The sequence below is a fragment of the Rhinichthys klamathensis genome, unplaced genomic scaffold (genome assembly GCF_029890125.1).
Source record: "Rhinichthys klamathensis goyatoka isolate OS25496 unplaced genomic scaffold, OSU_Roscu_1.1 h1tg000011l_1, whole genome shotgun sequence".
Lineage (NCBI taxonomy): Eukaryota > Metazoa > Chordata > Actinopteri > Cypriniformes > Leuciscidae > Rhinichthys > Rhinichthys klamathensis.
In genome coordinates this window covers 8,860,844-9,005,022 of record NW_026606564.1, presented here as the reverse complement: position 1 = coordinate 9,005,022, position 144,179 = coordinate 8,860,844, and the positions used below count along the sequence as shown (strand labels likewise).

The following is a 144,179-nucleotide window of genomic DNA, read 5'->3' as shown; positions in this document are numbered from 1 at the left end:
ATTCCATTGCATGCGTTTTACAAACAACCCTAAATAGCCGACTTCCTGTTGGGCTGGGGTAAAAAGTAAGAGCATGAAGTATATATGAACCGATGAGATCTATATGTGTACCGAGTTTCATATTCTTACATGCAAGCGTGTTTGATTTATGGACCAAGTTTTCGGACCCCGTTCCAGGGGGCGCTGTCGAGCCCCCCTGCCACGCCCGGGTACCATCTTCAGCCCGGCCCTGATGGCCACGGGTTCTGACCCGTGTGCAAAGTTTCAAGAGTTTTCGTGCACGTTAAGAGCCCCAAAAGTGCCCGAATAGTCGTAAGAAAAATAAAAGAGAAAAAAAAAAAAATTAGTTACCTAAAGGCACCGGGGTGGCGGTGCCGCCGGCTTGGGCCCTTCATCGCTGCTCGCAGCTATATTTATATATATATATATATATATATATATATATATATATATATATATATATAAAGCCGGTGGCACCGCCACCCTGGTGCCTTAAGGGTTATTGTGCACGACGTGCCAAAAAATGTAACCCTGCTTTGACTGTCGAAAAGAAGTGTGCTGTAGAGCTTGCATTGGTGTGGGCTCTGCAAAAGTGCGCATCGAGGGCACATATCAATCACAAAGTATGCGTGAGCAACCTTCTGAAAGGTCAGGTCTACATCCAGGTCTACATCTGCCGTGTGTTTACATTATAGTAGTGAAGTTTGAAGCAAATCAGGTAAAAATAAGAGGGTGATTTCAAATCATTTTGAAAGTGACACACTTCCTGCTGCCAGTTGGTGGCGCTATAACCGGGGTTGCGGTGCCACCAGCTTGGGCCCGTAATCGCTGCTTGTAGCTATATATATATATATACACACACACACATATTCATTTACATTCATTCATTTAGCTGACGCTTTTATCCAAAGCGACTTACAATTGCCATATATGTCAGAGGTCGCACACCTCTGGATCAACTAGGGGTTAAGTGTCTTGCTCAGGGACACATTGGTGTCTCACAGTGGATTCGAACCCGGGTCTCTCACACCAAAGGCATGTGTTTTATCCACTGCGCCATTACCACCATGTGTGTATATTTATATAAAGATACAGAGAATATTACTTGCTTTACCTGATTAGAATGCTACATTGAAAAACAATAATTTAAATTAAATCTCACCCAAAAGATAAATCCCCCTGCCACCTCCCCACACAGGATTGTCCTCAAACAGAGCTCTAATCTGTTTATTTTTAAGTTACACATTCTACTTACACATTCTACATTGATTAAAAAAGAAACATCAAAAGTGTTTTTAGTCAGAGTATTATTTCATACAGAAAAAAAAAATTTGTAATTCAGATGAGAATGAGGTTAGTGTTTTAAAATTTTAAGGAAAACAAATATATTGAAATATAGCACATGAATTTTAAATTCATTCAGCTTCAATTACCAAAACAATCTTACTTTTATTTAAAGCAAACTATACATTTAAAAGATGGGGGTTATATGCATATTTTGTCATTTAAAAAAAAATACAAAAATTGTTATGCGAAAAGACAAGGACTTAGAGATTTCTTTATCCTTTAATGCAGGAAAAATCATACAGCCAGCCACACACACACATAAACACAGACACCAACCCTCTCTCCCTCCCCTCCCCTCTGCTCCCCTCCCCACACAGACACACGCACACACACACAGAGAGAATGGCAGGGGGCACAAGAAATCCATTCAAACTACAATATCTGACTTTCTGTTGCTCAGAGCTAATGACTTTAAATTAGAAAATTGATCGGCTTTATGAGAGCAATATCCGTGGCAAGTTTTGTAACTGTAGGTAAAACGAGCAAAGTTATAACACACTTTATGTGTCCTTTTTTAGTCATAAAATTCATTTCCTCGCCACGGCCAAACCGTTCGAGATATCAAAAATCCGTCTGGAATTTAGCATCCTCAATGTCTTGACTTCATGCTGACCGAGTTTGGTTGGAATCCGATCAATTCCCAAGGAGAATTAAATCGAATTTCAGGGGTATGCTTTTCCAAACAAACCATAATAGCCGGCTTCCTGTTGGACTGTCGTAAAACTTAGAGCACGAAAGTTGTTCAACCCAATGAGATCTATAAGTGTAACGAGTTTCATATTATTACATGCAAGTGTGTTTGACTTATGGAAAAGTGTTCGAATCCCAGTCCAGGGGGCGCTGTCGAGCCGCCCTGCCACGCCCGGGTACCAGCTTCAACCCGGCCCTGATGGCCGCGGGTTCTGACCCGTGTGCAAAGTTTCAAGAGTTTTAGAGGATGTTAAGGGCCCCAAAAGCCCCCGAAACCTTGAACAACAATAATTAAAAGCATTCTCACTCAAACAGACACATCCCCCTCCCCCACAGACACAGAGGTACGCAGAGAGAGGGAGAGAGTGACAGAGATTACTCCGAAACATCCACATTCAAACCAAAATATCTGACTTTCTTTTGTTCGGAGCCAAAATCTGTAAATTAGAAAGTTGTCCGGCTTGATCTGAACAATATTCCTACCGAGTTTTATGATTGCAGGTAAAACTATTAAACTAACCCTCTCACTTTTGTCAAAAGGTGGCGCTACTGAGCCCCTGCACCACGTCCGTTCCTGAAACTTTGCACATGTCTACTGGCTAATAAATGTGACATGTCTGTCGAGTTTCATGCAATTTCAAGCATGCTAAGAGTCTCAAAAGCATCCTAAAAGAATTTTAAAGTATGATGCGTTGCCACGGCAACAGTATCAAAGATATCAATAATCCTTTCACAGGTCTACATCTGCCGTGTGTTTACATTATACACATAAAGTTTGAAGCAAATCGGGTAAAAATAAGAGGGTGATTTCAAAGGATTTTGAAAGTGACACACTTCCTGCTGCCAGTTGGTGGCGCTATAACTTTGACTCACAATAGTCACATCCATGTGATCGGCCTCTTACAACGAACACACTGCTGAAGTTTCATCAAGATCAGTTAATGTATAAAAAAGTTATAACACACTTCCTGTTTCACGTTTCTCGCCATAATTTCGTTTCCTCGCCACGGCCAAACCGTTCGAGATATCAAAAATCCCCTCGCAATTTTTCATCCTCAATGTCTTGACTTCATGCTGACCGAGTTTCGTGGCATTTCTTTGAATTCTCTAGGAGAAGTACTTTAAATTCCATTGCATGCGTTTTACAAACAACCCTAAATAGCCGACTTCCTGTTGGGCTGGGGTAAAAAGTAAGAGCATGAAGTATATATGAACCGATGAGATCTATATGTGTACCGAGTTTCATATTCTTACATACAAGCGTGTTTGATTTATGGACCAAGTTTTCGGACCCCGTTCCAGGGGGCGCTGTCGAGCCCCCCTGCCACGCCCAGGTACCAGCTTCACCCCGACCCTGATGGCCGCGGGTTCTGACCCGCGTGCAAAGTTTCAAGAGTTTTCGTGCACGTTAAGAGCCCCAAAAGTGCCCGAATAGTCGTAAGAAAAATAAAAGAGGAGAAAAAAAAAAATAATCCTAAGGAAAAATATAGCTGCGAGCAGCGATTACGGGCCCAAGCCGGTGCCACCGCAACCCCGGTGCCTTTAGTTACCTAAAGGCACCGGGGTGGCGGTGCCGCCTGCTTTGGCCCTTCATCGCTGCTCGCAGCTATATTTATATATATATATATATATATATATATATATATATATATATAAAAAGCCGGTGGCACCGCCACCCTGGTGCCTTTAGGGTTATTGTGCACAACGTGACACAAAATATCAAAATATCTGCTCGCTATCTGCCGAACGGCTTTGGTAGTTCCGCTTCAGCACTGATGATGTTGTAGAAATAGTGCGCTCTGGTTGGTCTGGATTATTCGGGATTTTTTATTTTATACAGAAATAAGTTATTTATAATTCAGATGAGAATAAAGTTAGTGTTGATTAAAATGAAGGAAAACAAATAGGCTATATTAATCTGAAATATAGCACATTCATTTTAAATTTATTTAGGTTAAATTACCAAGCATACAATCTTAATTTAATTTAAAGCAAACAATACATTTAAAATATATGGGTTGTATGCACATTTTGTAATAAAAAAAGATATATATCCAAAAAGACAAGGCCTTAAAGGGTTAAACTCTTGTCACTGTAACAGACACAATCTCTCTCTCTCTCTCTCACACACACACACACACACACACACACACACACACACACGTCAAGTCACTTACATTTTAGATGCAATATTGAATAAGCAGAAAAATCGGATTTTCTGCTCTGAAAATATAAATAAGCATAAAAATTTAATAAGCACTTTGAATATTCTAAACAGAATAAGCACTAGTCGCTAATGAATAAGTACTAGTAGCATGAAAATAGAGACTAGTAGGTTAAAATGATTAAATGTTAAAACGGCTTGCCATATTGGCTCAGAGAGAGAGAGAGAGAGAGAGAAAATGACCTTTTAGATACTAGTACCTATTAATAGATACTAGTATTTATTCAATAAATACTAGTACTAAGTCATTAGATACTAGTACCTATTAAATAGATACCAGTACTTATTCATTAGCTACTAATACGTATTCAAAAGAATATCTAAAGAATAAGCACTAGTATCTAAAGAATAGGCACTAGTGTTAGGTAATGTTAGGTTGACTATTTTATCATTATATATTATTAAGGCTATAATGAACAGGCTGCGATGTCAAGATTGCAATGATGCAATATGTGTGTGTGTGTGTGTGTGTGTGTGTGTGTGTGTGTGTGTGTGTGTGTGTGTGTGTGTGTGTGAGATTGAACATTGTTACACATAAAAGCATACTCTGTCATTTTGTTCATAGAGGACATCATTCAAACTGCAAATTGTTTACTTATATGTGTGTACAGTCGCAATAAAACACAACAAAGTGCTTTTGTCAAACTGTAACTCCTGTCAAACTGTAACCTACAACTGTCACCCAACTAAAATCACACGCACACACTGTCTAAAAGCAAAACATATTTATCCAACCTCATTTAAAAACAGTCTGTGGGAGCCATCTTTTGGACATTCACCATATCGCATTGATTTTCATTTATTGTCTTCGGAGCCCTAATCTGTTTATTTTTCAATTACACATTCTACATTGATTAAGAAATAAAGTTCAAATGTGTTTTTATTTTATACAGGAATAAATTATTTATAATTCAGATGAACATACAATCTTAATTTAATTTAAAGCAAACAATACATTTAAAATATATGGGTTGTATGCATATTTTGGAATTTAAAAAAAATATATATATCCAAAAAGACAAGGCCTTAAACTTGAACAAGGGTTAAACTCTTGTCGCTGTAAGAGACACAAATGATTCAGCATTTTGAACGAATCGATTTACTCAAAGAGTCAATGACCAATCCATAAACATCCACTGTCTCATTCATGCAAGCCTATGTAAACAAAAAAAACACAGCCACTGTCCAAAGTGGCAATTATATGATAACGGACACAGCAATGCATCATGTTAAGGTCATCATGTTTGTAGCATGATCCAGGGGATTAAAACGTACAAAATATATTTCAGGCCTAGTGGAGTTGGTAACTAATAATAGTAGATGTGTAAAGTTGCATAAAATGGAAATACTCACTAATGCAAGAAAAAACTACCTCAAAAAACTGTTATCTGTGTTGTTGTTCAGTCACTCCAGTTGGAATTTTCACCCCAAAATGGCGGCCGCGCTACCGAAGCGGTTAGCTGTTACCAAAAAAGCATCAAAGTTTCGCCTCTTGTTCTTCTATACTCTTTGGTGACACTAAAAAGTATGTGGCTGCACTGGCATTCATAACGGTGCGCGTCCGACAAGCGAGCAAAACAGAGCGAACTTTTTTTCATTTCTACTTCCATAGAAATTCATTCGAGCGCACTGCGAGCGCCACCACTATAAATATCCGTGCGGACGTCCTTACTTTACTTTCACTTTTAACTTAGCGATTTAAAAGCCCCCCGGCGGTGTTACTCGTCAAATAACCGGTGAGAAAATGTTCTCGGAGTCACATAGGCTACCTTATATATTTAAATACAATAGGCCTACCTGATTTTGAACACAAGAGGGCAGTATAGCCCTATGTATTACTTGATATATTTATTTTTTGACTGAATAGTGAATCCTGGCTGTTTTTAAACTTTTACATTATTCTTAAATTGAAAACAAGAATAAAATGGGTTTAGTTCTGTTATTTCTATAATTGTATCTAGAAATAAATGGTGTATAATTAAATTTTTAAAAGATATGAGGCTTTTAGTGTTTATTTTTTTGACATGATTTTAATCCCTCGCCATAGCAAAACAATTTGAGATATTCAATAGATATTCACAATTATGCTTCTTTAATGTATTTTCATCATGTTAAAAAAGTTTGGTGGGAATAAAATAAACCACTTAAGAGGAGTGGGTAAAAATGTAGAGGCTGGTTTTGCAAAACATTCACATTCAGACCAAAATCCCACTTCCTTTTGGGCTGGCTTAAAGTTGTTTGGCCCGATGAGATCTATATACCGAGTTTCATAATATTACATGCAAGTGTGTTTGATTTATGGACCAAATTTTCAGACCAAGTTTATGGACCAAGTTAATTTAATTAATAAACTAATTATATAAAACTATTTTCAATGCACTACAATTAATTTGGTTATATGCCTTTACTTATTAATAAAACCTATTTAAAAAATACAAGGCGTAAGCCATTTATTTTCCTTTTTAATGCAGGCTAAACCACACAGCAGTGAAATGGTTAATCTAGCCCCCCTCCCCCTCCCCCTCCCCACACTCACAGACACACACACAGAGACGTAGGCTCAGAGAGAGACACATAAAATGACAATTTTCAAACCAAAATATCTAACTTCCTGTTGGTCGTAGCTAATTACGGTAAATTAGAAAGTTGTCCGGCTCGAAGAGTACAATATACATATCGAGTTTTGTTACTGTAGATAAAACTAACCCCCCCACTTTTGTCAAAAGCATTTAGAAAGTGACACACTTCCTGCTGCCAGTTGGTGGCGCTATAACTTTGACTCACAATAGTTACATCCATCTGATTGGCCTCTTACCACGAACACACTGCTGAAGTTTCATTAAGATCAGTTAATGTATGCAGAAGTTATAACACTTCGTGTTTCTCTTTTCTCGCCATAAATTCGTTTCCTCGCCACGGCCAAACCGTTCGAGATATCAAAAATCCGTCCGCAATTTAGCATCTTCAATGTGTTGACCTCAAGCTGACCGAGTTAGGCGGTAAACGGATGCAATCTCTAGGAGAAGTACTTCAAATTCCTGAGCAAAGGTTCTCCAAACAACCCATAATAGCCGACTTCCTGTTGGGCTGGCGTAAAACTTGACCGAGGGTAGGTTGTTCGGCCCGATGAGATCTGTATGTGTATTGAGTTTCAGATTAATTCATGCAAGCGTGTTTGATCTATGGACCAAGTTTTGGGGACCCCGTTCAAGGGGGCGCTGTTGAGCCCCCTTGCCACGCCCGGATACCAGCTTCAGCCCGGGCCTGATGGCTGTGGGCGCTGACCTGTGTGCAAAGTTTCAAGAGTTTTCAAGCACGTTAAGGGCCCCAAAAGCCCCTGAAACCTTGAACACCATTAAAATAATAGTCAAATTCCCCAACCCCCCCCACACACAGAGACAGAGGGAGAAAATTCTCCTGAAAATCATATTCAAACCAAAATATCTGACTTTGTGTTGTTCGGAGCTAATGACTGTCAATTAGAAAGTTGTCCGGCTCGAGGAGACGAATATCCATACCGATTTTTGTTACTGTAGGTAAAACTAATACCCCATTTTTGACTAAAGGTGGCGCTACTGAGCCCCTCACCACGCCCGTTTCTGAAACTTTGCACGTGTCTACTAGCTAATAAATGAGATGTGTCTGTCGAGTTTCATGCAATTTCAAGCATGCTAAGAGTCTCAAAAGCATCAAAAAAGAATATTAAAGTTTGATGCGTTGCCATGGCAACATTATCTTAGATATTAAACAATCCTTTCACAGGTCTACATCTGCCGTGTTTTTACATTATACAGATGAAGTTTGAAGCAAATCGGGTAAAAATAAGAGGGTGATTTCAAAGCATTTTGAAAGTGACACACTTCCTGCTGCCAGTTGGTGGCGCTATAACTTTGACTCACAATAGTCACATCCATGTGATCGGCCTCTTACAACGAACACACTGCTGAAGTTTCATCGAGATCAGTTAATGTATGCAGAAGTTATAACACACTTCCTGTTTCTTGTTTCTCGCCATAAATTCGTTTCCTCGCCACGGCCAAAGCGTTCGAGATATCAAAAATGCCCTGGCAATTTTTCATCCTCAGTGTCTTGACTTCATGCTGACCGAGTTTCGTGCCGTGTGTTTGAATTCTCTAGGAGGAGTATTTCGAATTCCTGAGCATGGGTTTTCCAAACAACCCTAAATAGCCGACATCCTGTCGGGCTGGGGTAAAAAATCAGAGCATGAAGTATATATGAACCGATGAGATCTATAAGTGTACCGAGTTTCATATTATTCCATGCAAGCGTGTTTGATTTATGGACCAAGTTTTCGGACCGCGTTCCAGGGGGCGCTGTCGAGCCCCCCTGCCACGCCTGGGTACCAGCTTCAGCCCGGCCCTGATGGCCGCGGGTTCTGACCCGTGTGCAAAGTTTCAAGAGTTTTTGAGCACGTTAAGGGCCCCAAAAGTGCCCAAAAGGTAGTAAAATAATAATAATAAATATAGCTGCGAGCAGCGATTACGGGCCCAAGCCGGTGGCACCGCAACCCCGGTGCCTTTAGTTACTTGGTCCGGGCATATATATATAAAGCCGGTGGCACCGCCACCCTGGTGCCTTTAGGGTTATTGTGCACGACGTGACACAAAATATCTGCTTGCTATCTGCCGAACGGCTCTGGTAGTTTCGCTTCAGCACTGATGATGTTGTAGAAATAGTGCGCTCTGGTTGGTCTGGATTATTCGGGATTTTTTATTTTATACAGAAATAAATTCTTTATAATTCAGATGAGAATAAAGTTAGTGTTGATTAAAATGAAGGAAAACAAATATATTGATCTGAAATATAGCACATTAATTTAAAATTTATTTAGGTTCAATTACCAAACATACAATCTTAATTTAATTTAAAGCAAACAATACATTTAAAATATATGGGTTGTATGCACATTTTTTTAATAAAAAAAATATATATCCAAAAAGACAAGGCCTTAAAGGGTTAAACTCTTGTCACTGTAACAGACACATCTCTCTCTCTCTCACACACACACACACACACACGTCAAGTCACTTACATTTTTAGATGCAATATTGAATAAGCAGAAAAATCGGATTTTCTGCTCTGAAAATATAAATAAGCAAAAAAATTGAATAAGCACTTTGAATATTCTAAACAGAATAAGCACTAGTCGCTAATGAATAAGTACTAGTACTTAATGGAATAGATACTAGTATCTAAAAAATAAGTACTAGTAGCATGAAAATAGAGACTAGTTGGTTAAAATGATTAAATGTTAAAACGGCTTGCCATATTGGCTCAGAGAGAAAGAGAAAATGACCTTTTAGATACTATTACCTATTAATAGATACTAGTATTTATTCAATAAATACTAGTACTAAGTCATTAGATACTAGTACCTATTAAATAGATACCAGTACTTATTCATTAGCTACTAATACGTATTCAAAAGAATATCTAAAGAATAAGCACTAGCATCTAAAGAATAGGCACTAGTACTAAAGAATAAGCACTAGTCGCTAATGAATAAGTACCAGTACTTAATGGAATAGATACTAGTATCTAAAAATAAGTACTAGTAGCATGAAAATAGAGACTAGTAGGTTAAAATGATTAAATGTTAAAGCGGCTTGCCATATTGGCTCAGAGAGAGAAAATGACCCTATTCAAACCACAATATCTGTCTTTCTGAGGGTCGGAGCTAATTACTTTAAATTAGAAAGTTGTTTGGCTTGAGGAGAAGAATATACACGCTGAGTTTTGTAACTGTAGATAAAACTAACCCCCCCACTTTTGTCAAAAGCATTTAGAAAGTGACACACTTCCTGCTGCCAGTTGGTGGCGCTATAACTTTGACTCACAATAGTCACATCCATGTGATCGGCCTCTTACAACGAACATACTGTTGAAGTTTCATCAAGATCAGTTAATGTATGCAGAAGTTATAACACACTTCCTGTTTCCATTATTCGCCATAAATTTGTTTCCTCGCCACGGCCAAACCGTTCGAGATATGAAAAATCCCCTGGCAATTTTTCATCCTCAATGTCTTGACATCATGCTGACCGAGTTTCCTTGCGATTGGTTGAATTCTCTAGGAGGAGTATATCGAATTCCAGGGGCATACGCTTCCAAACAAACCATAATAGCCGACTTCCTGTTGGGCTGGGGTAAAAAGTAAAAGTACAAAGGATATATGAACCGATGAGATCTATATGTGTACCGAGTTTCATATTATTACATGGAAGCGTGTTTGATTTATGGACCAAGTTTTCGGACCCCGTTCCAGGGGGCGCTGTCGAGCCCCCCTGCCACGCCCGGGTACCAGCTTCAGCCCGGCCCTGATGGCCGCGGGTTCTGACCAGTGTGCAAAGTTTCAAGAGTTTTCGTGCACGTTAAGAGCCCCAAAAGTGCCCGAATAGTCGATAAAATAATAATAATAATAATAAATATAGCTGCGAGCAGCGATTGCGGGCCCAAGCCGGTGGCACCGCAACCCCGGTGCCTTTAGTTACCTAAAGGCACCGGGGTGGCGGTGCCGCCGGCTTTGGCCCTTCATCGCTGCTCGCAGCTATATTTATATATATATATATATATATATAAAAGAAGCCGGCGGCACCGCCACCCCGGTGCCTTTAGGGTTATTGTGCACGTCGTGCATAAACGTAACCCCGCTTTGACTGTCGAAAAGAAGTGTGCTGTAGAACTTGCATCAGTGTGGGCTCTGCAAAAGTGCGCATCGAGGGCACATATCAACCACAATGTATGCATGAGCAACCTTCTGAAACCTAAAATGAAAAATGAAACGCCCTACAGACGGTCTCATGGATTTAACGGACACATGAAATAAGCACACAAGAATGAAAATCTGCCGAACGGCTCTGGTAGTTCTGCTTCAGCACTGATGATGTTGTAGGAAAAGTGACCTCTAGTTGGTCTGGATTATTCAGGATTTTTTATTTTATAGAGAAATAAATTATTTATAATTCAGATGAGAATAAAGTTAGTGTTGATTAAAATGAAGGAAAACATTGATTGTATTGATCTCAAATATAGCACGTTAATTTTAAATTCATTTAGGTTCAATTACCAAACATACAATCTTAATTTAATTTAAAGCAAACCATACACTTAAAAGATATGGGTTATATGAATATTTTGGAGAGAAAAAAAAAAGATATATATATATATATATATATATACACACAGACACAGACAGACACACACACACAGTTTAAAAGCAAAAGATCTCTCTCTCTATCTCTCACCCTCTCTCTCCTGCGCGCACACACACACACTCCAGCATTGCAATCTTGACATCGCAGCCTGTTCATTATGCTGCGTTCACACCAAACGTGAATAGAGCGAAATTTATCGCTATTTAGACTGAATAGATGATGAAGGAATATTTTGTGTAAAAGCGCCTATTTAAGCCAATCTGTCATTATACTCTTTTGTTGAAGTGTTTTCCATGAAGAATAATAGGCTATTGAACTCACAATTCAAGCAATCGGCCCCAGAAAAGACGCTATTTTTGAAATGAAACTAACGGCTGCACGGGCATTCATAACACACACCGTTCGATCGCGCCCGCGCACCCCTCCCTCTCTCTCTCTCGTGCGCGCACACACACACACACACACACACAATTCAGCGCAGCATTGCAATCTTGACATCGCAGCCTCTTCATTATGCTGCGTTCACACCAAACGCGAATAGAATCATTATACTCTTTTGATGAAGTGTTTTCCATGAAGACTAATAGGCTATTGAACTCACAATTCAAGCAATCAGCCCCAGAGGCGCCAAAGGCGCTAATTTTGAAATGAAACTAACGGCTGCACGGGCATTCATAGTGGTGCGCGTCCACGGCGATGAGCGAGCAGAAGAGCGAACGTTTTTTAGTTCATTCCTACTTCCATAGGAATTCCCTCGAGCGCTCTGCAAGCGCCACCATTATCAATGTCCATGTGGACGTCCGTATTTAAAAGCTCTCGGTCCTCAGTCACATACCAAATATGTATATAATTTTGGACACAAGAGGGCAGTATGGCCCTATGTATGAGTTGGTGTTTAAACTAAACTATCACTCGAAGAGTGATATATATATACATATATATATATATGTGTGTGTATATTTATATAAAGATACAGAGAATATTACTTGCTTTACCTGATTAGAATGCTACCTTGAAAAACAATAATTTAAATTAAATCTCACCCAAAAGAGAAATCCCCCTGCCACCTCCCCACACAGGATTGTCCTCAAACAGAGCACTAATCTGTTTATTTTTAAAGGGGTCATATAATGCCATTTTTGTACAAGCTAATATGATTCTTTAGGGTCTAAATTAAAAGTTTGTAATATACTTTAATTAAAAATTAAATATTGTAAGAAAACACTTATTTTACCTGTAGGGGTGTAACGGTACACAAAAATCACGGTTCGGTACGTACCTCGGTTTTAAAGTCACGGTTCGGTACGTTTTCGATACAGCAAAAAGTAAGAAATGCCAGAGAAATTTCCTATTTGTTAAAAGAAAAAATATTTTTTAAATAAGTGTGAGTTTTCCTACATCTTGAAACTTTCAGGTTTATAAATGGGTGTCATCTTTGAAGGATGAACAAATAATGTTTTGGTAATCACATTAAAAATAACATTTAAATATATGAAGAGTTCAGATGCAAAAGCCATTTGAAATTTTCTCCTAGAATTATCATTTTTATCAAGCTTGTATATTTAAGTTCAGTAATTTCACTTAAATGGCAATGAAGATTACCTATTAATTGTCATTTGAGTGAAATTACTGAACTTAAATATACAAGCTTCATAAAAATGATAATTCTAGAAGAAAATTTCAAATGGCTTTTGCATCTGAACTCTTCATATATTTATTTATATAATATTTGAGTTTTGAAGTGCTGGAAAAAGATGTGTGAAGTACTTGAAAGCATTTCATTTCACTATTCCAGCCAAACTGGTTACATTTAGTGTTACTATATTAAATCCATGGTGAATGTTGCTGGTCTGTGGACGTAAAGTATTACTAGTTCATTCACGGCACACTATTTCTCCTGGTGTCCACGTCAGCGCTGTTTGATCTAATAGAGATCTACGGTTAATAACGGAGAAATGTGAATGCTTCTCACTAGATCTCGCAGCGATGTCATTACTTCAGTGGCGAATTCAAATGTTTTCTTCCCTGGATCTCTCAGCGCTGTGAGCTCCAGCATATCAACAATGACCGCGCCGGTCCACGCGGACTATGATTGACAGCTAGCTCACGAGCGAGGGCGGGTCTGTGTTGAAACGCGGCTGTCAATCAACAATCGTGGGAGGGGCGTGCGAGCTTGTGACGTCACAGGCTCGAACGACTTGATTTGAGGCAGGGGAAAACATATAAGGAGATTAAAACAAAACCACTGGATGGATTTTTATCATTATATGATGGCTGTGTACAGACACTGCCAACACACATTTGAGTACAATCAACTTGTAAAAGTGCATGTACCATTATATGACCCCTTTAAGATACACATTCTACATTGATTAAAAAATAAACATCAAATGTGTTTTTAGTCAGAGTATTATTTTATACAGAAAAAAAAATATGTGTAATTCAGATGAGAATGAGGTTAGTGTTTTAAAATTTTAAGGAAAACAAATATATTGAAATATAGCACATGAATTTTAAATTCATTCAGCTTCAATTACCAATACAATCTTACTTTTATTTAAAGCAAACTATACATTTAAAAGATGGGGGTTATATGCATATTTTGTCATTTAAAAAGAAATACAAAATTGTTATGCAAAAAGACAAGGACTTAGAGATTTCTTTATCCTTTAATGCAGGAAAAATCATACCAGCCACACACACACACATAAACACAGACACCAACCCTCCCTCCACTCCCCTCCCCTCCACTCCCCTCCCCTCCCCTTCCCTCCCCACACAGACACACACACACACACACACACAAACACACAGAGAATGGCAGGGGGACAATAAATCCATTCAAACTACAATATCTGACTTTCTGTTGCTCAGAGCTAATGACTTTAAATTAGAAAATTGATCGGCTTGATGAGAACAATATGCGTGGCAAGTTTTGTAACTGTAGGTAAAACGAGCTAAGTTATAACACACTTTATGTGTCCTTTTTTAGTCATAAAATTAATTTCCTCGCCACGACCAAACCGTTCGAGATATCAAAAATCCCTCCGGAATTTAGCATCCTCAATGTCTTGACTTCATGCTGACCGAGTTTGCTTGAAATCCGATCAATTCCCAAGGAGAATTAAATATAATTTCAGGGGTATGCGTTTCCAAACAAACCATGATAGCCGGCTTCCTGTTGGGATGTCGTAAAACTTAGAGCACGAAAGTTGTTCATCCCAATGAGATCTATAAGTGTACCGAGTTTCATATTATTACATGCAAGTGTCTTTGATTTATGGACAAGTGTTCGAATCCCAGTCCAGGGGGCGCTGTCGGTCCGCCCTGCCACGCCCGGGTACCAGCTTCAGTCCGGCCCTGATGGCCGCGGGTTCTGACCCGTGTGCAAAGTTTCAAGAGTTTTAGAGGATGTTAAGGGCCCCAAAAGCCCTCGAAACCTGTATCAACAATAATTAAAAGCATTGTCACTCAAACAGACACATCCCCCTCCCCCCACAGACACAGAGGTACGCAGAGAGAGGGAGAGAGGGACAGAGATTACTCCAAAGCATCCACATTCAAACCAAAATATCTGACTTCCTGTTGTTCGGAACCAAAATCTGTAAATTAGAAAGTTGTCCGGCTTGATCTGAACAATATGCCTACCGAGTTATAAGATTGCAGGTAAAACTATGAAACTAACCATCTCACTTTTGTCAAAAGGTGGCGCTACTGAGTCCCTGCACCACGCCCGTTTCTGAAACTTTGCACATGTCTACTGGCTAATAAATGTGACGTGTCTGTCGAGTTTCATGCAATTTCAAGCATGCTAAGAGTCTCAAAAGCATCAAAAAAGAATTTTAAAGTTTGATGTGTTGCCACGGCAACAGTATCAAAGATATCAAGAATCCATTCACAGGTCTACATCTGGCGTGTGTTTACATTATACAGATGAAGTTTGAAGCAAATTGGGTTAAAATAAGAGGGTGATTTCGAAGCATTTTGAAAGTGACACACTTCCTGCTGCCAGTTGGTGGCGCTATAACTTTGACTCACAATAGTCACATCCATGTGATCGCCCTCTTACAGCGAACACACTGCTGAAGTTTCATTAAGATCAGTTAATGTATGCAGAAGTTATAACACACTTCCTGTTTCACGTTTCTCGCCATAATTTCGTTTCCTCGCCACGGCCAAACCGTTCGAGATATCAAAAATCCCCTCGCAATTTTTCATCCTCAATGTCTTGACTTCATGCTGACCGAGTTTCGTGGCATTTCTTTGAATTCTCTAGGAGAAGTACTTTAAATTCCATTGCATGCGTTTTACAAACAACCCTAAATAGCCGACTTCCTGTTGGGCTGGTGTAAAAAGTAAGAGTATGAAGTATATATGAACTGATGAGATCTATATGTGTACAGAGTTTCATATTCTTACATGCAAGCGTGTTTGATTTTTGGACCAAGTTTTCGGACCCCGTTCCAGGGGGCGCTGTCGAGCCCCCCTGCCACGCCCGGGTACCATCTTCAGCCCAACCCTGATGGCCGCGGGTTCTGACCCGCGTGCAAAGTTTCAAGAGTTTTCGGGCACGTTAAGGGCCCCAAAAGTGCCCGAATAGTCGTAAGAAAAATAAAAGAGGAGAAAAAAAAAAAAAATCCTTAGGAAAACAATAGGGCCTTCGCCCTTTGGGCTTGGGCCCTAATAATAATAATAATAAATATAGCTGCGAGCAGCGATTGCGGGCCCAAGCCGGTGGCACCGCAACCCCGGTGCCTTTAGTTACCTAAAGGCACCGGGGTGGCGGTGCCGCCGGCTTTGGCCCTTCATCGCTGCTCGCAGCTATATTTATATATATATATATATATATATATATATATATATATATATATATAAAAGAAGCCGGCGGCACCGCCACCCCGGTGCCTTTAGGGTTATTGTGCACGTCGTGCATAAACGTAACCCCGCTTTGACTGTCGAAAAGAAGTGTGCTGTAGAACTTGCATCAGTGTGGGCTCTGCAAAAGTGCGCATCGAGGGCACATATCAACCACAATGTATGCATGAGCAACCTTCTGAAACCTAAAATGAAAAATGAAACGCCCTACAGACGGTCTCATGGATTTAACGGACACATGAAATAAGCACACAAGAATGAAAATCTGCCGAACGGCTCTGGTAGTTCTGCTTCAGCACTGATGATGTTGTAGGAAAAGTGCACTCTAGTTGGTCTGGATTATTCAGGATTTTTTATTTTATAGAAAAATAAATTATTTATAATTCAGATGAGAATAAAGTTAGTGTTGATTAAAATGAAGGAAAACATTGATTGTATTGATCTCAAATATAGCACGTTAATTTTAAATTCATTTAGGTTCAATTACCAAACATACAATCTTAATTTAATTTAAAGCAAACCATACACTTAAAAGATATGGGTTATATGAATATTTTGGAGAGAAAAAAAAAAGATATATATATATATATATATATATACACACAGACACAGACAGACACACACACACACAGTTTAAAAGCAAAAGATCTCTCTCTCTCTATCTCTCACCCTCTCTCTCCTGCGCGCACACACACACACTCCAGCATTGCAATCTTGACATCGCAGCCTGTTCATTATGCTGCGTTCACACCAAACGTGAATAGAGCGAAATTTATCGCTATTTAGACTGAATAGATGATGAAGGAATATTTTGTGTAAAAGCGCCTATTTAAGCCAATCTGTCATTATACTCTTTTGTTGAAGTGTTTTCCATGAAGAATAATAGGCTATTGAACTCACAATTCAAGCAATCGGCCCCAGAAAAGACGCTATTTTTGAAATGAAACTAACGGCTGCACGGGCATTCATAACACACACCGTTCGATCGCGCCCGCGCACCCCTCCCTCTCTCTCTCTCGTGCGCGCACACACACGCACACACACACAATTCAGCGCAGCATTGCAATCTTGACATCGCAGCCTCTTCATTATGCTGCGTTCACACCAAACGCGAATAGAATCATTATACTCTTTTGATGAAGTGTTTTCCATGAAGACTAATAGGCTATTGAACTCACAATTCAAGCAATCAGCCCCAGAGGCGCCAAAGGCGCTAATTTTGAAATGAAACTAACGGCTGCACGGGCATTCATAGTGGTGCGCGTCCACGGCGATGAGCGAGCAGAAGAGCGAACGTTTTTTAGTTCATTCCTACTTCCATAGGAATTCCCTCGAGCGCTCTGCAAGCGCCACCATTATCAATGTCCATGTTTGGACGTCCGTATTTAAAAGCTCTCGGTCCTCAGTCACATACCAAATATGTATATAATTTTGGACACAAGAGGGCAGTATGGCCCTATGTATGAGTTGGTGTTTAAACTAAACTATCACTCGAAGAGTGATATATATATACATATATATATATATATGTGTGTGTATATTTATATAAAGATACAGAGAATATTACTTGCTTTACCTGATTAGAATGCTACCTTGAAAAACAATAATTTAAATTAAATCTCACCCAAAAGAGAAATCCCCCTGCCACCTCCCCACACAGGATTGTCCTCAAACAGAGCACTAATCTGTTTATTTTTAAAGGGGTCATATAATGCCATTTTTGTACAAGCTAATATGATTCTTTAGGGTCTAAATTAAAAGTTTGTAATATACTTTAATTAAAAATTAAATATTGTAAGAAAACACTTATTTTACCTGTAGGGGTGTAACGGTACACAAAAATCACGGTTCGGTACGTACCTCGGTTTTAAAGTCACGGTTCGGTACGTTTTCGATACAGCAAAAAGTAAGAAATGCCAGAGAAATTTCCTATTTGTTAAAAGAAAAAATATTTTTTAAATAAGTGTGAGTTTTCCTACATCTTGAAACTTTCAGGTTTATAAATGGGTGTCATCTTTGAAGGATGAACAAATAATGTTTTGGTAATCACATTAAAAATAACATTTAAATATATGAAGAGTTCAGATGCAAAAGCCATTTGAAATTTTCTCCTAGAATTATCATTTTTATCAAGCTTGTATATTTAAGTTCAGTAATTTCACTTAAATGGCAATGAAGATTACCTATTAATTGTCATTTGAGTGAAATTACTGAACTTAAATATACAAGCTTCATAAAAATGATAATTCTAGAAGAAAATTTCAAATGGCTTTTGCATCTGAACTCTTCATATATTTATTTATATAATATTTGAGTTTTGAAGTGCTGGAAAAAGATGTGTGAAGTACTTGAAAGCATTTCATTTCACTATTCCAGCCAAACTGGTTACATTTAGTGTTACTATATTAAATCCATGGTGAATGTTGCTGGTCTGTGGACGTAAAGTATTACTAGTTCATTCACGGCACACTATTTCTCCTGGTGTCCACGTCAGCGCTGTTTGATCTAATAGAGATCTACGGTTAATAACGGAGAAATGTGAATGCTTCTCACTAGATCTCGCAGCGATGTCATTACTTCAGTGGCGAATTCAAATGTTTTCTTCCCTGGATCTCTCAGCGCTGTGAGCTCCAGCATATCAACAATGACCGCGCCGGTCCACGCGGACTATGATTGACAGCTAGCTCACGAGCGAGGGTGGGTCTGTGTTGAAACGCGGCTGTCAATCAACAATCGTGGGAGGGGCGTGCGAGCTTGTGACGTCACAGGCTCGAACGGCTTGATTTGAGGCAGGGGAAAACATATAAGGAGATTAAAACAAAACCACTGGATGGATTTTTATCATTATATGATGGCTGTGTACAGACACTGCCAACACACATTTGAGTACAATCAACTTGTAAAAGTGCATGTACCATTATATGACCCCTTTAAGATACACATTCTACATTGATTAAAAAATAAACATCAAATGTGTTTTTAGTCAGAGTATTATTTTATACAGAAAAAAAAATATGTGTAATTCAGATGAGAATGAGGTTAGTGTTTTAAAATTTTAAGGAAAACAAATATATTGAAATATAGCACATGAATTTTAAATTCATTCAGCTTCAATTACCAATACAATCTTACTTTTATTTAAAGCAAACTATACATTTAAAAGATGGGGGTTATATGCATATTTTGTCATTTAAAAAGAAATACAAAATTGTTATGCAAAAAGACAAGGACTTAGAGATTTCTTTATCCTTTAATGCAGGAAAAATCATACCAGCCACACACACACACATAAACACAGACACCAACCCTCCCTCCACTCCCCTCCCCTCCCCTTCCCTCCCCACACAGACACACACACACACACACACACACAAACACACAGAGAATGGCAGGGGGACAATAAATCCATTCAAACTACAATATCTGACTTTCTGTTGCTCAGAGCTAATGACTTTAAATTAGAAAATTGATCGGCTTGATGAGAACAATATGCGTGGCAAGTTTTGTAACTGTAGGTAAAACGAGCTAAGTTATAACACACTTTATGTGTCCTTTTTTAGTCATAAAATTAATTTCCTCGCCACGACCAAACCGTTCGAGATATCAAAAATCCCTCCGGAATTTAGCATCCTCAATGTCTTGACTTCATGCTGACCGAGTTTGCTTGAAATCCGATCAATTCCCAAGGAGAATTAAATATAATTTCAGGGGTATGCGTTTCCAAACAAACCATGATAGCCGGCTTCCTGTTGGGATGTCGTAAAACTTAGAGCACGAAAGTTGTTCATCCCAATGAGATCTATAAGTGTACCGAGTTTCATATTATTACATGCAAGTGTCTTTGATTTATGGACAAGTGTTCGAATCCCAGTCCAGGGGGCGCTGTCGGTCCGCCCTGCCACGCCCGGGTACCAGCTTCAGTCCGGCCCTGATGGCCGCGGGTTCTGACCCGTGTGCAAAGTTTCAAGAGTTTTAGAGGATGTTAAGGGCCCCAAAAGCCCTCGAAACCTGTATCAACAATAATTAAAAGCATTGTCACTCAAACAGACACATCCCCCTCCCCCCACAGACACAGAGGTACGCAGAGAGAGGGAGAGAGGGACAGAGATTACTCCAAAGCATCCACATTCAAACCAAAATATCTGACTTCCTGTTGTTCGGAACCAAAATCTGTAAATTAGAAAGTTGTCCGGCTTGATCTGAACAATATGCCTACCGAGTTATAAGATTGCAGGTAAAACTATGAAACTAACCATCTCACTTTTGTCAAAAGGTGGCGCTACTGAGTCCCTGCACCACGCCCGTTTCTGAAACTTTGCACATGTCTACTGGCTAATAAATGTGACGTGTCTGTCGAGTTTCATGCAATTTCAAGCATGCTAAGAGTCTCAAAAGCATCAAAAAAGAATTTTAAAGTTTGATGTGTTGCCACGGCAACAGTATCAAAGATATCAAGAATCCATTCACAGGTCTACATCTGGCGTGTGTTTACATTATACAGATGAAGTTTGAAGCAAATTGGGTTAAAATAAGAGGGTGATTTCGAAGCATTTTGAAAGTGACACACTTCCTGCTGCCAGTTGGTGGCGCTATAACTTTGACTCACAATAGTCACATCCATGTGATCGCCCTCTTACAGCGAACACACTGCTGAAGTTTCATTAAGATCAGTTAATGTATGCAGAAGTTATAACACACTTCCTGTTTCACGTTTCTCGCCATAATTTCGTTTCCTCGCCACGGCCAAACCGTTCGAGATATCAAAAATCCCCTCGCAATTTTTCATCCTCAATGTCTTGACTTCATGCTGACCGAGTTTCGTGGCATTTCTTTGAATTCTCTAGGAGAAGTACTTTAAATTCCATTGCATGCGTTTTACAAACAACCCTAAATAGCCGACTTCCTGTTGGGCTGGGGTAAAAAGTAAGAGTATGAAGTATATATGAACTGATGAGATCTATATGTGTACCGAGTTTCATATTCTTACATGCAAGCGTGTTTGATTTTTGGACCAAGTTTTCGGACCCCGTTCCAGGGGGCGCTGTCGAGCCCCCCTGCCACGCCCGGGTACCAGCTTCAGCCCGGCCCTGATGGCCGCGGGTTCTGACCCGCGTGCAAAGTTTCAAGAGTTTTCGGGCACGTTAAGGGCCCCAAAAGTGCCCGAATAGTCGTAAGAAAAATAAAAGAGGAGAAAAAAAAAAATAATCCTTAGGAAAACAATAGGGCCTTCGCCCTTTGGGCTTGGGCCCTAATAATCCTAAGGAAAACAATAGGGCCTTCGCCTTTTCAAGGCTTGGGCCCTAATAATAATCCTTAGGAAAACAATAGGGCCTTCGCCTTTTCAAGGCTTGGGCCCTAACAATAGGGCCTTCGCCTTTTCAAGGCTTGGGCCCTAATAATAAATAATCCTAAGGAAAACAATAGGGCCTTCGCCCTTTGGGCTTGGGCCCTAATAATCCTAAGGAAAACAATAGGGCCTTCGCCCTTTGGGCTTGGGCCCTAATTACACCAGAGGTTACGATGTCTGAGACTTCACGTGTGGAGGAGCAGGCTGAACTCAGAAGGTCCAAAAGGACGAGGAGGCTGCCCAGTTATCTGAAAGATTTTGCTTTGAGTAGTGGTGAGTTTCCCAGCCACAGGGCAAGAATGCGTCTTGTAACTCATTGTTGGAGGCGGTCTACCCGAAAAAACCCTAGCTTAGGCTGTGATAACGTTCTTAAAAAAAAAATATATATATATATACAGTATATATGTATATATATTGTAATGTTCATAGAACGTCATTATACTGCTGATCATATATCTGACTAATTTGTTGGGGGACTAGTGTTATCAGGAGGAAGGGGATGTAGTGAAGTATAAGGTTATTTGGGAGTGTGACCACTAGAGGGCATGCTTGTGCAACAGGTGGCTGAATCTCTCAGAGTTAGCAGTGTTCTGACATTAGACATTTTGCTCTGTCTTGTTTGGGTTTAGGAAATGGAATAAAATAAATTCCATTGCCCATCCTTTTCAGGATACCTGGAATCAGTGTTACAAGAACCCCAGGCACATCATTTTACCATTTTTGTAGCGTAAACACCATAAAACAGATAAGAGCTTTGGATCTTCTAATATTTCTCTATGGCGCTGAAACCTAAAGATGTCCGAGTTCCCCATGCAACTGATACTCAACTGCCATTGGCTCATCTGCGTTCGAGGGGAGGGGCTTACCGATAGGTCAATTAGTTGTACATGATAGTATGAAAGAAGCCAAGGCCTTTTCTTCAGCACTTGTCAAAATTCACCTCATTACTTCACACTGTTACTCTGCATTTGGGACAGATAGATTAACTCCTCCAGCTACATCCACACATTCAAGCAGCTAACAGGCCCCTTGCAGCACTTGACCATATAAAGCTCTCCCTCAAATTTGCAGTTCAACATGTTTGTTTTTTTTCAGTTCGTCAATGGAATCAACTGAAGGATTAGGTTCTGTCCTCTTTACTTCTGCAGAAGCAACAGACCTTTACAGGCAATAGCCGTCATTTCAACGCCTCGGTTAACTATAGACGCGATATAGTCTGGCTATGAGTAAACCACTTCTAGCCTAAAATAACCTTGAATTTGGTTACATGTCGTTCTTGCCAAAATAACTTGCGAGATGTATGATATTCCATCAAAGTCAACAGTGATTACAAGGTGTTTGGTTTAATTTCTTTGACATCTAGTATGCGTAGCCTGTGTGTATATTCTTGGGCTATGGTTAGACATCTATTACATTTGCACTGACAGCCCACATTCTGCCTTGTTTTAGCCTAGACGTCAGGGCTATGTTTGAATGGCTATAAGACGTCTTTTTAAAGCAAAATTGCTTGCTGGGTATTAGTATGGTGGTCCCCACTGTACTGGATTTAAACACTCATCTGCTCCAAATATCAGAGTCAAGTAGTCATTGCCGGCCATTAGCCACAGCCCTTCACCAATCACTTTTAAAGAGCTTCTCTGGGATCTTTGTGAGAACCAAAATGGTTGAGCAAAATGGGAAATAGGACCAGTTCAACCATAATGTCTATTTCTTGGCGACAATGCTTGACCCTCAGTTTGGCCTTAACTGGGTTGATCTAGATGTAATCAACAGCGAGAATCCAGTATCCTGGCAAGTGCCTACGACTTCTAGATCGATATCGAGCCCACAAGCAGCTGAGCCTCTCAGCTAAGGATGCATGCATTTAAGCTCAGACACACAAGTACTGGTGCCATTCAAGACACAGACACAAATACAGCACTTAAATTTTGGTCTACAAACAGGGAGAGATTCCCAGAGCTCCACTCTCTGCCAGTAAAAGTATTGTCTATACCAGCCTCCTCTGTGCAGGTAGAGATTGTCTTTAGCAGAGATGGCCTCATCATGAGACCACATTGTGCACACTTAACTCATAAAATGGTCACAGCGCTGCAATATGGCCCTGGTTTAGTGCTTGATTGTGTTCTACAGTACATTGCATTTTCAGTGTTACAAGATAAGAGCTGTGTTCAGAAATGAGTTTGTAGTCATTCATAGACAGATTAAGCAAAGTAATAAAGCATGAAGCTTGTTGTTTATGACTAGCTGGATATTTAACTCTCTCAGCCTATTATAAATGTGGGGGAGAGGCATCAAATAATTGAAATGTCGGCTTGAACTGGAGAACTCAATATAGTGTGATACAATAACAAAACTGGTAAATTTGTATTTTCATACACTTGTAATATAATAAAAGTCTATAATAATCTACTATATCTCTTCTTTTCTTAGGAAACTAGTTGAGGTTCTGTTGACATGAAATAAAAATATTAAACGGCAATGGCAAGATGTATTAGTGGTATTTTTTGTCAATTTTGTTTTATTGCCATTGCTTTAATGGGCTGAAAAGTTAAAATATGAATGGAAGATTAAAATTTACAATTGAAATTTCTTATCTTTTTTCAATTTAATGACTTTCTGGACTCAAAGTTTTTGAGACCTTCTCTAAAATGGTTGGTCTCCAGTCATGTAGACAGCGATATTAAGGGTTGTTAGTCAATATGAAAATCTAACAAAATCCCTGTCTGATGCCATCGCTTTCTGATCACTTCTTGCTAGGAGGCTAATTTTGTGTAAATGGAAAGACTCTTCACCTCCAACATACAGACACTGGATTAAAGATGTCATGAAAAGCTAGTTGGTGAACCACTGAACTCAAATGACAACCGAAGGATGATAAGATATGTATCTTATCCCAAATATCACAGTCACTTAAAATCCTGGGTATATCTGCCACCAAACTCACCATAGCAGAAACCCACATAAATTAATCAACACATCAACTACAAAGGCAGTCTTGGTTTGCAAAAGATCAAGCTTACAGAAACTTTTGGAAATTAAAAGTTTTTATTAAAGTGAATAAAAACATTCATAAACACAAGCCACTGAAGAAAGATAGACAAGGCAAACAAATCCAAAAGAGTGCTCTATCTTTGAGTGACACAGGCAAGATACAGATGACTGAATATGACAACACTAAATCGGATAGTAGGAAACCGCGAGCTTCCCGTTCAGTTTCAGGCTTGAGGTGAGGGCTCCATCTGGTGGTGTAAAGGGGAATTTAAAGGCACATTTATTAAATGGTTCCACTTTACAGTGTTGCTATAAACCAGTACAGGTTAATTAAATATAAAACGACAACATTTAATGCTTCCATCAAGGCAGGAATCAACAGTATTACAATAAAGTTAAAATGAAGATACCAATGTTAAAAAAAACCCCTGTTCATTTAAAGTAAAAGTGTGCTCATTGCATGCTCCCTTCTTTAGCTGGTAATTTATTTTATACATGGCTAGAAACACTAAAACTACATCTTAGTTGCTTGTTTATTAGTCCATTAAGTGACAAATATACATGGTTAATGTACCCTACTAGAGCACAAACTGACTAGCCTGGGAAAACCCAGACAACTTCCGGCAAATTTAGATTTGCTCTGAAAGTTAGTCTGGCAAAGAGCTCATTCAAGCCCATTTCCAATCCGTCGAAATCGCGGCACCAATCAGAAACGTTGGGGCGGGCTTTACACGATGACGACAGCGCTGGGATTTTGAAGCAGATTTTGTAGCCTACATTACAAAGATGGATGCCGCCGTCGAACATCACTCGTTTGAATCAGCTATCGCGTCTGTTTTAAGCGATTTGAACGTTTCCTTTTTGTTAAAAACCAGCAAAGAACAACAATCGGAGATGTTTCTCCGCCGCTCTGCATACGTCATCTCCTTCATCGCTCTGATTGGTTTTAGGTCTATCCGCGACGTCCGTTGGTGACGTCATTCTGGAAATGATTTGTCTATGACGCTTTGCCAGACCATAACTCAGTTACAACTGAGAATGGTCTGGTTTTAACCAGGCTACAAACTGACACATTTCAAGCATGATTGATTTTTGCAATAAAAACAAATGATACTTCAATCATTTACAGTACTGAAGAAGAGCTATAATTTACAAAATTACATTTGAAAGATTTATTAAAGATAAATAAACTGGGAAGAACTTAAAGACCGTTATGCATTAACTAACATTAACAATGAGCGAAACATTTGCTACAGTATTTATTTATCTTTGTTAACGTTATTCAATGAAAACTCAACTGTTCATGTCAGCTCAGGTCCATTAAATATCAACTAAATTTTGAATTTAATAATGTGTTAGAAAATGTTGAACTTGATAAATGCTTAAGTAGTATTTTTAACTTTTTTCTTTACATAATTCCATTGTTAGTTCATGTTAACTAACGTAGTAAACCAATGTTAAGTAATATAACCTTATTGTAAGGTTTTACCACACACTGATATCAGTATAGTTGATAAATGCTACCACGTGCAAATAATAGTAATCATTTTTTATATTTCTATACAACTTTAAGGAGAACTTGGCTCACTTTCTCAACTTTGGGCAAGCCTTTTTTAAATGTTTCCCTAGACTACCATATCGGCTGAAAGTCTTCCCACATGAAGGGCAGAGGTACGGCTTCTCTCCAGTGTGCACTCGCTCGTGCACTTTCAGGCCTGATGACTGAGTGAAACTCTTTTCACAGTGTGAACACTTGTAAGGTTTTTCTCCAGTATGGATTCGTTCATGCACTTTCAGTTCTGCAGCTCTAGCAAAGGTTTTCCCACAGTCCAAGCACACGTAGGGTTTCTCACCAATATGTGTTTTCTGATGGTCTTTAAAACCATGCAGCCACAAAAAACTCTTCCCACAAAAAGAACACACGTAACGTCTTTCATCTTCGTGAATCCTCATGTGTGTCTTTAAGTGAACGGCCAAAAAAAACTTCTTATCACAGCGCTCACAGTTAAATGGTCTTTCTCCAGTGTGAGACAGCAAGTGAGTTTTGAGATTGCAGGCCTCTGAAAATCTCCTGCCACACTCAGAGCACTGGTGTAATTTCTCTCCAGAATGAACCTTCATGTGAACCTTTAATGTGCTCTGTTGTGTGAAACTCTTCCCACACAACATGCATGCGAAAGGCCTTTCTCCCGTGTGAGTTTTCGCGTGTTCCCTAAGAACTTCTTTTTGTTTGTAACTCTTTCCGCACTGAGGGCAGGTGAAAGGCCTCTCTCTAGAGTGAATCCTTATGTGCCTCTTAAGCTCTCCTGAACTTGGGAAACTCTTTCGACATTGTCGGCAGGTAAAAGGCCTCTCGCCTGTGTGAATTCGTATGTGCCTCTTAAGTCCTCCTGAATTAGTGAAACTCTTGCTACACTGAGGGCATGTGAAAGGCCTCTCACCTGTGTGAATCCTAAAGTGATCCTTAAGGCTTCCTTTGCATGTGAAACTCTTCGCACACTGAGGGCAGGTGTACGGTCTCTCACCTGTGTGAATTACCATGTGAACCTCAAGGTGTCCTTTACGTGTGAAACTCTTTCCACACCGAGAGCAGGCGAAAGAGCTTTTAGCTTCAGTTCTTTTTTGTGAAACGTTCTTTTCAGTCTCTGAGCAACTTGAAGACTTGTCCCTCATTTTTAATTTATGAGGCTTCTTCTTCGCCCCATTCAGGTCTCGACTTTCATCTTTCACTTCCATTGGGTCTAAAATGAACATAGTGAACAAAAAAAAACTATTTAAGTACACCAAATATAACAAGACGGATAAAGAACTAAACAAAATAATCCCAAATAGATTGACATTTGATGCGTTCAGGGCTGTTAAAATGGACGTGTAAACGTTCGATTCAAGCGTGATAAGACAGAAGAGATCTCCTGTCCGTGTGACAAATGTGGCATTTATTATAATGGGTTTATGTGAAGATTGTTTTAAGTTCACAAAAATTAAAAGCCGTTATATTTTTTAAAGCTTAATAAATGTTAAAATGATACTGTCATGCTGAATGTCTAAAATTAAGGGAGGAAAAAATCTATTTCATAGAGACATCAGTTAGCAGTGTTGGTATCGGAGATACTGGCCTTCTTTCATAAAAAGATAAAATATTAAATGTGAAATTATTACAATATAAAAGTAGATTAAAAACTTTAATGTTAGGTGTGATTAATCACAATTAATTACAGAATAATTTGCGATTCACTTTTTATGGATTGACAGCTCTAATAAATACACATTTTTATGCCATTTAAGTTAGCCTCTCTGAGGCTTTGTTACTTTAATGTTAATAATTTTATTAATCAAGAATGATCACCAACCTCTTTGTTCCTCCGTATCTTCATCTTTCATTCTGCATGCTTCTGTCTCACTCATGTCTCCACTTTCCTCTTTAACAGCCTCCATCTTTACAGTATGTCAGGAAGAGCTGTCAAAACTCAAGACTTCGTCACGTTTACAATTATAATATCAACGGAAAGAAAATAAACAACGAAATATATCAATCTGTTCCACGTGAGGAGACATTTCACTGATAGAAAAATCAATGTAAGTTACGATATTTACAAGAACTCAACAAATAAAGCATTAACGTTACAATATTAAAATCGAGAATAAAATCTATTAGTAAATGAATTATCGAGAATAATAATGTATCTTGGATACTTTTGTAAAACATAAATCATTTAATGTAATTTTGTCCACCTTACATGCATATTCTTCCGCTTAAAAACACGAACCTCTTCTCGACCGATTTTCAGCAGAGCTGGCGCAGCCCTGATGACGTCACTGGCAAGCGACCGAGGTTCTTCTAAATACCTTTTAACGGCGGTTTGCAAACTAAAACAGTGCATTGCCGCCACCGTCTGTTAGCCAAGATTAGAAATAGAAGAAGATAGTAAAAGACTAAACGAGAAAAAATGAAAGAAATCAGGACATATCCGTCAAAAATGGACACATTTGTAAAAAATCGTATGCATTTTAAGTTTCCAGAAATTGTTCAAATTCTCCAGAAAATGTCCCACTTGATCAGAAAAACATACAAAACCATATAAGTCTATTAGAACATATGATCAAATATTACCAAAACCCTCTATACTGCTACTTGGTCAGAGACACAATCTTAACACAGTGTGGCAGTGTTTGCAACTCACCTACAGTCTTGTTGGGGCTACAGGTCACTATGCTTGCACTTCGACCTGAGTGGTGTTGAATTGTAGGAAACACTGAGTGTATTGCAGTACAAACAGCGTCAGACGGAGCTAGGAGAAGATGCTGATCAGAAGTACACTCCAGCAGACTGAACTGCTTGACTGTTGCTAAATGCTACAGCAATTAAAACAGGTCTCTTTTTTAAAAATTGTATTGAAATAAAGAAAGAAGAAACTATAAACTTCAAGGTGAAAGTATTTATTATGCATTTGTTTTCATACAAAAATGAAAGTGATAGTAGCGCATCAAATCTCTGACCAGCCTCCTATCTCTTACGTCTGTTGGGTTATTGTGTCCAAACTTGGCCTTCACCTGTAGAATAGATTAAAGTAAGCTTGTGCTTTAACTTCAGTGTCAGTGAAGGAGATTTTTCAGTGAGGGAGGGCAGTCTTTGTAACCAAAAAATAATCAATTGTCCTTTAACTGCACAGGGAATGAGATTACATATAATTCTTTTAAAATGCATAATCTCTTCCTACAGGTAATTCTGCATCATGTATTGATGGCCATTTTGCTTCCAAATTTGAAATGCATGACAATTATATAGTGGATAAAAGTAATGAGTTCCATTTTATTGTATAACCATTGGACTATTAGACAAATTATTACATCACTATCCAAATTGATACAAAATGTTATACTATTAGCATTAACCCATACATTCACACTTCTGCTGATATGTACAGTTCTACATCTAGAATCGCATAGGATTCATTTAATTACAGACATACCGACAAACATCACACATCTAATGAGATTATTTACAAGGACTTGCCCAAAATTATGCAAGAATGTAAATTCTATAGAAAATTTTGCTTTGAAAAAATAAATGTGTGAGATGATGTCAAGCTGTAGACAATTTCTGATGGGAAGTAATGACTGCTGTGTATCATATTCATAACAATGCTTTACAGTCATGCATATTCACTTCACACCCAGTGGATTCTCATGAAAAGCACAAGTGCGCTGAAAACCTCAGAGGCTTAATGACGTTTACTATTTCTAAAGTGTCTTTCAGTTATAGCCTGTATACTATTCTAATGATTGGAACTTTCTATTGTAAGCACTTCTTGTGTTGTTGCCCCCATAAGATGAATCATTGTATGTATTCCTCATTTGTAAATCCCTTTGGTTTGCTAAATAAATATAAAAGGAAGAGTAAATCAGTGTATTGGTAAAAGTACTCTAGTGTACTTCCACAATCCAAGCACAAACAATATTCCTACATAACAGAGAGAGAAAAGATGCATTTGACTGGCTGTGAGTCATTTTTTCATCACTTGTTTCGCATCATAGTGTTTCATCATCACTTTTTTTCCATCTTAACTATATGCATTTGTTGTCTTTCCATGATTTATGCAAATAAAAACAAAGTAGGAAAACCTTAGACCCTTTTAATCCATACAATAATAGTAGTTGATGGCTAAGCTTACAATAGGACACTGATTGCAATAGCACTCAATTTAAAAAAAAAAGTAGTTCTTTTTTTCTTCTATGATGAAGAACTATGATGACCAAAATTACATTTTAAAGATATGATAGAGGATATAAGAATGAATAACAGGCTTATATTGACATTGTTTGACCAATGATGTGCAAAAAAATAGTAGTCATTTAGAATATTACTATTCTCTTAGACTTAGAGCATCCCTAGTAATTTTGTAGCATTTCACAGAAATACACTTTGTCCTCCCTTAATATTCCTGTCTAAATTTCCACAAATGCTTTTTGGAGGATATTCTGTCAAGTATTTGACTTAAAGTTAGAGCTGCATGTTGGCGCTGCCGCTGATCCAGAGAGAGCAGTTGTCATGTGTGAAACAGCTTCACAAACAGTCTTTTCAACCACACAATATTTGTGTAGCAAATATTCAAATTATCACAGAAGTGGATACAAGTTTATAGTTCGGATATAAACACTTCTGTCTACGGAAGTGATCAAAATAGAGCAAATCAACTTTTGGAAGTAACTAGGCACTTCAAATAACAATTTGTGTCATTGAATCATTCACTGAAACCATTTTTTTTTTTAAAATAATTAATTTAAATGAATTAAACATTTTAAAAAAGACTGCAGCAATTAACATTTTGTCAGAACCTCTAGTAAATTACATGTTATTTTGTTATTGTGTTGTAATATTTAGAATCGTGATCTCTATTTGAAGAAAAAAAAAATCGTGATTCTCAATTTATCAAGAATAGTGCAGCTCTTCAAGGTGAACTTTGCTCAGTTTCTCAACTTTGGGCAAGCATTTTTTAAATGCTTCCCTAGATTTCCATATCGGCTGAAAGTCTTCCCACATGAAGGGCAGAGGTACGGCTTCTCTCCAGTGTGCACTCGTTCGTGAATTTTCAGGGCTCCTGACTGAGTGAAACTCTTTTCACAGTGTGAACACTTGTAAGGTTTTTCTCCTGTATGGATTCGTTCATGCACTTTCAGTTCACCGGCTCTAGTAAAAGTACTTCCACAGTCCAAGCACACGTAGGGTTTCTCACCAATATGTGTTTTCTGATGGTCTTTAAACCCGTTAAGCCACAAAAAACTCTTCCCACAAAAAGAACACACGTAACGCGTTTCATCTTCGTGGATCCTCATGTGTGTCTTCAAGTGAACGGCCAAAAAAAACTTCTTATCACAGCGCTCACAGCTAAATGGTCTTTCTCCAGTGTGAGACAGCAAGTGAGTTTTGAGATTGCCAGCTTCTGCAAATCTCCTGCCACACTCAGAGCACTGGTGTAATTTCTCTCCAGAATGAACCTTCATGTGCCTTTTCAAGCTTCTTTGATGTGTGAAACTCTTCCCACACAACATGCATGCAAAAAGCTTCTCTCCAGAATGAATTTTGGTGTGTTCCTTAAGACCTTCCTTTTGTGTGAAACTCTTTCCGCACTGAGGGCAGGTGAAAGGCCTCTCACCGGAGTGAATTCGCAAGTGCCTCTTAAGGTCTCCTGAACTTGTAAAACACTTTTCGCACTGAGAGCATGTGAACGGCTTCTCTCCAGTGTGAATCCTTATGTGCCTCTTAAGGTCTTCTTGACGTGCAAAACTCCATCCACACTGAGGGCATGTGAAAGGCTTCTCTCCAGAGTGGATTTTGAAGTGATCCTTAAGGCTTCCTTTGCATGTGAAACTCTTCGCACACTGAGGGCAGGTGTACGGTCTCTCACCTGTGTGAATTATCATGTGAATCTTCAGATGTCCTTTGCGAGTGAAACTCTTTCCACACTGAGAGCAAGTAAAAGAGTTTTTGGCTTCTGTTTTCTGCGCTGTTTCTTGTGAAAGATTATTATCATTCTCTGACCAACTACAAGACTGTTCTTCATTTATGAGATGATGAGGTTCCTTGTATAGATCTTTCTTCTCCACTTCATTCAGTTCTTGATGTTCCTCTTTCACTTCTATCAGGCCTAAAACATGTTTAATTGTCCAAATCAATTCAAGAATGACACATTAAAATGCAATCTAACAATTTCCCAGCTAACGGGGAAACATTCTCAGAACTTAAGCAAACCTTATGGTTTTCTCAAAGTTATGAACAAACGTTCTTCCAGTAACGTTAATAGAACATTCGTCAAAACGCTAGCACAAAAAAAAAAAATATGTATACATTATTAATGGAACTTTTTTCTGAAATGTATTAGTTTTTCTAACTTAAAAAAAAAAAAAAAATCCTAGTTGGTTCAATCAAATTTAACATTCCAATAATGTTAGCAAAATTATGAATGCAATATTCCCTAAAAGGGATACTTCACCCAAAAATGAAAATTCATTCATTCATTACTCACCCTCATGTTGTTCCAAACCCGTAAGACTTTTGTTCATTTTCGGAACACAAGTGAAGATCTTTTTGATTAAATCTGAAAGCTTTCTGCCCTTCCATTGACAGCTACTCAACTACCATTTTGATGATTCAAAAAGTTCATATAGAGATTGTGAAACTAATTCATATGAATTGAGCGGTTTAGTCCAAATATCCTGAAGAGACTTGATAGCTTTATGATGAACATGTTGAATTTAGGCTATTATTCACATATAAACATTGATCAGCAAACATAAACAGAAGCTCAACCGAGCCTGCTTGACGTGCGAGAAGAAACCTCATTGGTTCTTGCTGAAGCTCAAACGTGCTGCGTAACACGAGAATAAACCTCATTGGTTCTTGCTTAAAGGGATAGTTCACTTTGAAATTAATTTTTGGTATGTTTTAGCTTACCTCAAGGGCATCCAAGATGTAGTGTCTTTGTTTCCGCAGTATTTTCAATTTTGATATTTTTAGGTCAAACCGTTCTTGTTTGTCAGTGATATAATGCAGGTCTATGGTCACCACCTCAAAGAGCATGCACAGAGAAGTCCAAATTAAACATGATTTAATGACTCGTAAATGTAAGTACACATTGATGGCCTAAGACACGAAACGAGCGGTTTGTGTGAGAAAACGAACAGTATTTATATCGTTTTTACCTCTTGTAAACACAGCCACGTCCAAGTGATCTGAGGGCGCGGGCGCTTCGGTCTGGAAGTGATCTCTCGCGCGTATACGTCACTCATTGTTTACACAGAGATTTCGGAAGTGTTACCTTTCACTGTGAAGATCTAAACATATTTAGATATACAGGAAATCACAATGGAAGACGATTTCGCTATATCAACAGATAACGTTGAGGGTTTTTTCGCAACCGCGCGAGAGATCACTTCCGGCGCTTGCGCAGACCAAAGCGCCCGCGCCATCAGATCACTTGGACGTGGCTGTGGTTACAAGAGGTAAAAACTATATAAATACTGTTCGTTTTCTCACACAAACCGCTCGTTTCGTGTCTTAGGCCATCAATGTGTACTTACATTTACGAGTCATTAAATCATGTTTAATTTGGACTTCTCTGTGCATGCTCTTTGAGGTGGTGACCATAGACCTGCATTATATGACTGACAGACAAGAACGGTTTGACCTAAAAATATCAAAATTGAAAATACTGCGGAAACAAAGACACCTACATCTTGGAGGCCCTTGAGGTAAGCTAAAACATACCAAAAATTAATTTCAAAGTGAACTATCCCTTTAAGCTCAAATGTGATGCATTACACAAGTGAAACTCATTGGTTCTTGCACGTCAAGCAAACATGCTTGAACTTCCGTTTATCATAACTGATTTGTGTGTTGATGAATGTTTATATGTGAAGGTTTGGAATGACATGAGGGTGAATAACTAATGACAGAATTTTCATTTTTGGATTGACTATACATTTAACATTTATATAACCAATAAAAAAAACGTGTTTTAAAGCATGTTTATAAAGCAAAAATGTTTTAAACGTTCAGAGAAACAGAAATAAAGTTTTAAAAAATAAAGAACATTAGCAGAACGTGCTTTGAACATGTTTTTGTTAGCTGGGTTAATGCCATCTGAGCTGTTATGATCATTTATGCATTTTGTAACATTTTCACTAAAACACACTGTTTTATTTAACAGCTCCTGTGAACTGTTCCAAGAATTTATTCATTGTCAGCAGTCATTAATGAAGAATCAAGAATTGACACCAACCTCTTTGTTCCTCAGTATCTTCATTTTCCATTCTGCATGCTTCTGCCTGACTCATGTCTTCTCTCTCCTCTTTAATAAACTCCATCTGTATAATAATATGTCACTCAGATCTCAGCTGGGGTTTTACTGCTTGTTTGGAAAGGAGACTTTGTCACATTTGAGATTATGGAAAAATTTGAATGGAATGATCAAAGCTAAATAAATATGCAAAATAAATCCTTGTTCCATAATAACACTCATAAATGTTGCGCCATTTGAAAGAGACAAACAGCACTTTACAAAAAGCATTACAATAATATGGCGATAATCTACGTTCACATTACATTACGCTAAATGCAGTAATACTGCCATGTTGTTTCAGAACATTTGTAAATAACATGAACTACTTTCGAAGGTTTCGTAACTATTTATACACCTTAAACCGTAAACACAACACAAATTTCACAGCAGTCTGAGTGCGCCGCAGCTCGTGTGACGTCATTTCAACTACGCAGCAAAATAAAGGTCTTTAGGAAATAATACAAAATGTAAGTCAGAGGGTCATTTTGGTGACATATATTAAAAAGCTACATTTGTTATCCAGTGGTATGGTGATATATCAACGTTATAAGAGCATACAATGTCATTTTAGTCTGTACGGTTTTCAACGTCCTCTCCAACCCTGTAGGTGGCGGAAATGCACCGAGATCAGTTTGCAAACCTCTAAAAAAATATAAAGAATTAGAAATACGTTTTCGCATTTAGCAAGAGGAGAAAGGTTTTGTAAAGCATCTCCGATCTGGATAAGCGACAGAGGGTCGATCCGTTTAAAGATGTGATAGTGTTGGCTTATCATAAGCTCGGAAGTGAAAAACGTAAACAAACGCGGCACGTGCTTTTAGCGCGTAATAGATGTGTATGAGTTGGCATTCAGGCCAATAAATATTTTCGAATATTTTCATCTCCGTAAACGTGGCAAAGTCTCGTTACCAAACGAAACAGGAAAGGTACAGGTGTAACAGCTCACATATTTGATGAAGTTTGCATCATTGCTCGTTATTTTCCTTTTTATATTACTGTGAAGCAGCATTGAAACAATCAATGCTGATATCTGTCTGGCATTCTCGTAAGGATGGAGTTTATTAAAGATGAGAGTGATGCAGAAGCATGCCGAGTGAAAGATGAAGATACTGAAGAACAAATAGGTTGGTGAGTTTTCACTAATGAAACTGTTAAGTTCTAATAGCGTTGGTTTAGAAAACCATGGCATTAGTGGAGACGGGAGTTTTTGTCCATCCATTGCTCTGTGTTTTAGCCCTGTCTCAAACTCAAACTTACATGGAATTTCTCCTTTCTATTATATTTACATGCATGAATACTTTGTTAAATGCACTTTCTCACAATTGTTTTTGTATCAGCCCCACACCCCATTTCAATTGAAGCATTTTAATTCAAAGGGTAAACATGGGAGGAATTCCATTTTAATTTCAAGTTGCGAAGTACTGAACTAATATATCAAATATTTAAAGATTAAAAAACAGCAGAGTTAGTTACTCTCACAGATGTGGCAAATGTAGTTACACTAAACTTTTTTTATTCATGCTTTGCGGTTTCAGTAAAAGTACATTGGAAAGTGTTACACATGTTATATCAATCACTAGTTGGTCAGCTTAACATTTGTTTTTTCAAGTAATTATCATAAATTATAGATAAATGCAGATGCACATACACATTCTGTCAAATAAAAACCTACAATTGTAACATCAAATTATACCACAGAAGTGAAATGTTTTTTGGGGTTTTTTCAACCTCAAATTGAGTTTTGTTCTGAAAATCCTTTCAGATACTTACACCATCTGATGTCGTGTGTGTGATTTAATCCCTGTAGCTCATTTATAACTGGTTAAACTGTTTCACCTTACCATTTGATACAACACTCCCTGGTCACTTACTAAAATAACATTGTTAAAGAGATAGTTCACCCAAAAGTGAAAATTTGGTCATAAAAAGCTCACCCTCTTGTTGTTTCAAACCCATAAGCCTTGCATTCATCTTCGGAACACAAATGAAGATTTTTGATGAAATCTGAGAGCTTTCTGTCCCTCCATTGACAGCTACGCAACTACCACTTTGACATAAAGTTCATAAAGAGATCCATATGAATTGAGCGGTTTAGTCCAAATTTTCTGAAGAGACACGATCACTATATGATGAACAGATTGAATTTAGGCTTTTATTCATATATAAACATAAACATTCACCAACTCACACATCAGTTGTGGTAAACAGAAGCAAGTATGTTCACTTGACGTATGAGAACCAATGAGGTTCATTCTCGTGTTACGCAGGTTTGGTTGAGCTTCTGTTTATGTCCGCTGATCAATGTTTAATAAAAGCTTAAACTCAATCTGTTCATCATAAAGCAATCGAGTCTCTTCAGAAAATCTTTGGACTAAACCACTCTATTCATATGGATAGAACACATTTTTTGAAGCGTCAAAGTGGTAGTTGCGTAGCTGTGGAGGGACAGAAAGCTCTCGGATTTCATCAAAAGATCTTCATTTGTGTTCCGAAGATGAACGGAAGTCTTGCAGGTTCGGAACGACATGAGGGTGAATAATTAGTGACAATTTAAATGTTTTGAGTGAATTATCCTTTTAATAATATGAGGACAGATACCGCAATGATTTGTATATTTGCAGTGCATCATTCAGCACATCAAAGATCTGATAAAAATAGATACGTGACAGCTGTTGCTTTATGCCATTAAAGGGATAGTTCACTTTGAAATTAATTTTTGATATGTTTTAGCTAACCTTAAGGGCATCCAAGATGTAGGTGTCTTTGTTTCCGCAGTAGTTTCAATTTTGATATTTTTAGGTCAAACCGTTCTTGTCTGTCAGTGATATAATGCAGGTCTATGGTCACCACCTCAAAGAGCATGCACAGAGAAGTCCAAATTAAACATGATTTAATGACTCGTAAATGTAAGTACACATTGATGGCCTAAGACACGAAACGAGCGGTTTGTGTGAGAAAACGAACAGTATTTATATCGTTTTTACCTCTTGTAAAGCACAGACCAAAGCGCCCGCGCCCTCAGATCACTTGGACGTGGCTGTGGTTACAAGAGGTAAAAACGATATAAATACTGTTCGTTTTCTCACACAAACCGCTCGTTTCGTGTCTTAGGCCATCAATGTGTACTTACATTTACGAGTCATTAAATCATGTTTAATTTGGACTTCTCTGTGCATGCTCTTTGAGGTGGTGACCATAGACCTGCATTATATCACTGACAGACAAGAACGGTTTGACCTAAAAATAACAAAATTGAAAATACTGTGGACACAAAGACACCTGCTAAAACGTATCAAAAATTAATTTCAAAGTGAACTATCCCTTTAACCTTGGATCATTGTTATTTTTGATTTCCCCTTTTGTGAATTGATTTTTGACCGTATTCTGTTTTCTTTTAGACCCGGTGCAAGTGAAAGAAGAAAGTCAAGTGAATGACACAGAGGAGACATATCTGTATCAAGAAGCTCATAGTTTCAGAAGTGGAGGAAAATCTTTTAGTTGTTCAGAATTGAAACAGAATCTCTCACAAGAAACGAAGCGGAGAACAGAAGCCAACAGTTGTTTCACCTGCCCTGAGTGTGGAAAGAGTTTCACACATAAAGGACACTTCAATGAACACGTCAAAATTCACTCCGGAGTGAAGCCCTTCACCTGCCCTCATTGTGAAAAGAGTTTCACGTGTAAAGGACACCTTAAAAGGCACGTACGGATTCACACCGGAGAGAGGCCGTACACGTGCAGTCAGTGTGGAAAGAGTTTCAAATGTGCGACGAACCTCAAAGATCATCAGCGCTCGCACTCTGGAGAAAGGGCGTTTAAGTGTGATCAGTGTGGTAAAAAATTTATTTTGGCATCAAGCCTAAAGGCCCACATAAAAATTCATACAAATGAGAAGCCGTACGTGTGTGCTGTGTGTGGAAAGGGCTTTTTGCGCTTGGGCTGTTTTAATGATCATCAGAAAATCCACACTGGCGAGAGAGCTCATATATGTTTTGAGTGTGGGGACACGTTTACTAGATCCAGTGCATTGAAACAGCACCAAAAAATCCACACTGGAGAAAAACCTTACAAGTGCTCGTATTGCGGAAAGGGTTTCACCCATTCTGGAGCCCTGAAAAGACACGAGCGAGTGCACACCGGAGAGAGGCCGTATCACTGCACTGCGTGTGGGAGGACTTTCACCCAATCCAGTGATCTACAGAATCATATAAGAAAGCCTTGTCCAATGTTGTCACACAGTGAGCAAAGTTCATCTTCAGTTGCAGTTTAAACAGTGAGAAGTTGCAGTTGTGCTGAATGAGCTGTCCTTCTGTGTAACAACTTGTTTGTACTTGCTTTACAAAACAAACTTTTCCTTTAGAAAAGCAAGGGTGTGCTGTCGCTGTCAAATGCCACAAGTTTGAAGGAACTATTTTCTTCTCTGATGGGAGTAGAAATACAACTAATTGGATTGTTAATGCACCACTATTCTTTTCCTTTCATTTGTCGTAGTTATTCAATCGGTCTGGCTGAAAATATTTCAAGACATAAAGTCAGTTTGGTCATTTCGTTTTTTTAACTGTGGCTGTCTCGTACTGTATCTTCTAATCGAAGACAGACACTAACGTCTAGTGTGGTGACTACATGCCATTTCCAGAAATAAAGCTACATTAATCTTCTACTGTGTGTGACTTATTTAATGAGCACAGAAGCAGTTTAATCAAAATTAATGTAAATGTTGTATCTCAGTTCTGCATTAAATAAATAATTATCATAGGAAGTGCTCCAGGGCCTGTTTTCCTATCATATAAGATCAGCTTAAATTATTTAACTGTCAATGATTTGACACAATTCCTGTGGCAATTGTTTCGTTATTCATAGTTATTCCTCACAGGCTTGTAGTCGTAGCCCCAGGTCCATCACCTCAACCTGTTTAATGTAAACAGAATCAGGGTATGTTTACATGATGACCATGTACTAAAAACGGAAAAGTTTTTCCACGTACAGACGACATTGTCAGAATGATCCCCGTTCCCACCACAGATCCGTGAAAACAACTAAAAACGCTGTATTATTCATGCCAGGGCAGTAGTTGATTTCATTTTGTGAAGAAACACTACGTGCCTGTAGACTTGAACACGTAATACACATGCGCAGGATGGCACCGTTTTCACAAATTCACATTTTTGTCACATTTTTCTCTGAACGTTGAGACGATAACGGTATCGTTTTCAAAAACTTGCACTTTCAGGCCCCCGAAACAATGTTGTCGTCTAAATGAACGGCTACAACATGTTAAATAAAATCAGTTTTTAGTTGCAAACGGTGTCGTGTAAATGCCCCCTTAATGGCGTCTTTTATGGAGATACTGAAAACAGTCGCTGCTTCAGTCTATCAAGAGCAGCCAGTTGGAAATAATAGGCAAAAATATATTGTATTAGATCAAGAAAGGCCACTCAAGTGCTTTATTATTTTTGTGTAAAAACAAACAAACAAACTGTTAACATTAAACAGTGTAACACAAATGAAAAAAAAAAAAAAAATGAAAAAAAAAAAAGTTCAATACGGATGGGAAATAATGTGCAAACTTGAATTGTCCACCAAATTATAATTTCCTCTGGTCAAATTGAACAATAATGCATTACAGTAAATGAGTTAAAATAATCATTGTAATTTTGGTTTGCTATATTTTATTCCTTTTAAAAAATCAATTGATGACTTCAATCAAAAAAAAAAAAAGTCAAAGAGGGCATTTCAATGAATACAAAACCTTTTATCGATTTAGTATCAGATAAAGATATGCTCTCTGATTTCAATTTTGTTTTTACCTAATTGTTACAATCACTGGTAATAAAAGAATCGCCTATATGCCAAAGTAATTTTTCAACAGAAGTGTAAACATCATTTATGCAACAAATGAATTCACGGGATAAGCTACAATCACTTAACTAACAATTTGGATGAAACTGTTTCCTTTTAAGGGATGTATTTTTTGTGTTGTGTTCAGCAGAATTATCTATTGCTACATCTTTAAGACAGAGATGCACAGACACAGTGGAAAGGAAGTTCAAAGGAAAGTTTTATTTAGCAAATATATGCAGAATCTTAAGTGAAACTAGTTTTTGATGCCAAATCAATTTTCATAATCAATGCGTTTGATGCAGGAGAAATGTGCAGAAATAAAGACCTGGGTGACTTTGACAATGGCTAAATTGTTATGGCAAGGCGATAGGGTCAGAGTATCTCTGAAACGGCAAGGCTTGTTAGGTCAGCAGTGGTGAGAATTTACCAACAGAGGAGGGACAAACCACAACTGGCGACAGGGTGTTGGACGCCCAAGGCTCATTGATGCAAATGTGCAACGAAGCCTATCCTATCTGGTCCGAGCCGACAGAAGGTCAACTGTGGCACAAGTCACACAAAACTTTAATGTTGGTAATGGGAGGAATGTGTCACAGCACATCTCTCACTATGAGGCTGTGGAGCCACAGACCAATCTGAGTGCCTATCATAACCCCTGTCCACCGTTGAGAGTGCCTTCAATGTGCATGTGAGTGTCGGACCTTGGAGCAATGGAAGAAGGTCACCTGGTCCGATGAGTCTCGTTGTCTTTTTACATCACATGGACGGCCTTATACATGTGGGCCATGTACCTGGGGAAGTGATGGCACTTTTTACAACAAAAATGAACCATCACTGAACTTACTTATGCTGGACTATGACAATATTTTCTTCTAGAGCTGCTGTACAGTTGAAACGAACATACAGTTGCATTATTTCCCTGTTATCACTGTAAAGCTGCTTTGAAACAGTCTGTATTGTAAAAAGCGCTATATAAATAGGATACACTGTGGGACGACGACAAACCGGTGGAGGGAGTGTGATGCTCTGGGCAATGTTCTGCTGGGAAACCCTGGCACATAAATTTGACATGTGCCACCCACCTAAACATTGTTGTAGACCAGGTAAACCCCTATTACAATGATGTTCCCTGGTGGAAGGGGATTATGCACCCTGCCACACTGCACATATTGATCAGGAATGGTTTGAGGAACGTAATGAAGAGTTCAAGGTGTTGCCCTGACCTCCAAATCTCAATCCAATTGAGCATGTGCTGGACAAAAAGGTTCAATCCGCGGCGTCTCCACCTCGTATCCTACAGGACTTGAAGGATCAGCTGCTGATGTCTTGGTCAAGTCAAGTCAAGTCATCTTCATTTATATAGCGCTTTTAACAATGTAGATTGTTCCAAAGCGGCTTTACAGTGATGATAGGAAATTAAAGTAACAGAGATTGCTTTGGCTATATATAACAGCTCTAGAATAAAGTTGCTAAAGTTAGTTTTGATTGATTCACTTCCGTCGCAACGATCATTAGTTATTAACTTAGGGGCCGCTAACGCGACACCGTTCTAACAGAAAACTCTTAAGTTCTCTCTATGTAAACTTTAAAAACGCGAACCTGTGAGAACGCTGATGGCAATCACATGCTTATTAAGAGTTCATTCTATAGGTATGCGCGTTTAAATATATGTGCGCAGGCATGTAGTTCTTCCCTAAAAAACCAACCCTCAACAAACTACTTGTCTGGCCTTAAAATTTATAATACAGAATGTTATCGCTTCGACGTAGCCACGTGAACCGGAATTATCCCTACAACGATTATCTGTACAGAGGTAAAGGGAAGGGAAGGAGGGCTTCACAGGGAGGGACTAGTGACACTTCAGGACTGCGTTGTCGTCGCGTCCAGACGCAGGTCCTTCATCAGATCTGGATCCGGCGGACTGCGGTAAACCTCGGGATAAACAGAGAGACTAATATTAGCGTAGATGCCATTCTTCTTATGATGTAACGAGTACATCAGGATTTATGGGAAGTGTTCCCGGTTCCGGCTGACCTAATCTATGCAGCCTAACATTGAATTATAGAAGTCTATAATGTGCTATGTGTACGCTAGGTCAAAGAGATGTGTTTTTAGTCTAGCTTTGAACTGACAGAGTGTGTCTGCTTCCCGGACAATGTTAGGAAGACTGTTCCAAAGTTTTGGTGCTAAATAGGAAAAGAATCTACCGCCAGCAATCGATTTTGATATTCTAGGTATTATCAACTGGCCGGAATTTTTAGATCGCAATAGGCGTGAAGGACTATAATGCGTTAAGAGCTCGCTCAAGTACTGGGGAGCTAAACCATTTTGTAGTAAGTAAACCGTGCTTAGTAAGTAATCAGCAATATTTGAAAATTTATACAATGTTTAATAGGGAGCCAATGCAGTGTTGACAGAACCGGGCTAATATGGTCATAATTCCTAGTTCTGGTAAGAACTCGAGCTGCTGCGTTTTGGACCAGCTGTAGTTTGTTTATTAAGTGTGCAGGGCAATCACCCAGTAGAGCATTACAATAATCTAGCCTTGAGGTCATGAACGCATGAACTAATTGTTCCGCATTCGTCAATGAGAGCATATGACGTAATTTAGATATATTATTAAGATGGAAAAATGCGGTTTTACAGATACTATTCACGTGACTTTCAAGATTTCCATTACACGAGAGTAGATGTTAAAACTTCATGCTGATTTGTACTCGGCTTTCGCCAAGATAAGCAACACTAAGATGTAGCTTTACAGTAAACTATGCTTCATCCATTTACGCTTCTTTCCATATGGTGGTGTGACTCCCCTTCTGTCCGGCGTTAACGGCTGCAGTGTACTTGGCGCGTCAGCACACACGACGGCTGCAACTACAGTGTGGTCTCCCTAGTGAACCAGCACGACAACCGTCTGGATTGAGCCGAGTAGGGGACATCTCTTGGGTCTTCAAGTGGGCACCTTCCGTCCTCAGTGTTTCGTCGACTAGCCCACGACACCTCAAGAGGGCTCGACAGTGACTCTGGCATCCCAGAGTCACCCCCCTCCGTCCCCCACTCAACTCAGCCCAGCTTACTGACCTCTACATCTCTCCGCAACCCAACCATACGTGGCAACCCGTTTGACTAAGGCTGTCGAGCACCACTGGTGAGTTAATGCAGTTTCAGTGGCAACGGTTCCGTATGGCATACCACCTATCGCAAAACACAATATCTGCCCAACCACCCGTCATTCACGCAATAAACACAGGAACGTAATTACTGTAAATACTATACAATCTATACAAATAAACCAACAGACTCTTCAAGTTTTCAAGAATTCTACGAAACCGTAGCGTGGCGGTCTGTACACAGCCAGCTAGAATCTTTCCGTCTCAACCACAGCCAGTTGCTGCTCCTTTCTGCTGCTTCAGATAAGTTCTTTACTGTGCGACGCAACTCTTGGCCGCTGAATCCGACGTCTCTGAGGAACCGGGTTGTAGAGTGTGCCACAAAACCTCGACAACCCACTTCCACTGGATAAACCTGGACTCTCCATCCTCGCTGTTCTGCTTCAGTGGCCAGATGAGCATACCGCAGTTTCTTCCTCTCATATGCCTCATCTACCGCATCCTCCCTGTTAACTCTATCAGTTGAACAATGGCCTGGGAAATGGCCTTTATACACCTTATCCTCTCCTCCTGCTTTCGCACCTCGTTGACTACCAGCTTCCTCCTTTGAGCTGGGCCTGCCTTGTGCCATTTAGGAGGAGCTAAACTGAGCCCAAAACCCCCTCTTCCATGCTGTACCTGTCCCACGATATCCCCAATTTGAAGGTCAGCCTTTGCCTCTACTACAGATTTATTTGCTGACCACTTTCTACCAGTTTTTAACACAGGGACTGCCTCCCTTACACATTTGTCGCGTGACTCTACTAAGGTCATTTCCAGTCTGACCTTGGCGCACTTAAACTCCTCGGTTAAAGCAGAGACTGGCAGCTGCAATATTCCTTTACTATAAAGTCCCACTCTGCTGAGGCAGCGTGGAACTCCCAACCATTTCCTGATGGATGAACTTATTAACGCTTCCAGCTTATCCACTGTTGTCAAAGAAACCTCATACACAGTCAGTGGCCACAGCAACCTCGGCAGTAGACCAAACTGAAAGCATCAGAGTTTTAGTTTGCCTGGTAGAGCACAGCTGTTTATGCTCTTCAACCCTTCCACTGCTTGTCGTCTAACTTCTCCCACTTGAACTGTGTCCTTTAGATCCCCATCGTACCATCTCCCAAGACTCTTCACTGGCTTCTCAGAAACTGTTGGTATTGCCTCACCATTAATGAAGAATGTTTTATCTACTACCTTTCCTTTAAATATCGAGATGCTCCTTGATTTAGAGGGCTTAAATTGCATTCGTGCCCATTCAATATTATCTATTAACTTCCCCAATAACCGATCAGTGCAGGCTACATTTGTAGTCATGGTTGTCATGTCATCCATGTATGCTCTGATTGGTGGTAGTCACATCCCAGAAGCCAAGCGCTCTCCTCCTACTACCCATCTGGATGCCCTAATGATTACTTCCATTGCCATAGTAACAGCCAGTGGAGAAATGGTGCATCCTGCCATTATTCCAACCTCTAAGCATTGCCATGTAGTGCTGAATTTTGGAGTTGAGAAACTAAATTTTAATTCTCCAAAATAGGCTTTCACTAAATTTGTTATTGACATTGGTACTGAAATGCTGAAATCAAAATCAAAAATCAAATGCTGCCCAAAGAAGCTCATGTGGCACTGAACCATATGCATTAGCCAAATCCAGGAATGTCACATGGAGCTCCTTCCTCTCCTTTTTAGCTGACTGAATTCGTTGCCAGATAACATTGATGTGTTCTAAGCATCCTGAGAACCCTGGAATGCCCGCTTTTTGAACAGAAGTGTCAATGAAGCCATTCTTTAATAGGTAGGTGGACAATCTCTGGGCAATAATGCTGAAGAAAATCTTACCTTTAACGTTTAATAGTGAAATAGGACGAAACTTACTGATGCTTGTAGCATCTTTTTCTTTAGATATAAAGACTCCACCTGCTCTGCGCCATGCTCTAGGTACAACCTGTTTTTCCCATGCCACTTTTATCAATTTCCACAGAATTCGCAGAACTCCTGAAGCACTCTTGTACACTCTGTACGGAACTCCATTAGGCCCTGGAGATGATGAAGCCCTTGCCTTTCTCACAGCCTGCTCTATCTCTTTCCACTTAGGTGCACAGACCTCCATTTGGTATTCTAGTGGGTTGATAGGTGGTATGTCTGATGGAATTGACATAGGCTCATGCCTTTTTGCATCTGTATGCGTTTCCTCCAAATATCTCTCTAGCTCAACCCTAGATGCTTTTAAAGTGCCATTCTTCTCCCTGGTGAATAACTTCTTTACGAATTTGAATGGGTCTGAAAATGAAAATGAAAGATTGCTATCAAAGAGCACACCCAGGTTCCTAACCGACAACGAAGACTTAACAGAGCAGCCATCAAGTGTTAGACAGTATTCTAGGTTATTACATGAGGAAGTTTATTGTCCAATAATTAGAATCTCTGTTTTTTTTTTCAGAATTAAGTAGTAGGAAATTACTAGTCTTCCAGTTTTTTTTATATCAGCTATGCATTCCGTTAAATTTGTGAATTGGTCAATTTCGTCAGGGTGTGAAGAAATAAACCAGAAACCAGAAACCACAGCACATCTTCAGGGCTCTCGTAGAGTCTATGCCTCGGTGGGTCGATGCTGTGTTGGCAGCACACAGAGGACCAACAGCATATTAGGCAGGTGGTCATAATGTTTTGGCTCCTCAGTTATGTAATAAATGGTTATACCCATTTATACTGTGTTAGAAAAACATTTATTTGAATAATGTTTTTTTTAAAGACAACAGAATGGGAAGTCATATCACATCTGTTGCAATGTCCAAAGTAGACTTGCACTTGATATTATCATTTTGACAGGTGTTGTACAGTACAGTAATTATTTTTTTTATCTTTACCAACCCTCCTTGGTTGAAAATGGTTCCTCAGCATCTATAGCATTACAGAGCCTGTGATGATCCATTGCACATAGTTGTCATTGAGACATGTGGTCTTTTCCCTTGTGATTTATCTTATCTCATTGAGCAATGAACAGAGTAAGTCTCATCCATTGCGGTGTGGGAAATATCCCCCACATCTTCCTCTGAATAATATCTTATAGTTTTACATTAACTGCTGAACATAAGTACTTTGCTAATCCATCCCCAAGGTAACCCATTGATTCAGAATAAACTGGTAGTGATGGATGTCTTTGTCTAGGGTGTTGTTCACTTATGACACAGTAATGACATGCACCAAGAGCTCTGGCCTCCAGGAGTGAGTAGAAATGCTCTCTTTCAAATGGACTTTGCTGATATAGTAGTAAAAAGGTCCTTTTCCCATCGTGCCCCCCTTAGTCATGGTAAATATGACAGGCACTTTCTCTATTAGAAAACAAATGTGCACTGTTTCCGAAAAACAAGGGGTTCACCCAACTTACCCACTGGCTCATTTTACCCCAGCAATGTCCCATCTGATGTCCGTCCTCATCTATGCCAGATCTGAATGATTCTTCACCAGCCACATCATGCATCCTTCTGGTAGGAACTGGAACTCATTTTTCCCCAAAACTAGACTAGACAACCTTCTGTCACTGTTACAGTAAGTGATTAATTTACATATCCTCGTTGTTAATGATCACCTAAACCTAACATTATTAATGTTAATTAACATATGGTCAGTTTTCTCATTTGTGCCAGAGAAGAATGGGATCCCTCTGCTGAATCTTGGTTCTTCGTTGAAAGAAAAAAAAATGATGTTAGGATTGTTTTTACGAAAACAAACTCCCTAAATTTATGGTTCTATTTCTTATTTTCTAACAGCCATGTTTTGCAATGCTGTTATCTCTTAAAGTACATACTTTACTCATCTTGTTTCTGATCGGATCTAACATAACTCTATTATCAGATTTGATTTTGAAAAGAGAACCAATCAGATGAACTTGTAACATTTACTGCTCTGTCAATTATTGATCTGCTGTTACTCCCTAACAGGTCCATCATGCTAGCTTTGCACTTTTTTTTATCATTTTATGCATCTTTCACAACATTGTTGTGCTGATATCAGACCAAAATTCCTCTGTCAGTCAGTCTGTGCTTCATAGCCTCAAGCATGTTTCACATATTTTTGTTTATTTTGCATATCTTATGTCTCTTTGGCTGTCAAGGTAGATGTGAGGTAAGCGACTCTTTTACACATATAATTCATATTATAATGAATATTTCAGTTTTTGTGTAAGCAAACAGAACAACTGTATTTTTACTTATTCTAAAGTAATTCGGCATGTATCAATGTGAAGTACTGGTTGTCACCAAAAAAGTCTTGTGAATATGACCATTGATATTTCACCACATTTTTTTAATGATTTCTCTTATCATGTTTTGCCTATAGGCAACACAACGAGTGATCGGTAAGTGTGCTTTCTTCTTCTCTTCTTTGCTGAGAAAGTATTTTAAATGTACAGAATGTAAAAACTATGCCTAACTGCATTGGCATTGATTTTGCAGAATATAATGTAGATGGCGGAAAAGAAGATCTGTTTGATGTTAATGAAGGTAAGGTGAAGGTCATCATTAGGTCTATAAGTGTTTGTTTTGCTTTGCATGATGGTCAGTCTCATTGACCATGGCCTTTCTGTCTTGTTTGTCATGTTTTCAGATGCGGGTCTTGATCTATTCGAGGGAGATATTTTATATGATGAGGTAACTAATTTGACCTGAAAAACAAATTCAAACAGTTTGTGTGTGGTTTGCTGTTCTCATAGCATTAATGCTGTATGTGTGAATAAAAATAATTCAGGAGTGAATTTTATATGTGACAGAATGTAACGCCCAGTTTCGGTTTCAGAAATTGGGGAGAAATTCTATAATCGGGGATGAATACAGATGGCCAAAAACAATTCCTTATTACCTTGAGGATGATTTGGGTGAGTTTATTTAGTCCATTTTTTGATGAGGATACAGTATCACGAATATAGTAAAACAGTACAACAATACATCAATAATATAAAAAATAAAACATGTTTTTTATTGTAATATATTATAAAATGTATTTTATTCCTGTGATCAAACCTGAATTTTCAGCATCATTACTTTTGTTATGAAAAGAAAGTTCAAAAGAGCAGCTTTTATTTAAAAAAAAATGTAGTAACAATTTAAAAGTCGTGGCACTTTTCATCAATTTTAATGCAATTTTAAAGCAATGCGATTTTAAAGGGATAGTTCACCCAAAAATGATAATTCTGTCATTAATTACTCACCAATAAGTCGTTCCAAACCCGTTAGACTTTCTTTCATCTTTGGAAAACAAATGAAGACATTTTTGATTAAATCTGATAGCTTTCTGTCCGTCCACAGTTACGCAACTACCACTATGACACTTCAAGTTCTTAAAGAGATCGTAAAACGAAGCCATATGCAATATCAGCAAACATAAACAGAAGCTCAACTGAACCTGCTTGCTGAACATCAATCCTGTTGCGTAACACGAGAAAAAACGTCATTGGTTCTTACAGAAGCTCAAACGTGTTGCGTAACACACGAGAATGAACCTCGTTGGTTCTTGCTGAAGCTCAAACGTGTTGTGCAACACACGAGAATGAACCTTATTGGTTTCTGAGGAAATTCAACCATGCTGCGTAACGCAAGAATGAACCTCATTGGTTCTTGCTAAAGCTCAAACATGCTGCGTAACTTGGTTTAAACATGGTTTAAAATTCTGTCTGTTAGGGTGTGTTTACACATGGCAGGTTTGGTTTGATTAAAACAAACCCTGGTGCGATTGCTCTGTTAGTATGGATCATTTGAAAATGTGTGAACGCTGCCATCTGAACCCTTTTGCGGACCAAACAAGGCTCGGTCCGCTTCCAAACGAACTCTGGTGCGGTTCGACTGAAATATGAATGCAAAGACATGTAAACAAACCAAAAACATGACATGATGTCACAAGATCCAACCCTAAAAAGGACAGAATGCTCAAGCACACGTTTTTTTCTCGTCATAGTCGCAATGTTGCCCATCACAGTTTGGTACAGGGATCAGAAGTGCATCTCCTCACAGCAGATCTTCGTTTGTGTGTGTGATGGAGGGATTCCTGCCGCTGTTTTGACTACTTTAAGCCAGGGACACACCAAGCCCACACACCGACATTTTTTTCCCGGTGTGTTCCGGTGTTTATTTTTTTGGCAGATTCAACATGTAGAATGGGCGTCAGGCCGTCAGTGAGAGGGAGAACTCTGATTGGCTGTTCAGTTTAGCGAACGAGTCAGTGCACGAGAATAAGAGCAAAAGTGATGAAAGCGAGGAAAGAAGTCAAGACGACACAGGCAGAATGCTGTTATAATTTTACTTCATCACCTGAGCATTAATAATAATGGAATAAATAATGTGTATTCAAAATGGTAAGCAAGCGCTGCTTTGTTTGTGGTTTACCTGCAGTCTTAGTTTCACTTTCCCCTTTTGAATGATGAATATATATAGACAAATATATCTGCTTAAGTAGACAGTTATCTCTTTTACACGTAGGCGCAGAAGACAGTAGGCTGTAGTCCTTTCGGAGTGTTCAAGCACAGATTTTCTTCCCCGACCCACGCTTTCAGCAGCACTATCTTTGTTGTCAGTTTGGTGTGTCCCTACCTTTACACATTTCATAAGCACTTCACAAGTTCTCATCTGGTCAAAATACCATCAATTGTAGGCTACGCACATACAACGAGTGGATTTAGCCAAGCACACAGCATAGTTTTCGATGTTCGGTAAGTTCAGTCGCAAAATATACGTTATAAAGCTGACCAATCAGGTAGGGAATGTATCCCTATGCCTTTAGGTTGGTTATTTAGGTTCTGGACCAAACAAACCAAGTAAACCGAACTACAAGTGTGAACACACCCTTATTGTAGCAACATTTACCTGCCACTATACATGACGTTGAACAAAACAAGATGTTATAGGTCACTTTACATGTCAGTCAGATGACCTCTTCCTGTCTAAGTGGACAGTCATTGGTAATAAAGCGGCCAGAGAGCCCAAATCTTATGTTGCCAGTCAAAGGCTATGCCATACTAATTAGGCCCTAACAAATCAAGTTCTCTATGGACAGATATCAATGCAAAAGGGGTTATCCTGAAGGCCTTTGAACAGTATCGGTTGAAGTCATGTATCGACTACACACCATGGAATGGAGAAGAAAACTATATCTCTGTATTTAAAGGCAATGGGTGAGCAACTAAACACTTACATGCTGCTTCACACAATATGAGCTGTGTAGAAACCATGATAAAATATATATATGTATGTGTGTGAATAGCTGCTTTTCATCAGTTGGTAACCGGCGAGTTGGCAAACAGAGGCTGTCCATTGGCAGCGGATGTGATCGAATCGCCACCATTGAGCATGAGTTTCTCCATGCATTAGGCTTCTGGCATGAGCAATCTCGCTCTGACCGTGACGACTATGTCTCCATCATCTGGGACCGCATTTCAGAAGGTATTTTTTTATTCAATATATCCTATGCACACAAAATATTGTATTAGGTCTGGTATTCTGTCACAGTATTGGTGGCTGTATAATTCCAAGAGGAAACACGCAAGAGAACAGAATAAATCAACCACATCCAACATAAACGATACCAGACAATGAACAGAGGAAACTAAGAGTTTAAATACAGAGAGATAACAAGGTAACCAAATAAACAACAGGTGAACATAATCCAATCAGAAACCATAGAAACTAACTAGCAAACAGAATGAAAACGATACCAAAACAGAACAGAACAGAGCAGGGGTGCGTTTCCCAAAAGCATCGTTAAATGGTCGCTAGTTCCGTCGTTATCAGCATAGTTCAACAAGTCTGTGTTTCCCGAAAACATAGTTCCAACGAATATTTGCAAACAGCAGTTTAGAGTTGTGTGGTTGGAACGACAGCTGTCGACCTGTGGTCAGAAGCATAGTTTCTTGTTTGCATGACATGTGGACTCAATAAATCATTATCTTGAGCCTAATAAGCAAACTGACATTCAGTACAATCTATATCTTTTATTTAGAATACATACAAATGTCATTTACGTCTTTTAGTTTGTCAAGAGATTTAAAGCACCGTTTTTGAAAAGTGACGAAACAGTCGTGACTAGCTAGTTGGTTTTTTCAACGATGCATCGTACTATGGTAGTTAAGCAGCGAGTTACGTAATTTTACGGGAAACGTACCCAAGAACCGTTACAGAAACAAGAGCATGTAATAATAAAATGTAAAAAATATGAAAAATAAAGATTAGAACTGGAGAAAGTAGGAAAAAATGGGTGAAGAAGCATTCAATATGCAAAGTCTTCTGAAAGAGCATGCAAAACAATGTAAAACATATAGAATATAGAATAAAATATCTTAAAAACAGGATTAGAATCTAGTTAAGTATTATTTTTTTTAAACCTGCTCGCATACTTCCCTACTATATAGTAGGCGGAAAACAAGAGTAGTATGTCTGAATTCAAGTGTAAGGGGTAAACAGTCAAAGACCCAGAACCAGATATGAAGAATGAAGACCCGGAGTCAGAACTATAAAAAATTAAAGAAAAGTTTTACTGAAGATAGTTTGCATTTTCATCAGCAGAAGTCAGCTTCAAGACTCACACAGGAGTTCGTAGGCCGCCCCGCCTACAGTTACAAAGATCACAGCAGTTATACCATTTCCAAGGTCTAAGCTACGTCATTGCTTACAGGTTGAATGATTCTCATTGGCTAAGAAACATGAAAGCCTAAACAATTTAACACATGTGAGGAGATAGGGGTGCCTATCGCCATTAGTAAAGATAGTTGTCGTCCACTCATTAGATTTAGGTCTGTGGTGGCCTCGCAGGTTAGAGAAGGGCGCCGGGGTGTCTGGTCCGACCGTCCAGAACCTACATAGAATGTCATACGCACACACACACAAATAACAGACACGAGCAAATAACAGCTCCCATCAAGGCTGAAGAGAGTCTGAGCTCCTTATTATCAGTTAAGTATACCAAAACATAATGCCAAAACATTCACTCATTTAGGAGAAAAACAGATCACTGGCATTTACTCCCAAGGAAGGAAATATACTGGAAAGAATACATTTTAATACAACAATTAAAGTTTGATAGTAACGCTCAATATAGCTTGACCATATGTCCAGCGAAGGATCATATGTGCCCACGCTGCCTTTAGGACCCTCTAACCTTTCTACTGATCCCAGAGAAAGAGACAAACGGCCTTGTGGGTTACGTGGCCTTCGTGTCCTGCGTGTACTACGTGCAATCTCAAAGTAAGATTGGAATGCACCTAAAAGAAACTGGTTACTTACATCCATGCATTTAAGAAAATATAATTTCACAAGCACAAGAATATAAAAATTATTATGTGATAATGAATATATTTGATTATTGATTTTTATTAAGGAAGTATATAACCATTCAAAATGATATATGATTATATATGTATTTGAAGAGGCAAGGGATTTTGACCAACCCTTCAGTCCCCCATTTTAGACCAATGTGGGGTCCAATACCGCCACGTCTGGTCTAACCAGTGAGGTCACTACGGAAGGGAGGAGTGGTGACGCATGCTCCCCTGCCGGGTCACACTTGTCTCTTCACCTCGTCATGGACATGCTGGATACTAAAAATTCCAGTCCCCATTAAGAGGCTCTCCCACCTTCCACTCACAACAGGACATCAATGTCATTCTTCCTCAGTTTATCAGTCAGGTTAAAATTTTTATAAAACACATAACTGATTACGAAACAAGTACATATTTGTTCTCTGGAAGCCAGGCTAAATAAGCAAGCACTATTGCTGTATTCCTAGCATGGGCTAGATCCACAGTCACTACTCAGATCCTAAATAAAGACATTGTCTATAATCATGAGTACCAGAATATATGCACTAGTTTTTTTTATTTATAAAATTATGATTTCCAAATCCTTTTATTATAAACAAAGTTGGATGGTTAATCCATTATTTTCACTACCCCTTTTATAGACCCTTTAGGTTTAAAACACAATGGTTGTCTAACTAAAAATAAACAACAAACAATAGAATATTAATAATTAAGGCCCATAATAATCGATGTAAGCACTTTAAGTCTTTACTGAAATCATCCTTCAGTTTACGGTCACATAGCATGTACCATTTTAATTGTATAACATCTTATACCCTTTTTTGTTTGTTTCAAAAATAGAAATAAAATAAAACAAATTCACATCATCATTTCAGTCATTATTTTACCACTAAAATATAGAATCGTTCCCCATTTTGCTTAATAAAGCTTTTGTTCATTCCTTATCCTTATATCACTTGAATCCCTGTCAATCATACAATGTCTAACCCTAACCTTTTTCATACCATTTAAACTTAATTTGACTTCCATAAATCCTATCAGAAATTGTATTTTCATAACATACATTTTCTTCTACTATATTTCTTCCATCTTGCCCTACATGCCAGTTCCTTCTGCATCCGAGTCTCTCACCACTGTCAGCCTAGTGACACTTAAAGTTCCCTCGTTAGGGGAATCATGGTATTTTATTAATTCTTCAATACTCTTGTTTTCTTATCATTAACTTCAACTTTATTTTTCATTATAACTACTTCTCACAGTATTTGTCTCAGTTCCGCTTATCTTTACAGTTTTACAGAAACCAAAATATTATGTTACTCAGATCCCAGCCCACAGCCATATAGCTGCTTTCTCTTTTTACCTTTATTAAATTGTAGTTTTCTTAGACATCTAATGTCATACATACATTTAATGGATTGAGAAATAAAACCTTTTCTTTTTAGAAGTTATATTCACTCCTCCTTTATTCGCCCTCCGGCCTTTCAATAAAATGAGGGAGCTCACTCTGGATAATTTGGATAGTGACTTAGCCAATGTGCCACTTTGTCTCTCTGCCGTCAAGTCTATATATATATATATTTTTTTTCCTACGTTTAACCTTATGATCCCACCTAGTTGTCTATTTAAATTTAGACCCTCAGTTGAATTTAGACAAGAGTTTTACCCCATAATGGACGGCAATCTTCTTTACAATTCCAATTTATATAAAATACTAATCCAGAGAGTAATTCAGTTCAATATCATAAATGACAAAAGCATTCATAATTACCAATAGCAGACAGAGCTGGAAAACCACTCCAATTAAAGCTCGTCCCATGTTCTGCATTGTCTTTTCATCAGATTGTCTTAGAATTATCAACTTTTTTAAAGTTGGTCATTTCACTTAACCCATCTGTAATGATAAAACACTAATTCCAGGGGTTAATGTCACAATATCCTCAAAATCAGGAAATAATAGTACCCCAAACTAATACATACAAGACATAAAGTGCTGTCACCATCACACGCACTCATATTAGACACACATATGTTAACTGCTCATTTTCAATATTCATTTTTCTTTATATTATTGCTAAAAGATTTAAATTTTAAATAAGATTTTAAACTTCCCATTTTCCGGTAGCTTCTACCTAATTTTACATGGTCTCCCAACCAGTTTCAAAGCATGTCTTGTTCATTATTCATTAGAATTTAACAAGGTCAGCTGGGTTGTTTTGTTTCATTATCATTATTTTGCTTCAGCTTGCTCTAGCAGGCCGATAACAGAAAGACAGACACAGTTACCATCCCTTCCTCCAACTCAGGCAGTCTCTCTCACTATAAACAAATAATATTTTTCACCAGCCTCCTAAGGCTGTAACTTAGTCAAAATTTGTATTCATTACAATAACCTTTGACCATTCACCTTTGTCATCCAGACTTTCCTTAAATCAAAAGCTGTCTTCATCTTTAGCCACCACCATGTCTAACGACCTTCAAGAGTTAAAACTATGTTATAACATATTAGTTCAAAATCAACACTATGATTTTCCTTGCCCATAAGGCAACCAGTACATAAAAAAAATGTATTACTGTCTCCACAACAACTAATGGGAATCACTTCATGGCCTCAGCTGGCTCTTGAAAGCCCACTCCTGTTCGCCCTTTATCTATAATCTCCATCAGGGTGTTTTCCCCTGGCATATTTGCAGATGCTTGTCACAATAAAAAACAAGCCATACAACTAATGCGGTTTCTTCTGGCGAGTGGTATATATCGAGGAGCTTTGCTTTATTGGGGAGACATGCCGTGACTCGTCACCGCGTCATCTCCCCTTAACGCCATAAGGACGCTGCTGGCCTCACAGCTCCTGCTCAACCCTCATACCTGTCTCACATAACACACCTCCATTCAGGAGATGCCCAATGACTTTACGTGATCCACTCTGGCTTGGGTTGCCCCCTGTCAGGCCAATAGAAGGTCTTACCCGTCATTGAGTAGCCACTCGTGCCCACTGGTGACCGCTCTTTCCAATCACACAATCAGTTCTCTTCAACAGAACTCAGCTGTTTTCTGGAGCTTAGGAAAGGCACGTTCAAGAGTCATCCAGAGCCATTCGGATTGCCTAATAGTGTTCACATGGGGAGACAGTTCAATAACAACAGTATTTAATCACTTAAATCCATTAACTATCTTAAAAGCAGCAACCTAGCTACTTGGATTATACTCAGTGAATTTAGATCACAACCGTACATTCAGTGTACTTCATCTGTAGCCGGAGCCATCGGTCCTGAATGGTGGAGACTAAATGAGACAGAGAAGTTACTGTCCTAAAATAAGCTAATCAAAATGTCATCTCTATCTGTATTATTGTTTTAAATACTTCTTTAAAAAGTCATTCAGTTTTACTTCTAAAACAAATTGCTCTCTAAATGGTTTCTTTTACCATCTCTGTGTCTATGATTCTTCAACTGACACACTGTGCTTTACACATTATCACAGATAACAGCTTTTAGCTGACTCATTGAATGAGAGAGACTCTGAGACTCTATTGGATGGTACACTGCTCTCTCATATACTTCTAACATCAAACATTTATCTATCATCTTTTAACTCTATCCCAGCTTAAGGCATCTTTGCCAGATATTACATACGGTTTCAAATAAACATATTATTTATATTTGTCTTTTGCCCACACATCAGGAAATTTAGGCATTTCAAATTTCCACTCAGATTGAGTCTGTTGCACTGGCAGTTTCAGCCACAGCACACATCAGATTCAGATAAGCAAACTGTTTCATTACAGCCAATAACAAACTTATCTTTTGAAAGCAAAACATCAGCTTCTAGTTCTTTCATGGTCAACTTTTCAAGCTGTTTGTTTAATCAGCATTTAGCAACTGTTAATCCAGTACGGCTTCTGCTTATTTGTTTTACATAAAAATAATTATTCTAGTTCTCAATAACGTTTCACATTTCTCAATCTCAATTTTAATTGTCAAGTTCTCAACCATAGTTTAATATTTGACTTAAGTTTTCTCTTGGAGTTTATCAATCTCCAATTAGGATTCACACTAAGTTTGACGAGGCAAGCACTCTCTGCTTGTGATACTTTTGCAGTTATGGTAAATCATCTGTGAGATTAGTCTCTCTATATCATCTAAAACCTTTTTAACATGTTTGATTACAACAAAATCATCCTTTTAGTTACTTTGATATATTTTGCAACTCACATTTGTTGGAGTCATTAATTTTACATCAACCTGTATTCATCAATTCACTTATAAAAATTTGTATTATAGATCTTTTCTTCAAAAGGATTCATGTGTCAGCCTCAACGGCTCCAACTTAGTGCACGCCCTTGAAGCAGTGTGTGTCCCATTCAGGAATGTAAACAGAGCTACTGATTAAGCAGTTCTCTGTATTCTTTTACAGTCCACCAGTGGCGGATTTAATCATAATAGCCCAATCATAATCTTCATCATTATTATTGGCAGAACATTAATTTTCATAAGCTGCAAAATATTCTAAGTTGTTTTCACAAAGTGTCTGTTTAACTTTAGTCGCTTGTCCAGGGAAATTATCCCTGACCCAGAATTTCTTTCACTTGCTTCTTGTAATCATCGTAAGCAATACGAGGCTAAACATTTTAATTTTTCAGTTTGTTTGTAGCCAGTCAAGTTTTTTAAATTTCCAATCAGAATCAAAATCCTGACTACCATTTACTTAATCATTTCTGCAAATTTATTTAAAGTGAGGGCTTTAGAGCACAGCTGCTTACAGCGTTTGCTTTTCCTGTCTCACTATTTGTTTCAGGACTCTTCAGGTTACTGATTAAGTTATTATATTTTTCTGCCATATCTTAATCATGGTTCATACTCACCTGAAGTTATTGCAGAAATGGAGGCGGCGATCTTTGAACAACACAGCTTGGCTTCTGCGTGATGAAACTGCAAAGTATACTCCAAAATCACAGTTACATATACTGGTCCATGCCAATTTGGGTCACAACTTTTTTTAATTTTCTCTCGGAATTGTTCCTGATGCATCCCTGGCAAACAACCCTATTATTGTTAGTATCCCTAACTGCCTGATTCACTTCACTAAGTTCGGGGATCCCCTATCTGAGATGGAAGAGATTGAGCAGGTTTACGGTGCCACTGGACCTCTAGCCCAGGGACGTGCTCTGCTGGGGTGGTGCTACACCAGTAATGCCCAGCGGGGCCCCCACAGAGCACGCTTCGCTTGCGCTGTCTGCTGCCGTTACCCTTAACGACGCTCTCAGCGACTTCTTATACTGTCAGCAGTATAATTAACTTACTCCTTCACTCGCCTCATCGGAGTGAAGCTTCACTCGCCTCATCGGAGTGAAGCTCTCCCGCTCTCCTTCAAAATCTCTTCCAGTCAGACAGCCCTAACAATTAACAAAAGCTTACTACCTTGTTTGTTGATTTGCCAGGGGTGTCACCGAGAATAATTGCCAGCGCATCCTCCACCATAACTGTAAGGGGTAAACAGTCAAAGACCCAGAACCAGATATGAAGAATGAAGACCCGGAGTCAGAACTATAAAAAATTAAAGAAAAGTTTTACTGAAGATAGTTTGCATTTTCATCAGCAGAAGTCAGCTTCAAGACTCACACAGGAGTTCGTAGGCCGCCCCGCCTACAGTTACAAAGATCACAGCAGTTATACCATTTCCAAGGTCTAAGCTACGTCATTGCTTACAGGTTGAATGATTCTCATTGGCTAAGAAACATGAAAGCCTAAACAATTTAACACATGTGAGGAGATAGGGGTGCCTATCGCCATTAGTAAAGATAGTTGTCGTCCACTCATTAGATTTAGGTCTGTGGTGGCCTCGCAGGTTAGAGAAGGGCGCCGGGGTGTCTGGTCCGACCGTCCAGAACCTACATAGAATGTCATACGCACACACACACAAATAACAGACACGAGCAAATAACAGCTCCCATCAAGGCTGAAGAGAGTCTGAGCTCCTTATTATCAGTTAAGTATACCAAAACATAATGCCAAAACATTCACTCATTTAGGAGAAAAACAGATCACTGGCATTTACTCCCAAGGAAGGAAATATACTGGAAAGAATACATTTTAATACAACAATTAAAGTTTGATAGTAACGCTCAATATAGCTTGACCATATGTCCAGCGAAGGATCATATGTGCCCACGCTGCCTTTAGGACCCTCTAACCTTTCTACTGATCCCAGAGAAAGAGACAAACGGCCTTGTGGGTTACGTGGCCTTCGTGTCCTGCGTGTACTACGTGCAATCTCAAAGTAAGATTGGAATGCACCTAAAAGAAACTGGTTACTTACATCCATGCATTTAAGAAAATATAATTTCACAAGCACAAGAATATAAAAATTATTATGTGATAATGAATATATTTGATTATTGATTTTTATTAAGGAAGTATATAACCATTCAAAATGATATATGATTATATATGTATTTGAAGAGGCAAGGGATTTTGACCAACCCTTCACAAGGTACTCATAAAAGAGAAGGCAAAAAGTGCCCGGATAACCTACTACTTCCGACGAGATTTTGAAGTGTGCTTACGATGAACACTTTACTATCCCATGAGGCCACAGAAGAGGGTTTGTGAATGGCAGTGAAGCGACATAACTGGCGCTGGTAGGTCACATGATAATGACAACATCGCGAATATAGTACGTCCAGATTACACTCACACTACACACATTCATACTATATAGAACATACTTTTTTAGCGGTCGTGAAGTAATTACTTATTCAAAATAAGTACCTATTCAAGAGAGTATGCGATTTCGGATATAGCCAGTGTTTAAGTGGAACATTAGAGACCTTATTCCCAAGTGAATTATTCCCAATATTATTCCCAATTTTGGATTGGCGGTACCAATCGTACATGTCTAGACATAACTTAAGTCAGGTGTACATAGGGGAATATCTACCACACCATCCCAACCTTTTTCTCTTTCTTAATTTCGACAAACAACAATAAATAAGATGACGTCTAATGCAGGCACCGTTTTATAGTCATAATGCGTGCCATTTCACATCATGTGACTGCTGTCGGCCAATTGAATTGGCTCAATTTCACACATACTTCAGAGACCAGTCACGCTGAAGCTTTGAGCTCCCTCGAAGGGGAACCACATGATGAAGAATACACACTCTACAACAGACAAAGAACTGAACTGGTGGTATAATTACACAGGGCGAATGAGGGAGAAAACGAATAACTATAACAAATAGTCAAGTCAAGTCACATTTATTTATATAGCGCTTTTTACAATACAGATTGTTTCAAAGCAGCTTTACAGAGATAGGGAAATCATGCAAAAAAGTTTGTTTCCAGAAGAAAATAGCATCACAGTCCAGCTTAAGTCAGTTTTTGAAAAAAGTTATTAATTTAGTTCATTTATATATAAAGCCACTCTGGAGTAAACCGTGATGTCATCGTCCAGCTCAGTTCAGTTCATGTATAATAGTGTCAATGCAGGCAGATCGATGTTATTGTTGAATATTAAATTAAATGTTAAATTTAATGTCCCCAACTAAGCAAGCCAAGCCAATGGCAACAAAGGTGGAAAAAGGCGAGGTTAATAAATACCTATATTAACCAAGGACAAAGGGACTAAACGCAGATTAAGAAACTAAACTGAAAGAACCAAAACACAAACAATATATGACATTTACATTGTGTATCACATGTGTATTTACAGTATGCAAAAAAAAAAAAAAACATAATTTAGAAGATTATTATTATTATTTGATACAAGGAGATATTCTCAGGTATGGATTTATTTTCAAAACACTTTCATTTCACAGACAGGAAGCATAACTTCGTCAAATACGACGACACTACATCCAGTTCCTTGAACGTACCTTATGATTATGGTTCCATGATGCATTACAGTAAGAAAGCTTTCCAGAATGGCACTGATCCCACCATAGTCACCAAGATCCCTGCCTTCAGTGACGTCATAGGCCAGCGCATGGAGTTCAGCGACAGCGACCTGCTCAAACTCAACAGACTCTACAACTGCAGTAATGCATTTTACACACCATCACATCTGAAATGAGACAAAACCTCTTTCCTTCATAAAGTGTGCTGTTTAGTTTACGTAAATGGTTCTCAACCCTGTGTCTGGACTCCCCAACACTGCACATGTTGAAGGTTTCTTTTGTCTTAGACACACATTTCAGGTCCTGGAGTCTCTACTAATGAACTGATGACCTGAATCAGGTGTGTTTGATTAGGGAGATGTGCAGTTTACACATGACACCGTTTGCATCCAAACTTTGCATCCAAACCCTTTTTACGCGTGTTAGCCGTTCATTTTCACGACAACAGCACCGTTGTCAAAAGGGGGCCTGAAAATGCAAACTTTTGAAAACTGGCTTCAAAGCGCAAATTTGAAAACGATGCCATTATCGTTCCCATGTAAACAACAAAAACGCAAATTTAACTGTTAAATCATGCACATGTGTATTACGTGTTCAGTCTATAGGCATGTAGTGTTTCTTTACAAAGTGACATCGCCAACTACTGGCCTGGCATGAATGATATAGTATTTTTAATAGTTTTCGTGGATCCGCGTGAACGAGGATCGTTTTGACAACATAGGAGTCTGAAAACGCAAACGAAAAACTTTTCCATTTTTAGTACATTGTTGTCATGTAAACGTACGCTAAGTGGGGCTCCAGGAACAGGGTTCAGCACCACTGGTTTACTCCACAGTCATGAACCTGATGTGCTTTTTGCTTAGGGCTGGGTGTTGATACAAGTTTCAAGATTTGATTTGATTCCAATTCTTGCTGGTATCAGCAGGAGGGACGTTCTCAACATTAACAAGTTGACAATGGTCGAGTGTACTGGATACTTTGTTTGCAACAAGATCGTACAGAAGAACATGATGAAATGTATGAATGTTTAAAGTTTGCCTGTGCTACTGGATCACCTGACAGCTTGTGATTACTTCACAGAAAGCTCCTCCACATTTCTGGACTCCTGTAACTTCGAATCGGAAAATATCTGTGGAATGATCCAAAGCCATGAAAATGCTGCAAGCTGGCAGCGAGTTTCCAAAGCTACAGGTGGACCAGACACTGACTACACCAACATGGGACGTTGTGATGGCAAGTCTTGTTGATTTTTAATATTTAAAAACTTTAATGGATTCTTTATAATTGAAGATCTTTAAAGGGATAGTTAACCCTTTAAAACAATCATTTGTGGGTGAAGATTAATAAAATGCACAACATTAAATCTGTTAAATTCAGTGATTTGCATTGTGAATGTGACCACTCTGAACAAGGTGCTGGTGTAGAACACAGATTCTAGACCCTTGCACACACGGAACACATGTGAAAAACAATTCGGTTTCAAAATCCAGCAAATGTATTCTGATAACTTTGAAAATTTTGCACATGAATAACTTACCTGGCATGTGGATACTGAAATCTCTCTATGAATTTGATGTTTTCTTTTAATGTTCTCACAGTTATATATTTGTTAGTTAATACGGTATATGAATGTTATACATATAACATGTTATTTAATATATTTGGCATTCACAAACAATCACAATACACTCATACTACATTACAAATCTGTTATTAATGAATGCCAGTGAGTTGTTAACTTAGGGTACGTTAACAATTTACATGACAACAGTGTACTAAACACGAAAACGTTTTTCCTTTGCGTTTTTCACAAACAGACGACAACGTTGTCGAAACCATCTCCGTTCACACAGATCCGCAAAAACGATTAAAATCGCTATATTTAAATTTATTGAAGATAATCAACAATACAAACAAAGGAGCAAAAGTTAAAGAATTTGGCAACAAATAAGATTAGGTTTACTAGAAAGAGAGCACCATTGTCCTTCCCACAGTCACTAAAACAACCAAAAATTACATTTTTGTAGTACAGGGAGAACTCAGGAAGAATATTGTCAACTAAAAATGAATTAATGTCTTTCCAGAGCTTATATGTGCATTCACAAGACCAAAATAAATCTGAAATAGTTTCAGGATGTAAGCCACAAAAGGAGCATTTTACATCAATGTCATTCTTAAACTTATTTAAGCGTACATTTGTGGGGTAAAACCTGTGTAGTAACTTGAACGAGACTTCTTTAATTTTGTTAGTTAAAAGGAACTTCTGGGGTAGGGACCACACTTTTTCCCAGTCTATGTTAAGGTCAAACTTATTCCAATAGAAGGATGCAGGAGAAATAGAGACTAGGTCCGGCTAAAACAAGGATCTAATTTTGGAGTTCGATGCTTTATAGGTAGAGAAACAGACTTTACCTAACAGAAGCTGAGTTGGATCTGGAGGTGACAATGATAAAATCGCTATATTACTCATGCCAGGGCAGTAGTCGGTGACGCATGAGCATTGCGTCACAGTTGTCACAAAAGTGCATTTTTGTAGTTTACATGAAGATGATAACGGTATCGTATTCAAAAATAGCACTTTAAAACCAGTTTTCAAAAGTTTGCGTTTTCAGGCCTCCAAAATGCAGTTGACGTTTTAATGAACAGCCAAAACTAATAAAAAGTTTCCTGTTTTTTTGTTGAAAATGGTGTCGTGTAAACGATTCGAGCTGGTCAAGCCATTCAGGCTGATTTTCAATCAATCTGGATGAAAAAATGTTTCATCCAATTTGGCAGGCATTAGAGCATTAACAAGGGAATTATGCCAATCCTGACTTTGCACATGTATTTCACGGATGTAACAGGTGTTTTGTTTTGCACTAGGGAATAAATAAAATAAAATAGGTAATTTCGACTTTTTATCTTCTGACTCTATTGTGAGATTTAAACACTCAATTCTGACTCGCAATTCAGAGTTTAAAACTTTCGATTGTGAGTAATAAAGTCAGACTTGTGAGAAAAAAAATCTCTTCCAAACCAAACAGGCCTTCTTCAAGGGTGCAAAAAAAAATTACGCCTTTGTAAAATAGTAATTGCACTTGAGTACTATTGAAGCAGAAAGCTTGTACTTGTAAGTCAAACATCATGCTTTTTATTCTTTTGTACATTTTTACTAAACACACAAGCCAATCAAATCTGACTACTAAACTTTTAAAGTCAGTGACATCAAAACTGTCATGTAAACTATCTTTAGACACAAGTGTAATAATTCGACCTAGTGATGATGTAATGATCAGTCAATAAACAACTCAAAAGTTGCTGCTGCAGAATTTCACGTTAAACATTTTCAGGCACCAGGTTTACTGCATGGTTAAACAGGTGAATTTAAAGAAAAAATCGCATTAGTTACATTAATGATAAAATCTCTAAAATTATAACATGCAGAAAACGTTTGCAGTACAGTTAAATAAAGCAATAAGCCCCGCGAAGCCCTGATTTACAGTGAATTTAGAACGGCTAAGGGGCGTTGTTAGGCACGGAGTATATTCATTTTAATATTTATTTTATTAATAAAATAAACACCAGCAACAAAAAATATAACGTTATAACACATTTATTCCTCCGCCAAGCAATGTAGTTCTAAAAAGGTTGCCAAGCAACACATGCAGCAACAAAGAATCTCAAACGGCAGTTGCGCAGTAATACTGAGGCCGTGTGTCCACCAAAGCATTTTTTCGCGCGGCTGGCGTATTTTTTCAATTGTTTTCAATGGGAGCGCCTGTCACAGTGTCTGGTTTATGTTCCCTGGTGTCCACTAGAGGTCCTCTTTCCTCACGGTGTCATTCACGTTTGGAACTGCATTCCCCACAATCCTTGTCTGCGCTCATCACTGTTCATTGAACTCAGCTGTTCCCCATCATGATTGTCTTGTTCTGTGTATAAATACCCTGCCTGTTTAGTGTTTGTTACGGAGTCCTTGTATATTGTCACACCACTTCTGGTAGCCTGTTTTTGCCTGTTCTTGTTTGTTTTCTTGTTTTTGGATTGCCTTTTGGATTTGACCTTTGCCTGGACTAGTTTGTGAGTACGGATTACCCTATTAAATACTGCTTTTGGATGTAACCCCTGTTTCCCGTGTGTGGATCGTGACAGAAGGACTCCGTCACAAAGAGATCCAGCATGATGGGGTTCCGTATCCTCCCTCCTACCACGGAGAAAGAGAGGAGGGGCCGTGTCCAAAATTTGATGAGCTTTCGTCAGCAATGCCTGCCGGTGGGTTGCATTGCCCAGTCATTTTGGACGCTCTCGAGGGGAATGGGATACAGTGAGGCAGCATTAAAGGACATTTTTAATACCTGTCTTGATGACCCATTGCTGGGGTGGGAAATGAAGGGTCTGGAAGTCTTGGACTTTTGGAGTTTTACCAGATACCTTGAGCATCGGAGTCAGTGGGATGTATTGGAGCCTCGCCATGCCGACACCGTCACGAGTCCGGTGGTCCCAGTTCCGGTGGTCCCGAGTCCGGTGGTCCCAGTTCCGGTGGTCCCGAGTCCGGTGGTCCCAAATCCGGGGGTCCCGAGTCCGGTGGTCCGAAGGCGGAGGAGGAGGAAGAAAGAGACGTCTACCGTCACTTCTGCCGATTCAGAGACTGTTCACGCTCCATCTGCCCAGCCAGAGACTGTTCACGTCACGTCTGCCCAGCCAGAGACTGTTCACGTCACGTCTGCCCAGCCAGAGACTGTTCACGTCACGTCTGCCCAGCCAGAGACTGTTCACGTCACGTCTGCCCAGCCAGAGACTGTTCACGTCACGTCTGCCCAGCCAGAGACTGTTCACGTCACGTCTGCCCAGCCAGAGACTGTTCACGTCACGTCTGCCCAGCCAGAGACTGTTCACGTCCCAGTCAGAGACTGTTCACGTTCCGTCTGCCTTCATGGACCTGGACCACCTGGAGCGTCTGGCTCGGATCCTGGACATGCCCGTGTCTGCTATTCCAGAGCCGTTGCCCGTTCCAGAGCCGGAGCCGGAGCCAGTGACCGTTCCAGAGCCAGAGCCAGTGCCCGTTCCAGAGCCAGAGCCGGAGCCCGTTCCAGAGCCGGAGCCAGTGTCTGTTCCTGAGCCGGAGCCAGTGTCTGTTCCTGAGCCGGAGCCAGTGTCTGTTCCTGAGCCGGAGCCAGTGTCTGTTCCTGAGCCGGAGCCAGTGTCTGTTCCTGAGCCGGAGCCAGTGTCTGTTCCTGAGCCGGAGCCAGTGTCTGTTCCTGAGCCGGAGCCAGTGTCTGTTCCTGAGCCGTGGCCGCCCGAGGGTTCTTCACCGCCCTGGCCGCCCGAGGGTTCTTCACCGCCCTGGCCGCCCGAGGGTTCTTCACCGCCCTGGCCGCCCGAGGGTTCTTCACCGCCCTGGCCGCACGAGGGTTCTTCACCGCCCTGGCCGCACGAGGGTTCTTCACCGCCCTGGCCGCCCGAGGGTTCTTCACCGCCCTGGCCGCCCGAGGGGTCGTCTGCTTCGCCCTGGCCACCCGATGGACTGTCCGCTTCGCCCGGGCAGCCGGATGAACTGACCGCTTCGCCCGGGCAGCCGGATGAACTGACCGCTTCGCCCTGGTCACCGGCTAAATCGTTATTTCCCGTTTTTGTTCCCCTACATGGACCTGGCCCACCATCCCTCCCCCTGATCCTCCGCCATTCCACCTCCCTCCTGAACTCTTGTGTTGTGTGTTAGTTGTCTTGGAGCGTCTGGTAGCCGCTCCGTAGAGGGGGGGTCATGTCACAGTGTCTGGTTTATGTTCCCTGGTGTCCACTAGAGGTCCTCTTTCCTCACGGTGTCATTCACGTTTGGAACTGCATTCCCCACAATCCTTGTCTGCGCTCATCACTGTTCATTGAACTCAGCTGTTCCCCATCATGATTGTCTTGTTCTGTGTATAAATACCCTGCCTGTTTAGTGTTTGTTACGGAGTCCTTGTATATTGTCACACCACTTCTGGTAGCCTGTTTTTGCCTGTTCTTGTTTGTTTTCTTGTTTTTGGATTGCCTTTTGGATTTGACCTTTGCCTGGACTAGTTTGTGAGTACGGATTACCCTATTAAATACTGCTTTTGGATCTAACCCCTGTTTCCCGTGTGTGGATCGTGACAGCGCCGCGTTGTTAAAGCGCCATGATAGTAAAGCCCAATTTATACTTCTGCGTCCAACTCACGCCGTAGCTACGTCGTAAGCTGTGTGTAGCACGCGTACCCTTCGGCGTACCCTGACGTGCACCTCTCCAAAAATGTAACAACGCGTCAATTGTATGCGGACGCAAGCGCTGTGATTGGTCTGCTAGAACCCCTCCCTCGGGTTTCACATGCTCCCAGTGCATGTGTAATTGCGCACCAACGCGAACAACGATGCAGAAGTATAAATGAAAACCAACGCGTAGTCTATAGCGTAAAGCGGTCACAGGTGTATGTTTGTTGAGTAATTTACAATGGCTTCGAACGCGGTTTAACCAATCAGAATCAAGGACCGGAACTATCCGTTTTATAACACTCCTTTACTTTGACTACAAACAACTCTCATAATCACTCAACGTGAGCATTTTTGAAACGTGGAAATAGTCCTTGCAATTGTCAGTTCGTATACTATCTGTATAACCATCATGTTTTCAGGAAAGGGTTATTTCATGCACTTGAGCACAGCGGTTGGGATGGAGGAGGACAAGGCACTGCTGGAGAGCAGGATTCTTTACCCCAAGCGAGGATTCCAGTGCCTGCAGTTTTTCCTCTACAATAGCGGTCATCCTAGTGACCAGCTCAGGATCTGGACGCGAGAGTTCGACATGGCAAACCCGAACGGGACCCTGCATCTCATTCAGCAGATTGAAGGTACAAATGTTTAGCCTTGGATTAATGAATATCAGGCGCTATTTTAAATGTGACTGGTGTCAAATACTTTTTATTTGCACCACACGGTTTTATTTATTTATTTATTTATTTTGCATTAGTCTTATTACACACCTCAAATGTCTTGAATGAAAGACATTTGATTTCATTCCATTTTCAGGGAACTGGGGTTACACGCATAGCCCTAAGATGTTCCCTTTTGAGGGGAACTCGCCGATGCGTCATGGTGTTGATGGCTTGGGAACACTAATACCCACTAATGCTAAGGGAATGCCTGCTGCAACTAAGCTGTGAACTGTGCACAATCATAGTGACCTAGGTATAACAACTCTACTGACAAATTTGGAGGTAAACGTCAACACTTTACAGGGCGCATCCCCTGTGACTTGTATAACAGCCTCTTCCCCTAACAGCCAGTGACAATAGGTGCTAGGGAATATATGCTTAGCCATACACCAAGCCAAAAGAGGAATTCGGAGTATAACTCTACGAAATACTCTTTTTCTCTGTTGCAGAAAGCGACTCTTAAACAGGGGAGTATAACCCTACTTAAAATCGTATTAACTATAGAGGAGGGGGACGAAATGAAGGAATGAAAACTGGAGAACCCGCCCAGATAACTCTCATTCTTCCACTTAGCTTTCACTTAGGGAGTGGCTCTACAGACTAGTGCGCACAAGACATATCTCTTTTTGCCTAGAAAGATGCCATATAGCAACCCATCCACAGGGGAGCATAATATCCTTCTTACAACGCAACAATAATTAGGGAGGAAACAGAATGAGAACTTGGGACACCTGTCCAGCGATAGTCCTTTTCACATCTCCATCATAGTCCTCCAGGCGATGAAGCAATTGCACTCACATCCTGCTGGAGGGAGGGCAATCACAACAAAGAGGTAACATAACAACCGTACCTTCTGTTAAAAGATCAAACTAAAATGTAAGGGGTTGCATCAACTCACTGAGACAACTCCTTCAGTAGGCTGCCACCTCACCTTCATATAGAGCAGGGATGGGCAACTTCGGTCCTGGAGGGCCACTGTCCTGCAGAGTTTAGCTCCAACCCTGACAAATTTTTTTTTTTTAGTAATCCTGAAAACATTGATTAGCTTGTTCAGGTGTATTTAATTAGGTTTGGAGCTAAACTCTCCAGGACAGTGGCCCTCCAGGACCGGAGTTGCCCATCCCTGATATAGAGGGTGAGCAACGGAAAGTGAGGGGGATGTAAGGTTCTACTGCCACCAACCCTATTAAGAAATAGTTGTCTCTCATCAGTTTCTCCATCTGAGCAGTAAGAAGCGCAGCTTAATTGTGAAGGGGTCACATCATCTAACTGCAAAAACTCCTTTAATAAGCTCCAACTTCAGCAGTTCATTGCTAACACTTCAGATAATACTGAAGCTAAAGCAACATAAGTTAAGAGGTCGCATCATCTCACCGCGACCACTCCTTCAATAGACTGCTGCCTCAGAAGTTCATTGCTAACACCTCCAGTCAAACCGAAAGGAAGGCAACCGCAAGTCATATCGTCTCACTGTGACAGTTCCTTCCATAAACGGTTGACCCTCAGCAATTCCCATCCGTTGGTTTCTTATGCTACGTTCACACCGGACGCGAATAGCGCGTCAAATTCGCGCCTACCGCGTCTAGTTATACGCTTGACCACTTTGAATCCATTCGCGCATCAAGAGCGAAATTCACGCGCGTAAAAAACAAAACTTTGAAGCGAAATTTACGCGCGTCTGAATCGAAACCCGTTGGCGGCCATCTTTTTTTATGTTGATCGAGCATTCATCGAGAGAGTCACCGCTCTGTATTTGCTCTGAATAGCATATATTCTGAATACGAGAGCAGAACGGCGGCGTAGGGGTCATCGTCGCCGTATTTGTGTCCACCAGACCCTTCAAAGGCGAACCCAGTGTGGCGAGTTTCACCATTTGCTCGCTCCAGGAGCTGCGCCTGGATGACGGCCGCTGTCAGCGGTACTTCCGCCTGTCCCGCGCCCAGCTTGATGACCTGTTGTCCCGCATCGGAGCGAGGATCACCCTCGCCCTCATCCACCTAATCTGTCATTTATTTTTGTTTTGATGATAAATGGAGCCAGCCTCCAAAAGTGATTAATCTGTCCTGTGATTTTTTTCTCTCTCACACACATCACTGTCCAGACACGAATGTTGGTTGTCTTTACATTATAATAATATTTCATATAGGCCTAATCTAGATATGGAATAAATAGCATTTAATACAAAATGAATATGTCTCATAGGCCTATATTGAAATCAAGTTTTATGTGATAAAATATTTGCTTTGTTGTGCATTAGAACTACATTAGAACCACCGTCAAATTACAAAATAATTTATTGAAGCATCCAGATACTTCACCACGTGATAGCAGCAAGCAGCTAGGCTCCTGATTGGTTAACGCGGCGCGAATTGACGCAGAAGTTCAAATTTTTCAACTCGGGCGGCAGACGCGAATTCGCGTCAAACGCGTGAATGCACAAAATGCACCATTCGCGCGTAACGCGCCAGACGCTCAATTCGCGCCATACGCGCGAATGAGGCGTATATTCGCGTCTACCGCGCCGCGCTCTACGCCTCATTCGCGCCGCGGGAATTTTTTACGCGCGTAACGCGTCTTTGCATTGACTTAACATTGAAATCACTCGCGCCTGACGCGCTATTCGCGTCCGGTGTGAACGTAGCATAATACTAAACACCTCTGCTGAAATATATATCAACCCTGGGTTTATAATAACACCCACTCCCAAACTCATATGTGTTAAGCACAAACGATCTAGCTTGTCCCTAAAAAGCCAGAATGCAAAAGCGAACATAATATGTTTTTCGCTAATGATTCTGCTTCAAACAACCTACTGTGCCCCAATACCGTCCTCTGAGGGTGAGGGAAGGTAAGGGAGAAGGGAAATGGTGGAGGTGGGGGGAAGGTGATGAATTATATATTTACTTTTAATCCTTTTTAACCAGTCTTTCAGACTGTTGTCAATTTGGACTTCCCTCAAATCTTGGCTTCAACTGCACCTACGCCTCTCTGAAGTTTCCCACCACTGTCTCAACAGCAGTGTCGAAAAGTCCAGAGGGCGATAACGTGGCATCAAGGAGAAAAGATATCTCCCTCTCCTTGATCCCCAACAGACTGAGCCAGAGATGCCTCTATGAAACCACCATAGTCACCATTAAGCAGCCAATGGCAGCAGATGTCTGTTTAGTTGCTTGGAGAGACAAATCCGCAGTACGGTGTAGTTCGGCAACTGCTTCAAGCGACAATCTCAGCCCATTATCCAGGTCCTTCGGGAGGTCAGCCTGGTAAGCCTGCAACACTGCCATTAGCCGTGTTTCCACCGTCGGGCCAAAAGTGAGCGTGCTAGTGCATGCCAGGGCCAGACGTCTTTCCAGTGTCACTTCCGGGGCTTAATCGGGCCTCATCGGGTCTTCCTCTGGGCCAATGGCCAGTGGTTTTTGGCCCGCTGAATACCTTGGTCCAAAGCGGGCTAACTGGGACTTGAGGAGTGGTCATGAACAAAGGTGGTGTCAACACTGCTGTTCATTTCCCATGTTATCATATCAGGCTACCAGCTAACCCTTAGCATTTAAGACATTTAAAAGAAATTCAGCTCAAAACTCACTTTCAGACACCAGCAAGTGTTTGAAATAACTTCGGATTGCGAACCGATGGGGATTGTGATCACCATATGAGGAAAAAATATATTTACGCTAAAGGCTAGTTATGCTAACCATTGTGATAATAAATACACATGTGTTTGATTTATGGAAAATACCAGAGACTGTTTGAAGAATGTAGACAAATCATATATTATTATAATTGTGTATTCATTTGGTTTCATCTGTCTCTTCCCTATGCCTTTGTTGATACCGGACTAATGCATAAATACCTAGTTCTACAAGAAAGACTCAGGAGGCAAGAGAACGTATGAATAAGATTTATTTAACAGTTGTATGCAAATTAGTATCAAATAGATGAAATTATAAAGGTCTTTGGCGTAGGCCCTCTCTGTAGTCCAAATCCAGGGGGGAGCAGATGATTGCAGAAGTTGCAGTTCCTGCCTAAAGATGAAGGCAGGGGCAGAGCCTACCCCCGATGGGTGGACAGGGGCCGACCTGGTGGTGGTGGAGAGGATGGGGTTGAACGCCGGTGTCAGTATCTGCGAACGTAGTAATGGGTGTTAACCGGACTTATATCCTCCATATGCTGATAAGTCTTTGACTCATTTGGTAGCGATCCCATTATCTACATGGCACAGCTGATTGGTTGCTGTTGTATCAGTGATAAATGAGCTGCAGCTCAACATTCAAACAAATACCGGGGTGTTGCAGTCTGCAGCGCACTTTCAGAAACCCTCCACCTTCCCCAGATCCACCTGTATAGATCTGCGACGGGGTTTAATTCATGAATGATACATGTGCAGCAGCAGCATGTCTTACCTGCTCACAGCAATGTCTGTGAATGTATTGGCAGTAGCAAGTCTCTGTACTTGCTCTGCAGCAGCAGCAGCAGAATAGCAGATCTTTTCCGCCAAGACCAAATACATTAACATTGCATATCCATTACCATGCCAATCTCTATTACCAGAGATTTGTAATCTCCCAAGAGTTGTCATGATAGAAATGACATATATTCTGGTTAACTCATATAACTCCTGTTTTCTTCTCATAAGCTCCCTCTGTTGCTCTGGCTTGAAAGGATCACATTATAGTGACATGGGAGAGATTGCTCAAACCTCCCCAGATCGCATAATGTTGTGGAAAATGAATAGAAATGCTCACACTTTCTAAAGAAATTTAACATAATTAAACATATTTTATCAATATTTTTCTAAATGTGTAAGTTCAAAGTAAATCAAAGTAACTTTGGACTTAAAAGCCTTAAAGGGGTCATATAATGCCATTTTTATACAAGTTAATATGATTCTTTAGGGTCTAAATAAAAAGTTTGTAATATACTTTGATTAAAAATTCTCATTAGTATTGTAAGAAAACACTCATTTTACCTGGTCAAAAACAGCTCTGTTTTCAGCACGCCATTTCAGTGCATGTGTCTTTAAATGATAATGAGCTTTAAACTCCGGCCCTCTGTTCTGTGGGGCGTTTTGACTTAACACACGCGGAGTGTTACCTTAACAGTTGAGGGTATATTTTGGAACAAGAATGGCAGCGGGAGTCTCTGAGGACACATCTGTACAACCGTATCAATTTGAACCAGAGTCGGACCCGGAACAAGATGACGGCCGCAAAGAAGTTCGACAATTAAGGCTCGAACAGGACGTTTCTGAATGGTTGGTAAACGTAATGTCACTTTGATCTATCTTTGTATGTACTGGCAGAGTAGAGTAGTGAGATACAAACACTATGTGTTTACTGATGTATATGTTAGTTCATTGACAGATTGATGTTTATAGCTAATGGTCATGAAAAACTTTTTTTCGCGATTTGCAAAGATTAATATAAAGGTTAATAAAACTTTACACTCACTTCTTCTGGAGGTGCAGCAGGAACACGAATAGTTGGTACCGATTCTTTTTTCAGGAGCAGCTTCTTAGCAAAACCAGCTTTATACTGACCCTCGTTTATAAAGCAGTCTGGTGAGAAATGATTTGCGCAAACATAAACGCATTGGGGAATATTCCCTTCGAAAACAAAACTCAGCCACTGCGTCTTCAGCGGTTCGGATTTAGGAACATCAAAATGACTGCTGTGTTCGTTATTACACCAAAGAACAGAACACCACAATCGCTTAGACGCTATTCTGCTCCAGAGTATCAACAATAGCGGACTATGATGACAGCTCGCTCAGGGCGGGTCTGTGTTGTAACGCTGCTGTCAATCAACAATCGTGGGAGGGGCGTCCGACCGTGTGACGTCACATGGTCGAACGGCTCGATTTGAGACAGGGGAAAACATATAAGGAGATTAAAACAAAAACACTGGATGGATTTTTATCATTATATGATGGTTGTGTACAGGCACTGCCAACACACATTTCAGTACAATCAACTTGTAAAAGTGCATGTACCATTATATGACCCCTTTAATGGAGTTGTTTTGTGCAACATAATTGATGTGCACTCCTGACACAAATGAATAAATTACTGTCACTGGCTCAAGGTCCGAGGCTATTAGCCCAACCTGGCATTTTGTTAGCCCTGGCCCGACAGTGGAAAAGTGTGCAGGGCTCCACCAGCCTGACCTGCTGATATGCTTGGCCATGGGCTGCCCTGAAGCGATCATCCAACCTTAATCCTACTCTAGCTGTGGCACGGGCCATGAGCTCTAATAATTTGTGTGTTGTGGCATCGTTACCAGGAGATGGGAAAATCAAAGTAAATTTCACGCTTTAAGAGATTTCCTTGTTTATTTTAATCAGAAAAAACATCTACTTTTAAATTGGTATCTATCCAGCCGATGCACCGTTTTCACAAACTATAGTTGTGAACAGAAACTATAGTTAACTTTTGTATTCCCATTTAGCAAAAGAAACAATCCACTATAGCCGGATGACTTTACAAAAAAGGAGGAAAATTTCGAGAGATTGATTACATTGGTCATCATACAGAAATATGTCAAGTTTGCAGCTGTATTTGAAACACCCATGAAGCAGTATTACACGTTTTCTGTAATTCAATGCTAAGCCAGTATAACACAAAGTAAAGTATAGTGTAATGAATGCATGTACTGTACAGAACTTTTTTTAATACCTGTGGAAATGTATAATCAGTGTCTAAGAAAAGGGTCCATTGGTTCTGAATACACAGGAGCTTCTCAACAGAAAGAACAGCACAAGAAAAGTGACTTGTTGCTTTTATAAAACAGATACTAACTAATAAATAAATTTAGGAGAAAAAAATGTGTGAATCAGATAGATCGGATTTGTCCTTCCACTTCATGTTGGGTATAAGGTTAATAGTTGGGCTCTATGAGTGCTATGCAGTGACATACTGTACAGGGTAGCTATTACTAGATAACCACTGGAACTAGAACACTAGGTTGACTGAATTAACAACACAACCAGCTGCTTTATTCATTAACAGTGACTCTTTTATGTCTTTTATTTGAAAGCTCCTCCCGGTGGCCTGTGGCAAATCCACCACGTGAGCCTGAACGTCTCCAAAAAGGTCCGTGTGGTGTTCGAGGGAATTAAAGGGAGTGGAAACACAGGCGGACTCTCACTAGACGACATCAACCTATCAGAGACGACTTGCCCTGAACATGTATGGATGATTAAGGACTTCAGAAGCATTCTGGAGAACACGCCAATGGACACTGCTATTTATAGCCCGCGTTTCAGATCTAAGGATGGCTACACCTTCCAAATGAGCCTGTATCCCAATGGCACAGCTGGATACCCAGGCGAGCTGGGAGCTTATGCTCACTTAACGTCAGGGGACGATGCCGTGAATGACAGTCTGGTCTGGCCTGCCCGCTGGAAGCAGATGACCATGATGCTGATGGACCAGAACGCAGACATCCGCAAACGTATGTCCAACCAGAGGAGCGTAACAACAGACCCCACGATGAAAGTGGAAGGTGAGGTGTTGTTGATTTGGGTGTATGATTCCCATCATGTCCTGCTAGATTTCTGAAATGTTTACATGCCAAATTTAGTGTTTCCCATTAATTACGTAGACTAATCTAACCACAGTGTCATAATGAATTGACAAATATATTTACACTCCCCAATATTTGGTCACTGAAAAGGGGTTGGAGGTCTTAATTGGGAGCTCTCTTGATCCCAAGGTGTAGATTATCAGATTGATGCTGGCCTGAAACACCGAATCATCACTCTTTTGTTCAAATTTCCTCTTTAGGGACTGAACATTTCTTCTGGGATGATCCACGTAAAGTTGGGATGAAAGTAACAGAAGACGACGGGACAGAGTACTTCCGTGGTCCAGGTGCCGGGACCCCCGTTTACCTCACCCAGGCCAGAGCCCTGAGCCGAGACTTCATCAAGGGCGGAGATGCCATCTTCCTCCTCACAATGGAAGGTGAGCACTGAGAAACACAGGGCCATTTCACAACTCAGTGGACTTATTTCTCATTAGCTGATCATTTATTCAAAAAGACTTTAAATGCTCAAAGGAATAGAATGAAATCTCGTTTACTTCCTCTTATTCGATCTAAACCTACCGTACACTCTTAAAATAAAAGGTTTAATTGGGTTCTATATAGACTCAGTCAATTGTAAAAAACACTTTACGCCAAAAAGGTTGCATATAAGGAGAAATGTCATAAATGATTGCGTATACTTTCATGTTTAAAGGTTTTTTTTCTAGTTGTGAAGTATAAATACATATAATGTAATCAAAATAAAAAAATAATCAAAACAAAGTAATTGATTAAAACTAAATCCATAAAATTATCCCATGATGGGAACTCCTAATTGTCATGAAACTGATATGACAGGGTTGAAGATCCAAATGCAGTCGTTTAATAAGGGGTAATCCAGAATCGAAAATCCATACAGGCAAAAGGTCAAAAGCACAGAGTCAACAGTCCAAACTATGACAAAGTCCAAGGCACAGGCGGACAGAGGAATCCAAAACAACAGGAAAAAAGAATCAAAAACCAAGACACAGGGAAACAGAAATACAGTACATAGAAAGTATATAGAAAGACTAAACCAGTCTTTTAAACTCCTTGATTTCTCTTAACAACTTAAAATATAATCTGAATGCACAATAAACTATAGTAAAATTTATTTACATCTCTCGACAGAAAGGTTTTTGCAGGTTTTAATAAAATGTTATTTTTAATAACAGTAGTCATAATAAGCATATGTCCAGTACGTGCCTCAGGCTTGCATAGTAATCGCCAACTCAATAATCCTCGGCAAACTTCGACAGCGGGTTGAACCGGCTCATTCGGTTCTTTTTGAGTCAGACGTGCTACTTCAGCTTGTGCGTCTTGCGTCATCAACCCAGAACTAAAGTTCGATTTAGTTCGATTAATGAACCGGTTACTTCTTATGAAGCAGCTCAAAAGAAAGATTCCTTCAAGAACCGAACATCACTAATGTGTGTTGGACAGGGTTGGAACTAAACTGTGCAGGGCTGTTGCAGCTCCAGTGTTGGCCAGACATCAAATTTTGGTTGAAAATGAAAATCGGGTTGACGTCCAAACCCAACATTTGTATCATGTCAAGCAACATTGTTGGCAAGGCATGAAATTTTGATTGAAAGTTTATTTTGATTTGATATCAAAACCTAATGTTGTCTTTACATCAAATTCCAACGTTGAGTTGGAATAAACACCAGAGATCTATCAAACCCCAACCTTTAAAGAAAGATGATTACATATAGTTAGAACGGAATTTGTTGGCATGTGTAACGAATCACACAATAATAATATACATAAAATGTATTTAAGGGGGCCGGAAGGCCAATTTAGCTCAAAAGGAATGATTCATCGATTTGCAATGAATCTTGACCGAATCACTATGGAACCGAGCAAATGACTCGTTTAGAGTTCATTTGAACGGGCCGTAATTATAACCTTGGCAACAGATATGAATATCCAATCTATAGTGAAACACTATGTATTAGCAAGGTAACTTTAGATCGACAGTACAAGACATTAAATGTGCAAGCACAACACAAGGCAAATATCTTTTCAAATATAATGACGACTTTATTAACTATTCTAAACACATAAAACTAAGGTCTAAACACAATCACACACACACGCATTCATACAAGGCGCAGAGGAAGAGAGAGAGAGTGAGTTTTCACGTGAGATGCACTTTGTAAGACATGACCTGAACGAACCACCAAGCATTAATTTAAACCTTCGTTTCTTAGACAGGTTATTCAATTTACATTTAAAGCACCAGTCAGTTAGAGTCTGGAGTAAGTTACTTGCTTGTCTTTGTGTTGCTCAGGGAGTTCCGTTTTTGCGGTGCTTCGTCAAAGGGGTTTCCCGACCGGGTCCGTGTGGCTGGTTGTCTTTGAAGTGCCTGGATGGAAGTTTCTGAACAGCCGGTCACGTGTGGTTGGCAGGCGAATAAGAGTCTTTACAGTTTGAAGCGCGTTGCAGGAGAGACGTTTAAACGAACTTCGCAGCAACTTAACTTTGAACCGAGACTTTTACGAAAACAAGAAAATAAAGGAAGAAATGAAAGTAAGACGAGTTAGATGGCTTGAATGAGCTGTTTTAACCCCGATCTTGATGGGTTATTTGTCTGCTGGTCTAATTTGGTCTGGTCGATGTAGAAGCGTGCGAACACGCTCTTTGGTGTTTTCAGAGAGAAGCACGAACAGGAACACTCTCTTGCTGTTGCTAGAGAGAGGCGCAAACTTAGTTCAACACCGAACCGAACTCAAAACCCCGAACTGCTCTCTGAACCGAATTTCTTTTTCTAACTCTTACTCTAACTCCTTTGTTCGGGTCTTTAACTTAAAGTTAGTCCGACCTCTTTTGGAGAATTCTGACCAATGAGACAATGGCATCATTTTGGGAGGTGGATCGAGTTCCTAGTTATCGTTATCTGGGATCTGCTTGGGTTCCAGCACTTAGCAGAGAACAAGAGACCCCAGTTTAAACATTATAGATTATTATAATCATACAAAACATTTTACACAGATTTCAAACAAGCCACCTTTTGAATTAAAGACATACGATTCTTTTGATTGGAAGCACGATACTCTTTCATCCATACACACAGTTATATCACAATTACATGATTTATATGTGATCTACGCATAATACAAACATGAATTGTAGGAACAACAAGAATTATGATGTTTGATTAAGTCCACGGAGCATTGTTCTGCGTGAGTTTTAATTGGTTTGATATGTGAAGTCTGTAAGTCTCTCACGTTCCGTGAAAGCGTGGTCTGTTTTACATCGCTGTCCTGCTCAGCAGTGGTGGTGCTGAGGGAGGTCAAAGGTTGTCAGGCCCCTTGGTGGTCAGGCCTGTTTCACCATTTTTGAGCAGCTTTGTCTTGCTTAAGGATGAGACAGTGACAACGTTCTTCCTGTTTAGGCTTATCTCTTGGGCCATAAAAGTCTTCTCTGGGGGGTTTTCTAGACAATTTGGAGCCAGTCTTGTGACTTTGGAATGTGGTATTCAGATCCGAAATGCTGAATCACATTTGAATAAATCCCATGAGAGATTAGAAAGATTAATTCGTGTTTGGTTCATCCTTAAAGTCTCTACACATGACACCAAACTTTTAACGAAGCCAGGTTTTTGTTGTAATTGAAAAATCAGCGAACTGTGAAACTTGAATACCACAGTCAGGCAAATGTCAAGATCCACTGTCAGCCCGACCCAAAGTATTTATTTTAAGACATCAGCAGAGAACGTTAACAAATTTTTTAATCTTCTCATCTTCTTATGGCCCAACGTCTGCTAAACGTCATAAGGTTTAATGTCCACACAACGTTAAATTAAAACATCATTACACGTTGATATTTTGTTGGTTTTCAGTTGTGCTAATAAGGAAAATCTAACATCTTCCAAACCCTGGCGACATCTAATTGTCTCATGCTAACGCAGTACTGACAACAAACACTGACCGTCTTCTAAACGTCTCATAGCAACGCCAATATGTCATTTGCATGAGACATTTGGAAGATGTTGGATTTTAATTACAATTTGATTACGTTTACGATGTCTAATGATGCTATAATTTGACGTTGTGTGGACGTCAGTCTTGTGACTTTCAGCAGACGTTGGGATTTGGTTACTTAATACCTTAACTTAAGACCAACAAAATTGTAACGTCTAATGATGCTATAATTTGACGTAGTGTGGATGTTAGTTTTATGACGTTTAGCAGATGTTTGGTTTTGGTCACTTAACCCCTTCAGACCTGAATTATGTTTCAAGTTTCTGAAAAATATAAAAGTACATTTTCCTAGCTCATGAGGCTTCTATAAATGAGACCAAATGAAAATAATAATAAAAAATATTGGCTTTCATTGTAATTTTTTTTGTCCATTCCAATGGACGTCAGGTCAAAACAGGTGTACTTCCCAAAAATGTACCAACATGAAATAAATTAATAAACATAAAATTTGTTGGTCTATACTTTAAGCTTTTTCTCAAGGTCAAAAAAATGTTCAGCAGTATACCATTTCAACTTTAATTTTGAGGTTTTTGTTTTACAGATTACACATTGTTTGTAACAAACTAAATATCTTTGAATCAATCAATATGGTCATATTAAAGTCATTTTCTGTGTGCATCTTTCTTTTTTTAGATCAAAAACTTGAATATTATAACATTGCAACTTTAATTTTAAGGTTTTTGCTTTATAGATCGCACATTTGTTTATTCATAACAAAATAAACCTAGGAATCAATCAATGCATTCACGTTAGAGTCATTTCCTGTGTGCATCTTTGAAACAATTTCTCTGTTAACGGTTTTCTTGTATTTTTGCAGTACATTACTGGCAGCACGGTTGCCAGCAAGTTACTGTATTTCGATTTCCAGTAACTGTAGTGTAATTCACTTTACAGTGCACAAGATCAGTACTGTAAAATACAAAATAGAGTACTTTTCAGTATTTTTACTGTATTTCGTAATTTGGTCTGCTTCTGCTGTAATTAATTATACGGCATTGTACTGTAATATCTATATTGATACATTACTGCTAAATATTATTGTAATTTTCAAAATAGTTACTAATAATGATAATATTATATTATAATAATATAATATAGTTATTCGGAAAATATATAGTAGGAAGAAAATACTATGGAAGTCAATGGCTACTGTCAACTGTCTTGTTACCGACATTCTTCAAAATATCTTATTTTGTGTTCAGCAGAATAAAGAAACTCATACAGGTTTGGAACAACATGAGGGTGAGTAAGTGATGATGACAAATATAATTTTTGGGTGAACTATACCTTTAAAGGGATAGTTCACCCAAAAATTAAAATTAGCCCATGATTTACTCATCCTCTAGCCATCCTAGGTGTATGACATTCTTCTTTTGAACACAATCAGAGTTATATAAAAAAATGTCCTGGCTCTTCCAAGCTTTATAATGGCTGTGAATGGTTGTTTCTCTATTGAAAGTCCATAAAAGTGCATCTGTCCATCATAAAAGTGCATCTATCCATCATAAAAGTGCATCTATCCATCATAAAAGTGCATCTATCCATAAAATAATATTAATATAAAATAAAATATGAAAAATATTCATATTCAAGTTGCGCGCTTTAGATTTAAGTCAAATCCGTATGTTGGTTTGGCCGGAAGGTAGTTATTTTACTTTATAAAGTTTTAAATACGGATATTTTTCTTACATCTCCATCTTCCTCATCACTCCACATAAAGTCAACATCTGAGATATTTCCATCAGCTATATGTTCAAGCACTTCAAGAACTGTTTATTCTGCATATGAAAAAGTTTCAAAAATGTATCGGTACTGTGATATAGATTTTTTTTATATAAGAAATTTCAACCAGCATAACTGAAAATGTGATTTCAGTAACAGGCATTCGAACACTGTCCATTCTAATGGACAGACACATTTGAAAAAATCCTGATTTAAAACGTGCAATTCTACAATCGATTTTTAACTTTAATTAATAAGTTCAATCTTTCTATTTTACATACAAACTATGAAATACTGGCAAATATATATAAAAAATGTAAATAAAACCATATAAAATGTTGCTTGCTTCTGTGCTTGGAGTGAAGTGCTGCCATGCTTCTCTTCAATGTAGTGTTTTTTTATATAATTACTACATGCAGAGCTTTACTCCCATTTGATTGGATGACAAACGTCCAATCTCATGGACTGCAGGCTTTAAACTAGGTGAAATGCTCCAGAAGTTAAAAAAAAAGGGGGCTAACATGTGATGTCCATTGTAATGGACGCAGGGTCTGAATGGGTTAAAACCCTGACTTAAAACTAACAAAATGTCAACGTCAGCAGTCGTCATATTCTACATCAAATTGACGTTGACATTGGACGTTGTTCTGACTGTCTAATGTCTTGAATTTCAACCACCCAACGTCAGAACCTATATTCAACCAATTTGCAACATCTTATGATGTCCATTGCCTGCTGGGTATGAAGGTATTTCTTCCATGGAACACAAAAGATGATGTTTAACAGAATGTTCACACTGCTCTATTCCATACAGTCAAAGCTGACAATGATTGTCAAGAGGCAAAAAAGCACCAAAAAGTATTGTAATGTCCAACATCACTTGTTTTTTAGGGCAGTCGTGGCCTGATGGTTAGAGTCAGACTGGTAACCCGAAGGTTGCAGGTTCGATTCTCAATACCGGCAGAAAATGACTGATGTACCCTTGAGCAAGGCACTTAACCCCCAATCGCTCCCTGGGCGCCACAGCATAATGGCTGCCCACAGTGTGTGTGTGTGTGTGTGTTCACTACTCCTAATGTGTGTGCACTTACTAACTTGGATGGGTTAATAGTTCACTTCAAAATGTAAATTCTGTCATCATTTACTCACCCTCAAGTTTTTCCAAACCTGTATGAGTTTCATTCTTCTACTAAACAAAAAAGACGATTTTTTTGAAGAATGTCGGTAACCAAACAGTTGATGTTCCCTAATGACTTCCATAGTAATTTGTTTTCCTACCATGGAAGTCAATGGGGTAAGACCTCAATGGAAGTCAACTGGATGCTATGTTACTTGTGTGCTCACGTTTGTCCATCTGTTTGTGTTCTCGTAGATATCTCTCATTTGGTTGCTTCACAGCCCTTCCCTTCCACAACCATGACTCCAACAAACTCAACTGCGGCAACACCCGGTCCAACAAATTCAGACAACACGTCAACCAGCACTACATCTGCCACCACCACCACTACACCTCACGACCCATGTGTGTCAGTGCAATGTGAAAATGATGGCGTGTGTGTGCTGAACGACGCAGGAGAGGCGATGTGCAGGTAATATGTGAGAGGCCAGTTCGCTGGACTTTTTTAGAACCACTTTGGTTCTTGGAAGTATTTTTCCAGGTAATTTTTTTCCATTGGGTTTTCCAAAAATTCTACCCTAAAGAGTGTAAGCCATGAATAAAAACCAACCAGCTCTCAAAACAAAACATGAAAAAAACGTTTAAATAAATCAGATAGAAGGACACTAAAATAAAAAAAATGACAGTATGAATCTATTATAAAGTATATGGATGTTATTATAAAGTATTTAATTATAAAGTATTTGATTGTCTGTATAAAAAAACTAAAAGATAAATGAGACACTAAACTACTCAAATTGAAATACTCAATTGATCTACTTATACTACGCCCTAAAAGTATGTACTGCTTTTCTTTTGTAAAGAAAAAGTACATTGTTTTGAGTGTGTAGCACAAGAGTAGGCAAGCTTTTGGACAAACTACTGGCTCATTTCCGTTGTGTTGTACATGTTCCGTTGTGTTGTGAACTTATGCTTGCTTTTTTAATTTCGTTGTGTTGTGCACTACTGGGCCACCGTAGAATAGAGTCATTAGGCGATAAATTGAAGCGCTCGTCTGTGTGAAGACTGCGCACGAGCCACAAGAGAACATTCCTCCACTGATAACATTGCCAACAAATACTCAGCACGATTTCAAAAACAACACATTTCATTGCCGGATCGCCTCTTATTTAACACAAATGAACGTCAACTGGACATGTTTCACTTGCATTAGGTATAGCCGTGCAGCGAGATGTTTAAAAAAATGGTGGGGATAATATTGACCCTGGCAAAAAGTGCCACCCATCCATCCCACCCGCAAATTATGCATGTGTCATTATCATGTGACCTACCAGCATCAGTTACTTCCAGAGTAAGGACTTAAGATGTTTACATGACACTCCCGTTTACATACAATTTTCATTATTCTGATTATTCGCTAAGAATTTTGGGTATTTTTACCATCATTATTTACATACTCCAATGCTCGGCACAAATGATAACCTCAAATATAGTATGTGTGTTACTGGCCACTGTTTTAATCTACTTATGTCGAATGCAAAACACATTTCTGTGGATGAATTGGATTTGTTTCCTGTGACGCACCTAAAAGTGTCTTCATTTCGATGTTTTCGACAATCAATGTACTGCGTTATATTTATATGGCACAACGTTGTCAACAAGGCTTGACATTAACACCCATCAACCCACTGAATGCAGGTGAATACCAGCAGTGGCGTGTAACGCAGTCGCTCCTACTAGACACTTTGGCGGGTTGAATTTCATTTATAATATATAATTTTTTTTTATATACAGTCTTTTAAAAAGGCATCTGAAATAATAAACTAAGTGCAATGTTGTGTTGTCAAAAATTGCAATTTTTCGATACATATCGATACTGAAATACATGAATACTTTCAATACTCATTTCCCACAGAATAGATACACAATACCAGCTGCACTTTCTCATCTCTCCAACAGCGAGTGACACAAACCCGCCTCTGCTCACTCACTCGTTTCATTTGCTCCGGATGAATATTGTTGGTGTTACAGCGCTGGAATTCCAGTGAGGGATTGCGCGTATAGTGCATAAATTGACTCATCCCTGCACCCAAAGTGTGTGAACATAAAGCCGCCTCTCAGCACTAAATTGAATTATTTTTCGATGATTATTGCGCTTAAAAAGTCAAATACACACATTGGACATGGCGGGTATCTGTGAGTCAGGTCTTAAAGTGACAGTAGCCTAATTAAACCTGCTGCCACATTATGAGATAATATTAAAACTATCAATATGGCCATTTTTCCCCGATGGTATTAATGTCACAATTGGCTAGCAACTATGGAAAACCACTAACCACAGTGGCTGGTGAGCAAAAAAGTGAATGTCAACGTTACGATTATGAGTTTAATCACATCAATGTGGTCAAAGTATTGTGTTTACATCATGAGGTAAAGTGTAAATGCAATATTACCTAAATCTCATAATCGCATTATGACCTGGATAATTGAAAAAGGGATGAGTGTTCATGTCATGATTAGTTGAGTCTTGAATAACAGAACATGTTGTTGTTGTGACGAGCAGCATGTGTGTGTTGTGTGTCCCTGCAGGTGCGCGGTGGGTAACGACTGGTGGCATTACGGCGACAGATGCCAGTTTAGGAGCTCTGCCCAAAACAACATCATCACCGCCGTACTGGCGTCTGTCACGGTGTTTGCCATCATGCTGATCGTGACGATAGTCAGCGTGGTCTGTGTGAAGAAGCACCAGAGGAAAGCACGGCTTGCTGGAGAGGGAATCACCATGAAAAACATGCACTCGTTCAGGGCATGAGGATCTGACGCGTTTCTCTAAAGGCCCATTCACACCAACACAGAAGACTATACGGATAACTGTGAGCATTAGCGCACACACTAGCGGACGACGTCGTTCTGTTTATTCTAAGCGGTTTTGTCACCTTCCGCTTTAAATGCTCTTTAAATCATGAAGGATTCTGAATGACTGTCAAGGTTTTTATTGTTCATCAGCAGGAAAATGCTGTTATAGTTGTGGTGTGGACTCCTCTTTTATATTTAGAGCGATTTTTAAGTCAAGTCACCTTTATTTCTATAGCGCTTTATACAATACAGATTGTTTCAAAGCAGCTTTATAGTGATAACAGCATTTCGGCTGTTGTTCAGCTGAAGTTAGTTCAGTGTTGATTCAGTTCCGTTGCGAAGATCATCAATTATTAAATAAGTTCATTTCATCTATAAAGCAGTTCTGCAAAAACTTGTCATCGCTCAGTTCAGTTCAGTTCTCATACAACAGCATCAGTGCAGTCAGATCAATAATATCGTTGAATATTAAGTGTCCTCAACTAAGCAAGCCAGATCGGCGAGAGTGGCAAGGAACTAAAACTCCATCAGTGACAGAATGGAGGAAAAAACCTTGGGAGAAACCAGGAAACTCAGTCGCTCAGTTCTCCTCTGGCCAACGAACGAATAGTGTGATTATGATTCAGGCTGCATTGAGAACTATATCATTATCAGTATAGTTATCGTCCTTGGTGTGAACTATGGGATTAGATTTCGGTCACAATTCTGCGCGCGCAAGATCACATTTTGAGCGCGCAAAAGGGCATTTCGCACGCGCGTGAACTGAGTTTTGCGGAGAAATGTTCGTCTCGCAGATAAGAAAATATTTAGAGCGAACGAAAACCAATTTTGCATTTAAAATAAGTATTTGGATGTGCGCAGACGTTCTCTGTCGCATGTGCAAAGTTTCACTTTCTTGCTCCTCTCATACCAGCCATAAGCGCTCTCGAAGCGCAGACGGCTCGCGTGCTCAACACAACCCAGCGTTACAATATGCCATAATGCCAGCCAATCAGAGATGAGGCTGCTAAATTCTGATTGGCTAGATTGAAAACCAATCACAAGACTCCCTGCATCACCGACAAATCTCAGTTTGCGATCATCCGCAAAACTCAGTTCATGCGCGTGCGAAATGCCATTTTGCGCGCTCAAAATGTGATCTTGCGCGCGCAGAATTGTGACCGAATTCTAACCCCATAGTGAACGGGCCTTAATGTGTGTCTTACACAATAATGCTATGAGAATGATTCATCCTTTTATAATTGATTCTTTGATGTAATTAATAGGACAAGACGTGGTTTGTTCATTGGCCCCAAAAAGCATTTGTTCACTGTCTGAATGTCATAACATGCATGAACACACTTATAATAAAACGTCTGATAAAGAACCAGGGTAAGTCACTATAAGAAACACATTTCTAAATCCAAGAAACCTGGTTGACAATAAGAACAATATTAATTCTTCCTGACAGAGTTTTTCTTTGAGGTTTAATTTGAGTTTTCCAAATAAAATAGAACAACTAAAGTGTACGATGTTTCACATTTGTTCCAGTGAGAGAAGTTTTGGTTACACTTTATTTTAAGGTGAGTCAGTTACATTGTACTTACTCAAGTACTGAGTAATATTAATGAACTACATGTACTTACTATAGAGTTACGGTTAGGGTTTTTTTTTAGGGTTAGTTACTTGTAATTATGCACAATTTACTGTTATTACCAGAGTAAGTACATGTAGTAACGTGTAACTACGTCACCTTAAAATAAAGTGTTACCAAAAAATGTTCTGACTCTTGATTTCACTTCCCTAGGATTCACTACCAGAAGCCTTCAAAAGGTAGAAGCCCGTAACTCGTCTCTCAGAAGAGACACAAATCATCAGCTGGTCGGTTAATTGAAAGTGTGTTACAATCCATCATCCATGTTCAACCTAAGAATGTCTTATTCATATTGGCTAGAAATAATAATACATTTAAAACGAGCAGATTTTGCTACTTTTTCACTGAAATGAGCTAAACTTGGTCCATATGTGTTGGGATCACATGAATTCAGCATGCTTGGAATAGAGCGGAATTAAAAGAGTAAATGTTAAATTATGTTATAAATTATTATTTTATGTGTTATTGAGTAAAGGGGAAAACCTGTTCGTTTTTAATGTACAATTATGTTTGACATTTAAAAGAGTTTCTGTTATTTTGATGTTTTTGTGGTTACCAAAGAGTAGAGGAAAAAAATCATATTATGCACCAAAATATAAAATATAACTTGTTACAGCCAAATTTATTAGTTCTCAAATTATATTGGTTCAAACCTTAAATTGCAATGTAATATTAATAAATAAAAAAATTTCCAAAGACAAAGAATTAAATTCATATAAAGTATAATCAAGAAAATAAACTGAAAAAAGTGTTTATTACATGATTTAACAATGCACATCAGTAACAGACAATGTTTCCACGTACCTTCAATGAATTAGGTTATTATTAAGTGACCAAATTAAGTGTATAAATTCAGTACATAATTTAATATCAATGAGATTGCAAATTTTAGAGAATAACATTCATTGAAATCAATCAAGTTTAGAAGAAAAACTATTTTGTTGTGTATATCACAAAAAAATATGACTGAGTAAAGTTAATGTCTGAGTTAGACATTAGCTAAAATGTAGGCCAATATGACTTTTTTTGGGGGGTTTTATAAATTCATTTCACTATAAACAAAAGCTAAATATATCAACCTTGATTTTTCACTTAAGATATGTCTGTTCTGCACATCAGCACTCTTGTGTCAAGCCTAAATACTATTTAAACAAAATTGTATTTTGTTGTTGTTGTTTGTATATATTTTCTCTATGGGGAGTGTTGTTTGCTTTTAGATAAACTGAACAAAATAGTTTTAAACAAGAATGGTTTCTGATTAGACCAATATAAAACGGCACTTTAGATGACACGGTCATTTAAACGTTTTCAGTGTACTCATTAACTTCATGCTTCAAAAACTTCAACATACCTCCAGAAACTCTTTTAAATGTCCAACATATAAACATTAAACACTACCCAGACAGCAACATAGTGTCGGCCCAGATCCGGCCCACATCTGGTGCGTGTGGATCCCACTTGTACTGGATCTATAGGCCGACACTATGTTGCTGTCTGGGTAACTGTCCTTGTTGCTCTCTGTAGGGCACCAATTTGACCAGCGTCACTGATTGGATCAACAAATGTGAGTTGTTGAGGGAATATTCACACAAAAATTGCTGTGATCTCATTTAAGTTTAACATTTTTACTCATCAGTACAACTCACCTAGTTTGAGTTCAAATTATTAAATTCAACGGTGTGAAAATGTGTAAATTTTATTAATTTAGACCAGGGGTCTTTCTTTTTTAGGTGACAGAGACGTGTCAAACAGAGCTACATATTAACCATATAGCACTTCAGTATAAATAGAAACCAACCATTTCATGATAGTTATATTATATTAAGACTGGAACTATGCACGTTATTGTCGTTGCACATGCATCATTGTCTGTATATTACTTTTTATTGTTAAAATTGAGATTTAGGCATCATGACAAGCATACGTTAAAAATCACAATTCATTAGTCATTCACAGTTGTTATTTTAAAGGATTCGCAGATCCATACATTTTAAGTTTACTAGTGTAGTCAGATGGACAATTAAACAGTTACTTGACTGCAATTTCGAGCATGAATCCCGCATTTATATGTAATTTACCGTTGTTCCTCTTAGCAGCATGAAAAACAAAACTTTAATTCAATGGATTATAGAGGATATAGCTTTGAAAGCGTGCAAAGAGCACTAGAAAGCTGACACTCATCTCAGTTCGCGATCTCACAAAGTTCCATTAAAATCAATGAAGTTGTCTACACTGCAAAATTGATCTCTTTCTTGCAAATCATGTTTTTGTCTGTTATTGAGAGGATTCGCGAGTGTGAGGAACTTTGGCGTTTTGAGCGGTGAGTGGATTCTAACTTAAACACCTCTGATTGGCCATTGCGTTCAAGAGATCAACAAACATTGGCGGACCCCTGCCATACCAGTGCAGACCCCCGGTTGAAGACCCTTGATTTAGACAAATTATTATTTGAGCGTACTTACCTCTGTATATTACAGTTTTTACAATCACTAGGACACATTTCTCAATAATTTTTCAAAACTCTCCACACAGTTCTCCTAACCAACTTTTAACTTGGCAGAGCAGTTAATTTCACATTCAAAACGCACTAAAGCTACCAAAACACTTCATACACACGTGTCTCAAATCAACTCATTCTTCTATAACACTAGCAAAGTTGTCAAAAGTAGCATTATGCAGTGTTTTCTTTTGTAAAACTTCTTTACAAAACAAGAATTGCACCTCTCTGCTGTTAAGAATACACTGCAGTTTCTGTTACATGATGTTACATGTTTACATTACAGTACAAAATTATTCTATAAGTTTTTCCCCTTTTGTATAGATGGTAATGAACTTGAAAGATGTAGGTGTTCATCTACATCTAATTGTATTGATAGGATTCCATTTTATAGATTAGAAATATATTGCAATATGGTATTACTGTAGAAATGTAGCAAATTTTGTAGCTGTGTCGAAGTAGGAACAGAATGAATGTAATTTGAAAGATGTAGTCATTGACTGCATTTTGTGCCAAAGCAATGGAAAAGAATCCAGTTTGTCTCACAAAGACTGCTGTTGTGCTCACTGTGTGGAGAGTTTTGAAAAAGTGAGCTAAATATTGAGAAACTGGTCCTAGTGATGGTAAAAAAAAAACTGTAAACTGGGATACATGGAAAAATATATGAATATAATATAAAAATATATTATTTCAAACACTCATATCAGAAAGCACCACAAGAAAAGCTACTGTAGAGTCATAAATTTAAGATTTATTGTAACAAAACCAGGAACTGTTTGTGTGGTTGGTTGGAGCATAATTTCTTACAGGTAAATTGGATTGCATTACAGGACTTGACACAGTCATGCTGGTGTAAAGAGGCGGATGAGTGTGTGTTTATGTGTGAGTGTGTGTGTTTATGTGTGTGTGTGTGTATGGCTCATTGATCAGCAAGTGATGACAGCACTGGGCAGAATGCACAGTTCATTTACAACTGGTGTGTGTGTGTATATGTTTCTGATACATATACATCTATTGGCATGTATGCATAAAGGGTCATCTTGTTCTAGACACACAGTTCCCTTAAAAAGCATTGGTATACAATATTTTTCTTATTTACAATCATTGGAAAGAGAAAAAGAAACAACAAAAAAAAAAAATCACCATTTCTCGCAGAGAAGATTAGTAAAAAGTGACGAAGTCACCATAAAAGAGTAAGCAACTCCTAGGAGTTAGTCTTTCAAATTTCCACTAAATTTCTAGTTTGTATACAGGCCCGAAGCCTTGATTTACTGAAGAGATACAGTATTACTTTAAGTGCCCTATCTACAACAGTTAAGCGTGGTATTACTAGTGTGTACCGTACAACACAATTTAATGTCAACGCAATCTTCTGTTTTTAAATCAACTTAAAGTCTGTTGTAGCTTCTCTCACATATGGTAACTAATAAACAAAATCAAAATATCCAGAGACTTGATGTTGGTAATGACAAGTTAACATCGCAATAATAGTGTTGAATTATATAGGTATCGGTTTAAGGTAAATAAAAAAGTTAAAACAGTCAGTAATCAGTAGTGAACTGCTCTTAAAACTCTAGTGAAATGGGTGAGGCACGGTAGAGCGCAGGTCACTCTTGTGTTCTCTTAAAGGGATTGGTTGAGATCTTGGTGGACTTTGGGGGAAGTGGCGTCATAATACGTTGCCTATTTGGCCCAGTCTCGTGACCTTTCAGAGCCGTTGTAGGTAGATTACTCACAGCTTCATATTGGTTGACTGCAGTAAAGCAGAATATACTCCACTTGAGTATTGAGTGAACATTCAGTCATCATCCACTCGGCCTCATGTCGTTCTGACTGATTTACTCAAAAGTGGCGGCATTGGTGCAAGAAATGCTGTCAGAGTACGTCAGTATTGGGCAAAAGACCAACAACTGCGTAATAAAGCCAACGACATGAAGGTGAGTCGATGATGGCAGAATGCAACGACTCCTTCAGAGCGGTGTGTCGTAGTAGTCCGCAGGTCGCTCACTCTTGGCCGGCCTCTGTTGGTCCTGCTGATGTTGTTTCATGATCTCCTTCACCTCCTCCTCCAGCTCCGGAGGTATGATGAACTGGTCGTCGGGGTCGGGTTGAGCGGGGGCCGTGAAATAACCCCCAGATTTCTTGGAAGGAGCCTCGGCCACCTCAATCAAGTTGTGGCTCTGCTCCTGCGGCGCCACCGAGCCGTTCCCCCTTCTCTTCCCCAAGGTTTTGCTCCAAGAATCAAAGTTGCCAATTTTGTCCGTCTCCAGCACATGCTCCGGAAGCTTCTCTGGGGTTTCCGGTGTGCAAGGTGGAGGTGGCGGAGGCAACAAACAGTGGACGTCAGCCTCCACTTCCACTTGACTGCCGTTAGAGAAGACGCCGGCAATGGGCTCCTCGTCCTCGCTGTCCAGGCCGTTGTCCGAGAGTGCGCTGGAAAAGGTGGCGCTTGAAAGTTGCCTCTGGAAGGAGCCGCTGGCATTGGGCGCTAGGTGGAGCGAGCAGCAGGGCAGGCGCGGGTTCAGCTGCGGCGCGTGGCTCTGCGGATGGAGGTGGATGTGCGAGTCCTGCAGGAGGAGAGGCGGCTCGTCCGAGGACGCGGTGGATCCCACTTCGGAGCTCATCTCGGAAGCGCTGACCTCGGAGCTGATCTCGCTGCAGGAGGACGGGGGCACGCCCGCAGAGGAGGCCGGGTACAGGCCCGGCCCGGGGCTCGGCGGGGGCTGTGGCGGCGCGTGGATGCTTTCGGACGCCGAGCAGCAGCAGCAACAGCAGTCCTCAGCCACGCTGAGCTGCACCACCACGGCGCTCAGGCTGTCCGTGCAGCCGTACGACTGCGCCAGAGTGCACAGCTTCTTGGCAGCCGCCAAAGCGTCGGGGACCTTCCGAACGGCCTCCACCGCCTCGCTGGGGTCCATGACGTCGAAGAGACCTCTGCTGCCCAGGATGAAGAACTCATCTCTGGGGGTCAGCGGGAGCGTGTTGACGTACGGCCGAGGCAAGACTGCCGGGTAGAGGAATGAATAGCCCATGATGCGGGTGGAGTCTGTTACACCGTTCACTTTGTTGTCCTGTTTAAGAAGAGGAATTTGCCGTAGTGGCGCACTTTGGTGAGTGAACACATAGCTCTTTGTTAATTATTATAGTAAAACGATGTTCAAAGACTGTGTTTGTCTGAGTTAAAGGAATGGTTCACCTCAACATTCAGCCTCAAAGCTGTGTGATTTTCTTTTAGTTTTTTTTTTTTTTTTACGTTTGACGAATCGTTTAGCTGTTTTAGCCAGTCACTGGGATTCAGCAGTTTCAAGCCCCAAGAAGCATATGCTATAAAAGTAGGGTAAAGGTGGTTTAATCCAGGTCATCTGAAGGGATATGATCACTCTGCATGATGAACAGAGCAAAATTTAAGTTGTTGTTCAGTATTATTCACTTGTTTCAAGACCTGAATAATTTAAATTTTACTTTCACTGTTACACATTGATTGCAGCTTCAGAGGAGTTGTGCGGATTACTTTCGCCCGATCATTATGTCCTTTTGGAGCTTGAAGCTGCTGGACTATTATTGTACAGACAAAAACAGCTGAAAGATTTTTCAAATATCTTCTTTTGTGTTTCACAAGAAGGAAAAAAATGACACGAGTAAGGGCATGATGAATGATAACAGAAATTTAGTCATTCGGTGAACTATCCATTTAACTTCTATAAAAGCAACAGATAAGCAGAATCCACCTTAGAGTCAACATGAAATGGCATTTCACTTCCTTAATGTGACTTTCGTCAATGAGAAAAGACAGGCTTTTAGTTTCTCACAGTGAATTGGTGTGCTGATGTAAAATGGGCATTTCATATCAGAATGGAGTCAGAGCTGAATGTGAGCAGCCAGGTACCCCTATGCTAACGCTATTTTACAATCTATCCTTATTTAACCAGCATTCAATTACCGCAGTAACTATTGGGGTGGTTTTACAAAGGCAACAGCCTCAAACAAGGGGTGTGTGCGATATTGACAAAAATTATATCTCAATACTTTTTATATTTAATAAGACACTATAGTGCTGTTACCAATCAAATGAAATATCAACAAAATCCATTTTTGCACTGTATAAGTGGCACAGAAGCTGCACCTAAAGCAGCATTTATTTACACTGCAATTACATTATAAATAATGCTATGAGATTCATTTATTAAATAAAACTAAAACAGCAGTAGGTGGCAGCAAGTCATGTCTTAACTTAGTGAACCGCTGAGTCATTCATTCAAACGATTCGTTCAAAACGGCCGATTTATTCGCAAGTCGCCCCAATGTGCATGATATACAGTAGTCAACATTTGAAGTGGATCAAAAAAGTTAATCAAAGTTGTCCTAAGACAAGACCGGGTATTGTTCAAAATCCATGTATAACTTTGATGAAAGGTTTTGATCCACTTCAAATGTTGACTAGTGTATATTTTAAATAGTATATGTGTTTTTCAATGCATAGTATGTTGAAAAGTGTATGCCAAAAGTCTCCGGATGGTCTTCTATTTCCGGTAGATTTTCAAAGTGTGGATCTCTGCACACTCGGCTAATATTGGCCACAACCCATTGCGCTTTAAAGGAGGATTTGGTTCAGAACTACAAAAATTAATAAAAAAGAACTACAAATATGGTGGATGTGCGCGAGACCAACGGTTAAGTAGAGACGCCCTGAAAGGGGTTTGATTTAGCAATATCTAGCCTGATGAAAAATATGTTTGTCATATTTGTTATATGTCATCTGCAACAACATTGTGAACTTGTATTAAGACACAAATAGCACAATCGCAAGACGTTTGTAGATGCATTTGACAATTAACTATTAAATGCATCATTTTGCAAAAAAAAAACATGAGCAGAGTTCTCCGTATGAAAGAACCACAACTTGCAGATCAGTGGGAAGAATTGTGTGAGTAGCATAAATGTAATATAAATAAAATGTGTATATGAGGATGTTAACTGTGACAGGATGATTGACAGGGCGATTTACGGTGACAGAACGCACATAACTTTTTTGACGTGGTAGTTCGTCCCAAAGCTTGCCTACTCTTCTGCAACACACTCCACAGTATATACTTTTTCTTCACAAAAAGAGTACATACTTAGCATAGTATACGTAGGCAAATTGGGATGCAGCATCCGTCTTAATGAATGTATTGTTAAAACATTGATTTGTTCAAAAACTCTGATTCATTCAGGAATGAAACACCAGTGTGTTGATCGGAGACACAAAGAGTTCTGTTGTCAGTGTGATCGGAACTATTTTCTATGCCAAAATATAGCAAAAAAAGTTACTAAAATTAATATGAACTTTTTCTTTACTGACCTGTTGTATAAAATCAACATCACATTTGCAATGGTGCTGATATTCGTGTGATATTGCTTAACTATATCATATATAAATCTAGTGGGGGGGGTTTTGTTGGTTTTTTTTTGCAAAGTGAGTGACATACTCGATAATGTCAGCTTTCACACCGTTAAAACAACAATTATTATTGTAAAAGCACACCTCTACCTCAAACAAAACTAATCGACTGTGCAGACTCTTATAACATTCTGATGCAAAGAGACATTGTTTTTCTATGGAATAACGTGCACAGATGAATAGAATAGTTCACAATAAGATCGGGAACAGTGAAACAAACTTTCATTTCATGTTGACTTTAATGCCAGAGGGAAGCGTTCCTCATACCTCAGTGATGATGGCTTTATGCTGTCGCACGCGGTCGTATTCCTCCTTGATGCTGATGTTGTGGAGCAGTGACAGCGGGAGCGCCTTGCCGTCGCGACACAGCACGGCCTGACACTTGCCCACGTTGGCGGAGGTCAGGGTGAAGCAGCCAGCGGGGTCTGTGGGGTCGTGGCGGATGTGACAGAGCGCTGCCGAGCCGCCCAGCTTCTGCCCTGCAGTGCCTAACTTACTATTATATGGAGAGGGAAAAGGACAGACATGTTTAGTATCAATCAAAAGCTCTCCATACTGATTGTCCCCACTTAGTGCTGGGCGGTATACCGTTCATACCGAATACCGGTGTTTATTTTTGTTATGATATGAATTTTTAATATACCGCAATGTCTGTCGCTTTAACAACGTTGGGAACGCGGCGCGACAGTGTTTGAGAGGGTCTTTACACTGTTGCACTGTGGTGATGCACAGCTGCATGTGTTACTAAGCGTGACGGTGAAGATGAATAGGTTCAACTATAATTGATAGCTGTCAAATTATATTACAGTATTTCCCATACTTTGGTTCACACTATCAACAACACAGCCTTTTGGAAAATCGATTTGTGGTTGGCATTGACATCGTAGAATAAACATGAGCACTGCGCGTTTTTAAAGTCAAAACGCGGCACGGTGTTTTTATATGAATGTATCTTTGAAGGAAACTTGTCTTTAGAAAAGTTTCTTTGTTATTACGATTGAATCTTTCTTTATCTTCCCTAAATAAAGCAGCGTTTATGAGCACTGCTGCTTTGTGTACAGGCGTTACCGTGGAAACCGGTGTTTCTGCCGCTCCTACAGCGCCTCCTGCTTGACCTCTTTGTAAACAGCCTTGCAAACCTGTATTAACTAGTGTGTTTTTTCTACAATATTCACTCATGACAGTAAAATAGGGCATTCTTAAGCAATCTACTGCAGTATTTCCTCTCTCACTCAGTAGAAAATGTGGTTTTAACCCAGTCAAGCTTGAAAAAATAATAATAATACCGTCATATACTGTGAAACCGGTATAATTTTGACAAATACTGTGATATGGATTTTTGGTCATACCGCCCAGCACTTTCACCGCTTATTACGCGTGCATTTACCGCTGCATGACCAGGAAGGTGTTGGTCATGTAGTCTTCCTCGCTCTTGGTCCTGTGCAGTTCTTCTGCCAGTATGTCATTCATGGTGCACTGGAGTAAATACGGCACCTCCACGTTCCTGTCGCCGTCGAACACACCGTACAGAGCTTCTCTACTGCCGCAGAAGCTGTTCACAGACAGCGCAGCCACACACAGTCTGGGCAACGCAAACAGCACACGTCAGACACTCAGAAAGCGTTCACACACAGGATCTCTGAAGTCTGTCATCCAGTGGTCACTCACTTGTTTTTGACGCCTGAGGCTTCGGTGTAGCCGTGACTCCAGACAGCTGGCCCTCCTGCGCTCTCATTGGCTGAGAACGACGAGGGAGGCGGATCGATTCGGAAACAGCGGATGTTACTGTGAGTTGAAAGATGTGGAAGTGATCATGTGTTATCAAATATGAATTCTTACAGTAGGTTGAAAGCACACGTCAAGTCACCTTTATTTCTGTACAATACAGATGGTTGCAAAACAGCTTCACAGTAATAAACACGAAAATAATTATTTATTTTACAACATCAAAGGGATAGTTCACCTAAAAATGAAAATTAGCCCATGATTTACTCACCCTCAAGTCATCCCAGGTGTTTATGACATTCTTCTTTCAGACGAATACAATCAGAGTTATATTAATAAATGTCCTGGCTCTTCCCAGCTTTATAATGGCAGTGAATGGCCATTATAACAAACTCCGCATATTCATATTTAAGGATGACTTCAGGGTGAGTAAATCATGGGCTAATTTTCATTTTTGGGTGAACCATCCCTGACACTTTCCTGTTTATTTATGTGAAGCTGCTTTGAAACAATCTGAATTGTATAAAGCACAATAGAAATAAATGTCACTTGAATATTGGTTTGACTTCAATTTTAATATTTGTCATCATAACATAAAATAATCAAAAAGGAAACTGCAACTGCAGTACAATTTTGATTTATTTGTTGCTTTTGTTTTCTTGATGTAATTGGACACTTCTGAGCTTCAAAGGTGTTCATCATAAAAGGTATTAGTGAAGTTGTCTGAGGTCAAACAGATGAATAACAGTTAGTTGCATATATCAATATTTGCTAAGAAAGCCCCCAATGAAGACAATTCAAAGGGTTATTTGATTATTATGTCAGACAAAAACACTGGACAGAAGTGAAAGAACATGCTTCTAGAAATGTAGGAAAATCCCTTATTGGAAAATTCATGTTGGAATTTGTACATTTAACTGCAGCTTTTTTTTCTTTCTTTTTTTCTTTTTTTTTGTGCATCATCTTTGTAATTAATCTCACTAAACTAATGTGATAATTTGACAACACACTCAATTTAGGAAAAAGAAAAAAATCAGTTTCATAGTTGCTGAGAGATATGTACACCTGGGAAAATTCTGACTTATGGCATTGACAGAAGTGGAAGAACATGCACGTGTCCCCTTACTTGAGCTGCTCCAGGGTCTTGTGGTCCAGGTTCAGGCGCAGGTTTCCTGTTAGATCCAGCTCCTGGAGTTTGGGAGGTAGACTCTCCGGTAAGGTGATCTCACTCAGCTCATTACAGCTCAGATCCACACACTGCATACACAACACAAGCGCAAACATATGAATGCCATACAAGCCGTGTAGCGCACAGTAGGATGTTTGATCGTCTGATATAGTGGTTATTCGATCTAACTGCAGTGATCTGAGATCAATTTCAATCACATTTTGCCAAAGTTTATAAAAAAACACACATTGTAAAAGTACATAAAAGATAGTCAAGGGTCTTCCTTCATACAAAATGAAGTTTGTGGGTTTAATCAGACTGCATTATTATTAATGTATTAGGCTTACACTTGCTATGTTTCCATCCAAAGTTGGAATATTGCATAAATGTTTGCGAATAAAGCACCGTTTCCATCCAGTGAGTAGCAGAGAACAAAACTTAATATCACCAAGTAAAGTACGAGAAGCCACTGAATATAATAAATGAAATGCGTCTCAGAGCGCCCAGACGAACTCTTGCTTTGGGACGCAGATGTTGCTGTTTGGGAACACAGTCATGTTAGAGAGTTCAGGGAGGGAATTATCCTGAACCATTTTGACGACAGACTTTGCTCAGGCATTTCAGAATGACCAAAATAGCAATTCAATTGTTAAAGTCCCCCTGCAGTCAATAATTGTATCCCTTAAAACTCATCTTTGATCCCCAAAATGACATTTTTCCTCATTCCTTAAAATAGCTTGAATGCATCTCTACACCCTTGCCTCATTTAATATACGCGGTTCTATGAATATGCAAAATAGCCCCGCCTCCACTCACTCACACCAGCTCAGAGATCCACTCGTTGACGATCACACGTTGATCTGATTGGTTACCAGCGATTTCAAACCGCGTGTTTGCGACTGTTCACTGCAGTTTTAAGCAGAAAATACTCAGCAATGCTGTTGACTTATGAATTTACACATGGTTTGTCTTCAAGCATATTAAAAACACCACATAGACATATAAATAACATTAAAAACGGGATTTTCACCACAGGGGGACTTTAATTGCAATAATTTGTATGACAATTAATAGCCAGCACAAAATTCACGATCGTGACAGGCCCAGTGCTCGGTGAAATCTCACTAGTCCAAAAATAATCCATAACATAATTTCCATAACTGCATATTAAACATCACATAGGAAAGTTTTGGTGTCCTGCAGTATTGTGGACAGTAGGGCTGGAAACGGAGGAAAAAATCTCGCAACTGAATGACTTTCATGGCACAATTTGTTTCCATAAACAGTTCTCGGGCACGCATCGTTCTGCCATGCTAAAATACACGGACAGAAATGAGTGAATTAAAGCTAGTTTTGTCAACTGAAATGTAGTGAAAACGAGCACAACGCGAGTGATCTGACCTTCATCTCCATGAGCTGCATGACCTCGGGGAAGACCTCGATGCAGTTGGAGTGAGCCACCAGCGTGTGCATGCGCCTGCAGTTCAGGATGGTGGTGGGCACCGCCTTCAGCCTGTTCCCACTCAGGTCCACCTCCTCCAGCTCCTCCAGCTTGGCCATTTTACTGCACAGCAGACAATATTGATTTGCTGAATATACTGAATATAATATACTGTACCGGTACATACACACATATTCTATGAATCAGACTGAATTTCACTGGGATGAGATTAATGTGTGTGTGTGTGTGTGTGTGAAATTTGGCATGCGTCACTTCTGGTAATTTGCCGATTAAGCAGGTCATTGTAATTGAGAATTTTTTTTAATGAGTAATCAAATTACACCTGTTATTTAATCCATCTATTTTTTCCATTTTCAACCACTTCTGATCTAATGGACAAAATAAGCTTTGTTTCTGCTCTGACAGCCGTAAGACCAGCCGAACCTGAGTGTGTGTGTGTGTGTGTATGTGTTAGAAATCAGGAATGATGAGAGAACATTGTGCCTGCTACGTTTTTCGTCTTCAAACCAAACTTGGGTCTCCAGCCCAAGTTTAAACCCGTCTGTCCCATACTGCGCTTCCCATAATGTTACGCATTAGGTCAGTTGGCGTAGAGAAGACGGTCATTCGTGGCAGTTTGAACACATTCGACCACATGAGCGTTTACACTACGAAAGCAATCCGGGCGGATGAGTTTTCTATACATCTGGAAGTGGTGGAAAGTGGACAAGCTCAAAGAGACCCCGTTTACTCCTGTATTTAGCGTCGTTCACTTCCCATCCGATCGACCTGAAAACGCATCTTAATAACAGGAGTAAACAGGGCCATAGATGTGACCTTAGGCTATCAACAGTATTTTCAAGCGTGTGTGTGTATAGTAGCTTTAGTCTGGGAATAAATTTGGACGTCTTCAATGATTTATTATTCAATTATTGATATATAAACACATGTTTGAGAGTGTCACCTGGCTGGGAAGGTCTGCAGGTGATTGTAGGCCATGTGCAGGATCCTCAGGTGTGTGTGTCCCGTCAGCTGAGGCACACACTTGTCCGTCAGGTGGTTGTTGGTCAGATAAAGCTCCTGTAAGATACTGCTGCTCTCTTCTGACAGACTGGATGCTGGGAGATTCTCCAGCTTGTTGGCTGACGCATTCAGACACCGTAAACTGAAGACAAATCACGTTATTGACAGTGAGTTACTGACAGTCTCACTCGAATGCAATACGTTCAAACGCTAACAATCAACTTCTGAAACACAAAAGCCCTTAGAGTAATGGTGTTTTCAAAGTTTTCAGCGGTGGAGTTTTTATTTTTTTTACTGCTTTAGGGGGCGTTTACACGACACTGCTTTCAACTAAATTTGGACAACGTTGTCATCTGTATGCGAAACATTTCACAAAGTACAAAGGATTTTTTTTTTTACACTTTTGGTACATCATTGTCGTGTAAACATACCCTTAGTTTGCAGTGCACACGGGACCAAACTAGATCCTCCCATTCATATAAGATTACAAAAAAAGATTAAAATTCATAAACTACTGTTCAAAAGTTTGGTATACGTTAAGTATTATTATTTTTTTTTTTTTTTTTGAAATTAATGCTTTTATTCAGCAAGGACCCTTTAAATGGACCAAAGCCAACAGTAAATTGGTTTTCAACATTGATGATAATAATCAGAAATTAGACATCAGTATTAGAGTGATTTCTGAAGGATCATGTGACTGAAGACTGGAGTAATGATGCTGAAAATTCAGCTTTGATCACAGGAATAAAATGACATTTTAAAATATATTCAAATACAAAACAGTTATTTTAAATTGTAATAATATATCGCAACATTATATTATAATGTTGGCTGGTTGAATCGTTTATTTTTTTAGCAGGCCACATACAAACATTGAGTTTACTGCATTTCTGATCAAATAAACGCAGCCTTAGTGACCAGAAGAGACTTATTTTAGAGTAGTTTAACTGATTTCAGGACAGGTTAATGTATGCAGCGATTGAGAACAGCACATCTAAACTCTGGTCCAAACTCCTGTGAGCTCGTACGTCTGACGGAAAAAGTGCGCAGACACTGCGTAGACAGTAACTTCCACGTTAACAGGTTGCTAGTCTAATAACGTGAGCTGGTTTGCTGATCTTTCGGCTGGTCTTCTGGTTTTAGAGGTGTCTTGGAGACTTTTCAGCTGGTCAGGACAGCTTAAACCAGCAAACGAGCTGAGGCTGGTTGAATCGTTAATTTTTTTAGCAGGCCACATACAAACATTGAGTAAAATAATCAATGTTTAACTAGATCTTTTTTGGATATTTTCAGCACTGAATGGAAATATTTTTACAATCAACGTTGCACAAGGAACTTGTCGCACTGCCTTCTGGGATTGTTTTCAGGAGCATGTTTATAATGTGGCGGCTCACTGGTGTTTGGAAGAGAGCTCTGATGTGCTGCTGCTCTTCTGTGTGTTGGTGTTTCACCTCTCTGATTTCAGGAAGAGATTACAGGGAAGCTCGATGAGATGATTGTGCTGCACATCCATCACCTCCACGACGGGACGCTCCACTCGCTCCGGCAAACGCTTCAGCTGGTTATGACCGGCCAGGATCTTCCTCAAACTGCCACTGCACAGCAACCTGATGGTGGAGATTACAGGGAGGTCAGTGTGGCAGTGCAGAAGCTCACATCAAACACACACGTTGTTTTTTCATGTTTTATGGGGACTTTCTATAGACAATGATTTTAATGCTGTACAAACTGAATATCCTATCCCCTAATAAAAAAAATAAAAAAAACAAGACAATAAAACAAGAATCAACATTGGCTTGGCTTTTCAGAACTGAGGGATTTGAAATGTTGTAAAAACGATGCAGAGAGGACATTTTTATTACTCAACAGGTGAGTAAGGTCTTTTATTGAACAGATAAATTACCATATGTAGCTATGAGTCCACCCCCCAAGATTATTGTTATAAACATGAGCCTAGTCTGAAAGGCAAAGGGGGAGGTTTTGCTGTAATTTATAGTAATATCTTCAGTATTACTCAGAGGTCTAGTTTCAAGTATAATTCTTTTGAATTGATGGTGCTTAATGTAACACTATCTATTGTAAGTGATAAATCCTGTTTGACATTTGTGCTGGCTACTGTATACAGGCCACCAGGGTACCATACAGACTTTATCAAAGAATTTGCTGACTTTCTATCAGAGTTAGTCCTGGCTGCAGATAAAGTCCTAACTGTTGGTGATTTTAATACGGTATCCATGTAAATATGTAAATAATGAAAAAGAGGCATTGGGATTGGCATTTACAGACATTCTAAACTAGAGTTAAACTCGAATATTGCGTAAGCAACACTTGTCAGGACCCACTCATTGTCATAATCATACTTCATATCTAATATTGTCACATGGAATCGATGTTGATGGCGTTGAAATTCTGCAGCAGAGCGATGACATCCCAGATCATTATCTAGTCTTGTGTAAACTCCATTTAGCCAAGGCTGCAAAACAAACTCCCCGTTACAAATATGTTAGAAGAATTATCACTTCTACCACTAAAGATTGCTTTATAAATAATCTTCCTGATCAGTTTGTACTCGTTGGCATCCCAGATAGCTTAGAAGAACTCGATGTTGCAACAGAAATTACTGACTCTCTCTTTTTCAGAACTTTAGACACAGTTGCTCCTTTGTGCTTAAAGAATATTGAGGGAAAAAGTCTGACGCTGTGGTATAACAAGCACACTCGGGCCCTCAAAAGAGCAGCCCGGAAAATGGAGCGCAGCTGAAAGAAAACAAAACTAGAGGTATTTCGCATTTTGTGGAAGGAAAGTGTTATTGCATACAGAAAGGCCTTAAAAACTGCTAGATCTGCTTATATTACTTTTCGACTCTCTTAGAAGAGAACAAACACAACCCTAGGTAGTTATTTGATACAGTGGCTAGATTAAAGAGAAATAAAGCTTCAACTTCAGACATTTCCTAACAGCAGTAATGACTTTACAAATTTCTTTACTTGCAAGATTGATAATATTAGAGAGAAAATTATAACCATGCAACCGTCTACTACAGTATCGCATCAGGCAGTGCGTTGTAGTCTCCCTGAGGAAAAATTATATTAATACATTGCTATAGGAGAGGAAGAATTGTCTAAACTCGTTAAATCATCAAAATCAACAACATGCATGTTAGACCCTATACTGACTAAGCTATTGAAAGAAATACTTCCAGAAGTTATAGATTCTTAATATTATTAATTCATCATTGTCATTAGGATATGTACCAAAAACTTTTAAGCTGGCTGTTAGTAAACCTCTTATTAAAAAAATGCAACTTGATCCTGAAGAATTAGTCAATAATAGACCGATCTCGAATCTACCTTTTCTGTCAAAAATACCAAAAAAGGCAGTATCCTCACATCTATGTTCCTTTTAGAAAGAAATTATATCTGCAAGAATTTCTAGTCAGGATTTAGACCGTATCATAGTACTGAGACTGCTCTCATTAGTGTCACAAATGATTTGCTCTTTTCATCAGATTGTGGTTTCATCCGATCACCTCTCTATTAGTGTTACTTGATCTTAGTTCTGCATTTGATACTATCGACCACAACATTCTTTTGAATAGACTTGAAAATTGCGTTGGCATTAGTGGAATTGCACTAGCATGGTTTAAGTCATACTTATCTGACCGTTATCGGTTTGTAGCAGTAAATAAAGAGATGTCTTATCGATCACAAGTTCAGTATGGTGTACCACAAGGCTCAGTACTAGGACTATTGCTTTTCACCCTGTACATGCTACCCTTGGGAGATATTATTAGAAAGCATGGCATTAGTTTTTCCTGTTATGCTGATGATACTAAGCTCTATATTTCTTTGCGCCTTGGCGAAACATACAAATTCACAAAATTAACGGAATGCTAAAAAATGTCCTACTAAATTCTTAAAAAAAAAAACCCAGAGGTTTTAATTATTGAACCAAAAAACTCCACACATAATAACCTAGAATACTGTCTAACACTTGATGGCTGCTCTGTCAAGTCTTCGTCGTCAGGAACCTGGGTTTGCTCTTTGATAGCAATCTTTCATTTGAAAGCCACATATCTACCATCTGTAAAACCACACTTTTCCATCTTAAAAAAATATATCTAAATTACGACATATGCTCTCAATGATAAATGCCGAAAAGTCAAGTCAAGTCAAGTCATCTTCATTTATATAGCGCTTTTAACAATGGATTGTTTCAAAGCAGCTTTACAGAGATAAACATATAATTTAAGGTAACAGATTGTTTTGGCGTTATAGCGGTTCTTGAATAATGTTACTTCCAGCTAAAGTTAACTTTGATTGATTCACCTCCGTCGAAATGATCAGACTTTAAACGCGAACCTGTGATTAACGCTGACGGCGTTCACATGCTCATTCAGAATTCTATAGTTATGTGCTTTTTTAAAATATGTGCGCAGGTTTGTAATTCATACAACCCAGCCTAAACAAACTACTTTTCTTGCCTATAAATTTAGAAAAGTTAGTTCATGCGTTCAAGGCTAGATTATTGTAATGCTCTTATGGGTGGTTGCTCTGCACACATAATAAACAAACTCCAGCTGGACCAAACAGCAGCAGCTCGAGTTCTTACCAGAACCAGGAAGTATGACCATATTAGCCCGGTTCTGTCTACACTGCATTGTTGCAGACACACTTTGTCAGTTTAAATCTAGACTAGAAACACATCTCTTTAACCTAGCATACACATAACACATTATCAATTTCTATTATTTAAATCAGTTAAATGATTGTTAGGCTGCATAAATTAGGTCAACCGGAACCAGGAACACTTCCTATAAAACCCAATGTACTTGTTACATTGTAAGAAGAATGGCATCCACAATAATATTAGTCTGTCTGTGTCGTCCTTATCCCGAGGTTACCGTAGTCAGCCGGATCCGGTCCATATCCAGATCAGATGGTGGACCTGCACCAAGACACGACCAAAACGCAGCCCTGAGTGTCAGCAGAGACCGTGTTTACTAGACAATCCCCTGTGAAGGCATGGTCGCCACGACACCCATCGGCACAGATCCTCAGCAAAGACCACGAGAACCAGACAGGTCCTCCGCACAGACCCTATGGCCAGCTTTGGCTCCATACCGGCGTGATGATTCGATCTTCAAGCAAAAGGAACTGGATGAATATTTGAATGCTACCCGTTACGTGGGAGTGTTCTAACCTGTGTTTTGTTGGAGTTACCTGGAAGCTCACCTGCAATCAACCGGTTAATTGGTATCACCTGATTGGGGCCATTTTAAATCCAGGACACAGTAGCAGTGTTGTTATCTCTACAGTCCCCTTTTTCTTTTATAATTCAATAAACTTTATTTTTGATTGGCAGACTTCAGTCTTTGTGTCCTTTATGTTGCTTCCCTAGAGCCAGGTTTGTAACACTACTGATCCCTATCTGAATTCTGACTTGTGATGCTGCCTGAATCATAATCACACCGTGTTTGTTCGTTGGCCAGGGGAGAACTGCCTCTGGCTTGCTTAGTTGGGACACTTAATATTCAACGATATTATTGATCTGACTGTACTGACACTATTATATGAGAACCGAACTGACACGGCTGTATGAGAACTGAACTGAACTGAACGATGACAATTTTTTCCAGAACTGCTTTATAGATGAAATTAACTAATTTAATAATTTATGATCTTTACAACGGAACTGAATCAACACTGCTGAACAATAACGAAAATGAGACATGTACTTCATAGACAGACTTCATTTTCCAATAGCAGTCCTTTTGAGCTTTAATATTCTCATTGCGTATTACACAGTAAACTGTATGTTTATGACTGTATTCCACAATTCTCAGCATTAGGGCTGGACTGGGTCCTGAACGATACTTTTTTTCAACAAGAATACATTACATATTACCTTAAAAAATGCTGATCTTATTTTTTCAGTTTTTTTTTCCACACTCAATGACTCAATGAAGTCCACTGCAAGTTTAATAAACTAGTGTATTCTGAGTCAGTGTTGGTGGCAAAGATGAAGATGACGATGCTGACTCGTCATCTCTGCAGTATAGTAAACGCACGCACACCTATAGAGAGAAATGCACCTTTCATTTGGATTACATAATCAGAGATTATTTGTTTTCAAATTGGTTTGTTTAAAGTAGACATTTCAAGCTTTCTATAGGCCTATTTCTCATGTCTGTGAGGCAAGTATCCTATACGCTGAGTTTCGGTTCATTTGTGACGCGCTCCAGTTCTTCTTGCTGTCGAAGACGGAGCAACTTTCTGCTTGTAAGTTTATTCCATGCACTGTCAAGTGCTTCATCAGATTTGACGTGTTTCCGGTCGTGTTTTGTGCTGTTGGCATCGACCCTGGTGAAATGTAGCCACACTTTTGATCTTTTCCACTTCTTTTACATCTATGTGGGTTGGGACGCTTACACACTACAGCATCACGTGTGAGCCACGTCTCTGTTGGCAACCGTGTAAACTAGTGTTTTTCCATGATGCCTCGCCACTCATTGGCTCACTGACGTTGACGAGATTAACCGCTTAGTCATCAAAATTTGGTACCAAACAACAAGATGTTTTTTGATACTCTATGGTATCAAGGCAATTGGGTTGGTGTCTAAAAAGTATCTAAAAAGTATAGAACACAATACCCTGTCCCACCCAGCATTTTCTGCTTTGCGGAAATCATAGGGCCCTACATTTTGATTAAAATTCTTTCCCTTAAAGTTGTTAAATTGTCATTGATTATTGGCATCAATGTTAGTGTTTGCAAAATGCCAATCGGTGGCTATGGCAATGACTATGTAAATCATAAATCATCAGGAGTCCATGAGTGACTGAAATGTGGCTGAACACACAAACCACTGCAGTTTCACTCAGACACTCACCACGGAGGCAGTTCAGCGATGTTGTTGTGACTGACATCTAGAACCTCCAGTTTCCTGCTGTCACTCAACCAATCGGGCAAAGACGTCATACAGTTCCTGTAAGACAGCGAACACACACAGCTGATGACACACGCAAGGAAACATCATGTCACGATGTGGGTTTGACCGCAGTGATCAGATCAGACACAAGTGAGAGAGATCAAACCCACCTGGAGATGTCCACGTACGTGAGGTTAGAGGCCACAGGACTCACGTCTAACTCTTGCAGCTCTGTGGAACAGATGTCGTAAGGCATCAAACGAGCGAATGGATGTTGTTGTTATGGTTTGGGGATGGGTTGGTTCACCCAAAAATGAAATTTAGCCCTTTGATTTACTCACCGTCAAGTCATCCTAGGTGTATAGGCCTATCACATTCTTCTTTCAGACGAATACAATCAGAGTTATATTTTAAAAAAATGGCTCTTCCAAGCTTTATAATGGCAGTGAATTGCTGTTTCTGTTTTAAAGTCCATAAAAGGGCATCTATCCATCATAAAAGTGCATCTATCCATCATAAAAGTGCATCTATCCATCATAATAGTGCATCTATCCATCATAACAGTGCATCTATCCATCATAAAAGTGCATCTATCCATCATAAAAGTGCATCTATCCATGATAAAAGTGCATCTATCCATGATAAAAGTGCATCTATCCATCATAAGTGCATCTATCCATGATAAAAGTGCATCTATCCATCATAATAGTGCATCTATCCATCATAAAAGTGCATCTATCCATCATAAGTGCATCTATCCATCATAAAAGTGCATCCATCCATGATAAAAGTGCATCCATCCATGATAAAAGTGCATCTATCCATCATAAGTGCATCTATTCATCATAAAAGTGCATCTATCCATGATAATAGTGCATCTATTCATCATAAAAGTGCATCCATCCATGATAAAAGTGCATCTATCCATCATAAAAGTGCATCTATCCATCATAATAGTGCATCTATCCATCATAAAAGTGCATCTATCCATCATAAAAGTGCATCTATCCATCATAATAGTGCATCTATCCATCATAATAGTGCATCTATCCATCATAATAGTGCATCTATCCATCATAAAAGTGCATCTATCCATCATAATAGTGCATCTATCCATCATAAAAGTGCATCTATCCATCATAATAGTGCATCTATCCATCATAAAAGTGCATCAGAAGGCCTTTATTAAGTTCCTTATTGAGTTTGTTTATGATGGACGGATGCACTTTTATGGACTTCAAAAACGGAAACAGCAATTCACTGCCATTATAAAGCTTGGAAGAGCCAGGACATTTATTAATATAACTCTGATTGTATTCGTCTGAAAGAAGAATGTCATAAACACCTAGGATGACTTGAGGGTGAGTAAATCATGGGCTAATTTTTATTTTTGGGTGAACTGTCCCTTTAATGTGAGGTAAAATGGTGTGTGCGCTACCGTTGTTGGAGGCGTAGAGAGCCTTGAGCGCGCAGCCACGCAGACGCAGCCGAGCGAGGCGGTTCCTCTGACAGTGCAGGACCTCCAGCCGCGGGAACACGGACACGTCCAGCTCAGACAGACGGTTATCGCGCACGTCCAGCTGCGTCACGTGACGCAGAAACTCTGGCTCGTCCGGCACCACGCTGGAGATCTGGTTCAGACTGAGGAGACGAAAAAATTCACCAAAGCTATTGTAAATACATTACCGACACTAAAAATGTGCAATCATGATCAACATGATTAAAAGTTTGCTGAAATATCTGATAGTTCATACTGTTTTAGCAAGTAAAAGGCGTTTTAGAATAAAAGCTTTTAGCTTGTGGTTCACGTGTCTTTTTGCTGTAAAACCTTTAGTGATTTTTATAAAGTGAATGTAAGAACTATTATATTGTTAGTAATATTTTAAGATTAATACTGACTGGACTGAAACAACTTAGCTTTACTTGATTATCTGTACATCATTTTTCAAACAAATCATGTTAAAATGTGAGTTCAAATATGTTCCATCAGCCTTCTGAGAAAGGGTCATTTGTTCATCTCTCATTCATGTTTTAAAACTACAGAGCTTTGATCATAAAACCAAGCATTAAATATCATCTTATTAAGACATATTATTGGCAGATATAGAGTGAACACTGCTGAAGTGTTGATTCATTCATTCAAATAGCATATTTTTGCCCTAAATATAATTGAGATGTTTTTTTCCTCCTCAAGTATGAGCTCCATATTCTCACTATAAGATACAATATGAGCCATAAGAGCCTGGCGTAGCAAACATTATCCTCAACAAAAGCTCCTATGCAAAACTTTTTGTTTCCTATTTTATATTGTATCTAAAGGTTCATTGAACTGTTACTTTAAAAAATAGATTTTTCTGACTTAATATGTCAGGCTTTACATGGTTAACATTAGATAATCCATTAGCTAACATGAAGTAATTTAATGAGCATTTAATGATTTTTGTAAATGCAGGTTAACTTACCACTGGGCATCACACACTATTAGACTGAGAATCACACATTAGTACACTTTCAAAACAAGCTCACGCAGAAAAATGGCCCTTGTTGCCAGGAGACCAATGACAAATGAAAACAACGTGTTCTGAAATGGGCTCAAAATATCAAACACGTTTGATTTCATCCGACTGAATGGAATCTCAGTCTGAACCTGATAATAGAGTCTCGGTGCTCATCACACACTACGGGATTTTCTGTCAAATCTGTCAACTCTGACTGCCAAATATAAGCAGACTGATTCTGACTAGCATTGACTCGTCCAGACTGCATATCAGGGCAATAAATCTGGGTAAAAGTGCTGTAGTGTATTCAAGCTTGTGATTGCAATACAGTTGCCCATTGTTTTTTCATGTTAATTCAAAGAGCATTAAAGGGATAGTTCACCCAAAAAATGAAAATGTTCTCTCCCCCAAGTTGTGTATGGAGTTTCTTTGTTCTGTTAAACACAAAAGAAGATGTTTGGAAGAATGTTGATAACCAGACAGTTGACGGCACCCATTAACTTCCATAGTAGGAAAAAAAACAATGTAAGTCGATGGCTACCATCATCCGACATTCTTAATTAAAACATCATCTTTTGTGTTCAACAGAACAGAGAAACTCATACAGGTTTGGAACAACTTGAGAGCGAGTAACTGATGACAACATTTTCATTTTTGGGGTGAACTGTCCCTCTAACTAATGTTACCAGACACAACTTTTGATTTGAAAACTGTAGCCTAAATGTTGAAATGAACATAAACTAATAATTTTATTGTTCATTGTTAGATAATGTTCACAAATTACTGTTGTGTTACCAATATACTGTATCTCTGATGCATTAAAGGAGGAAAAGTAACAGTGTTTGAATCTCTAAATCAAACGTAATATGATTTCAATTCACTGTAGATTTTCACAGCCACATGAGATACCAGACGAGTATTGGCCAAAAAACTTGCAGGAACATTTGAATTATTACACATTAAATTCAACTAATACGTTTACTAATTGAACAGACTTGAGGCGGTTCAGTGTGAAGTGTAGGCTACTAATGCTCTGCTGTCACAGCTAGTGTGTGTGATGTGCTTGTGCTCACCGGAGGTCGACGTGTTTGAGCGCCAGCAGACGGAAGGCCTGTAGCGTCAGCACCGGCACTTTATTTCCAGCCATGCAGAGTCTCTCGACGGCGGGCAGCCGCTCCAGCACCGACGGCACCTGTGTGAACTCATTGAAGGACAGGCCCAGGTAGGCCAGCCTCTGCAGAGAGCCCAGCTCCACGGGGAGAGCACACAGCAGGTTCCCGTCCAGAACAAACGTCTGCAGACTGACACAGACACGGACATGAGCAACGTCCACGGCACAGCACACAGAAATACGTTTTGCTAACATTCATTTTAAAAACATTTTGTTTTCTTGGTTAAGACAATGTTAAGGAAACATTCCATGGTTTCATTTCGCATACATTACGAGATTTGGAGGTTTTCTGAACCTTCAAGTAGTGACATTTAAAAAAATGTTAGATGAACATCCAACTAAAGCGCTTCAGGACAAAACGATGCATACGTTTTCAGTGCTAACATTTGGAGAGCATTATTAATAACCAGATAACCTTGAACGGACATTCTATTAATGTTACAGGAGAGCGTTTGTTCATAACTTTGAGAGAACGTGAGCTAACGTTTCCTGTTAGCTGGGTGTTACTGTGCAAAGCAAGGAGGTCATCTTTTATGGTTACCACAGTAAAACTCTGGAGACATGGCACTGGATGAGCACGAGTGTGTCCAGCAGGGGGCAGCAGTGCAGCGAGTGTCACATGACTGCCTGACTCCACATATCTACTGTAAGTTTGGCTGCTTTTAGATATACACACGCGAACTTTCCCTCGGGGGAATCCCTACTGTTCAACTTCGTGGAGGAGGGAAGCTTATTTGGACAGACCATCGATCCCTCGATTTTGGCCGAGGGAACGAGTCTACTCAACATGTACACTTCAGGCAGATCCACAGACCACAATGCACCATGATTGTGACGTCACAGCAGGCCAACTTAATTAAGCCCCACCCCACACAACTCTAGTGTATGATATTGGAGTTAATTTGACATTTAATCACGTTTAATACTTGTAAGCTGACTGTATTGTATTATAATTTTATTTTTTTAAATATTTTATATAAATAAATGAATTGCTTATATTTCATATTTTAACAGCCCAAGCATGCATTCTGTCCTACAGAGTGGTGCATGAAACAAATTCATAAGGAAAAACACTATAAATATTAAATCGGCTCCATTGCGGATTCCAAGTGATCAAGTAGTGATCAATCGTGCAAAGTAAGCAATGACGTACATCCGAGACGGAGAGAAGTTAGCGAAGGAAGGGCATTCTTCATTATTATGTTTAGTCTGTGTTATATTCATAAGTTTGAGTAGTTAAAAAAAAACACCTATGTTTGAACATTGTAAAACTGACATTACAATTAATTTAGAAGCAATATCTAAAAGTAGAAACTCGAAAGCAATTTGAAGGGAAAAAAAAACGTTTATGTACAATGTTTATGTGTGTTTTTCTTATTTCTATATACACCTGACATAGTTGGCTATATATACTCTTGTTTGTACAATATGATTTGTTTTCATTAAAAAATCTAAATAAAATAATGATAAAAAACGAATAAAATAAAAATTATTGTGACATTTTTCCTTGGTAAGCAAAACAGTCCACGTAAAATAATGTATTTTCACTGGACTGCGATCCTTAGACTTAAAATTATTGGTTAATATTGTTCATAACAGTAATACAAGGGAAGTAGCAAGTTATTACATATAACATGTAACATCTGACATTTTGCTTAGACAAAACTGCACTGATGAAACATCACGTGTTACATGGGGGGGGGGGGAATGGTTACAGAAGTCCAAGCCAAAATTTCGACCGTGAGAGAATAATAGGTCATGAACATGTCAAAGCGAACAGGGTGTCGGGATGCTACGCGATGCTACGATGGACGCTTCAGTACCATCCAGCGTCATCATCCACCCATTCAGAAAGACAAATGCACGAGTTTCTATGATGCTTGCGTTTGCTCTAGACAGAGTGTTAGGCTACTCAATTGCTTACTCGTGAATCATAGCAACACAGCTAAAAGTATTCCTAATATGTTGGACCTGTTAGTGAAAGTAGCCTGTTGAGACAAGCCTTCGCAACTTCGCAAGGTCGTTTGAAAACGACACGCTTCACCTTCACACACATCTGTGGCGGACACACTCACTTGGTCATCTTGCCCACGTCAGGATGGATGGAGGTCAGGTGGTTGCAGCTGAGGTTGACCTCCGTCAGGGTGCTAATGGAGCAGATGTGCAGCGGGAAGCTTCCCAGCTGGTTATTAGAGAGATTGAGACTCCGCAAACGGGAAAATCTGCAGGAGAAGAGAGGACATTTGGAGATATTAAGCAACTATTAACCTCACACAGTGTCCGCAGATCTTATAGAGGAACCATGAAACTTTAGCTTACTTCCTAAAATCATGTTTTCATCCACATAGACATACTGTCCTTAATAGTTTTAGCATGTATGGATAGTTCCAGTTCTTGATTTTGACCTCATTACATCAGTATTACATACAAAATAAATCAAAACAGAAAATGTTCATGTTCTCATTTGACAAAGCTGTTGATAGATACACTGATACTGACAGTTATATGAAAGTATATAAATCCTAAAGTGACCAAATATCTTCCTGGCCTAATCGTACAGAATCTCATCATTTACAAAATACTGGCTACAACCGTACAGTTAAACACGGTTTAATTAAAATCCTTTGCTGACACAAGTTATACGTTTCATCTCCGCTTCTGGTCAGCCGGGATGCATTTCCCATTTCCAACAGTAGATGACTGATTCTCCCGAGTGGGACGGCAAGTCATTTGATTATTATCCTCGACATGTATTCATTTAATTCACTTTAAACAATTACTTTCTGTACTTTTCATTTTACATGAATTGCACTGTATTTCTAACAATGTCTAAATGTCTGCATTAAAACACCTAGGGCACAATGAATTCAGTTTTATTTCCCAAATCCCGGATTTTAAATGGTTCTGGATTCTACTGTAATGGTTAAACTTAATTTTAATAATCCAAAAAATGTCCAATCGATTGAATTAACACAAAAAAAAAAAGTCCAATTGATTGAATCAATACAAATTTAACAATTTATTAAAATTGTAACAATAATAATGGCCTATGAAATGTATGGTTTTTAGGAATGCTCTATTTCCTGATTTAATACAAATGTATTATAGCTTGTTTTCATATGACGTCACGCCACTGCGTTGCCATGGTGCGAAATGCAAATGGAGGGCAGGAAGTGATTTGCTGTATTTAGAAAGCACTATAACAAACTCAAAATGCATGTTTTGGGTCGTTTATGGTTACTTAAATCGATCAAACCACGAGGAGTTTTTATCGTGTACCAAAAGTTGTTGTTCATAAGGGGAGGAAATGTAAGAAATTGACCGAAAAACTCCGGGAAAACGGCTTCCAAACCTACGTCTGCGGTCGGGAGGAGCCGAATGGGAAAATGCCCGTGTGTGCAGCGATCACTTCGTCAAAGGTGAGTTAATACAACTTAAGTGGCTATGTTTGAGTAACGTGTAACGTTTCCGAACTTTGTAAAGTCAAAATATGTCTGTAAGACGAGGTAGTTGCTGATATCTACCGCCTCGATGGCAGGAAAATCTTTCAATTCAATTGAAAAATCGCTCCTCTTCATAACGTAAGGATCACGTCCAACATATGTATGATTTTTTGTTTATATGTTTCTCTTGTAATAGCGTGTAAAGTAGTACAGTATGGACTTTCCTCCATCTCGTCCATTGCGCTCTTCATTCCCTGCCCTCCATCTGAATTTCGCGCGTCATCATAATCACATGACTGAAACCCAGCTATTAAAAATGCTGGAATTCACCAAACTTTAGATGAATAATCTTTAGAAATGTAATGAAATTAAAATGTGAAGAGTTTGAAGCGGGGGAAAGCTGATGTGTGAAACACACACTGACCTCTGGAGCTGCAGCAGCGTCTGGTCCGCAGGCAGAAAGTTGTGTTTGAGGTTGAGATGCGTCAGGTCTTGACTGTACAGCAGGTTGGGCGGCAGTTTCTCTAGACTACAGCAGGACAGATCCACCGAACTGATCCTCTGAGACACCATCTGACACACACACACATACACACAGAGACAGGTCATTCATCGAGGTATCATCACAGCAAGATCAACAAGGAATTGTGCATCTGTGGGATTTTCTTTCCCAGCTGTTTTCTGCAGGGTTATTATAGTTAACCGAAACTAGTTAATACAAGCATGTTTTGTTGCTTGAAATAAAATAAAATAGAACTATAGATAATTTCAATCAAATTATTTCTGTTAGTTGCCAAGACAGCATTTGCATTTTGTTTAACTTCATGAAAAAACCACAACACTTGTTTCCATCAAGAAGTGCATCAATATTTGGTCCAGATCTTGTGTTGTCGAAGCAAGAGTCCAGCGCTCTGTAGAGTCTCCTCCAGCGCGTCCCAAAGACTTTCAGTGAGTTCAAGATCTGGACTCAGAGGAGCAGATTCAAGTGTGAAAATGATTCTTCGTGCTCCTCTCAACCATTCTTTCACAGTTTGAGCCTGACGAATCTGGACATAGTCATCCTGGAATATGACCATGATGTGTCTTCATACATGGTTGTTTAAGAAATGAAACGCTACACACTCCATCAGTTAGGGTTAGAAGAGCTGTTGCCGAACATATAACATGCTAGACACACAATAATCACTGCAGTAATGATCCAGTCAATCATAGACTCTTAAGCATTTGCATATTTAAATCCAAACAGCGAGTTTGTTTGGGCCGGCCAGTGTATAACATCTCAATGATACTAAAATAACACTGGTTTTCTGGTCCAGCAGGTGAACATGGTCACTCAGTAAAGTAGCAGCACACTCTCCTCAACAACAAACTATCTTAGTGAACCAGCATTCATTAACACAGCACACGTCGCTCATAACATGACGCGATCACATTAACACACCAGCCTGAAACCTCTTGTGAGGTTTTTCTAATCTGAGGGTCCCGGTGGGCAGGACGGCTCTCACGGCACAAGGTTGTCTCTGGGAACGGCACAGTAAAATAGGCTGGCCAGGCTTGCCCTACTTGCGTTTGTTTAGGATGGTTTGTTCGTAGTAAAGTATGCTAAAGTAGGACTCCCAACTAGGGCTTTTCACACTCTTTCTGTGATGGAGTGATGAGGTGTCATTTCCAGGGCAAATATAGCTTAGATCAGAACAATGAGGAGCTCCATAGTATCTGAACAGCTGCGCTTCAACTATGTGAAGAGGTGAGGTGGTGTGTGTAAACGTGCTCCAGAAGCACAGAGGTCTGAAGTCCACGAGCAGAAAACACGCTGATTTACAGCAGGGGAACGAGTGCACTTCTGCCAGATCCAACCAGTTTATTTCTCATGAGCCCTTTACAGTATGTTCAGGGCTGAAACCAACGCACATCCGTAGATAAATGTTAACGGCAAGAAAAAATACTGGGTAAAGTTCACCGTACTGTGGGAACCGGGTCACATGGGTCACAACATAAATGTTTAACAAACATCCCCAGTCCAGGTGTGATTCAGACATACGTCAGGTGATAACGCTTGAAAGCTTAAAAAGAGGGTTGTGTTGCCAAGCTTAATGTAATCTATGTGAGTAAATGAGCCCTCATATTTCAATCGTTCAGTCTTCAAGTACACATCACAAGATTCTGTGCTTTGCTTCAGTTGTGTTCGGGTCTCACTACATTCCCCGTTCACACTGGTAACTGAATGCAGCCCATTACATGAATGGATTATTGCGCAGTCCCTCAGGATTTTTAACAGAAACACTAAATATAAATCATCTTATGTACATTATGTATTTTAACAAATGCCTGCAGAAGCTGTCAACGGCCTTGTGATTGTTGTTGTTGTAAATCATACATGATCAAATCCTTTAATATTTAACATTATTGGCCAAACAACATTTAACTCAAATGTCCATTTAATCTTTAATATTTGGCCACTTCTTTACGAAAGAAATGCTACAACCACTGTCAGTTCTTGAACAGGAATATAAAAATCAAAACATGTGAACTCAGAGCGAGAGTTTAAACTTCTATTTTGAAATGTTTTACGTTACAAATCTGATAAAATGGTGTACATTGCGTTCCCAGATGAGCGTTATAAGCAACCCAAACTCACAGCATATGCAGAGGTGGAGTCTGAGACGCTCCACACATGTAAATAATAAAAAGATCATGTTCATGAGAAGCAGCATTTACTGTGAACGGAGCCACTCTGAAACGCACATAACCTACACGCATGTAAATAAATACTTTCAGCTGTTTGCAATGAACAAATCAAACAAAAGTAATTGAAATAGCTCAACACAACAAATGTTTCAAGTGGTTTCACCAAATTCAACTGAAAATGCAACTTTTAATGACTTCTGCAGTCTCAAAATTATTCAACCCCTTCATGGCAAGCATCTTTAGTTCTTAGTAGAACACGCTTTTGCTGTTACGACCTTCTGGAAACGAGATGTATAACCAGACGCCAGCTTCTAAAGGAATCTGAGCCCGTTCCTCATGAGCAATGGCCTCCACTTCAGAAATATTCCTGGGTTTGCGTGCTGCAACCGCCTTCTTCAAATCCCACCGGAGATTTTCTATGGGTTTCAAGTCAGGCGACTCTGACGGCCACTGTAGAATCTTCCAGGACTTCTTCTGCAACCGAGCCTTGGTGCAATTTGAGGTATGCTGGGGATCATTGTCCTGTTGGAAGGCTCAATGACGTCCAAGCTTCAGCTTCCTCACTGACGGCATGATGTTTTCTCCTAGGATTTCCCAGTAGCACCTCATTGCAGTACACGAGATCCAGGGGGCGGAGTTGGATCCAGATCTAAGGGGTGGGAATGGGTAGAATTAGGGGTGGGGTTAGGGATCAGGGGGCGGAGATGGGTAGGATTAGGGGTGGGGTTAGGGATCAGGCGGTGGAGATGGGTAGAATTAGGGGTGGGGTTAGGGATCAGGCGGTGGAGATGGGTAGGGTTAGGGGTGGGGTTAGGGATCAGGGGGCGGAGTTGGGTAGGATTAGGGGTTGGGTTAGGGATCAGGGGGCGGAGATGGGTAGGATTAGGGGTGGGGTTAGGGATCAGGCGGTGGAGATGGGTAGGATTAGGGGTTGGGTTAGGGATCAGGGGCGGAGATGGGTAGGATTAGGGGTGGGGTTAGGGATCAGGGGGCGGAGTTGGGTAGGATTAGGGGTTGGGTTAGGGATCAGGGGGCGGAGATGGGTAGGATTAGGGGTGGGGTTAGGGATCAGGCGGTGGAGATGGGTAGGATTAGGGGTTGGGTTAGGGATCAGGGGCGGAGATGGGTAGGATTAGGGGTGGGGTTAGGGATCAGGGGGCGGAGATGGGTAGGATTAGGGGTAGGGTTAGGGATCAGGGAGTGGAGATGGGTAGGATTAGGGGTAGGGTTAGGGATCAGGGAGTGGAGATGGGTAGGATTAGGGGTGGGGTTAGGGATCAGGGGACAGAGATGGGTAGGATTAGGGGTGGGGTTAGGGATCAGGGGGCGGAGATGGGTAGGATTAGGGGTAGGGTTAGGGATCAGGGAGTGGAGATGGGTAGGATTAGGGGTAGGGTTAGGGATCAGGGAGTGGAGATGGGTAGGATTAGGGGTGGGGTTAGGGATCAGGGGACAGAGATGGGTAGGGTTAAGTATATATTAGGTGGGAGGAGTTGGATCTGGATCCAACTCCTCCCCCTGGATTTCGTGTTCTGCAGTGAGGACCATCTCGGATTTCCTGATACTTCAATGAATCTATCATGACTTCCACACACTGCAGTTTACCAGTGCCAGAGGATGTAAAGCAGCCGCAGAGCATCCCAGATCCACCACCATGCTTAACTGTAGACAGTGTGCTCATTTCATCGCTCCACAGGACAGAATCCCCAAACTTCTGTGGCTTATTTATATGATTTTGAGCAAAATGGAGCCGACTTTTCTTGTGCTTCTGGGTCAGTAGTGGTGTATGTCTTGGAGTTCTGGCATGGAAACTGCATGCGTTTAGTAAGTGCCTTACTGTGCAGCTGAAACCTCAGTGCCTGGTGCCACTAGGGGTGGGACAATATATCGATAGGGCGATATATCATTGTCCTTCTCCGTGCGATCCGAGAATCTATACGCTGGCGCCAAATATTGATATTGTAATTAATAAAATAAGGGGCTCTAAATAGATTTCCCTGCTCCCAGCGTCGCTACTTCATGGCTACGTGAACATAAGTTAAGTAGCCTAAGAAAAAGAGGTTTTTAAAGTGATGGCGGACAGCAGTGTGAGTAAAATAATATATTTAAGCCACGTTTAAGTCCAAAGTCTGGACGCGCTCAGCATACATGTCTGTGATTGGTTACAGTAGGTTACAGTGATCAGCGCTTCCAAAACATGTTGTAAATAGACATCTTTGACGCTCTTCATCGATCGCTTACACAGATACACACACGGGGGTGTTTGAAAACAGGCGTCTATCAGCGGATCCCTAATATATCCGCTGATAGACTCCTGCTTTCAAACGCTTCTGTGTGTGTATCTGTGTAAGCGATCGATGAAGAGCGTCAAAGATGTCTATTTACAACATGTTTTGGAAGCGCTGATCACTGTAAATATAACTTCTAAAATATCTTGGAAATAAGTTGAGAAATTGCACCATTGGCTAATCAAACGTCACTGTTTCGGATTTTTTTTTTTTGGTCAAATATTTTCAGTGGATGAAATTTTGGCGTATCACTAAATAAATACCTAATGATTATTTTATTGGTGCGATTTTACTGCAAATCTACACAAAAAAAATGGAGCACAATACCACATTACCACATTAAATCCATGGTTTTTGGACATTTACCAATGATAGAAAGATTCAGGATCATGGTCTGGTCTGTATAAAAGTCTAATCCCATCACTAAAGCACGGTACTTGCTTGCTTGAAAATATTGGCAAGTGAGGCAGCTCACTAGCGTTTGGATCAGCTATAGTGTGTCAGGTCGTATTATTTCTACAAGGTGGAAGGATAGAGGCGGTCACACACACACCTTAGCAGCCTGTCGATGCCAGCGCAGGTGTTCAGTGAAGCTGTCGAAGCTGATATAGTAGGTCTGACTCTGAGGTCCCGCTGAGCTGAAGGCCAAACAGTGACTGTGTTTCTTCACCTCTTCCACCTGAACACAACACAAACACACAAACTTACACATGAACGGGACACGCTCCCAATGGAGTGGGGTGGACACACATCATCTTCATCAGTGTCAGAGGTCTGTTTACATCAAGAACTCAAACTATGAGTGCGTGACGTGGCAGACAGCACTCAATATTTAGTCTAGCGGTCTAGAACATAAATGAACACTGACAGAGTACGAGGCTTTAAACGCACCTCTGTTTGTTTAGCACTTCATCAACTCTCAAAACCACTATAAAACTTTACAACTCACTAACCAATGTCCACTATGTCTGTCCTCTCACTGAACTCTTGTTTTAAGTGTTGCTCGTTGTTGAAGTAACTAGGATCTTGGGAAAGATGCTTTATAAACATAGCCTGGGGTTCAACACACACAGGCAATATAAAGTGTGAATGAACTCTGTGAAGATTGAAGTCACCTTAAACATCCCTTGCTTATTTTAATTATATTTATACTGTACACGTTCCTAGATAAAACATTTAAATTGACTTACACCATGGTCTATGTGAACATTCAGTTCTGATCAATCATTTTAACCCCTGCATACTGTCAAAATGCTGTAGAATATCAATCCTTTTTTGACTACTCTTGTCCAGTGTCCTTCAGGAGGGGTGACTGTAGGATCATTGGTTTGGGACTAGGGCTGCACGATTAATCGCAATGAAACCGCACGCGATTTGGCAAAGGCTGTGATTATTTTATGCGCAGCTTGCAGTGGCTGATCGGTAGTAAACACTGCTCCATCTGAACGCCAGAGGGCGACTCACAAACACACGCCAAATATGACCCTCCGCAGAAGTACGATAACACACATCATTCCGGGAAATCCCTATCGGGCATCATCTCACAGAAGGATGAGCTCAACTGTCGTTATGAAGTGAGTTTGGAGTAAAAGCATGTTATTAAATGTTGGACAAGAGGTTTCATAAGTGCTTCTCATGTTCGGAAAGATGTTTCACGCGTGTTGCTTTTTCAAATGCACGTTATAAGTGACTCAAACTCGCAGTGCTTTCAGATGGAGCAGCGTTTACAGTTATCAAAATCAGGGTTTTTTTCAAAATCGCGATAAGCCAAATCGGTTTAAGTGCGATTACATGGAAATTGCGATTAATCGTGCAGCCCTATTTGGGACAAACATTCAGCGCCTGGGTTCAGTACCTTTCCTCCGATCAGTGGCAGGATGTGCATCTTGCCCGTATGGCTGGCCTTCACCGAGGAGACCATGAGACAGGTGCCACATAAAATCACCTGCCGTCGACTCCAGCGGTTCACCGGAAGCTGCAGCTTTCCTTTCCGTACGTTATACGTCCCGGAGAGCTGGATGCGCTCGGAGCTCTCGATACTGTGAGGTTTTCCTGCAAAACAGAGAAAGATGTGAGCCTGACTTCTCCGCTCAACATATCCGGTGCAGCTTCTGAAGCACATCACATTTCACACTGAAAGTCAATTACTATCAGTCACAAATACTTACAGTAATTTCTAGTAAAGGTCAGATTTCAGAAGTCAGAACTAGGAAATATGGAGTGACGTTCAGCAGTCAGAACTAGTAAAGTACTAGTAAAGATAAAAAAATCGTCAGTCAGTACTAGATGAGATAAAGTGGAGTTCAGCCGTCACTACTAGTTGGAATTAAGCAGCCAGTGTTATTAAGAGTCAGTACTAGTAAAGATTACAATTGAGTAGAGATGGGCATGAGTACTCTCAACTGTAGCACCACTAATTATTGACCAAGGTTCTATACACTATATAAAATAACGTCAACATTTAACACCACGTACAACATGAATTACAGAACAGACCAGACACGGCTCAAATCACAATTAAAAGCAAAAGAGAAAAGGGTAGGTTTTGAGTTCTGCTTTAAACTCATGCAGTGTACAGAGGCTGTTCTAAAGTTTCGGTGCAGCGACGGCAAGCGCTCGATCTCCTCTCGATTTCAGTCTAGCCCGAGGAACATTCAACCGTCTCTGGATGGATGACCTAAGAGACCTTCCAGGATTGTGAACGGATAATAAATCGGAAATATATACGGGAGCTATTTAAAAACCAGCGACTTTCGAATCAATTCTGTAACGAATCGGGAGCCAATGCAGAGATATCAGAACAGGAGTGATGTGCTCTCGTTTACGCACACCAGTAAGCAGCCTAGCAGCTGTATTCTGTGCCATTTGCAGACGGTTACGAGATGCCTGGGAATTACAATTGTCAAGCCTTGTTGAAATTAAAGCATGAATCACCCTTTCAAAGTCCTTAAAAGAAAGAAATGATTTTACTTTAGCTAGGACTCTGAGATGAAAAACAAAACTGGTTATGACTACCATACTAATCTGTTTGTCAAATTTGAGACCACTATCGAAAAACACACCCACATTCTTCACTAGTGGTTTCACACACAGAGACAAATGGCCAAAATTTAAGCAAGGTGAGATAGCAGCTTCTGAAGATTCAAACCTTCATTGAGGTGAAGAAGACTTAAGGACATCCATCCAGGCCTTTACATCCGCTAGACGAGCCAGCAGAGTATCAAAACCCATGTTATTTGATCCCAGGGGCAAATAGATTTGGGTATCGTCAGCGTAACAGTGAAATGAGAAGCCGTGTTTCTTAAAAATCGACCCCAGGGTAAGCATATACGAGGAGAATAAAACCGGAGCAAGACCCCACACGAAAGGGAAGTAAATTCACCAATATTAACAGAGAACCTTCTACTATTGAAATAGGATTGAAACCATTTAAGAGTATTTCCCTGAACGCCCGCCCAGTGCTCCACACGAGAGATGAGGACAGAGTGGTCAATCGTGTCAAAGCTTGTACCAGTGCTGTGTTTGTGGAATGGGTTTTCCTAAAACCTGATTGGAACACTTCAGAAATCTTGCTTTTATTCAGAAAGCTCTGCCGTTGGTGAAACACTAATCTTTCTTTTATATATCTACAATTTTAGAGAGAATTAAGACTGGCCTAAAATTTGTCAGAACTGTCGGGTCTAAGTTTGGCTTTTTGAGGAGTGGATGGACAATGGCATGCTTCACGCCGTAGCCGTTTCAAGGCAGCGGTTCATAATCTTTTTGAACGGTAGACCTCAAAGATTTGTTTAAGAAACCGTGGGGGAAGATCCAGAAGGTTTGAGCTGGCCTACAATACCTCGTAAAGCAGGAAGAAAACTCGAGTACTCGGACGTGACAGCGATGATCGATCATGAAAACGACGATCACCCTGACTTTAAAAAATATATTTTCTCATTGGTAATTGTGGCATTTTGGACGTCACCTGAGGTCTGATTGGCTAGCATTAGTTTATTCACAGTTTCAGCTCAAATGCAATGCCCGATATTATTGACTGGGTTATTAGAGACGGTCAGTTTCTTTTATTTTTTTGATGCATCATAATCTAGCAGTGTTATTTTTTCTAGTCATATGTTCATGTTTTCATGTCATATTTTTATTTGTCAACATTACTTTCCATAACAACAGTCTTAAAATATTTTCATTATCTCCATGACAGACACGGCCCGCCCCCGAGTACTTGTTTTTTGAGACCTATCAATGCTTGAAATGAGAAATTAAGAAATGAGAGGAAAAAAAGAGACCAAAATACCCATCCCTACAATTAAGCAGAGGCTGCAAGAACGAGCATAATCCAGCAGTCAGTACTAGATAACAGATACGCAGTAAGTGTTGGAAAAGAGAAGAATAGAGTAGTTTAGATTGGGAACGACATTCGTGCAGATTCTTTGAATAATTCAGCAATGCTCCATATGGACTGAGTTTACATCCGCCATAGGGGTACAAATGTACAATATGTTATGAATCTTGACTAACTCTGCAACATCTCTGCTTTCGCCTCTGAGACAGAGCAAGCGAGATCTGACCCAAAAGCAGCAGTAGTACAGTATGTGGGTCAGGACCCCACGGTACGCCACATGGAGCGCCGAAGCCCACTTTACAGCACCACCGCCATCAGCAAAGGTGTAACACCACACCCAGTCCTATCCACAGACAACAACACCTCAGATCTGCAGAAGAACATCACAACACACACTGGGAAACACACACACTGATGTGTAGAAGTAGGGTAAGTGACAGTCAGCAGGAATCAGCCTTATGTTGGTGAACACACACTTATCACACCACTGTATTCGTGAAGGCGTCTATTGTTGTTGTTAAAAAAAATGACCAGCTACTTGATCAGATAATAATCTCACTCAAAAGCTTTAGTTACAGTGTTATCTCTAGTGACCTGTTACAGTGAAGGAAGTAATAGAACTAAAAAAAGGTTCTTACCAATCTTGATGCTATAGACAGACAGACATATTTATATATATATATATATATATATATATAGAGAGAGAGAGAGAGAGAGAGAGAGAGAGACCTCACATGGATCTTAGGCATGATTTAGGTGTGTTGTGCTTCTTCCATGGGCGAGAGGAAACCACAGCCCTTCCTTCACGAGAGCTCGTCTCTGACTGACATCCACCCTGAACTAGGGTTGTCACGCGTCACGCTACCAACATTTCAGCCGCCCGTCTCAATGCTAGTCAAATTTCAGTTCTCTGCAACAATTTTGCTACATGGCAAAAACTTTAGTAATTTTTTTGTTTTTTAAATTTAACTATTTGAAAATTAAATATGAAATTTGTTCATTTTTTAATGCTATTAATGAATATAAGTAAATAATACAGTAAAACAGCATGCGGTCTTTAAATTGCTCAGTTGAATAAACATTGCATTAAAAAAGTCAAATGAAAAGTTACAGTAGTAGTCAAATGAAAAACAAAGCAACACATTACAGGTAACAGAACAACCGGCAGGTATATTACACTTTAAAGGGTTAGTTGAAGCTAAAGATGACCACCACATGAGATGTGCCACACACAAAAAAAAACGAAATATTACAATAGCACAAAACAAAAGGCTGCTAATGCACAAGTGAGCGGTGTCATGAAGGTGTAACAGCAACATGCTAAAACACCGGTGTACAAAGAATGCACAACATTATTATACAGGAATGTTCTCATTATAATTGTACGTATATATGACGGACTTGCGCTGCACATAATGCAATCATATTTCATGAAATTCATAACCATCATGGCGAACAGTGCGCATCTGAAATGTCTCAGCTGAAGGAAATAATCCGATTATTTAATACATCGACCAAATTGACTTTTCGGGGCGATAAGATAACGTATTATCGGCCGATACCGGTATGGTTGCCGATATATCATGCATCCCTATTGTAAATAGAAAACCTTTGACGTGTTTGTTGCCGATCAGCGCGTACCAGATTGACCCGGTCGATGAATTCATATTCATTTTCTGCATTTTTGACAGTGAATCATTCCATGCCGCAGTAAACGGGACGTCCCACTAACTTGTCTCCCAGCCCTGTGGATAACTCCGAGAGTTTACACACCTCATCCTGTTTTGAGTGTTTGGGCAGATCCAGCGCTCTGGGTATCCGGCACAAAGCAGAAGAGGGTGTGTGTCCAGGCTATATTTGTCCACGTTCAGCTCGTGCGCTCGAATGCACTGGAGGAACCGCCTGTATGACATATTGGGGCTAAAAACTCCTGAATAATTTCTTTCAGGAGTTTAAAAGGCTCGTGACTACGAGTGACACGTTCTGGAGAGAATCGGCACACCAACGCAGAGGCATTACGCAATCTTAGAGCCGATGCCTCCATACTGTTAGTCCTTTGGATGAGATTCTAGATATATCTTGCTATTATTATCAGAGGAAGTATCATTTCAACCAAACAGTATATAGCTCAAGTCATGAGATTCAGAACGCAAGTGAAACACAGTAAGCTCATGGTCATATTTTCACAGTTTGTCACTAAATGCTCAGAATAAAAAGACAAACACACGACTGAGCTCATACCCAGTGGCATCAGATAAATAAAAGTTAACGTATGGCAAGTTCAGATTATGTCATCCAATCTAACAATACCACCTGACAATATCAATTCAATTGATCCTTTTTTTTAAAAAGTGATCTAATCTTTTCACTGAAAGATATTTATTTTTCTGACAGAAACTATGTTGTTGAATTTCAAATTGTTAATTCACAAGAACAACATTTCTCAAACCTTTACCTAGATTTGACATCTTTCTTTCTGAATATTCCCAAACTGTAAAATCTCTTAAACTCATAAACAATAGTAAGAATAACACATTCCTTAAGAACAGACTGATATTTCCTTTGTACTTATTTCCCCCCTTCCCTTTCCTTTCATGATCTTTGTATTTTAAATGCAGTGCTGTTTCTTCTTTGGAATATATATAAAAAAAACTTGGTCAAATTTGATTTTGATGGTGCACTGTAGACCTTTTACTAACTAGAAGTAACTGTGTTAGTAGTTAGGTAATGGTAAAAGTTAGTACAATAAGTTGCAAAGTTACTTAAAGTTAGTAGGATATCTAAAGAGGATCGTTCAAATAAAGTGTAACCAAAAATGTATATGAAAAAGAAATCTCTCGTACACTCAATTAAATTGATGTTGAAGGACAAACCTGCAGTTAAACATTAACCAACAGCATGGAAATAACCTAGCAGACTAATAGTCAGCTACTGATAAACGCCTGAACGAGTTGTGCTACTCGAGCTACATAATATATAATGTAAAACTCAAAGTGCTTCAAACCCATAAAAATGAATCAATACTCCTGTAAATACAGCAAAATTATTAGCAAACTATTCGCTTATTTTCTGACGGGATAGTCCACACTTTTTTTTTAGAACAGAAAAGAAGAAATAAAAAAATGTCCTGCTCACGCAGACAATGAATGGTGACCTTCTTCAAGGTAAACTTTAAAAAATGATATAATATATAATCTTATGCAACTCGGTGTGTGTATTCCAAGTGTTCTGAAGGCATTTGGTGGATTTAGCAAAAAACAAACCAAAAGTGTTAATTTATTCTATTCTAACGTGTAGATCTTGACCTTGGGCGTTGCACTTCTGTGTCATTCGTGTGAGCGCACAGCAGTTTCACAGCCAGTTCACTGCGACCACAAGCACATCACTCAGAGAAATCAACATGAATATGATCATGACACCAAACACAAGGCCTACAAAACTCAGAAAATCTGTTCTCTGAAGTGAATGTCTCTGTTATGCAATCGGAGTTATGTTATAAAGTTCAGTAATTCATCTTTAGAAAGTGACAGAATGACAGTTGTTGTGAAATCTCACAAATCGTTTGTTTGCGCAACAAATCTCAAAGTGAATTCACATACATTATAAATCATAAACGTAAAGAAAACAAAATAATCTGATAAATGCTGTAACATCTAACGGGGAATGATATAGCCTACTCTACATAAGCAAATAACTTTGTTCACTTAAAAATTAGGACTGGAACGACGCATCAACCAAATCGATTACGTCGATCACGCACTGTTTATGTTCATCACTAATCATGTTTCACACACAACAAAACTCTGGAGCAGATGCTAATGGCTAGTTTGGCTAGCAGATGCTAATGGCTAGTTTGGCTAGCAGATGCTAATGGCTAGTTTGGCAGCGGCGCTTAATACGGTTGCGTTCATAGTACAGCGTTTCGTTTTTTACAAACGTGATCTGTATTCTATAACATTCTTTATACAACAGTTCGTTCTGGTTCTCGAATCCGATTGGCCGAGAGCCTTTTCCAGCTGTGCGATATTCCCCCAGTATCACCACTGGAACTAGCCTGGGAAAACCCAGACAACTTCCGGCAAATTTAGATTTGCTCTGAAAGTTAGTCTGGCAAAGAGCTCATTTAAGCCCATTTCCAATCCGTCGAAATCGAGGCACCAATCAGAAACGTTGGGGCGGGCTTTACACGATGACGACAGCGCTGGGATTTTGAAGCAGATTTTGTATCCTACATTACAAAGATGGATACCGCCGTCGAACATCACTCGTTCCAATCAGCTATTTTTAAGCGTTTTAAGCGATTTGAACGTTTCCTTTTTGTTAAAAACCGAGCAAAGAACAACACTCGCCGCTCTGCATACGTCATCTCCTTCATCGCTCTGATTGGTTTTAGGTCTATCCGCGACGTCCGTTGGTGACGCCCCTCTGGAAATGATTTGTCTATGACGCTTTGCCAGACCATAACTCAATTACAACTGAGAATGGTCTGGTTTGAATCACTCCGCTTGCCACAATTCTCACAGAGATCCACTGTAAACCACCATCATTTTACAAATACTAGCCTACTGTTGTTGTGTCATGGAATGTAGAAGAGTTTTGTAGGCAAGAATGTAGTTATTTAAACCTCAAATATGCGACTCATACATAGTGCATCTTTGACAATTTGTTTCGACGTTTTCGGAGATTGAGCTCCAGGCCGTCAGCGGCCGTTCACAATGTATAACTATTGTTGCTTTTGTACAAATGAAGAAATGATTTGTCAGCAGCACACACCTTTTTCAAGACAAGAAAAAGCTTTAAAAATATCACTGGGGATATTACTGTTGTATTTTATATTGTAGAATAAAATGTGAAAATATCTTGAGCTTGTGTTGTTCACCACAGACCATATTTCAAGGATGTATCCAAAAACCTATTAAAAAAAAACCATTGACTTCAGGTAGTGCTAAAATGCTAACTGGGTTTTGGCCTACAAAAACACGCCATCCCTGGACCACTCTATTGAGTAAGCACTCAGTACTCACAAACTGTGTTTGTCCTATATATCATATTGTTTTTTTAGGTTCTTGGAGTCTATGTGGCACTTTTGTGAAGTGATCCCTTAATAAAACACGAAACAAATGCTAATTTAAAGCAAGCACTGTCTGTTTTCAGCTCATTCAGACGAGTTCACCGTTCTCACTCGCAGCTTCAAACTCAAGAGTCAAAGGACATCCCGCCACCAGAGGACTAATGCAGACCAATGAAAGTCCTGCTAGTTCGGGACTCTCTTCAGAAAGATCCAGATGTTGAGAGCGCCAGTGTCGTCTGTCCGAGGATTTACTGCGTAAGTAGAGTCAGATCTTCTGCAATAGGCTGCGACTTCAGTGCTTGCAACACAGATCCTAGTTTCATCAACCACACTGCTGTAACTTTATATTACCAAAAATATGAATTGGACTGTATTACTGAGAAATATGTGCAAGAAACGATTATTATATAACTATATCTAAGATGTGATAATGATGTGTATTAGGTCCTATATGTTGTAACTCTCGGCCTGAACAATGGCAGCAGAAATGAAAACACTAACACAGACCATTATTAAATGAAATTAGGAAATTTGTTGCGGTTATGATGAAAGGTAGAGCATCGCCAGTGTCTGATATGGGACTGATAAAGTTCAGTAAGTTATTCTTTAGGAAGTGATTCTAAATGAAGGATGATCTGAAGTGCAGGTGTTCAATAAAATGACAAATGACTGTCATCACTGCAACTCACATGACTCTCGATTTGAATGAACATTTAATCAGGTGAGCACTGTTGGGTTTATGATTGGTTGTTTGATGGTGGCTAAATTGTTTCACACTGTGAAAATGATATAGGATGATGTGCAGAGTGCCGTAGCGTTTAAAGGTCACAGGATCGGTCCGGTAAAGTGCCGCTATATTCATATTACTGTGCCAAGATAAACAGGCTGTGTTCAGATAAGCAGCACTATCTTAAAAGGCGAATACACTTGACAAGTTAAAAGACGTTCTTGTTGTGCCTATAGTGTCAGCACGGTTTCTGTTTTCACGTATTTAGTAATGGTCAGCCAGTTTGTCTGATGTCTGAGAGTGCCACGTGATCTCAATAGTATTCTTGTGTGTTTTTACGTAAAGGGTGGTTCTACCACATGTACATTTACTTAGGTTTTTATACACACTGAAACGTACAATCTTGACAGCACTAAAACGTAAATTATTCACTTTTAGACTTACAAATGTGTACGAATCTTTCGCAATTCGTGGCATTAATATTTTGATTCTATTGTATTCAGTTGTCATATCAATGACATGTTTTCAGTCATTAAACGCAGTTAACTCATCTACTTGAATGAAATTATAACATTTCGCTCGGTTCTGCGACTTCCGCTGCAAACTTGTTTAGAAGGATTACATAATGTTAAACTAGACAACACTTTAAACAATTAAAATGTTAATAGTTCACCCAAAAATTATATTTCATTCTGTCATTAATTACTCACCCTCACGTCGTTCCAAACCCGTAAGACCTTCGTTCATCTTCGGAACACAAATTAAGATATTTTTGATGAAATCTGAGAGCTTTCTGTCCCTCCATAGACAGTAATTAAATTACCACTTTCAAGACCCAGAAAGGTAGTAAAGACATCGTTAAAATAGCGACCAGAATACTTTTCGTGCGCAAAAAAACAAACAAAAATAGACTTTATTCAACCATTTCTTCTCGTCTGTGTCAGATCTTCTACGCTATTTACATTGTAAATACAGTGCAGCATTTCGAGCTCTACGTCAGAACGCCGGCTCAGCATTGACTGACACAGACGAGAAGAAATTGTTGAATTCGATTTGTGTTCCCGAAGACGAACAAAGGTCTTACGGGTTAGGAATGACATGAGGGTGAATAATCAATGACAGAATTTTCATTTTTGGGTGAACTATCCCTTTAACCATTGTTTAATATTTATTTTGTTTGCCATGGGACCCAAAAGGCATTTTCTCAGTATAGCCTAGTCCTATACGCAGTGACTGACAAAAGAACCATACAATTAAAAAACACGCACAAAAAGTAATCAATTATGTGTGCGCTGTAATCCACATCTTTAAGTCGGGTTCACTTCACACACTGCACGAGTTTGGCCACGATTTGGCCGTCTGAGACCGATTTTGCAAGACCTATAAAAGATTCCTCTGATCCTAGGCTAAAATATGAAGTCTTTGATCGTTAGTTTGACGTGTTCACAGACAGCCGATTAATGACCGTTGCGATCAAATTTTCAGAAGATTTGTCTCACACAGTCCTGCAGTGTGACTTTTCCCACGACGGCCGTCAAATTGTCTTCGTTTTTTTTTTTTTTTTAGACAAGCCAAGACCAAAATGAATGTTAGAGATTTCTTTGTAGCCACCGTTTCAATGCACATAGACAGTATAAGAAGTGGACAGAGCGATCTCATTGGAACTCAGTTAAGACAGTTGAAGCCCATTTTTAGCGATTTTTGAGCACTTCCGTTCCTGACGCGCAGACTCAAACCGACTCAGACTAAGCTTGATGACGTGAGCAACCTGTCTGAGTCTGACAGACGTTAATCTTCTAGTAGCTGTGCGTGAAAATTGCCAACGTTAATCTTGCAGAGACGGGGAACTTGAGCAAAGAGTTCTTTGGCGTGAGTGAGCAGGAGTAAGTATTCTGATTAATTATTAATTTGTATAGTATTTATTTTAAAATGTGCTTCTCCCTTGACGGGACGTCCCCCCGATTGCCTGCGAGCTTCTCCTCCTGTCTGTACGGTAATTTCTGTACAGCGCGACAGAGAGTCAAGTGGTTATGACGCAATCGTTAGCCTATTTTTACAAAAACTGTTTCTACGGGGCCATAATGTAACATAGAAGGTAATGGAGCCCTTTATACATTGTCGTGTTTCTTTAGAAATAAATAATGGACAAATGGAGTCTTTAAACGCCTCAGATGTAAAGTTATTCGCTGTCAAAGTGGTGCCAAAATGAATGGTAGTCAATGGAAATGCTAACGCAAGAGAAGTTCTGCTACAAGATGGCGGCACCCGGCCGGCTTCAACTTCCGGTCGATGGATTACCCCCTTGCTAATGCAGCTCGCAGCTCTTGACTGTCGTACAGTCTGACAAGCGACACTCGTAAAGGACTTTTATAAAATCGCACAGTGCGCACCCGGCTTCAGTTTGCGAGGAACAGACCCAAATTCGAGTCTTTATTCAGCGATCTTCCTCTCCATTCTCAGCAGCGACTACAAACGCGTTCATTACAAACTCCAAAATTGCTTTACAACACGTTTTACGGCAGCGATATCAAACGCTCTCCAGCTCTCATCTGCTTCGTCACAGAATGGCAAATACCCTTTACATACTGTTATAACTTCAGTGATCTGTGTCAGTTGATGTGCGTGTTTAGGGCATAGACTGTAAAAAAAAGATGGACGACGCCCCTTCGCTCTTGTCCATTGGAGAGAACTGAAGCCGCCAGTGTCCCGATATGGCGCTGACATATTGGAACTTGAGTCAGCGCAGTAGCGTTTTCGGGACCAGTCATGCGCAGTCGTGAGCAGGAAGTAAAGCCGCGAAATCAAGGCCCCGCCCTCACTCACGCTGAATCAATCGCAAGCACACGCCCTGCACTTTTCTTAAGTGGCCTTGTCTGCTCCGTTCCTCTCCAATGATGTCTGCTGATTGCAGTACCTCGTTAAAATAAGGTAAATACAACTACTAACCACATAGTCAACATTATGAAAAAAAGTCCGTTGGTGCTTCAGTGACTACTTCACACAGAGAACCTGTCAATCACAGCTGTCAATCATGATGTCACAGCACCGTTTTTATAGCATCAAATAACTAACTAAAAACTAACTTATTTTAAAAACAAACACTTGAAATTACATCAACGTGATAGAAACTACAGTAAATGACAGAAACTATCTTTAGAAAAAAGATATGTGTAGTGTAATTTAATTATTTAGTTGGTCTCACGTCCCGTTGAATAACATGGGGAGGCGGGGCTTATGAGCTATACTAAGACCGGCCTCTGGGGGGCGATCGAGACGTTTTGGCTTCACTTTTGAGGGCTTGGTTTAGGGCTGTGAAACGATTAATAGCGATTATTATCCAAAATAAAAGTTTGTGTTTACATAATATATGTGTGTGTACTGTGTATAATTATTTTGTGTATATAAATACAGACACATGCATGTAGTCACATCCAGTGACTAACTCATATTTAATTAATTTTAAATATAAATATTGCATCAAATGAATGCATATTTCATTTCAGACATTTTGTGTATTTGCTCTTTTTAAGTAAATATCTAAACGTACATGGTTGTAATGCTTTGGAATACAGACCTAAGGCTGTTCTCTTTTTAAAAACCTTTTAAATGATATCTAATTAGTCATTTATGATTACTAAAATATGCGATAGGGAAAAAGGCGCTAAAACAATCATGCCTGAACTAAGGTTAAGCTTCAGAGGTGGTGTGATGGATGTACGAGGACAGTTGCAATTACAGTGCATTTATATTGATGACAGCCAGTGGCATCAGATCCGCGCACACACACACACACACACACACACACACACACACGCCGTGTCCTCTAGGGTTTCTCACAGACAGCTCAGCACAGTCACAGATGCTGCTGAATCTCCTGAAATCTCATCTGGATCCAGATGCTCAATACAGCAGTCACACACACACACACACACACACACACACACACACACACACACACCATCTGAGCCTCGACTGCATAATGAAGCAACACTTTAACCATTAAAAGAAACCATTCTGGCTTGACAGCAGTGTGTTGATGTGCAGGCTGTTTTATTAAGTTATTATTAATTATTGTGGGTTATATGAATTTTTCTGGTGGCTTTTTCCCCTTTCTTGCTACGAAACAGAAAAGATAATGCACGCTTTAAAAAGACATCACAATAAAGATAAAGGTCTTTCAAAGTTGTTATAGTAAGTAAACTAAATAAATCATTGAGTAACAAAATGTTCTTAGTTGTATCTTAAGTGAAAAACCTTTCATATTACAGCTAATTTGGATTTTTTAGTTTATGGTGAAGTAAAGTTGTAAATATAAGGTGTAAGGAGTGTGTTTTCTTTACAGTTATAGAGAGAGTGAGTGAAATCACCTGAATGCTACACAAGAAAACGGATCAGAACAACCTAGAAGCTTTTTATGAGACACACTGTAAATGACTGTACTGTACTGACTCATGAAACACTGCAGCAGTTTCTGAAACGTGAAAGTGACGTGCGAAGGCCAAGTATGGCAACCCATACTCGGAAATTAGTGCACACATAGGAGAAGTGAACACACACACACACACTGCAAACTGTGTAAAAAATAAACTTGTGTGTGCAGAAAATGAGATGTGTGAGAGTGTTAAAGAGCAGGATGACACAGTGTGTGTACATGACACACACACACACGTGCCTGAGTGGGTCGAGATGTTCGTCAGAAGACTAACACAGTTACGTAACAGACAGAGTGAGTATGTGTTGGTGAAGAGAGCATGGCAGAGAGATACCAATTAAACATGACAAAAAAATACTGCAAAAATAAATCAAGAACTAGCTTTAAAACATTTGTCAAGACAAATGCTGGCAAAAAGTTGGAAGAAGTTTTAGAAACTTGAAGTTTGAAGGCTTTAAAGGGCCATTCATTCACACAGAAGCGTTTGAGAAGCAGGCAGTGGGATGGGGGGAAAACGCACAGTCTCGAAAGAAAGAAGATAGATAGATAGATAGATAGATAGATAGATAGATAGATAGATAGATAGATAGATAGATAGATAGATAGATCTATTGGTCAATTTTTTACAGGTCCAATCAGCGAACAGAGGGAGTGTCTGAGAACGATGACGTTGATGTCGTGCGCTAGTTTGAGTCGTCATACGTCACGACCAAACGTCAGCGATTGGTTATGGCAGATCCAATGGTTTTAAACTTTGACAGACTAGTGTCATATATCATTGAAAAGGACTCAACTAGCAGAATACAACAAGTATACCGTAAGTGTGAACCGTAAACACATGATGCTTTGCGCCATGTTTTGGTTTGTAACTTCCTGAAACATTAGTGAAGCAGGCCCGGCTCCATAGGGGACCCACACCACACATCAACCCATCACACAGTTGGTGGATTAATCATATCAGATAACAAGCTGGAAAACAGTTAATAACCTGTTCAATTCATTGGCATGATGTTTCATATCTATGGAAAGCACGCTCTTGCACACACATACGAGACGGAGACGTATACGCACAACATTCGCCTGCACAGAAGCTTCTTGTCAGCGCTGCCCCACGACTTTATCAATACAATGGTTTTGCATATCTGCACCCGTTCCCGGCCGAATGTAGGCGTCAAGTCACGCGACAAAAAGTTTGACAAGCGTTTCTGTTAAGAACAATTAAACTTCATTTCGTTTTTTTGTAAAATTTCATTCATTTCCGTTTCTTGAACCGGTTCGGAGCCCTTAGATATTATATGTGTAATAATCTAACAAAGTTGTTTTACAGGTTGACCAGCTTTATCAGTCATATCTCAAAGAAACCATGACATGACTTCAAGAACATTCAAATGAGCCTTCAAGAAACTATTGTTTCCTGTTCTTGGGCTCATAAAACAACACCTTATGATCAAATACAGTATCAACATTTGAAGAGGATCAAAAAAGTTCATCAAAGTTGTCCTACGGGTCCTACAAGAACGGGTATTGTTCAAAATTCATGTCAAACTTCGCTGAAAAGGTTTTGATCCGCCTTAAATTTTGATACTGTATTTGATCATAAGGTGTTGTTTTGCTGACTAGTGTAGATTTCTTCTATCGAACAAGAGCTAAACTCTAGGCTAGAAGACCTATAGCCATCAGTCATTCATCATATCATCATCATGCACTGTGTTTTTTGACAGATCTGCAGGATAAGTACGTTACTTAGACATTCTAGTTAACCCATTTAGGCCTAAAACGCCTGCTAAAAAAGGCCCTTTTATGCCTAAGTACTTTTCTGTAAACCCCCTCCCAAAACCTTAGGGTTTCCAGAAATATTTGTCAAAATCTAAAATCTTAATTTCTCAGTCTCTATAGCAGATAAAAACATGATAAAAACATCAAAATGACGCAGATGCGTTTGCCGGTCTTAAAGGTAAACACACACAGATGTGTGATCCGGTTTTAATGGGTATAGCAAATAAACACGAATGAACAATAGGTGTGTTGAAAGATACAGTACAGCTTACCAAAATGTTAATGCCTCATACATAATATCGATCAATCTGTGTTTTTCGACCGCGGGAAGAGGTCAATAACAGCTGGAGAACGATGTCCCATAACGTTACATTTACCTCAGGAAAGCCATTTGAGGAAAGCACATTAGTTGGCCAGACAATATAGAGAGAGAGGAGTATTTTGCTGAATATGTGCACTATATTAAATATTTATTAGTTTTACTTATATCAATAACAAATTGTAGCATTGTTATTATAGCCTAGTAAAAACCACATTAGATTTAATTTGAGTTGTTATTTTTAACCTTTAATAATAATACCAGCTGACAGTGCTCTCTGTATGTTTACAGCATTAGGTGAGATATTAGTTTTTTCTTGAGAAAAATTAACTACTGTACGTAATATTTATCCAAATGAATCGATATTGATTCAAAATCGGAAATCAATCACAGGAGTTGAATTGAAATTGTGAAAAGATTTGTGTCAAGCAATAATAAAAGCAGTAGCCCAGTCATTGTACCATGTACACATTATGACATGTTGTCACTAAACTTAAACTTTTGTTTAGTTACCAAATGTTTCGACAATCACACACACGTCCTGCGTAAATGCTCGTTTGTCTGCACATAATGTTCAAAATATCGTATTTTCATGAGCAATACAAATGTTCTTATTTATTGTTCTATTTATTTTATACTATTGTACTATTGAGACAATATCAAGTTTGCAGTAAAGCAAAGATGTCATTATTTAATTTTGTAAAAAATATTATTTTAATTTGAAAAACACTGTGCAGTAGTTGTTGTTGAAATACACATTTCAGCATCATCACTAATCTGTGTGTGCATTTCCCTTGAGAACCAAGCAAGTTGACTCATGAACCCATTTGTTTATTTTATCGCAATCGCAATATTGACCTCAATAATCGCAATATGACATTTTCCCCAAATCGTGCAGCCCTACTTAGACTGATGTAACACATGATGCAATACACACTTCAGTGAGCCGTACATGCCTGACATTCCCGAAGAGTCTGAGTACACACTTCGCATGCCTTCAGATGGGGGAGGGAACGAGCCTTCGGACACCTCTGACCCAATGCCAGGAACGAGGAAAACACTGGAGGACACACTGCGCGTTATGCAGACTCAGAGTGATGACTGATGGGTCTAATCAGGTGACCGGCCATTAATCCTCCTCACATGAGGCCCGCAGCTTTAATCTCGCCAACATCTGCCAAGATCCCAGACCAATGCAAACCTTTACGTCAGGCTCGACGACAGAGATTATCGCTATCATTATCGACTATCGTACCTTTTCCATGCCCGCGCACTGAACTGTTCTTCATTTCATAGAGTTATTATGCAGAAATATGGCGCCAACCAGAAATTAAAATGTAGCTTTTTTTCAAGCTAGTGTTTGTTTTTCTTTCCCCAATTCATTTGGTCATTTAAAAAAAAAAAATGAACAGCCTACTCACATAAAAAGTTCCCAATAATATAATATAATTAGTTCCCAATAATATGTATTAGTAAGATGATATGTAAATGTTCAGGTTTAATGCAATGCAATACAACAGCGATTGACGTTCCTCAACAGCCGGATGGATGTTTGACAAATGATGTATTGATCTTCAAGTAAAGCTAAGTTGCTTCAGTCCAGTAAGTGCTCATCTTGAAATCACAACATCAATTATTCTTATGTTTGCTTTATTAAAATCTTAACAAAAAGATTTCACAGCAAGAAGACTGAAAGTGGTGGACATTTCAAAAATGTATAAACTACCAAATCATGAGGCATGAGGCAGCAGAATGTGTGTGTGCAACAGGTTTTTCAGCAACATTTTGATTATTTAGAGGCCTTAGAAATGTGCGACACAGTAGGTTTTCTAGGGTTAAAGTAAGTGCAGCCTCTGGTTAACACTGTAAAAGCCTGCAGCTCTTAACCCTAAGACAACGGCTCCAACAGTTGCTAAGATCCACTCCTGCTCCCACAGCCCTTTCCTCCCCCATGCGTGTTCCTCACAGCCCTGTTTTTCTCAGCGGCGTGAATGAAAGCGCTTCCTGAAGCCCCACTGTTGGCCGACGGGCCAATGGACGCTGGCGTGAGACGGTAAAGGGAGCGCGAGCCAAGAACAGGCCGGGCGAACAGCATCTAAATATCCAGAGCCCCTCTCTCTTCACCCTCCACTGCACCAACACAGCATTCAGCCTTTCATTTCAATGATAATGAACAGACCGGAACAAGAGCGCCGTCCAAACGACAAGAGTGGCTCACAATGGTTTTGTGGCCATGTCATGTGCATCCGTGGGAGCAGAGAACGGTGCCATGTTTATTACCAGAGAGAGTGAGAGAGAGAGAGAGAGAGAGAGAGAGAGAGAGAGGGAGAGAGAGGGGGAGAGAGAGAGAGAGGGAGAGGGAGTGAGAGGGAGAGCGAGAGAGGGAGGGAAATGGAGAGAGAGAGCGAAAGAGAGAGAGGGAGGGAAAGGGAGAGAGAGAGAGAGTGAGAGAGAGAGGGGGAGAGAGAGGGAGAGAGAGGGAGTGACAGGGAGAGCGAGAGAGGGAGGGAAATGGAGAGAGAGAGCGAAAGAGAGAGAGGGAGGGAAAGGGAGAGAGAGAGAGAGTGAGAGAGAGAGGGGGAGAGAGAGGGAGAGAGAGGGGGAGAGAGAGGGGGAGAGGGAAAGGGAGAGAGATCCATGGGAACATAAACATGGAGAATTGTGAATTCATGTAGTTCTTCTTGCGGCTGCTGAAGTTTTAGAGACAGCTACTGCAGGGTCATGTTGGGCATTGAATCATCATATAGGATCAGTGTCAACATCAACTCATGCTAACTTTCCAGCATGTGTTTTTAAAGTTTGTAAACACTTCAGTGAGGTTAAATTTGCAAGGTTATTCGGTCCAAAATTATATTAAGTGCCTTTAACTATTAGTAACATTTAGGTCCTGTTTACTCCTGTTATTAAGATGCGTTTTGGTCGATCGGATGGGAAGAGAACGACGCTAAATACAGGAGTAAACGGGGTCTCTTTGAGCTTGTCCACTTTCCACCACTTCCAGATGTATAGAAAACTCATCCGCCCGGATTGCTTTCGTAGTGTAAACGCTCATGTGGTCGAATGTGTTCAAACTGCCACAAATGACCGTCTTCTCTACGCCAACTGACCTAATGCGTAACATTATGGGAAGCGCAGTATGGGACAGACGGGTTTAAACTTGGGCTGGAGACCCAAGTTTGGTTTGAAGACGAAAAACGTAGCAGGCACAATGTTCTCTCATCATTCCTGATTTCTAACACACACTCACACACACACTCAGGTTCAGCTGGTCTCACGGCTGTCAGAGCAGAAACGAAAGCTGCTGCTCGTCACGTTTTTCTGTTTTCTCCTTTCACGTTCATGTAAATTGTGTGAGCTTATGTCGTCCATTAGATGGAAAGATCTGGAAAAGCCCATACATTCACCCGCCCATAGACCCTCCCCTCGAAGAAATCAGTCAGAAGAGATTGAAAGTGGACAAAAGAGACGGATTAAAACACCAGGTGTGAACGGTCATGTGTCTGCCTCGTCTACTTGTGATCCGATCGACCAAAACACATCTATATACCAGGTGTAAACAGGGCCATAAACTAATCATTTGATTAAATGCAATGTTTTACATTGTACTGTATGTAAAAAATACCTGCATGCAATTCATTTCTGTAATCGCATCTATAATTGCACATTGTCCCTTTCCTTGCCCCATTATCCCTGTTCCTAACTTCACCCTAGCGTATCCCATCGCAATAGCAGCAAGTGTTTCGCAACACAACACAATAAGCACATTGTGCATAACATTTTTTGTCAGACCATAATAGTTAAAGAGACACCTAATATAAAGTGTGACCAGTTATTCATTTGTAACACAGGTTTCTGAAGTAAGTAAATAATTAAGCACTATTTTTGACATGCACGTGTCATATAACAACTGCTTGACCGTGACGTCACGTGACCTCAGTGTCAGCGAGCTGATCTCTCCAGTCAAATCTTCTGCATGCACATGTAGTGTTTCCAAAACAAGCTTGCGCACTTTGCAAAGTAAAAATTTCTATAAGGAGTAATTCAAAGCCATTCCAAACACAAATAAAGATCTCTTTAACGCCTGAAACTGCTTCTCCTGAGATAAAGCCGTGCCTCACGTGTGTCTCCTTTAGACTGTCAGAGGCAGAAGCTCAGATTTGTGCCAAGCTGTGCCAAAGTCTGCAAATCCCTCTCTAAACTGAAACACTTTAGATGCTCGCCACAATATTCATTTAGCCGACACCTTTTCCCAAATCGACGAATACAACTCAATGAAAACTACTACTTTGGGCGACACATTTCTCTAGGAGGTTTGAAAGGGATTTGTCAGACTGTGACTTCTCATACACAGAGAAGGTGAACCGATCTCGCCTACGTCAACACGCAGAAACTTGTGTACATGAGCCACAGTCGCTGTTTCTACTCTAAATTCAGGAGTCATTTCCATGAACACACATCACCAGCTGACAGCAAACTCTTCCTGTGTGAATGGGGGACGATGGGACCTGCCTCACGACTCCTCTCTCACACAGGCCGTAAACATGAAGTAGTAGTACAACAGCAAAAGCATCAGTTGTTTACCTGCGTAGAAGCGCAGGAGAGATCCCAGCTCAGTGTTCATCCCCTCCTCCTGGACCCGCCACGGGTCCTTAAATCCCAGTTTAAAGAGAAAATCATTCTGGATCTGTAGGGGCCTCTCATCGGGGCCCAGGCGCCGGGCGGCCTCGCCGTGCAGCTGAACATACAGGGCCGGGCCGGGGTCCGAATCGGACGGTGTGCCCGCTGACCCCGGACTGTGTCCGAGAGCAGGCGGTGGGTCACCGGGCACGGGCCCTGGCAGGACGGGCTCCGTGGGACAGTCCAGCTCCAGCTCGTCCGAGGAGCTTCCGTACGTGTCCAGGCCCTCGGCGGCGCTACTGTCGAACGCGGACGCATCCGTGCCCAGGATCATGTCGTCGCTGAGCGAGTCCCGGTGCTGGCTGAACCGGGCCCCGGAGCTCAGCTCGTCACAAGCACTGCTGGTCTCCACATCGGACCCCGTGAACCTCTTCAGGGAGTCCTCGTCCTGAGGGGACGAGCGGTCCACGCTGGCCTCCGAGGGCGTGTAGATGTCGTATTCCTGCGGGTGGTACGGATGGTCCTTCTCCAGGAGCAGGAGGCGTAACCGGTCACCGGGCTGATCCGGGAGGCTCTCGGTCCCGGTGTGAAGGTGCCGGAGCGGGTACTCTCCATCGCAGTTCCCGTTCACGTCGGTGGACAGGTAGCTTTTGGCGTTCAGCCTCAGGACGGAGCACGTTTTGCCGCCGGCCTGTTGCAGACGCTGGGCTATCTCGGTCGCGGTGCTGTCCACGGTGCACAGAACGGGCCGGGCCGGGTGAGACCACGCCAGCAGCCGGTCGTGCACGTGGATGGAGCCCCGGCGCAGGTCCTGGCGGACCCACTGTCGGTCTGACAGCTGTAGTTGAGGACTGGCTCGGTGTCTCAGCAGCGTCTGTCGGTCCAGACTCCGGCTGTGAGATGAGTTTATACCGGACACGTGCCTCTTCACCCTCCTCTTCCTCAGCAGCAGACTGGAGCTGCCTTTACAGGCTTTGTTTACCATGTTGAGCTCAGCTGGGCTCTGGCTTCTGGTCCTGGGATGGTCTGAGCTCGTCTGGTTCGATGCTCTCTGGCCTTCATCATCTTCTTCATCTGCTGTGCTTCTCAAGGCCACACTCAGAGCGCTGCTCTTCTTTAGTTTAACACTCTCCATCCTCACAAGATCATTCCTAGTCCATTTGAGCGGAGATGTGAGCGCCGCACGACGCTCCTGAACGCGCGCGGAACACGCAGTTATGATCGCGCCGCTCCGCTCGGGATCAGATCATGGAGTCTGAGAGCGAATGACGCGAATCTCGCGAGATGCGCGCGAGAAACACGCGAGAATTCACGTCGCTCTGAATGCTGAAACGAAAGCGGAGGACAAACGTTGCTTTTTTTAAAATAATATCCTGTAATTTCTATCGGCATGTCGTATTTCCGTGCTGTTCTTTGGATGATAAAAAAAAATGAAAAAGAGGAAGTCCCTGTAAGCTCGAAGGAATAGCAAACCATCGCGAGAGTTCACTTCCTCAGGCTGACACTCATGGGATGTGATGTGAACCTAGCGAGTAGGCTGGAACTGGTTTTATTCGGAAGCTGGTAAGCTGTGTGCGTTTGTTTTAAACTATTTTCTCACTCGTTCTCACAGTATCACTGCTTATTGTACAGTAATAAATAAAACGAGCGTGGACACACCCCGCTCCACGTAAATCTCGCGGGAATAGAAACAGTTAACGCCCATGAAGCTGCTATTTTGGAGCATCACTATTTTGAACTCATTCAAACATGAACATATTTGATTATTTTTCAACTTAATTTTCACGACGGGACACTAAATATATAGTGTCGCTGATTCGCTGTCACCCTTTATTTTTTTGGAAAGAGAAATATTAATAAACTCTGCAAGTAATAGGATGTGCGTATCTTCGACATACAACTCCATTTCCCGTGATGCACTGCGGCGTGGGTTTTTATTGGTGCGTCACAGTCACTCATGTCCATCCGTTTATGTTTCTGAAATATAAATCAGTCGCAGTCGTCAGTTAAATAACAGTAACACTATATTCAGTAAGCTGAACACATAACCAGATTTATCACAAATAAAAAATCAAATAAAAAAAATGAACAATGTATTGTTTCTGCATATTTTAATATCAAAGTGATTGATTATGGTCGCTTTTATTTTAATAGTCTATGATCGTTGGGAATGTTTTTAGTTTATGTATGTTGGTTTTGATGAATACAAAGTAAAGGATAAGTGCGTGAACTGAATTTAGATTTGCCATACCAGGCAGACAGAGCTGCAGCAGAAGTGTTTTACTGCCCTCTATCGATCACACAGAGTCACAGACGAATAAACAGTATCAAGTTCAAAATACGGACTAGGGATTTCTTTTACATCGTTACAGAAACGTGAAACGTAACCATCGAAAAACCATATCTAACAACAAAATAAAATACAAATAATGGAAGATTGAAGTACGCCACTGATATGAACAAGCTAGTGGAAAAAAAACATGCTAGCAAAAAGCAAAACACTGAAAGCATTATTCAGTTAATTATTTGTTGTAATAAATTACAACTTATTGAAATAATACGTTTATTCTAAAATGTATTAACATTTGTATTTAATATATAGTATTATATAATTGTAATTAATAAAATAATATATTAATAATGAAACTATGAAATGAAAAAAAAACTGAGCTCTCTACAACATCGCGCGCACAACTGGAGCATGTGACTGCGCGCGCATGTCCATTCCGCGGCAAAGAACAACGGTCTTTTTAGAGGTGAGGTAATTATTGAATTACAATAAATTAAATGAATGGTTTTTGAAAAAGTTACTCTAGATAACAAAGTTACGTAAATGACTATTAAAATCATACCTACGACGTATATTTTGACACGATAGTCTGACAGGAAAGTCTTTGAGAGGAAACCTTTTAACGATTATGAAGATTGTATGACAGTTGACAGAATACTAACTTAACGTTACCTGACAGGATAAAGTGTTTAATAAGACACTTTAGTTTTTACTTTAAAAGGAATTATTAACTTTGAAAAGGTTGACATAAGATTTTATGATAGTCATTTATGTGCTTCCAGTGCGGAAGGAAAGTAAGTTACACACAGGAATTACACACACAAAAAATGAAATATGAATGTTCATATGAAATTAACACAATATTATAAAGAAAACGAAAAAAAGTAAGGTAATGTAGGCTACAGTAATAGAGATATAGAAAGAAAAATATATTAATAGTAATAATATGTTTTGATGCAGTTACCGGTATGTGGGTATAAAATCATTTTAAATCTGTCCTGTTGGAGACTGTTAAACTATAATCGCATTAAGTAATTTCTGTCCTGTCATGATATCTTAATGTTTTAAAAAGTAATTGGAAACATAATGAAAGTCATCATAACTATTCAAGTTTTTTGTATTACTCTGAGGATGGCAACCCACTACAGTCGCCGTCTCGCCGAGCCCCACTTCAGATTAAGTGTGTTGGGGCCTGCAGGAGCCAAAAAGCTTTGACTTTTGTCTCAGACAAAAATAAAATAGACATAGGCATTGCCACATATATGACCACCACAGTATGTGCAAATTAAATGTCAATTAAAAATGGTAGTGACCCTTAGTTTGAAGAGGGTGGTTAAGAACTATGCCCTCTCTAGGAGATATGTGTTTGTTAATAGTCGTTATACGATCTCCGTCCACACCAGCGTTTTAGCTGCGTATTAGAATTGATCTCCGTCCACATTAAAACGACTGAAAACGCGGATCACGTGACCATTCACCAACATTGGGCATGCGCGTGCCGGTGTAAACACAACTTCATTGATAAAATTATCCCACCATGGGTTAACCCCAAACCGACGCTCCATGTACGGTCAACGCCGCCGCTGCACATGGGAATTGTCACAGATCGCTCGAATAATAGCTTGACTCCGGCGCATGTAGGCAGTTATAGCAGTGTAAAATGCAGAATTTACTTGTACAACAGCGGCTAGCAAAGATATACGCCATGACTGATGACACCCAATCATAGAGCCGAGCGTGAGCCTCTACTACGTCATCGTTTCTTAAGTCCTCCGTTTTGACCCGTCTACACTAAAACGCCCTCCGGAGATTCAAAACGAAAAACGGAT

The 144,179-nt window shown here is 39.8% G+C and overlaps 5 protein-coding genes across 6 annotated transcripts; 2 read left to right on the top strand and 3 right to left on the bottom strand.

The window, feature by feature from the left end:
* Positions 1-26,059: 26,059 nt before the first annotated feature.
* znf1008 (zinc finger protein 1008) lies at positions 26,060-28,119 on the bottom strand. The gene is made up of 2 exons (XM_056264925.1): positions 28,000-28,119; positions 26,060-27,390 (listed from the first exon to the last, which is right to left on the bottom strand). Exons 1-2 carry the CDS (start codon positions 28,082-28,084, stop codon positions 26,234-26,236), a joined length of 1,242 nt encoding a protein of 413 aa, XP_056120900.1. The 5' UTR covers positions 28,085-28,119; the 3' UTR covers positions 26,060-26,233.
* A 2,724-nt stretch (positions 28,120-30,843) lies between these two features.
* On the bottom strand, positions 30,844-34,906 carry LOC130099290 (gastrula zinc finger protein XlCGF57.1-like). Its single transcript, XM_056264903.1, has 2 exons — positions 34,429-34,906; positions 30,844-32,295 (listed from the first exon to the last, which is right to left on the bottom strand). Exons 1-2 carry the CDS (start codon positions 34,511-34,513, stop codon positions 31,115-31,117), a joined length of 1,266 nt encoding a protein of 421 aa, XP_056120878.1. The 5' UTR covers positions 34,514-34,906; the 3' UTR covers positions 30,844-31,114.
* A 572-nt stretch (positions 34,907-35,478) lies between these two features.
* Positions 35,479-39,046, top strand: LOC130099398 (gastrula zinc finger protein XlCGF7.1-like). Its single transcript, XM_056265093.1, has 2 exons — positions 35,479-35,612; positions 37,887-39,046. Exons 1-2 carry the CDS (start codon positions 35,540-35,542, stop codon positions 38,756-38,758), a joined length of 945 nt encoding a protein of 314 aa, XP_056121068.1. The 5' UTR covers positions 35,479-35,539; the 3' UTR covers positions 38,759-39,046.
* Positions 39,047-47,474: 8,428 nt separating this feature from the next.
* On the top strand, positions 47,475-84,952 carry mep1bb (meprin A subunit beta b). The gene is made up of 14 exons (XM_056264807.1): positions 47,475-47,600; positions 47,814-47,832; positions 47,930-47,977; positions 48,081-48,124; positions 48,270-48,348; positions 50,520-50,637; positions 50,727-50,905; positions 60,593-60,811; positions 61,751-61,903; positions 67,297-67,512; positions 74,628-75,095; positions 75,377-75,556; positions 82,236-82,452; positions 84,570-84,952. The coding sequence occupies exons 1-14, from the start codon at positions 47,535-47,537 to the stop codon at positions 84,790-84,792; spliced, it is 2,229 nt and encodes a 742-aa protein (XP_056120782.1). The 5' UTR covers positions 47,475-47,534; the 3' UTR covers positions 84,793-84,952.
* phlpp1 (PH domain and leucine rich repeat protein phosphatase 1) lies at positions 61,700-141,332 on the bottom strand. Of its 2 annotated transcripts, none has more exons than XM_056264804.1 (17): positions 140,025-141,332; positions 120,635-120,831; positions 119,333-119,458; positions 114,228-114,376; positions 112,436-112,582; positions 110,263-110,490; positions 108,130-108,332; positions 106,862-106,922; positions 106,653-106,748; positions 101,215-101,370; positions 99,705-99,905; positions 98,701-98,863; positions 97,258-97,388; positions 96,075-96,191; positions 95,794-95,988; positions 94,674-94,902; positions 61,700-61,799 (listed from the first exon to the last, which is right to left on the bottom strand). In XM_056264804.1, the coding sequence occupies exons 1-17, from the start codon at positions 141,193-141,195 to the stop codon at positions 61,740-61,742; spliced, it is 3,630 nt and encodes a 1,209-aa protein (XP_056120779.1). In that variant the 5' UTR covers positions 141,196-141,332; the 3' UTR covers positions 61,700-61,739. The 2 variants fall into 2 exon arrangements, with proteins under 2 accessions (XP_056120779.1, XP_056120778.1); XM_056264803.1 differs by lacking the exon at positions 61,700-61,799 and adding an exon at positions 89,698-92,037.
* Positions 141,333-144,179: the final 2,847 nt, after the last annotated feature.

What these genes read in the sequence shown, in the direction of transcription:
- mep1bb (XM_056264807.1), top strand. Translation starts at nt 47,535, where the DNA reads ATGTTTCACATATTTTTGTTTATTTTGCATATCTTATGTCTCTTTGGC. An exon ending in TTACCTTGAGGATGATTTGG is followed by an intron (nt 48,349 to 50,519) that starts GTGAGTTTATTT and finishes CTCTATGGACAG; the next exon opens with ATATCAATGCAAAAGGGGTT. An exon ending in GCAGGAGAGGCGATGTGCAG is followed by an intron (nt 82,453 to 84,569) that starts GTAATATGTGAG and finishes GTGTCCCTGCAG; the next exon opens with GTGCGCGGTGGGTAACGACT.
- phlpp1 (XM_056264803.1), bottom strand. Translation starts at nt 141,195, where the DNA reads ATGGAGAGTGTTAAACTAAAGAAGAGCAGCGCTCTGAGTGTGGCCTTG. An exon ending in TCTCCTGCGCTTCTACGCAG is followed by an intron (nt 120,832 to 140,024) that starts GTAAACAACTGA and finishes TCTGTTTTGCAG; the next exon opens with GAAAACCTCACAGTATCGAG. An exon ending in ACGCTGCTGCAGCTCCAGAG is followed by an intron (nt 112,583 to 114,227) that starts GTCAGTGTGTGT and finishes CTTCTCCTGCAG; the next exon opens with ATTTTCCCGTTTGCGGAGTC.
- LOC130099290 (XM_056264903.1), bottom strand. Translation starts at nt 34,513, where the DNA reads ATGGAGTTTATTAAAGAGGAGAGAGAAGACATGAGTCAGGCAGAAGCA. An exon ending in AGATACTGAGGAACAAAGAG is followed by an intron (nt 32,296 to 34,428) that starts GTTGGTGTCAAT and finishes AACATGTTTTAG; the next exon opens with GCCTGATAGAAGTGAAAGAG.
- LOC130099398 (XM_056265093.1), top strand. Translation starts at nt 35,540, where the DNA reads ATGGAGTTTATTAAAGATGAGAGTGATGCAGAAGCATGCCGAGTGAAA. An exon ending in AGATACTGAAGAACAAATAG is followed by an intron (nt 35,613 to 37,886) that starts GTTGGTGAGTTT and finishes GTTTTCTTTTAG; the next exon opens with ACCCGGTGCAAGTGAAAGAA.
- znf1008 (XM_056264925.1), bottom strand. Translation starts at nt 28,084, where the DNA reads ATGGAGGCTGTTAAAGAGGAAAGTGGAGACATGAGTGAGACAGAAGCA. An exon ending in AGATACGGAGGAACAAAGAG is followed by an intron (nt 27,391 to 27,999) that starts GTTGGTGATCAT and finishes TGTTCATTTTAG; the next exon opens with ACCCAATGGAAGTGAAAGAT.